The sequence below is a fragment of the Seriola lalandi genome, unplaced genomic scaffold, assembly GCF_002814215.2.
Source record: "Seriola lalandi dorsalis isolate HSWRI2012SDOR001 ecotype SW California unplaced genomic scaffold, Sedor1 jcf7180002054949, whole genome shotgun sequence".
NCBI classification, from domain to species: Eukaryota; Metazoa; Chordata; class Actinopteri; order Carangiformes; family Carangidae; genus Seriola; species Seriola lalandi.
This window is the reverse complement of record NW_019525500.1, coordinates 2,396,907-2,541,085: the sequence shown is the minus strand read 5'-3', so window position 1 is coordinate 2,541,085 and position 144,179 is coordinate 2,396,907. Positions and strand designations below refer to the sequence as shown.

Below are 144,179 nucleotides of genomic sequence, written 5' to 3'. Positions count from 1 at the left end.
AGAATGCATATGTGATTCGCTCCATTTCATTAAGTTTCATTCTTTTTAAATCCAAACCCTGTGTGATGTGTAAGTTTGTTGTTTGTTAATCAAGTGATGTGTGCTGGGCTTGGCTATAGTGGGGTCAGAATCTGTTGATTGAGTTTCTATTCCCTGGTTTAGCTCACTGGGGTTTTTTTATTATTATTATTTGAATCCATTTGCATAAGCAGCAAAACATTTTAAACTTTAAAGTGTTACATAATCCAGTGGAGAGCTGTAGAACTTTACATTGTGCTATCTGGGTGAACCCAAATGACTCTACACAGACTTCTTTATGAGTGAACTTTCTATGTGCTGACCATGTTCAGCACAGAATGTCCATGACAGACAAAAGAGCTTCTGTGCAAGCTGCAGCTTCCAGAAGCTCTGCGTTTCAGTGTCAGCTATTTACACTCACTTCTCTTCAGCTGAATTACATTTTTCTGGTTCCACCACCATATACATCCATTTAGTAACAAACACAGAAGCAAAACACACAACCAGTCTCCTATGTGAACACAGACTCATACACAAATTGGCCTCTAAAGTCTTGGCAACGGCTGCTAAGCAGCAGAGACACTGAGCGAGCTTGTTGCTTGTTTTGTTTCCTCCTCAGCTTTGTTTCTATTGGAACGTTACATAACGACTGGGAGGAGAGAAGGTGGAAATAAAGACCAGAATCTGGCTGTCAACGCCCCCTGTTTTCACCCTACTTCTATTCATCCTCTTCTCCTTCTTCATTCAAGTGCGCAGCTGTGTCTTTTCATAACCTGTGCAAACAGAAAGTTGCGTTACCAACTGTTCACTCCCAGGACGTGTTGGTCTGTCACAACTGATCTGGTTTTACATTCTGGCATGCTCCGTGGACAGAGCGACTGTGTGAAACGCTTCCGGTCAATGTGTTTACAACAACTACGGACTCATTAGAGACACACTGTTCATGTCCAGCAGCAAACTTTTGTATGAAGAATGGCTGAACGTAATCGCACAAGGTCTGTGACGCACATGAATTCTGCACAGAGTTGCTGACCCAGATCGACAATGTATACACTAAAGAGGGAGCGCTGTACTGCTACTGTGTTACATAACAGCCTATATGTTTTTGATAGGTAGTTAATGGATATCCCCAGGAGACAGTAATGATTCGCAGTGAATTGAACATAGAACCACGTGACACTGGGATGATATAACCCATTGCTGTTCTCTACCAGCCATTCATGTTGTTACGTTGAACAGAAAGCCTCCAATTGGATTCATTTTCCTACCTAAGTAAGATGCTGCTATGGACACATGGATCACTGCCATGGCAACCAACTCCACAATCTACCATTCTGTCAGTTTTCAAGAAGAAAAAGAGAGTTAGTAGCAGGAGCAGGATGTGCAAGAGGGTCACCCCTTTAAAAGATTATTAATGGGTGAAATGAAAGTTTTATTTTGATTTATTTATTTAATTTATTTGTAGTTGGATTCTTGTACTTTGAAATTTTTATTGAAATAGGGAATTATAAAAAAAAAAACCCACCACACACTGCACACTTAATATTCTCTGATAGCTTTTGTGAAGAAATCTTCCAACAAACCTTGATAATAAGGTTTACACAAAACTAAGTCCTCTTTAAAAGTCTTTTTTTTCTCCATTTCATGTTCATTTGAAAGCAAAACATTGACCGTAAAAGTCTGACTCAGCTTTGAAGGCCTATGAAGGAGTGCCAGCCACTGATAACAAGAGGCCACTGGGTTTGCTTATAAAATGTTTGACATACAAAGACACACAAGGGCTTCTGGTACAGTCAAATAACAGTAGTAAATGATGGAACAGTATTATACTTCAGTAATATTATAGAACAGAGGATTAAAGCAAAAGCTGCTATGTGTAGCTATAATCCATTTTTCATTTAATTGTTAAAAAAAAAAAGTCTGAGAGTAAATGATCTGTCTTATCAAACACAAAGCAGTTTCTCTTCAGTGAAGCATTTGAATAAAAGAAAATTAGGTATTGTAAGGCGTCAGGCATTATTCTATTGAATTATATGCTGTCTCCTTTAGCCTGGTTAGTTTTATAAAATAGCAGAGCAGTGGTTATTCTGTTTGACTGAGTTACATAAAACTACTGTGTAAATATTAGGATACAAGATCATACTGTAAGAGGTGACTGCAAAAGATAAGGAGCTGATGTTTAAGGTTGTTTTGACTGAGTCAGTGAATTATGTAAGAAACAAAATGCAAGTTAACCACTGATGCTAACACGTGAGCTCACATTCACGCACGTACAACGTAAGAGCGAGGTGTCGCCTGGACGAATGATGCATTTGCTCTCACTTATCAGCTGTGGAAACCAGCAGCTGAGATATGTTGCATTAAAAGACAAAGAGGCTTCAGCGCCTGATGACATGTCCACAGATTAAACTCCTCATTCATACAATATATACAAACACAGAAACAGATGTTTACAAACAACAGCAGGAAAATCAGACAATTAGAAAATCACATGTGCACAGAAATCAGTTAGAAAGAGATGCAAGGCTGCAGATGTTCAAATATTTCTTAGGCCAGAATCTATTCGAGCAGAAGGCAAAACTAAGCTGAGAAACATACACAGACACTGGAAAACAAATTTGTTTTGTTCCTTCTCCTCCCACTCTCTTAAAAAAACTGTAGAATTGAGATGGCTTTCAGAAAAGGGATTATGTAATACATGTCTTTTCAGACAAAAACAGTGTTGCAAACCGTTTAACAGAGTGTGCCGTTAACTATATCCTCTCTGAATACATTATAGCTCTGCCTCGGTATGTATCCTTCCAAATACAGTAGCTAAAACTGAAGAAACATGCATACAAATGAAAAAAAAGTATCTAAGGACAGACAGTTCAGTCATAGACTCTGATTGAGGATGTGGGATTCTGAAGTGAAGTAACTGTTCTTTGGTGTTTTTATGCCGGTAATTTTTTTAATTGAGGGATCTCTCATGGAAAATTGTTATAGTGGTCACTTTTTAATTTGTTGTATATCATAAAACAAACAGGTATTTGTTATCAAGACCGGAAGGCAACGCAGATATCACTAAAATCTCAGAACTCCTCTGGAAGCTTATTTGCTGTTGAGGCCTATTTGTTCTGAAAGCTGCCCGTCAATGACGGTGCGTGATCCAGGAAAGGGGCCTCCCTGAGGCTTTATATAACTTATGACATCATGCAAGCGCACTGAGCACAGAAATCAAATATTTAACACCATGGATAATGCACTCACCATGTAACGGCCTAGATCACTTCACAGTGAATGTAACAAATAAAAAATTTATGATCACAACACAGCCAGCTTAACTATGTCTTTCAGCAGTGACCTGCTGTAACAAAAGCTTGGATGACGCGACTGCTAAGTGCCAGCAAAGCTCTTCCACAAAGTGACAGAGCAGATGTTGTCTTTGATACAAAATAAACCTTTGGTTTCATTTGGCTTCACATCATTATTACAAGCAAGGAAGTAAATCTCTGAAATACAGAAAAATAATACTTCCGGTTATCTAAAAATCAGATTTTTTTAAACAAACAATTCCATTAATAGAATGCTTTGATAATATAATAATCATTATCAATGTACCAGCAACCACAGTACACAGTAGTCATTTAGAGTGATTTGTTTAAAGTGATCTATAAAAGAATAATTGACGAGAAGAGGTATAAAATCAATTCTGCTAATAGTTAAAGACAATATTTCCTCTGCTGGGGTTATGAAACCATGAGAACCAGCTTCTGACCATCCCACAGCAGCATTAAGAGAGGACACATGACGGTCAGGAAATAAATTATCTGTTGAATACATAGAACTGTGGCTTGTTTCCATGGCAGTTGCTGAGTTCAACCTGCACTTATAAATACAGCTGCGGTTTAGCTTCAGAACCACATCATGATGAACCAGGAATGACGCACTTAGTGACTCTGTTGGTCCCTCTATGTTATATATATATATACATACTGTTGATGTATTGTTTGACACAATGGATGTAAAATTTAGTTTAACTTTTGCCTCACAAAAAAGCTATGTGAATAAAAGCAGAAGTTGAATAGTTACATCTTAGAATTTCCGAGTGACAACAACCAAGAGTCCAAAAACCCCAAAATATTCAATCAAACATTTACAAGGACGTACAACAAAGCAAACAGCGAAACCTTGCATTCAAGCTGGAATCTGCAATTTCTTTTTCTTCTTGATAAACGATGAACTGATTATCTAAATTGTTGGTGGGAGGAGATTACTGTCCATCAATAATCATAACCAATAACAATAACCAATAATCAACTAATAGTTTCAGCACTACAAATGTAACTTTTTATTATCAGTTAAATTTGAAGAAACAAAATATAGTCTATTAGCAAAGAACATATGCTGTCAGTCAGTATCAGCGACACAGCTCTTCTAGTAAACACCAGCTGTATCTTAGGCAAAAGTTAAACCATGTCATATTTAAGGTGACAACAAAAAACCAAAAGAAACAGGCAAAAATATGCAGGATAAGGAGGATAACTGTGCACAATACTTAGTGTTTAGACAGGAAAGATAATTTCAGACAAGCTGTAAATGCAAAGCCTGTGTTACATGAGTGAGTGAGAGAAAGGGGAAAGGGGAGGTGGTAGTCTTAAATTCAGCCCTTAAAGCAGAACTTCCTACTCCACTACCTCCTTCCATTAGATACTTAACATTTTACCACTTAAACATATATGAGATATAGCCATTTAAAATAGATATATAGCTATTTAAAATAGACAACATTAACAGGCTAGTGAAGTGACATTAACTCACTTCGGCTAAGTAAGTAAGTAAACACTTTCTTCACTTTATGAGACTTTATATGAGTCCTTGCAGGAGCGATGTTTAATCTCCATTGTTCAAATAAAGTCAGCCGTTTACTTCTCACGTGTGTCTTGCTCCATCTACCACTTAAATCTTAGTGCAGAACCAGTATTCATTCTTGTCCATGCCACAGATAAATCCTGACCACTCCAAGGCAATGCGTATGATCATGTTTCAACGGCTGACAAGGCTACACTGCATGTGAGGATTGCAGCCCCATTATATGCCAGCCCGGTTGTGGTACACCTAACAGATTATAGAAGTTGAAACTTGAAAGATCTATTGAGCATTCCTTCAAAGAAATATGTTAATAATCACCGTCACAGTTCTTTGGAAGTGTTGGCATGGCCACAGGCATTGTGAGAGCTCTGCTGGGGATATTTCAGAGGAGGGCTGATAAAGTAACGGCTATGACGCTGGATAAACAACAACCTGCCCGGGCACGCTGCAACAAAGAACTGAGGGCTTCTGAGAACTTGAGAATGTTTGATTGTGATATCTGGTCAGAGGAAAGTCACTGCCAAATGCTTACATCAAACTCAGCGGGTACATGTCAGGCCAAGGCAGTGCTGGGTTTATTTCACTAGTTTTAATGCGCTTAGCCTCCAGAGGAAAGTGACTAAAACCTCTACTCTACTGGAATGTTAAAATGAACTTAACACTTGTCATACACAACAATCAGACTGGTGAGATCACAGCTGTAGCAACTGTGTGAATTCAGTCAGATTTACCTGCGAGACAGGGCTCATAGTGTAACAGCAACCATTTAAATGTCTGATTAATATAAACTATATATATAGGCAATTGTCATTAGTGTATGTGTGTGTTTGCGTGTCCTACCTGTAGTCCTGTTGTGAGAAACAATCAAGTAGGTCTACAGCTGTCAATCTGGAATCCACATTAACAATCTGAAACACAATGCATACGAGCTGAGCTAAAAATGAATATGTCAAGATGAGTTCAACATAACAAAGACCCCTGCAGGGGAAAAAATGTCAAATGACTTATTAATTAATTAAAATGACATCTAATTGTATTCCAATAACTGGAATGGCACCAACCTTATTAGAGTGGATGATGCTGAGCAGTGTCTGGACTTCCTCCAAACTAGGGGCTGAGGACAAGATGCTGAAGGACAAAAAAATACATTTTAGAAACGACCTCACTTCCAGGGAAAGCTGGAAAAGTTGTGACATTTTAAATCATTGTCCCAGAAAAGCTGGGGTCAATATATACCACAATTTGACAGAAAGTTGTGTTCAGTGAATCTTAATTAAATAACATTGTTTTTCCATAAGTAATAACATTTAAAGAACAAATCTAATTCAATGAAATAGGACTTTGTTTGACCATAATAAAGCACTCTCTTTATATTCACACCTCTGACACAACTTCCGTCTGAATACACTTCATAACTCTTAAATGTTTCCTCTATGTATCCATCACCATGCACCCGACCAAAATGCACACAAGGCAAGTTTATTTATATAACTCCTTACAACGAGGCGATTCATACATAGACCCCAAGCATGCATCACTGTCAGTAACTACATAGAGTAAAGGAGGGCTGGCCTCAGAGAAAAATGCAGTAACAGACAAAATGAGAAAAACTAATGACAGTACATAAGTGAAAGATGAGAGAGAGAAAAATGGTTATTTGGCAGAGTCCTAAATTATCCATATCTAGTGTCCACAGAATGAGAAGAACGAGAGAGAGGGAGACGGAGGGTGATAGCCTGTATGGAATGAGTCATAGCCCTGCTCAAACACGTGAAAACCAGTCTGGAGTGTCTCCTAGGCAACTGTGCTTGAGCAGACCAACACACACATGCATGTGCATAGATAAGTACAAATGACATATACACACATAAAGTATACACGGTGAAGATTCCTGCAGATGGAGATGAAGGTAGCAGAGTAGCAAAAAGCTTATTCCAAAACAGTCACAGTTGCTAGGTATCTAACACATTTGCCATGTTTATACCATGTGAGCATAATTACTGTTACTCATAACTATTGTTTATGCTCTGACATAGTAAAAAAAAAAAAACTTTTATTTTTCTGTAGCTAAAAAAAAGGGGAATCCATCCACACACACATTGTACATCTGCCACATGAACGTACAAGAAAGTATTTATGACCCTGAAAAACAAAACAAGCAGACCCACAGAACACACACACACACACACACACACACACACACACACACAGCAAGCTTGAGATAAAAGCAAGATCTTAAAAAAAAATCCTGTTCGGAAAGAGGGCGCAGCTGTTGCAAAAACTTGTCATGTGGTTTTTGTGCAGAGCAAACATCTGCACCTTCACCCACCAGATTTAGGTCTTGACTGTGCTGCACATCACGTATCAGCATCAAAACAATAGCCTCTGCTCACTAAAAGATCCAAACACTAGGAATGCATCATTATCACAAACCACTGAGTGAGGTTTTCAGGACACTGCTCCTCCTCAGACTGATTAACATCACACAAAGACCCACTTGAGCAGCTAAAGGTGTCCTGTCACAACACCGTCAACAGGAAATGATGAACGAACATCGCCTGACCCCCTGACATACATAGTAGGAACATGACATTAAATCAAAACATTGAGGATGTATGTTAGATATGACAAAGCTGCTGGTAATGGTGTACCACCATACTAGCCATATACTGCAGAGCAAAAAACAATAAACAGACAGCTACAGAGGCCTAGAGCTTTTAAGTGATAATAAAGTGCACTGGGACACATATTTGGGAGTTTAGTGCTTTATGGTCTGAGAGGCCTCTTTTCTCTGTTTTATAGCCATTGAGTTGAGAACACTATGTGCAACAGAGGCATCACTTTTCTTATGTTCCCCTTTCATTACGGAGATAAATATCTAAAAACCCCATTGTTGCGTAATTATTGTTGAAAATATCTGTAAATATTTATTTGGCTGCACTAGAAATTGTTTCCTGTGTGAAGTACCATGAGCAGAACAAAGATTACAGAATATAGCAAATTAAAAAGATTACACAGGAAATTAATGATGATTATAATCAATTACAAACCACAACAGGAAGAAGACAGGCTACTGAAGGTAAGCAGTGGTAGTGAGCTGACATCTCAAATGAACTGTCTTGGCTCAGGTAGGGAAAATGTCCTGCCTAAAGAGACTACTAAATACCCATCAAAAAGATCCCTTAGATCATTATATAAAGGTATCGTCATTATACCAAGAATCAACTCTAACTCAGCTCATGGTGCTTTTAGTCACTATGGTCCTACTCTCTGGAATTCTTTACCATATGAACTACGGTCTACTACAACAGTGTCTTCTTTTAAAAGTAAAATAAAAACATATTTCTTTTCGCAAGCTTTTAGTTAGGTTTAACTGTGTGGTGTGAGTCAGTATTATTATTATCATCATCATTATTATTATTATTATTATCTCCCTTTTAGAATAATGATAATAAAACCTTCCTATTCTGTATGTTTTATTTATGTAATATTTTCTTATCTTATATGCTATTTTGTATTTTGTCATGTATGATGTATCCTGGCTCTTATTTTGAAGCACACTGAGTTTACGCCTGCCGTATGAAATGTGTTATATAAACAAAACTGACTTGACTTAACAGACTAACACTTCAATAATAAAAACATAAAATCATATAAATGTTTTTATTTAAATTATCTCCACACAACAACAAAAAAGTTATTTTCAGGCTTTTCCATTTATTGTGATCAATGGAAAGCTCTCTGTACTGGTTTTGTAGGACAACAGTGAGAGCAGGAGTTCAGAGTGGCACCCGGACGACACAGTGGGATATCAGCAGACACTTTGCCCTTTGGATGGCAGGAGTTTTACTGTTACCTGCTCTCAAAGAGACGCAAAATGTCACAGTGAATAATGTTCTGACTCTGACTGGACCTTATGTTTGTGTGGCGTTTTGATGTCTTGTATGTTCTGTATGTGTGAGAGAGGAGGAGGAGGGGTGAGGGTTGTGCAACAGTGGAAGAGAGACATCATAAGAAAGATAAATCAAAAAATAAATACATATAAAATACTGTGAATACTTGAATAGCCCAATGAACGTCAGTGACAGTTTAGCCATGTTCTTAAATTATATTAAGTCAAATGAAAGAGCTCTTAATGAATTGTCATTGTAGGAAAAGCAAATAACCTTACCAAGGCCTCTGTTTTTTGTTGTTTTTTTGTTACACTAAGCCTTGACCGTGTGATCGGGAGCCAGCATGCACACCAGAACGCTGAAACCGCAGCAGTTAAATGGAATTAAGCCATCATTCATTTTTATTATTTACACCTGTGCTTTTCCTACTGTGACCTGTCAAAATGTCTTCTGTGAAAAAGGCCCTGCACCTGTTACGGCAGCCGTATGAGCCAACACCAAGTGAACAGGACGGAAGTTAAAGAAGGGCGTGACTGCAAACCTATGCTACAGGCCTAATTTGTGCTTTGGGATGGCAAAGAATAAACTGAACAGAAACATGTTGACATGGAAGTTCACAGAGCACATAATCCATGAAGAGCTCCGCTGATATGTCATCTTAAAGAACTCCTCATTAAATTCAACCAAAGATCATAAATTAAGTGTTCAATTCCTGTGTTACATGTAAATAAGTCAAATCAAATTTTAAAAAAATATTTTCAGATGCCAATGCAGGCATAAGCAAATACACTGGCAAAGCTTACTCGAGAATGAGAACATCCAACGGATAACTGTTAGCATTTTCCGTCTCGAAGGTCTGGTGAGAAGCTAAATGGTGCTACAGTCTAGAGCTGCCTGTTGCGTCATGGGAGAGGTGATAAGGCAAAGCTACAAGGTCAAGCAGATTAAAGCGTGACCAACACTACATGCCAAATAGGGCCTGACAGCCATAAGCTCGTACAACACAACATGCAAACACCTAACCAGGACACAGGAAGGAGCAGGCTGGTTAAGGACAGATCAAGGACAGTTTAAAGGGTCTTTGAGGGTCGAGACAAAAGGTGAGACGTACATAGCATGAAGGCATGAAGAAGGTTAAATCAGAGGGTTTAGTAAAGATGGGAAAGTGGGGATGTCTATCTCCATCATTACAGATAGACATTATAGTTATGGAAGATGTTGAAGGAGAGGCATTCAGAAGTGCTAGTGGCATGAAATGTAACATTGACCATAACAGATCAATGCCTGCTAAGATTCCCTGTCTATACACAATTTTTTCTTATGTTTTAGGACTCAGGAACATGAACATTCACTATAATCATTAAGTTAAATTAGCTACAATTAAATTAAATTAAATAGTACAAAAAGCCCCTTAAAAGCTTAAACCCAACTGATGCAATGTAATAGACTGAATACAGTACGAAGCTGACACAGAGGCCACTGTGGCAGACAGACAGAGCAGCTGAATGTCTGGTGGTATGTTTAGACTGACAGCAGTGATAAGAGGGGGCTGCAATACCTGCTGAAAGCTTGGAGCAGCTGTGAGACCATGGAGGACAGTCTGTGCAAACAAGCCAAGGCGTCCTGTTGTGGTGGAGGGCATCCCGCTGGCTGAGCACTCTGCATGGTGTGAGGGTCAAAGCCCAGCACTTTGAACACTTCCAAGCTGAAACATGACAGAAAATCATGGCCTCAGAGGTCAGTGGGATGGAAAAGAACAAACTACATATCAAAATAAACAAAATACAAAGTGTTGTTTTTGTTCCTACAAATTATTTCATATAACCATTTATTGTAATTCTAATTAAGGAATTGGGCTGTATGGTGTATTAGTCAGCAGGTCATTTCTTGTTTACTTGTTTACTGTGCTGTGCTCTAATTTAAACAAATCTGAGAAAATATCCGTGAAAAAATCAGCACAAACCATGACATCCTAACCTGTTGTCTGCAGTATAATCATAAGTGGAATCCAAGCACTGCATTCATCAAAAAATCCCCATTACACCCACCTTATCTGATACACATTAGACCAGATGTTCTCAAACAGGGCCCACACTTCCTGATGAGAGACCTGAGCAGACGTGGGTTGTTTGTCTTCATCATCGTCATCATCATTCATGACAACATCACACGCAGGAGTTTCTCCCTACACACATACACACACACACACACACACACACACACACACACACACACACAAATAGCCATTATTCAAACAGAAAAATATTAAATAGAATTTAACTGTAAAGTAAAAGGATGTTTCTAATAAGAAAATACATCCTGCTGTCCCTGTCATTGTTGTTTTGGTATTCGTTATCAGATCTTTCAAAGCAAAAATAGAATAGACTTCAACTCTGCTCTCTGGATATAGACACAATATATAAGACACAAAACAGATATAAAAGTATTTTTATGTATTTCTTGATTTATTAACCATCACAATACACAACACAATTTGGAGATTGCAGCCCTGGGACGAGAGTTAACCTTTTGAACAGAGGAGAAGTGGAATAAATTTGATCTCTGATGACACAAGGTAAACTTTAACTTGTGCTGAACACTGACCTGAGGTTGTAGCTTATTGAAAATGTTGTCCATTACAGAAATGGCACTGGGAACACGGCTTGAACTTTTCTCAAACACTTTTACAAGCTCCTTAGCTTCTTGAAGGGCTGTTAAGGTAGCACCACAGTCTATCGTTTTACCTGAAAAAATACATACAAAAGATATATATGGGCCATCAGATGACTGCACCAGAGAGGGGACATGCATTAAAATGCACATTAAGGTTTTCAGACACTCAGCTGCCAGTTTATGAGGTACATATAACTAAAACTAATGCCCCTGTTATTATAAATGGGTTATAACGCAACACAATTCAAAAGCACCACAAACTGCAGCCATCTTTAACAAAAGTAAACATTATAGCCTTCATGAGAGTAAGATTTAATGCAGGACAGTTTTAGTTTACATATAATATTAGATATGTATACCAAATAAACTGACAACTGAGTGTACAAGCACACACACAAACAGTAGACGTATGATAGTGAGGCAAAGGGAAGAGTTGCTACTTGTACAGCAAACCCTTTATTCATGAGGATGTTTTGTCTGTGTAACCTTCTGAGAAAAACTGTTATGAATATTACGATGTAAGACAAAGCCAGGCAGTGGGACACTCTGGCCAAAAACCAGCCAGCTCCAGACGCTCATGTTATTTTAGCTTTATACTTGTAAATATTCATCTCTTGTGACCTTACTCTATTCACCACCGTAATTACTACATGCCTATCCATAAAGCTTACTCTTACCATAATCTAACAATTTCTAACTCACGCCCTAAAACAAGCTGTGTCACTTTGTAGAGGCCTGTGAACAGCCCGTCCTCACAAGTATAGCTACAACCAACTACACACACACACACTAACAGCCTGCACAGAAGAGACCAGAAAATTGCATGCAGTACTTTTCCACTCCCAGACTTGTTCTTAGCCTCACATACAGTTTATCCCCCTTTCTTTCCTCCTCCTCCTCCTCCTCCTCCTCCTCCTCCTCACCACCCTACACTGAGTCCTGGCACAGTGCCAGGCTGCGTGGTACCAAGAAAGCCCAATCAGGCTCATGAAACAAGGAAGCACAGAACAAGGGCAAAACTCCTTTGTTTCAGCTATTAACATTCTTTGATGGATTAAAAAGCATTGTGCCACTAGTGCAGTGGTCACGCCCACACAGGTGGACTTGGGAGACTGAGTCTGAGAGTGAAAGGCACATACTCAGCACTGAAAGCATAATGTAATTAGATCCAGCGATGAGATCCAGAGCAAGAAGTGCTGCAGTGGGCGACTCAGCATCTTTCTGACACACATTTGAGTGTCCTGCTTTAGCAGATGACCTGATTCTGTATGTAGTTCTGTAGGGTTCTAGCGCAGTGCAGGGCAGACAACGTCACACCCCAGTGGAGTAAGGCTTTTATCGGGGGGGATGAGTCAGTATCTCGACACCACTGCACAAGAAGGAATAAATCATTCCCTAAAGCTGAGATTTTAGATATTTAATAACATTTAATAACTCTAAACCTATTTAATATCAGCATTACAAATTATTTTTTATCAACGTCCCTCAGCTTATAACCTGGAAACTGTTACAGTGGAACAAAGAATATCTTTGCATTTAGACACCTAAGGGTGCTCAGCTGTTTGCACTTGTTAATTTTGATGCTCTTGTTGCTCTTTTCAAACTCACATTCAAGTTCACATTCAAAACAAAGATTAAAATCAGGTCCAAAGAAACTGGCATCAAATTTTTTTCACCTATATTATGTGATTTTATCAAGCCTTCCCAAATCAAAGCAATAGAGAATATGCTAAAACAAAACACTGTAAGAGGTTAACACACTGAGAATTGATTTACTGCACTCTCTGTAAGCCATATTAGACGTCACAGCTCATGGCAACACCGATATAATGAAGAGCTGATTTCTAAATTCACTTGACTCAGCAGAATATTACATAGTAATTTTTTCTAAATTTGTTTCTGTGTCACGTTGGTTACATTTCTCAAATTATTGTACAACTTAACACTGAGTGCTTAGGTGTTTGAACTATGGCCAATACAGACAAGACTGTTTATAGTGTCATACTACATTTATCTACCTAACCACATGATTCACCATTTCTGTATTATCTGTTTTGTCTTCTAGCTGTTGAACATAGGATTTTTAAAACAAACCTAAACACTGTTGTGGAAATCTTTAATTAGGCTAAAATATAATTAAATAAGTACAGAAGCATCCAAAATAAGATTTTGTCCCAAGAAAATATGTGCTTATTAGTTTATGACACCTACACCTCCCCCTCTTCCACCTAAATACCTACATACCTGAGTTGAAGAATTCGATTAGATTTAAAACAATTTGCTGCTTCCTCCGTGGGACAATCTGCCCAAACACAGCAATCCAGTGCTTTTTGAAACAATGCAGGACATCCTGAAGATTCCAGGGTGGTTTTACATAAACTATCTGTTAAGAAAATAAAACACACAATGACATAATGAAAATGATTATTTTTGAAATTATTATTGATATTTTAGCTCAGTATACATATTATGCAACAACATTTAAATATCATTCATCGTTGTCAAATTTAAATCACAGTAGCCTGTATATACTGTGTACATGGATGTAGTGTGTATATCCACCTTGTATATAAATTAACCTATTACATTACCAATTATTTGTATTATTATTTGTATTCATGTATATTTTACAGAAAGAGTTTGACCTTGTTTTTATACATAAATATGCATGTATTCATTTTCTCATCTATTTTTATTGTCCTTGTTTAGCTGTATCTTCTGAATCACATGTTCCTCAACACTGTTCTTGAAACTGTCTGTTAAATACATTGAAAGCCACTAGAAACTTGAGTCAAATCCCTTGCGTGTGTAAACATACTTGCCCAATCAAGCTGATTCTCATCTGGAGACATTAATTAAAATATAATCTCAAAGATAAATTTTACCTCTAACCAGAGGTCTTCATAAGCAGCCTTCATCTCCACCTCTAACACGTCAGACAGCACCTCCCGCAGGCTGTCCTCTAGTTCAGAAACACATTTGCTAAGGTCCCGTTTTGTCTTCTCTTCTTCTCCTTCACTGAGCTGCTGGCTATCTGTGTGCACAACATATATGTCAGTACAGAAACAAACACAGGACAACAGCTATCCTTCACATAAAAGTTGCTGTTTCATTAGAAATGCATTTCTCTAATACAAACTGAATGTGTGTAGATGAAATGGCTTTAAATATTCTATTTCTGTTTTTATTTTTGTAATTTTTTGTTCATCAAAACTGATTTGTTTACTCTAGCTGAAACTGTCACCTCAATACAGATGGACTTGAAGTATAGGAAACGAAAACTGGAAAATAGGAAGGGGTGGGTTGGCAAGGCAAGTGCATGGATGGTATGTGCTATTAACTACTGCACTATGATGGACTATGCCAAGTAATTTCCTGTTTTGCATGAAGAGCACATTAATCCCTGGCTCACATTTTATTATGTGTCCTACAGAGAGGCCAGTTCTCTTTGGACTGTGTGGCTGGGCTGGTGTGCAACTCCTGCTCTGCACCGGTGACGAGATCTGAGGGTTTGCGTGAGGCAGCATGGCGGTCCCAGTGTTTTGCAGAGGGTCAAGGCCATATCTGGATCTCCCAACCTCTGCTTCCAAATCATTTTTGCTGAGGGCCTTCACCCCACTCAGGAGGGCTTTACTGCATAGGTTCTTATCATTACTAAAGAGGAAAGAGGGAGAACGTCTTTTTAATCAGGTGGCAATTATAACACACACACTCACACAACATTAAGACAATTCATATAACATCAATCTGTGCTGTGCAACATTAATCCTATGTCTGCCAAACATTTTCTCCTACAATTCAGCAAAATAATCAATAACAGTGTCTGGAAATAGCGGCAGTCAGAGAAATGGGTAAAAAAGAAAAAGAACCAGAAATAATACAACAGCCACTGCTATTGAGCTGAAAAGAAATTCCTGAACTTAACTCAGAACACCTCGCTCAGCACATCTATTCTTGCCCAATTACTCTGTCTGGCTCTCTCTTTCTTTCATCCCAACTGGAACTATCTGGCTGGACCCACTCACAGTCACATGCATGTGCATTATTTGCAGAGGACACACACTCTGCAGCAGCAGCAGCGGTGTGCCGTAGGGGGAGGGGGGACTCACGTGCATAGGATGAGAGCACACTCTGGGTACAGGCTCTGGTATTGCAGGCAGCACTGCAGCACTCTGTCATCATTATTCTCAGCATTCAGACCATCTGGGGACAAGGTGGTACAGAGAGAAAGAGCAAAGAACAGGAAGACAAGAGTGACAGAGAAAGACATGACAGTCCATAAAAGGACAAAGAGATATGTTTAATTCATGACACTGAAAGCACATGGTAAGTGTACAACAGAGCATAGCATGTCTTCTTTCTCTTAAAGACAAGTAGGAAGATTCAAAGATGAAGAACGCAAGATGGAGATTTCAGGTCTATTTCAAGAGATACACTGAACGCGTGTATGCTCCTTAATACTTAGTATTAATTAACAATAGCTCCAGCAAATCTCTTGTTAACACTCCTCATTGAAGAGATCATGCTATCAATGTTGAAATATTAATGTTTGATCAATATTACATACAGCTAAGAAGTGGGTTACCTTATGCTTGGGTGCAACCTGCCCTTGAGATGCACACAATGTATGCTATGCCGATGAATTCTGGAGAACCAGCTTAGTGCTAGTGCCACCTAGTGTCTATGCAGTGAACAGTCAAGCATTTACTAATTAATGATATTAATTCATGGCCATAAATCTCTTAACACCTCAAACACTGTACTTTACAATAGAGAGGAGTCATGCTCAGTAATAGACTACCAAAATACCAACTCTGATTAAGAAAAAATTATTAATGCAAATACATCTTAATGTAATTTATTTGCAGCCAAAAATTCCACATGGACTGAAGTGTTGATATGAAACATAGATTATTCTATTGTTATGTTTTCACCCATAAAAAGCATAAAGTAAAAACCTTCCCATTAAGTGCTTATTGTTTTGCCTGCAGTTACTGTAATGTTTGCGTGTTTTCTTTTGTAACCAAGAGTGACATTTATTTCAGCCTGATCCGCCACTATGTTTTTGTCTAAGAGAACACTCAATATAAATCTGATATGAGCTCATGGACAGGCTCAACCCTTAACATTTAGCTTCCGTCCTTGATTGTAATAAATGTATCCTACTTTCAGTGCACTGAAGACTCTGACATTTTCCTTAGATCAGCACTCACCGCTGATCTCGGCAGCCTGCTGCATTGACTGCCCCCAGAGGTGCAGTTCCCGGCTCTTCAAAGAGTTGTAAATGTACGAGATGGCAGGAATGGCCAGGTGTGCCACAGAACCTGACAGGCCTTTCCCCCTTTTTAAGGAATCCAGCTCCTGAAGCACCACCCAGGGAATCAGGACAACAGGGAAGCCCAGGGCTGAGATCACATAAAGTTGGGAGAAAGCGAGTAGTAATGATTTCATAAAACACTGTAAGGACAGTTTATTCCAGTTAAGATAATTCATTCTATAATTGTAGAAATGGTATGTTATACTTTCTTGGGATTCAACATTGATTCTGTTGTCTCCGTTATGAAATTCTTTCTTTATGAACTAATTTTTAGCATTGAGCATACAACTGAATAAACTTGGGAGTGAAAACTAACTGGATACCTCTTATACTAGAATGAAGTTTCTTTATTCAACATATTAAATGGGCATTAATCATTCAAGACACATCATTTATTAAAACCATTTTAAATACCTCCAAAGCCATGAGACCTGATCTTTTTCACATAATCCAGGTGACTGAGGAGAATGTTGGTGTCCAGAACCAGGATTAGGTTTTGCTGAGTGGACTGTTTGCCTGTAATAAGAAACACAGTTTATATTGATTCCATTATTTGTTGTTGAATATAACAAGTTACAGATGATAATGATATGAGTGATGAAGTAGGTCGTTTTATTTTCTTTTCTTTGCTTAATTGGCCACGGGTGTGGGTTACAGTTTTATGTTTAATAGGAATACAGGAAAATGTATTAAGAGATGATGTAATGCTGTGATGTGTGAAGATCAAAAAAAAAAAAAAAGTAAAATGTTAATTCCGTTGCAGAAACAAACCACATAGTTTTACAGGACAGGACATGTTTTGTAAATATCTTCATGTGTCATTCTACAGCAACCGTTTTTCAAAGGATGTATTAAATGATGTATTACCATTAGTATCCAATCTCCATGCAGGATCTCTGGAGCTCAACCAGAGTGACCACCAGGGTCTTGGTCACCTCTCTTACAAAGATAAATCAATCTACCCTAATTGACTCAGTTTGGTCAGGCAGCCGGCTCTAGGAAGAGTCCTGGTTGTTCCAAACTTCTACTATTTAAGAATTATGGAGGCCACTGTGCTCTTGGGAACCTTCAATGCAGCAGAAATGTTTTTGTACCCTTCTCCAGAGCTGTCCCTCAACACAATGTCTCTGGGCTCTGCAGGCAGGTTCTTCTACCTCATGGCTCGGGTTTTCTCTCTGACATGCATTATAAGCTGTGAGACCTTAAAGAGATAAGTGTGTGCCTTTCCCAATCAAGTCCAATCAATTGAATTTACCACAGGTGGTCTCCAATCATGGTACAGAAACATCTCAAAGATGATCAAAAAAATGGGAGGCACCTGAATTTAATCTCAAACATCATAGCAAAGGGTCTGAATACTTATGTCAATGTGACATTTCACTTTTTTTCTAAAATTCTGTTTTCACTTTGTTATTATGGGGCATTGAGTGTAGAATGACGAGGGAAAAATAAATTTGAACGATTTTAGCATAAGGCTACACACACACACACACACACACACACACACACACACACACACACACAGCCTTATATGTATATACATACACATATACAGTATATATACACATACACACTGGTAGATAGGCGCACAATAAAACTTACAGTATGCATCTTTAGCTCCCTCTTCTGGGGGGTCTATGTCCATACAGGTCAGTTCTCCATAGCTCTGCATTACATTCACCTCTAATTTCTTCTCAGTGCGGGCAAGATGAAGCTCTTCAACAACTTGCATCTACAGAACAACAAAACACAAACATCCTCTCTGCCATTTCGAACCACTGCAACATCAACATATTGAAGTCATTTTAATGTACTGGCTAACAACCAGCTTTTTTTTAAGGACACTATCATTTTTGAAAAAGCTACAAATACAAATTAAACAGAGTGTTTATGATAAGTGATTAAAGTGTGCTTTTTACTACCTGGTCATACCACGGCTCAGTTGTAGTATTGAACACAGTTGGGAGTTGGCGAAACATGGATGAACTCTTATCTTGTCCTTCAGATGAAAAACTGGGAGTTGCATCCAAATAGCTGTGATGTTGCAGGACTGTTTCTTGCTTGGAGTTTCTTATTGAGTCCCCAGAGTGTGAAAGCTCAGTCCCATAATTGAGATTTTTGTTTGCATAAATAGCATCACTATCGTTGCCAGTGTCATCCGCTGGCCTTGGTTGTACCTTTTTTGGTATCTTAAAGTTGGGAGGCAGAGGTGATGTGAGAGAATCTATTTGTTGCTGAGAAGATGTTGACTGAGCTGTCTTATGTGACACTGATGTGACAGTCCTCGGGATTGAACTGACATTCTTCAACACCTTTGAGCTACTCTCTGAGGTAGTGTGCTTGGCTGAAGTGGAAGACTGATTTGTGGTGGAGGCAGAGCGAGTTTTTGTTTCTGTACACAGGCTTCTTTTGGACGTAAACTCATTTTCTCGATGCCTTTGGCTAATTCTTTTGACCAGCTCCCTTCTCTTCTGCCTTGACGAATCTTTGATAGTGTTGCTGTCATTCCCAGTCCTTTGTGACTCCTCAGTTCTGTGCTTCTTCTGTGTATTCTGCCTCTCTTCTTTCTGTTCAGCAGAGGCCAAACTGGCACTCATTAGCTTTTTTAATTTTGATTCGCTCCTCCGGGAATACTCTTGATCTAATCTGCCTTTAGAGATCCTCTCTGTTTTCTGAGGAACTGTACACGGAGTGTCAGTGCTCAGGGGTTTTGAGGTTCCCCTTTCCAAAGTCTTACTCCTACTGACAGTATTGTCTTTCCCTGAAATATAATGCTTTGCTTTAACAGAGGAATTTCCCCCGTGGAACGGTAAAGAGACATTTTTTGTTTTTGTACATTCTTCTGCCTTATTAACAGGTTTCTTGTCTGATGCTTGTGGTGTTGCCAGTCTGTAGACAGGCTTTTTGATCTGGCGGGTGCTTTGGGAATCATCTTTAACGGTAGAAGAACCAGAATTTTCCTGTTTCGCAGCACAGCTACATGTAGAGGAAGAATAATACAGTCAGTGATAAACATATAAATGGAAATGAATGATACTCAAAATCTTAATATCTTATTTATCTTTACAGTCATTCATTTGTTGTTAAAGGTCACGTTTACTGGGTCTAACCTCTCATGCCTCCTCTTGACACTTTTGAGATGGCTGGTTGCATCTTGCTCTTTGGATGCCTAAAAATGAGAAAATACATAAAATCTTGTGTCAACAGCTTGTTTGTTGATTAAGCTGCACAAACCAAAAACAGAAAATCCTGTATGGTTATTTTATTTCTCAATTTATATCACCATATGCTACATGTCCCATGTAACTGACCAGGATAAGTTTGTGTACATCCATGTATTGTGTGTGTGTGTGTGTGTGTGTGTGTGTGTGTGTGTGTGTGTGTGTGTCTGAGAATGTAAATTGCATGTGTACTCAGATTCTCTTTCCATTTTCTTGTATGTTTTTTTTCTCTTCCAAAAGAGAGATTGATGAGTAATGGGTTGAATAAACCATCCTTGAAAACTGTGCACAAGTCTATGTAAGAGAACCTGTGCTGTGTTAAAGGCAAACTGGGGCCACACCAAATACTGACATGATTTAGGTTTTTTGTGTAATTTTGTGTAATTTTCTTAAGTAATTAACTGCTAAAACTATTTGTGGACTTATTTTTGAGAGCATCATTACTTTGCCTAAAGCATGTGCACAGTACAGACATATATCCAAATAGATGATTTAAGTCCAAATAGATGATTTAAGCAACAATAGTACGCATAACTGAATGTCATCTCCTCACCTTCTCATCTTCACTGGAGGATGAAGACAACTTCTTGCGCTTTCTCTTTTTTGACTTTTTCGACATTTTCCCCTGAAGGTCAATTTGAAGAGCAGACATTATCTTCAGTAACCATGCAAAGTCCTTACAGTCCTTACAATCCATATTGAGCTTCAGTGAGACACCACCTTAATATCTAACAGTAAAATGTGTTATGCGAGTCTAACTAATACAGAATTACACCTCTCATAATAAGGGAACTAACAATATACATACAGATATATGAAGATAGAAATATCACCTAATATATTGCCTCTCTATATAGGTCTGACTATATTCTCTGAAAAACTGTGTTTTTGCCTTTCATGTAGTAGGTAACTCGATGCAATAATTCAAGTAACTTAGATGAGGCTCAAACGGGCTAACACAGGGTAAACTATTGTGGCACAAACATAGCTACAGCTGAAATATACGTTAAACCACTTGCTAAAAGAATACTATGGTATATTAAAGGTAAAGCTGATTATTAACGTCGACACACAACACACAACCCACAGTCAATGTTAAATGCTATCGTTAGCTCGTTCAAGCTACCTGATGAAAAGCAACAGCAAAACCGCGAAAGTACAAGCTAGCCGTCTTCTTTAATGCTTGAAACGTTCGCGTGCATGAATTCAGTGAAATACATCACTAACAGTAGGATTAGTAATTTCCAGCAAACTCACTGACTTGAGTCCCAAAACATCCGCTGCTTTTCCGCCTCTTCTTCTTCTACGGCTGTTTTTTTCTTCTTCTTCTTCTAGTACCTACATTACCGCCACTGGCTGGGCTGGAGTGGACACCCACGCGCTCGCATATATATGTAATGTATGTATGTAAAGTCTTCTTTGTTTTGTAGCGGAAGATACACGCAGCATGCACAAAGGCCAGTCTTCTAAAGAAACAGGCAAATGCATTCATGCCTAGTAAGGGAGTAGACTGCCCAAGGTCAGTCAGTGGGAGTGCGTATAGGCCTGTTTGGGTTATCTCGACCTCTTAGCACAAACATGCACCAAGAATCTGTTCTCTACTTCTGCATTTGCAATTCTTCTCAAGCGGCTGACTCTTCTCCAAAGCTGCACCGTATTTCTTTTAAATAGTTATATAACTGTCAAGTCAGTAGTTTTCCACTCACAGCAAATTCTACTGTGAGCCTGAGCTCACCCCTCACCACTCTTTCATATCATTTGATTGACTAAACCAATAGCTCCTAAATAATAATTTACTAGTTAATAATTGATGTATAAATGGTTAATAAATCATTTACCAGTGCTTCATGGATCAGTTGTAAACAATAAATGGAACTTTTGGGTTGCCAAGTTGTGGAAAATCCTCCTCCAGCAAGACTTGCTCTAAACAGCAACATTCACAACTTGTTTATGTTGCTGCAGTTTTTTTTTTTTCCCACCATTTAGCAATCATAAGCGGTGTACAAAAATATTTAATTAATTGTTCAATAACACACCACGATGCAGTTCTAAATAGCTAGAAGTACATATGTTTATTAATTTACAGTATTTGTCACCAATTATAGCATATTCATATGATTGCAACTGTGTTTCATTAATTATCTGGTTATACCCCAGCCTCAACATAGGGGTGCCCCAGGAGGAGTAAGGGGTTGTTAACAAACACATAAATAAACACTCATATTTACTTCAACAACTCCTCCAGCCCCGGATGTTTTTCCAAAACCCCTGAATCTGATATGAAGTTTATAATATAATTTCAACTTGGTGTCATTTCCTCTCAGTCTCTGACTGGACCGACAAATCAATTGAGCTGTATTAGTACTGTACTGGGGAAATAGCCATTTATAGGTTTCCCCACAACTTGCGGAGCATAATATTTGTCTCAATATTATTTGTGTGAACAGATTGACAATCAGTGAGTAAATGTGTGATCTGTAAATATAAAACACCTGACCAACAGCCTGAGCTGCACTGTTTACCATCATAATGGATTTTCCATCCACCCGTGTCTTCACTCTCTTTATAGTTATTGGTGGTTGGTGTGCCGCCTAGTGGCAGCAACTTCCAGTTAAAGTGTGGTGCCTGAGGTTTGAGTGGTTACAGCTGATCTATAATCATGTGAGAACAAACCAAGAAGATTAGATGTACTACATAACAACAAAATAAACATAACTTGAGGAAATGTAATGAAATAATCTCACTCAACGCACTCGTTAGACAGAAATCTTTAAGACCAGTTGATCATTGTGGAGGTAGTGAGAATGAAATTTTGTACAATACAACATTGCAAAGCTCCACCATTATTTACCTAATGTACACACAGTTTTTCTAAACACATTGACGATCATGCGTTCTTTTGGGAAGGAGAGTCCCTATAGTTGCAGTAAAGCATCTGAAACCATTCACTTGTACAGTGTAGTCCTTTATGAAATCAATACTGAAACTGCAATTGTGGTTATATGCCACATAGTGACACTGTAGCTCCATTTACTGTTCCAGTGTTCCCTCCCTCTCTCTCTACACACACTCTCACTCTGCTAAGCAGTGGTGGAAAGTAACTAACTACACCTACCCTTAAGAACAATTATGAGGAACTTGTACTTTGTTTGCATTTTTCCATTTTATGTAGCTTTGTACTTACTCTTGCTTCATACTCCACGACTCACCAGTCCAGTGCCCCCCCACTTAATTTCTGCTCAAATAAAACAGTTCTACTTATGAAGGCATGATGAGTGAGCCACCTCTGAGTCCCTATACCATGGGTTGGGAAACTTTGAAGACTTTGAAGGTGACAGAAATCAGATGACTAACTGATGAGCTGTGAGCAGTTTCAGATGTATGGCATAATCCCTGACCGCTTCAGTAATCTCGGACAGGAATGATAACAGCATGTAGGGATTGTGACAGAAACAGTTAAATGCTCTGGGCTTAAATATATGACACAATTTGGATTAGATCAGTGACATGTTGAATACATAAAGATTATATTTGAGAATTGGAAACAGCTTCTCAGTTTTGTAGTTCATACAAATGGTTAATTTCTGCTGGATTTACTTATGTTTATGTGGTATGTTGTGATGAAGGTCCAGCAGTCAGATCTCAAACAGACCGGTTCATAAGATTACATCATCAGAGGGCTACATGTGGCAGTGTAGCTTCTCTTATTAGCATGATTCATGAAACTCAATCTTCTCTGTGACCATTAAAAGAAACCATTACCAAATGGAAATCTGCCAGAAATACATTTCTGCTGGAGAAATACAAAATCCTTTCACTTAAATTTATGCTTTTGGTCTAAAAACAGTCACATTTAATAATTTATTCTTCATAAAACATCAGAATCAGCTTTTAAAACCCCACCATCTGAAGTTCAGGCTCATTTTTGTCGATTTTTGTCAATTTTCTATGCATTCATTTTTACCTTTGTTTGGCACCTTATAAACTATCCTGACCCACAAACTCAGCTATAACTCAGGCTTATTTTGTCAAAAAACACTAAACCCAGAATACAGGAAAAAATGACAGGTAGCTGTAAAAATGTACAAATCCTCAGTGATAAACACATAAAATATTAAAAACATTAAAATAAAATACAAATAAACTCAAATACAACAGAAGAATGTAAGAAATAAAACGGTAATACAGTCTATTTACATGTAAATTGATTCTATTCCAACTAATCTCAGTATGGTTTATAGACAAAAATGACATACTGTTTGAAAGTCCCAATTCAGCACTTAGCTTATCTACTCATGATATATAAATAAAGTAAAAATAAATTAAACATGCTCAGTTCAGTCACTATGAATAGCTACTCCAGATTCAGTGTTTCAGTAATTGTAGAATGTAAACTCCCTCCTCAGGTCATGAGGACATGACCTTGGTGTCCTCACTATCAGCTTTAATACTGCTCACCCTGATAATCAGACTGAATTACAATAGGCTACATCTTGTTTGCTTGAAAATCAGGGTGAAAACTGTCAGAGAGAAGTTTGTTATAGGTTTGTTGAAGCAGCTGCTGACTGATTAAGAGCTGAGCTGAGACAGACATCTGTGTGCCTCTCTCTCTCTCTCTCTCTCTCTGTCTGTTTGTCTGTCTGTCTGTCTCTCTTTCTGTCTCACATGCACCCCCTCCGTTTCTTTGTCTGTCTATCCCTCTTCGTCTCCTCTCTCTTTCCAGCCAATTCAAAGACATTTGGCTTTAATCAGTGAGCAGATCTGGACAGACGGCAAACGCTTCTGTTACGTGTGTGTAAATGTGCACATGTGCTTGTGTGTGTGATGTTTGAGTATGTGTTGGGGAGGGTCTTTACTCCACTAATGGTTTACTCAGAAACCTGAGGAGGTTGTTTTATGAAAATATGAAAATATTCTTTCAGTCACTTAGATAAAGGGCAACTACTGTGTGTGCGTGTGTGTGCGTGTGTGTGTGTGTGTGTGTGTGTGTGTGTGTGTGTGTTTGTGTGGAAAGAAAGCAAGAAAGGGGGGGGGCATGTGTGCAAGGACTGATTTTATGCTTTCTGATTTAAGGACAGCCTAGTTCCTCTAGGGTCAGGTGTACACACACACACACACACACACACACACAAACGCAGACAACCTTTGAACACAATGATTGATACCTACATAATGGCTTCACAGCACATTACATATTCAGAAAGTGACTAAATGTAGTCATCATGTCTATAGACCAGTGGTTCCCACTCGGGAAATCGGCGGTTGGGACCCCCATAAAGGCCTGAAGGTAAATCTATGGGGTCACAAAATAACTATGGGGATTTGCAAGACAATGTGTGTATTATTTTTCTGAGTTTTCCCATATTTTTGTGTATTTCTTGTGAAATACTGACTTCTACCACCCCGCTCTGAGCAGAAATATCAGTCTTTGGTTGAACTGCTCAAATCTTGTGTCTCTGCTAAAGCCACAAGTTACCAGAAACATTTCTGATAAATGATTAATTTTATTGCAATTCATTTTAATGCAAAAAAGTCTACGATTTGCTGGTTCAGGTTTCTCAGATGTCCAGAATTTATGTTTTTCTTTTTCATACATGATAGTGAACTAGGCAAGCCAAAAAGGTTGGGAACCAATGGTCGTGACTATTAGACTGATTTACAGTATGCTATCCTTTCTATATGAGGACAGTACAAAAACTCTGGTCTCCACTACGGGGCCAACAACAGTCCTGCCAGTACTTACTAAATATTTATATGACTCCATTTCCGCTAATTCAGAACCTAGGTGATTCTTTCTACATGTTGCTGCCAACAGAGATGACTCCTCTTCTGGGTTACAGTTTCATATAAACAAATAGGGCTTTCAACTCAGTGTCCTAAACATCTTGACTTGGCCCTGGTTCTTATAAGCCCCACTTGAGTCTCCGGTTGCTGTTGAAAAAGTGGTGACTAACACACTGACTGGCTCTGTGACAGACACCTACCTCAACACATTCTCCAGGTCTCTTTCCCATTAATCAATGCCCTTTTATTAGTCTGCTCTAATAGTTACCCTCAGAGAGAATTCCAGGACTATAAAGGGAAGTTTGTTTTTCGGAATAGTAATGGTAAAGTGTTAATAGGCCTCAAACAATAGCCTGCTATACAAGCCATTAGGCCATAAATGCCTATTCATATTTCACTGCACTTTATCTCCTAATGTTTTTTTTTTTTTAAGTATACTTTTTGGGCTTTTTATGCCTTTATTGGACAGTATAGTGGAGAGAGAGACAGGAAACAGGGAGGCAGAGAGAGGGGGAATGACATGCAGCAAAAGGCCATCTGATGCGGGATTCGAGCCGGGGCCGACTGCGGCGAGGACTGTAGCCTCTACACATGGGGCGCCTGCTTAGACTACTACGCCACACGACGCCCCATCTCCTAATGTTTGATCTAGTTTTACTTGCATTTATTTTAAACTTCTTCTACAGATTGTTTAGACTCATTGAGTTGTAATGATGATGATGATGATGATGATGATGATCAAAAACACCATGTATAGGTGATGCAAAAGACAACTTAATAATAATAATAATAACTTATAATAACTGATAATATTAAAAGTGGTGAAGAGCTTGTATGCAGAAAAATCATGGTGATACTGGTGATGATGATGATGATGATGATGATGATGATGATGATGATGATGATGATGATGAATAATTGCATGAGCGTGGCTGAAGCAAGACAAAACAAAGAAGTTGTTGATTAAAGTACAGTGGTGGTAATTATGATGGCATGCAGGATTATGATGATGATAATGATGAGGACGATGAGGTTGAGGTCAACAGTAATGATGATGACATTTACAATGATCACGAAGATGAAGATGATGATGAAAAGGGGTTAGATAAAGATAATAATGATGGAGATGAACATAATGATGGTCATTATCATGTTGGAGGTGAGGATGATAAAAAAAGGGTAAAAATGGTAATTATGACGATGATGATGATAATGATGACATAATGTAATAATGATGAATAATTGCATGAGCTGAATAAACATAGTGATGATGGTGGTACTGGTGGTGAGTGAAACTATGATAATTATAATTATGATGGAGATAGAAATGAGGATTGTCATTGAGGACAATAAAAAAAGGAAAATAACGATGATAAAGGTGATACCGATGATGGAGAGGAATAGCAGACCTTTCCCACTGCAGAAATTTGGACTCATAGTAGGAGAAGCACAGGTGTTACCACTAGCATTAACAATGGCTCTTTTCTATTCAAGTATCCCAGTAAGTCATTGAAGTGTGACGGTGAGCTGCTTTTTCTACTGTGACATGACAAAAAAAACTCATGTCTCCTAGATCCATGTGCCAAACTGTAGCTGATCAATTACTATGGACAAATCAAATAGCCATTACACTATATGGATCAGCACCTGTAATAATGATGATGATGATGATGATGATGATGAAAATGATGATGATGACAGAGGGGACAGTAGTGATGATGATATTGGCATGCAGGATAATTATGAGTGATAGTGAATACCTTGTGCACCTGTACTTATGGTTTGGGTGATGATGTGGGTCAGTTGCATGCTGGGGTGTAGTGGTGAGGGGGAGAGTACCCAGGGCCCTAACATGGGGAGGGCTGTCAAAAAGCCAGGAATATAAAAATGAAAAGTTAAAGTCAATTATTACTGTTGGCTGGATACATAGTTTGATTATTAGACCTATAAAAAACAGCATCACAGTCTCTGAGCAGCCCTCCCCCTGTCTGAAAGGTGCACTCCTGCAGTAGGGTGCTGGACAAAAATGCATTTCCAGACATGGCTGTTGGGATAATGGGGCTTCAGGTGAACTCTGAGGCATGTCATATAAAAAAAAAATAAATAAGTGAAACCAATTTTCTAAATCATTACTGAGGATGTCAGACAGAGAGAGTTTAAAAAGTGTCGTTAAATATCATTTTGGGTGCAGCAGTTTACACTAAGAGGAGATTTGCAACAATAACATCAAGCAGGCGTATTTAATTGTATGTGTTAATTTGTTGATTCACTTCTGCTGTGACAATGGATGTATCAAAAGGAGTCTGTCCCACTGAGGCTGCATCTGTATGGGCCCTGAATCCTAATGTGCTACGCCACGGGAGCAAGAGAAAATAAACATGAAAGTGATGATGAGGGTGAGGGAAGTAATTATGATTATGATGAAGATGATTGCCATGCTATTAAATACAGTGAAGTGGTGATGATGCTGGTTTTCAGGATGATGATGAGAGTTGCATGTGCACAGGTGTTGGGAGTGGCACGGGTGATAATACTCGTGATGACGGGTAGACTGGTCGAAAACTGGATGAAGGAAATCAGCAGCTGAGGTGATGGGGATGATGAAGACGAGGACTAGGACAGTGAGGGTGAAGAGCATTGTAACTCCACGTGGCCGCACTTGTACCGGTGGTGGGAGTGTCCGCGAGGAGGGTAGAGCTGCTGCGCCGCTCCCTGCTCGCGCTCAGGCAGAAGTAGATGTTTTAATTCTGAGCGTACGGGGTCGCGAGAGAAGGACGTTGACGAGCCGGACACGAGGACAAACAAGTCTGCAGTTTAATTCACGTTTTATTTTCGTTTCGTCTCGGTTCCTGTCATGTCAGTTCCTCGGGTCGGTTTGGTGCTCCTTTGCGCGGTGCTGTCGGTGACTCGTGCCCGCAGGAGTTCACCGGAGCAGGAGGATGTTCAGGAGAAAATCAACAGCGCCAGATGCACGTCCAGGTGCCTCACCCTGCACATGACTCAGCTAACCGCCGCCTTCAGACACCTCCAGGTAGCCTACCTTCAACCATTTATCCCTCATTTAATAGTGTTTACTGAACCTGAGGTCAAGTATGATCCTCATTCAGCGGTCAACATGGTCACCAATGTAAACAAAGTCAATTAGAAGTCATAAACTGTAAGGACCATAAACTAAGACTGAGGATTTTCATGCTATTTGCCCATTATTTTGATACCTAATATGTCGTAAATTAAAAAATTTATCTGACCCTCACAGGTGAGTAAAGTGAAGGCTAATCCCCAGGCTGCACAATTTTAGGTTTTACCTGAAAATAAAAGTCCATTAGCTGTATTTTACAGGCCAGTTGAATTTACTGTTGTGTTGACAACTACACAGCAGTCAGTCTTGATCCATATTGTTTAGTATCAATAGAGATTTTGTTTTCTATTTGCTATTTTCATATTCTACCTAATATATTTGCTTTATATTCATAGCAGCGAACCCCCAACCCGGCTATATGATTTCACAAGAGAATATTGAAGGGTGAAATTAAAAGTGAGGATAGGGAGCATCTTGAATCAATCAAGTGCAGTCAGTTGTCAAATAGGTAAATAAAACTGAAGGACTGAAGTTTTAAATGACTTTCTCACAATACACTGGCATAATGAGCTCACAGCTGTGTTTGCAAGTTTAGCAGTATGCACAAATGGCTAAATCTGTACTCAATTATGCATGTAAATACAGGCATTATCACTAAGATTAAAGCTAAATGGCATCATTAAACTTAATTAAAAAACAGTTAATGTTCTTTATTTTGATTGGCTAAAAAAAAAAAAAAAAAAAAAAAAGCCACAGAAGATATACTCACACATCCACCCTTCATAGTTGTCTCTTTTTGTCACTCCTGTCAAGACCTGTGTTGCTTTCTGGAGAAATATAGTATGTAGTATTTGAAAATATGTAGTTTGCATCCAAAACTTTCAGTAAATCTTGTCATAGTTTCCTTTTTAATACAAAGGATGCTTTTCATAAACAATGCAGCAAACAATGACCACTTAATACCATGTGGAGCAGCTAGATCAGCTAAGAGGTGTTGTTATGCACAGTGGGTACAGTACAGTAGAGCACTTACTGCCTAAATTATTAATCAGAGGAAACTGTGATCTAGACTTAAACTCTGTGTTATTTCCAGCATGGTTTTCATCAGGAAGCTTTGGACAAATGTTTTGATGTTGCACAGATTTAAATTGCCCTTGGTCGATGCTCAGAGGAGCAAAGGTAGGCAGAAAAATGTTGGGTTGCTGGTTTCTCGTAGTTGCCAAAATTGCTCATCTCAGTGAAATCGCTGGCCCACGTACTGTGGCCTTTGTAGTGAGGAATGTGAGATTAACGGGGACGTTAGGACGTTACCAAGTTCGAAAAGCCACTTATTTTAACGGCTTCAACATGTGCATGCTGTGTAGTGGGTGGGAAAGTCATTAACCACAGAGTTCAGCCCCAATGGCTCTGAGGTGTGTAGAAGAAAGTTTGTGTGTGTGTGTGTGTGTGTGGGTTCGCATATGTTCAGGTATAAAATAAAGGTTTGGTCTGGTCCTCGTCCATCCAGAATAGACCCCTGTCACCTGTGCATTGGGTAATGAGGGTGGCCCCTGGATGACTCTCTAGCAGTGAGGTGTGTGTGTGTGTGTGTGTGTGTGTGTGTGTGTGTGTGTGTGTGCGCGCGCGCGCTTGTGTGTGTGTGTGGTTTTTGGATCGGAGGTGTGAGAAAGGGAACATTTAGTTTAAACTTTATGAAGTGGAGTGCAGTAGTCAGATGTTGAGCATCAAACAGCAGCGATTTAAATGAAACCAACCGACTGGGAGGTAGCAAACAGGCCAGACATTCATTTTCTACTTGGGTTTTCATTTTGATAGGTTGAAATGTTTCATTCCTTTCTGATATCACTTGTTAATGTCATACTGTTGGCATTAATTGACACATCCAAGGTATGTTTAGAAAATATCTCAGAATGCAGAGAGGGTAAAAGTTCTCCCCACTCAGGTGTATAGTACAGCTAATTATCCATCTCATGTTTAATGTTATATACCCTCCTGAGATCAAAATTTCAGTTGCTGTTTACTTTTGGTTTTGATAATTCCACTTGGCCTCCTACATGTACATTGACTTGTTTGAGAAAGTTTTTGAGACAACATTTTGAAACAAGGCAGTATAAAATAGATCCTCAGCAGTAGGGAGAGTGTGATTGACTGACGAGACCTCTTGAAACAAGTAGTTTTCTCTAAGTAACTCCCTCTGTTAGTCAGATCTTTTAAGATTAGATAAGTCAATCAACAAATGAATCAACAAAAATTTTGAGAGTGGATGGACAGAAAATTGATCAGCAGCTATTTTGATAAACTGTTAATTGCTTGAGCCATTTGTCGAGCATCATTTGCTCGTTCCAGTGTCTCCAATGTGAGGATTTTATTGTTTTCTCGGTTTTTAAATTTTGTAAAGTGAATATGTTTGGATTCTAAACTATTGGTTGGACAAGACACTGGGCTCTGGAAAACTGCAATGGGAATTTTACAAATATTTTATTGGCAAAACGATCAGAATCAGTCAAGAACATAATCAGCAGATTGATCAGTAATTAGAATAATTATTAGTTGCAAACAAAAATGCTCAGATGTAGCTTCTCAAAAGAGGATTCTCTCTTGATGTAATGTCATTGTTGAATAAATTTGGATAGAACAAACAATTTTAAGACATGACTTAAACTGTGAAATTTTGATGGGCATGTTGTACTATCTTGATTATTTTACCAAAAAAATGATTCAGATATTAATCAATAAGGAATATACTCATTAGACACAATCTTAGCTTTAACACAAGGGAGAAAAAGAAGTCAGCACTGACTTCATTACTGATTGGCAGGACAGCGGCAAACAGGAAAAGATGGTGTTGATGTGTGACTCAGAAACTCATTTGAGGATATAAAGTAGGTTCTGAAAACTTTGCGTGTTGTGCCAAAGTAAAAGGAGCCTCTAAACTTTGAGCAAACAAGGAAACAAGTTTCCTCTCAGCCACATCCTGGGGAACAGCATCGTTCTCTGAATCTATAATAGGACAGTATAGAGAGACACAGAATGATTGATGGTTGGGAGAGACTGTGTGTTAGAGCATTCATTCATTTAAAGAACATAACGTTTAAAAGAAAAAAACCCTTTTGATAACAGCTCCAGTAACTATAACGTCAGTAAGGACAGAAAGAGCTTTACTCATCCTGCTCTGTCACCACACTCAGACACAAACACACATTACTTCCTCTGGCTTCATGTGGGTGAACCCTGTGTTTTTGGCTCGCTCTCTTTCTCAGTGTGTGTGCGGCTAGTGTGTAGCCACTAGAATGTGAGTCACCAGTTTTCTATTTACACCTCTTTCTGCTGCGTTTCTGGGTTTTCCACTACTTTCCCTTGTATGGTGTAATAGTGTAATTATAGTTCTTTGTGTGTGTGTGTGTGTGTGTGTGTGTGTGTGTGTGTGTGTGTGTGTGTGTGTGTGTGTGTGTGTGCGCGCACATGAGCATATATATGTTGGTATGTTGTCATATTCCTAAATTCCTCTTTGATGTAAACTCCTAAAAATAAGGAGAAAATTCCAGCCTTTGCCTGCAGAGCTGGATCTTTTTGCACATACGTAGTAGATCAGATTAGACTGCGTGTCTTAAACACTCACAGGTCTGTGGTGCTGATGAGCGGTTGGTTAGCGGTTCGAGCCAGGGCTGAGGGCCAGCGCGAGGCTGAATAAGCTGCCTGTGCATTCATGTTTATGTGTGTGTGCATGCATGTGTGTCCCAGTTGCTCTGCGGTAGGTAACTCTAATCAGCCCAGAGGTCGGTCAGCCAACTAGTCACGCTCTGAAAAAAAACAGAGACAATGGTCAGATCAGGTTGCACAGAGACAGGGAGATAAAGGCAGGTAGACAGACGTGGTCATGCACAAAGACGGGCAAACAGATGGAAAGACAGGTCAGCAGGCAGGTAGACACACAGACAAATTGATACGCTGCCTAAAAAGTGGACTGATATGTATGGCAGACAGGTAAGCAGAGAGACAGGGTAACAGCAGGAGACAGAGGCTTGTTTGACTCAAAGATAAAACCTCTGCTTCTTTTCTGAGCTTTTGTGACTGCCCTGTCATTTGATCGGCAGAACCAGGGATAGATGGTGATAAAGTTGTGGCAGCGTAGGAGGGATTCTCACCTGAAAACAGGACGAGAAATTCCAAGAATTTCTCGTCTCAAAGAATTGAGTGGCATGCCTTTTGTTCTTTCAGCAACCGAAAAGCGAGACAGACAGAGAGACTGTAACCACATCAAAACCGTGACGGCACATTATATTTGATACTTCAGCAATTAAATCCATTCTTCTTCTCACGGCTGACAGTTTCCCTCAGCTGAATCGTATTTGCTTTCTTGCTGAGAGGTAGTTTAGAAGATTGAAACCACTCTCATGTTTGTAACTAAGGAACCAGTTAGCTTAGCTTAAAGACTGGAAACGGGGGGAAACAGTCGGTCAACCTCTGTTAGAAGGTAACAGTCTTCTTACTAGCACCTGTGTTGTTTTTACACTTTTTTTTAATGGAGTAAACAAATCAGATACAACATGATGATGAGTGAACTTTAGAGGTGTTGGTTGGTGGATTTTATGACAGATTTTGAGCCATGCTAGCTATTTATTCCTGTTTCCAGTCTTTGTGTTAGGCTTAGTTATCTGGCTGCTAGCTGGGCGTGGTATCAATCTTCTCATTTACCAGGGTAAAGGAATGGGGAAAGTGAAGAAGCATATTTCCCAAAATGTTGAATTTTTCATTAATTTGTTGATCATTTGGAGCATTTTCGTCACTGATGGAGTTTCATCTCAGCTGCTGTTGGAAGTGATCTGAAACAGAAAGACAGATGCCGATGTAATAGTCAGATGAGGCAAAGTTCAGGACCGTATAACAACCACTTTGTTGTGACGCTTGTTGTTTACAGGATGTGGAGCACCACAAACACTAACGTTGACACACGTGCACGGAAACAGACACAGACACACACACACACACACACCCGTAGACTAATTAGGGGCTTCTGTCGGGAATGTTCAGACCTCAACATGGGCCTTTTTGGGAAGAACGTTATATTGCGTCGAGTGGAAGTTAGTCATGATACATTCACCGCACACACTCGCACACAGACGACACGTACACGCAACACACACACCGTAGCTGTGTTTGCTTCTGGTCATCTGGGTATGATTAGCAGAGTTAATGCCTCGTGTTAAATAGACTTTCTACTGCACCTCACCGCAAACACTGACCACAACACACACACACACACACACACACACACACACACACACACACACACATACACACACACACACACACACACACACACACACATACATAACATGCACTCTCTCCTACTCTCCCTCTCACACACATTCACTTTTTATCGCTGCATCTGGCAGAAGTGTGATTTATATCTCTCTCTTTCAAACACTGAAGGGTGTGTGCAGCTGTGCGCATGCATGTTGACCGTGTGTGTGTGTGTGTGTGTTTGTGCGTACATGTGTGTGTTTGTGTCACAGCCTCTTTCCTGCTGTTGCATCCACTGATATCAGAATGTTATTCTTTAACAGTGATTACTGTGGACTCAGCAGCCATCAGAGCCATGTGGAAGTCCTTTAGTGCAAGTGTTTCTTACTACGTGGGTCAGCTCTGTTGCTGACGGGTCTCTGGTGTCTCAGGCTCAGACAAATTTCTCTCTTGGATCCCAGGATAGAAAAAACTTTAGGACCCTGTGTTTTTAGTGTTGGTATGAAATCCAGCCATGTGGAAATCCATCATTAAAAATGAAAGGAGATTTTTGCATGGTTTTGTTCTGAGTTATATATCATGAGGTGTATTGAAGTGAAATCCTCTTGAGATTTTTCATGCATAGTATCTTCTGAGCATTACTGTGAGGATTCTTGGACCATAAAATACACAAAAACCTTTGGCCTCAAAACCTTTGTATGTCTTTACATGGGTTTAGGATAGAGTTTTATAAGTAAATGCCTCACATATAACTCTCTAAACTGCCAGTGTAAAGCCACAAATAAATGCATTTGGGAATTTCAAAATGAAAGTACTTTATTTAAAGTTCCCATCAATAAAATAACCCTGAAGACCAAACCCAGGCCAGATGACAGACAGCAGTCACTAGAATTTATTCCATCCTGTTTCATAACTAGTATACACCACTCCCCGCCAGTCTCCTCCCAGCTCGAATTAACTAATATTTATTTCCATCTTTCACCTTCTTTTGTCTGTGTCCCTCTGCTCTTTTCAACTTCCTCTCTCCCTCTCATTTTCCTCCCAGTCTCCCACATCCAACTTCTTTTCTCTCTTCTTCCAGTCCTCTATTTCTTTCCCCGACTTTTTCAACATGTGCAGCTGTTTTGCCGCAGACAGACTTACACACATACTCTGAGACCCTATGAAACCCCACTTTGACCACCGTTTAATAGCCATACGGCACACAGGCCCATCTAAACTGCCTTGATTGGCTCTGACAGCAAATATGTCCCATGAAATCGACTTGGGATAAGAATGTGTATGTGTACATCCAGTTATTGTGTGCGTCGCAGAGGGGGCTGAAGAGGAGTGACAGAGAGCGGGTGATGTTATGGTGAGGACGATAGAAAAAGAAAGAGAGCGTTAAAAAAGATTAAGAGAGAGGATGAAGATGTGAGGCCAGCAGGGGGGAAAGAAGCTTTATATCTCCTCTGTGAGAATCTGGAGATGTTTAACTGGCCTCCACGTTATTCTCAGCTCTTTGACTGGAGCATCTACAGTTTATCATCATCATCATCATCATCATCATCATCATCATCATCATCATCGTTCAAGTCTTATCCTGTCATTTTCACAGGAGCTGGCAGCAATGTGGAGGGGGTTGAGAGAGAGTTGGAGTATACAAATGATAGACAGAGAGGGTGACAGGGTGACCAAGGGAAGCTAATCTGGATGAGCAGGAGCACGAGGAGGAGGAGGAGGGGGGAATGTAAATTGTGTGCATATTCAGATCCTCGTCTCGCTTTTCTTTATCTTTTTCTGTCCTCCAGAAGAGAGGCAGATGGTGGCTGGCTGAATAAATCATCCTCCTGCTGCAAGACAAACTTAACTTTGCTAATTTAACCCACCCTGATTGAGCCTCCAGGAGCAGGACAGAGTGGAGTGATACTGCCAATAAAGTCAAAAATCATAACACTTTTGAATTGATGCCTTGGATACATTGCACATTATTTAATGGATATAATTAGAGCTGCAAATTAGATTTGATTATGATTAATGTGGATATGATTAAGAGCCAGAAAGATTTTGGTGTTTCACTCACATGAGTTCAGAAAATGACCTCACTTTACTGTAATTTGTCCTTTAAATACATTTTAAATCAATGATAACCCACCTTAACATACATATTCATGTTGTATTTTAGTGTGTTTTAACATCAACAACTAAATAAATTTATACATTAAAAGGCAGCAAAGATGCATTCCTCTACTAACCACCAAGACTCGCCAATACTGTTGTCATTATCTGTTAGTTCTATGTTCTCTATAGTCTAGCTCTATTAGTCTCTGGTTTTATGAGGAAGGAAAGATGTTTGTTAGAGCTTGATGATACACAGTAATTTCTGGTGAGAAACACTGAATTTAAACAGAAACTGTTCGTTTGCAAGAAAACTCTACAGGGTGCTTTAAATTGTATGATGTCAGATTTTACAGTATCCAGAGAAGCATTTAAACTCTAAATGTTTTTGTTCTCTTTTTAAACTTGATTCTGTCCTAGACGTGGAATTTGAAATACCTGCAAAAACCAGACTATAGAGGTGAAGCTGGTGAAGCCAAATTTGGACAGGGAATTTGTGTCTGTTTAATATTTCGCGCACAGCTATTCAGTTATTCACAACTGAATCAGCGGAAGGAGAGAATGACTGCTTGTCATTTATATGCAGCGGTTTAAAAAAAAACTTAAGGTACAGCATGAGAGAGCTAAGAAACACCATTGTATATCTAATATAAGACCTATACCCATGGAAAATAGGTTCTCTATGATGTAAAATTTGTAGCACCTGGGTGACGTCAATTTTGTCTAGAAAGGAAAGAGAAAAGCTGGGCAGAGGAGGAAGGTGTTTCTGTGTCTCTCCTGTGATACCATGACACCCGTTCCTCTGCTTCTCTTCTCATCTATTCCTCTTTCCATCCATCCTTCCCCACAGACTTATTACTCATCTACTCATCAGGGGTTTAACCATTCTTTAATCCTACACTGCTTTTCTTCCTCTTCTCTCTCTCATCTTTCTGTCGCCTTAGCATTATCCCTTTTAACAGCTAGCACAGATTACTGTTAAGCCAAGGGCGTCCACCCCATCAATACTCATTTAGTCTTAAAGGCACACTCACACAGCCGAGAAATACCCTTTTATTTCTCTTAAGATTATGTCCAACAATCATTTTACTGACAGAGTCAACTCTGAACAATTTTTTTGTGGCCTCATGATTTTGGTTCCACTCCTTCTGTTGCTTTTCTGAAAATGAGCCACTTCTTTGTTGCCGCCAACAGCTTGGACGACCAAAGCCATATTAAAGTAGCTGCAGCACTGGACATGGAAGGGGCAAGAGTATGACAGGAATGAGGCAAACAAGATTTTTGGAGAACTTGGAGCTCTGACCATTTTCACACATACCGTATGCTCAGTGGCCAATCTCTGCAGAAAACAGGCGTGACTGACGGTTTGTCGGTTTTTGGAAACTTACAAATGGACGGAGAAGCAGCCCTCCCCATCCGACAGAGTGGATCTTTAATTTCTTGCACTTTTCCTACTTCAGCAAAAAAAACAAAACATGGTTGTTCTAGTGACAGTAAAAGCTTTATTTAAAGTCCAATTTAGCTGCAGCTTTTTTTACCAAAACACAGTCAATTTGCATCTGTTTTGAATGTGAAGACTGAAAGAGTCAATTCAGCATCTTCTGTACCGTGAAAGCCCTTAACCCCTAATCTCTAACCTTTAACTGCTGCACTGTTACCCCAACTCTAACCCCTTCACCTCCTTCATACCAGAAGCACAAAGGCTACTTAAAAGAGGAGAAGCCCTGAAAAGTGTGTGTCTGTGGAAAGAGAAGAGCGTGTTCAGGCTAAATACAGCTCACTCAGGAGAGGGTTTAGGAGTCGTTAAGAAGGCTTATCCCACACACACACACACACACACACACACACACACACACACACACACACACACACACACACACTTGAGACTCATATACTCCCATAAGGGCACACACACATGACAACAGACAGATACGCAAATGCACACCCACCAGTATCTTAATAGTTGTTTTGATGTTGGATGATGGCGTCATGATTGTGCTGGTGATGACAAAGCTTTTCAGAAGTCTGATGCCACCACACCACAAGTGCAAGTATAAAGCACTCACACAGTATTCAGCTTGCATTTCAAACTATTAAAATGATTAAAAATCCCACAAAAACTGTAAATATAACAATAAAATGATCAAGTTAAAAAACACCAAACATCATCTGGTTTATTGTAAATTGAATATCTAATATACAAACAGCAGATGTTACCTTTTAGCTCTGGGAAGTTGTGACAGGCATTTTTCACTATTTTGACATTTTCCGTATGAAACAAATAATTGATTAATAAAACAATTAATAAAGAAAATCTATATTACTTGGACCCTCGCTTTTCAAAATCAAGTATCGATGATTCGTATAAATTTGTTTTTAGGAGTTTGAAAATCTGAAGAGATTGGATGTTGGGTCAGTTCATCTGTATTTCTGTCCCTGTGGTCATGTGATGACGTCTTCCCGTGTCGCGGTGGTTATAACACCCATGTTTACCGGTGGTCTTGACTCACTTAGCAGTAGCTGTACACACATACATTCACACATACACCAACACACACATAAAAATACATCTCTCCAAGTGACGTGATCTGTGTCTGGCTCAGCAACCCTAAACACAGTGTGTTAAGTCATTTCTCACCCAGAGGATAATTGAGTAAATAAGAGAAAAGTTGAGTGTGTGTCTGACTGCATGACAGCTTTCCTCTGGTTATGTAACGTGGTCAGTGACCTTTCTTTTAACAATATTTTGCTTTCCGTCTCCCTGGAAGTCACAGTGAATTTGTCTGTGAAAGATTTATTCCTCTGTGTGTGTGTTTGTTTTAATCCTCATTCTCTCCCTCTCTTCCAGAGTGACCAAGTTCTGGTTTGGTGTGAAAACCACAGACGCTGTGCTCAGGTAAACACACACACACACACACACACACACACACACACACACACTTGCAATAGTATACTCATGAGGACACTGTTCTGACTTGTATAAATTCCCTGAAGGCTTTTCCAAAACTTAACCATTCTGTATCTCACCTCTTATATAGACCATAACCCAGTCATTACTCTAACATCAACTTTAAAACCAAGTCCTCGGTGCAGGAGTAAAGACCAATGGTCGTGTGTTCCGACTCAATTGACTGTATGTCCCACTGCAGCACGTCCCAGAACAGTAGAGTTTGCAGTGACAAGGATTGCAGTTCCTATCAAATTGGGCATTTTAAATCCTACCAAAAAACAGGATGTTTTTTTTTTTAAATCTGGAAGGTCTTAACTCTAAAAGAAATTGTTGACTTTGTTGGGACTGGATTTTTGTCCTCAAATATGAATGAAAAGATCCCATTCTCATCCCATACCTCTGCGGAGCAAGTCATTTAACTAAACTTTCCCAAAACTTCCATAAAAATCCAGCGAAAAAGAGCAATAAAAAAGATCAAAACATCTGCACACGTGTGGCTTTTGCATCAAAAGAATGAAAGCTTAGATAATACTTTTTATGCAAAGGAAATAAGTGTGCAGGTGTTTTGATTTAAAATTTGCACCATACCCCAGGTGTGGTTGTTTTTGGGGCATCATATAATGCAAGTATTCTGTCTCAGCTCAGCATCATACTGAGGCATTAGAAAATGTGTTTCCGATTGGCTGACACATTACAATTGTGTGACAGGATACCTCAAATATTTCCATTTAACAGTTTAAGTCCTTGCACAAGGTGTATTAAAATGCAACCAACCATAGAAACAACAGTCTTTCTGCTTTGTTCTACATTACCAGCTGACTGTCACTGGTGTAATGGACCATATGTGACTCAGAACAAGCAAACTGAACACTTCTTTTTGCCTGCAGTAAGTAGCAAGAGTGTAAGTGTGAGACAAAGAGAGACTCCCTTCAGTTCTCTATGGATTCTTTAAACCCAGCGCATGGCTCCTGTAATACCAAAGGTTGTGTTTTTAGTTAAAATAACGTCCTCCCCTATATCCCCATTATCCATCCACGTGGAGCAAAAATTAGACCCTGTTTATTCACTTAACACTGCCTGCCAGGAGGCTTCAGTGTGTGTGTGTGTGTGTGTGTGCGTGCGTGTGTGTGTGTGCGTGCGTGTGCTAATTCATTGTTTCAAGAGGAGTTTCCATGCTGAGTATTTTTAGCTGCCAGTCTGTTCACTCTGCAGCAGTTCCAGCTTGTCACAGCTTTCTGTACATTACTGTGGGTGTTTTGGTCTCATCACAGAGACACAGACAAGACAGGGGCTGAAGCTGCGTCTCCATGTTTTAATGCAAATGATCATGGTCATCACATACTCCTAATTCAGCAGGACTAAAAGGTAAATACCTGCTTTCAGGAACAGTGTTAAAAAAAAAACCTTACATTCAAAAACACATTTTGATCAGTATGTATATGTTGGATTAGAAATGCTCTTATGGACTAAATAACATAAGAAATATGTGTCCACCATGACCTTTTACTCGCTGACTTTAACTCACTCAGTATTAATGAGGTCTTGAAAGATTCTGTCTGGTGTCTTATTGATGTGTTTTCTGAACTCTGTGTTCAGGTTCAGACCAATTTGAAAGCTTCAACCCAGCTGGAAGCACACCTGAGCCATATTTTACTTTTCGAAACATTTCCAAGCTTCGCTACAAATTCACTTGACAGTCGGATAAAGGAAAAGGTAGAGACAGGCAGAGTGAGAGCTTTTTTCTGTGTAGTGCGTATTTCAGTAGTGTGTGTGTGTGTGTGTGTGTGTGTGTGTGAGTGTGTGTGTGCGTGCCTGTGTGCGTGCCTGTGTGTATGTCTATGTAATGGGGTTAGCAGGGGTTAATGTCAACAACAGCCAGGAGCATGCCCCCCACCCACAGACCGTTGCAGGGGATACCACACTGAGCGAAACATCAGACATCAACTATACCTAACCCCCCTCCAGCAGCTCAAACAAAAATACAAACACACACAGCTCACTTGACCTTACCCAAACTTATCTCTACCCTTTCTTTCCTTGTTTTCCTTCCTCTGTTTCTATACTTGATATTCAGAGCTCAACAAAGACACAGAGAGTATGAGAACGGAAAATATTTTCTTGTTTAATACCATGTCTAAACTTTATTACCTTGGCTTTGTGTCTTGTTGCTGTATGTGCGAATACCAGTGTGGCACTATATAGTAACCGAGGTCCAACAAACAGTCTCAGAAACTGGCCAGTGGGGGCTGACGCTGTGTAAACCACAATTTTCCTCTCGGACAGCCCGATACTGCACAGACACGCACAGTGCCTCTTCTTGCTTGTTTGAATTGCAAAGTTATTAATTCTTACTTTTTTACAGTCTGTTGAAAGTGGATACAGCCCAATTTGTAAAAGTCACCATGGCAGGCCAACAAAAATAAATTAGAACAGAAAAGCACATATCCCAGTCTTCAGCCATAATTGCCAAGATTAATCAAAATAATGAATTATACAGCAGAGGAAGTCCAGCGCTGTTTAATGCTCCCAAGGTGTGTATATTTGTTAACAGGATGTGTGGGAGATGTTTAGGCTTCACTCTTTTTTTTTATTGATTATGCACCTTGGGAACATTATACAGTCTACAAATCCTCTTTATTATTATTTCATAGGGTAACAAAAATGTCCAGGTGTCTCTGCTGCTCTGTTCTGTTCTGCAGTTGGTCCAGTAGCATATTTGATATAAGATGGTGCAAGACAGGTGAAAGACAAAGACAAACTGGGATACTTTAAGAAACGTAAACACAAGCCAAAGCTCTCAAATATTAAATGTCATCTAATGAGCAGCCAGACCAGAACTCTCCAACAGACTAAAGCTTTCAACCTTTTGGTTTAAACAAAAAAAACGACCACAAACCTGACCACACATTCAAAGACAGGTTTTGTTTTTCTTAATAATTGATGCTCTGGGCACGTTTTATCTGGTACCACAACAGCACTGAGGCTTGATGTCCACCAGTAGACGAGAGCGATTTCTCCAGAGAAAAAAAAAAAAAAAGAGAGAGAGAGAGTCAGTGGGAAGGAAGTAGCAGAGAGTCCGCTGGTCATTAGTTGCTGATCTGTTGGAGGAAAAACACTCCTCTGCACAGTGTGAATTTCAGACTTTTACTCTAGGGAGCTACATTTTTCTTATGTTTATAAACCCAATTTTAGGGCTATTAGTTAGGCAAATCTGACTAAATGTGACTTGGTCTCAGCCTGCATTCCACTGCAGGCTCTCATAAAGCCCTTTGGCAGTGTAACATACTCAATAACCTCTGACAGAGATTTTTACTGAATAATTTGGGGACTCGTATTCGTTTTCCCTCAACTCCTTTTTAGGTCCTCATCCAAACTTGGAGCAGTACTGCTTGTAGGTTGTTCTCACTGAGCTTTTAATGTGTGTAACACAGTTAATTCTGTCCTCTCACAGTTACACACCCACTCACACAAAATGGTACAATGTGAAACTAAGAGAATTAAATTTTCCCATGTCATCTGTTTCACTTAGGGAGCTTCATGAAATAATGAATCATTGCATGTTTCATTATTTCATGAAGAAATGAAACAGGAAACTCAAATGAATGAAAAAAATTGCAAAAACATAGTATAGGATAAGAGAGAGAGGGAAGCAAGAAATGAGAAAACAGAAAAAGGCTTTATCTGTTCCTTTGTTACATCCGGGCCCAGGGTCTCTCTATTGAAGACACACACACACACACACACACACACACACACACACACACACATACATCCCAGGCAGATGTTGCCCCATCACATGTGGTTTGTGTCACATCATCAGTGGACTCTCGCTCATGGAAACACACATGGGAGTTCACTAAAACTACACTACAGTCCTCTCTCAATTCCTCCATCTGTCCTTCTCCTCCTCCTTTTATCTCTTCTCCCTCACACACTCGCAGATCACACAAACACGCAGAGTAGACGCAGTAATGTGTACCAGGTGTGTGAGGCAGTGGGATGTCCACTAACAAACAGGTCTGATGCAGAACAAAGGAGCAGATCCATGAAGTCACTGTTACTCCTCCTCATTCTCTTTACCTCATTCATTCCACCTTTAACTTGCTCTGAAGAGGTTCATATTACTTGTAATGCCAGTTGGAATAGATCTGTATCCTTAGCTTTTGCTTGGTTTATTTCCCACCGCTTCACTGTTCAATCTGCCATGTATGAAGCAGTGCTACTGTCAAATGCACACAACTTATTAGAGGTTGTTTGGTTTCCGCATAGAGAGCACAGGAATAACCCTTGTTCTAGTGATCTGATCAGTTCTCCGTCACTTATATGGGTTGTTGCGGCACAAGGCTAAGCAAATGTCCGTATGTCCTAGACACGTACTCCAGCTCTTACTGGGGGTTCCTAAAGTATTTGGTTCAGTATATATTCAGAGGGAGATTGTCCAGGTGGTTTCCCTAAGTGTGAGGCCAAACAAGCTATAAAGAAAATTTATTGCAATCTCATTCTTTCGATCTTTACTGAGAGTTCATGAACATCAGAGTTGGAACATACAGTACTGTGCAACAGTTTTTGGCACTTTAGCTGTTTAGATTCTTCCCCATCATGCAATACCATCAGGGAGGCATCGGATATGTCCCAAATTCATTCTGCAGCATGACATCGATCCCTAACGCACACACACAGTACAGAGCCTTGGTCTCTGTGCTAAACTCTGCACTGTGGGACTAATAAAGGAATATCTTATCTTAACATCATCAAGTCAGTCTGCGAATACATGGAGAGACAGAAGACGGTGAGACAACCTAAATCCATAGAGGAACTGTGACAAATACCACAAGACACAAGACAACCTACCGTTCACTGTGTGACGTGTGCCCTGTTTTAGGTGAAGAGTGGTCACACCAAATATTGATTTGATTTGATTTAGTTTTTTCCTGTTTACTGCATTTCGTGTGAAGTAAATTGATCAATAAAAAGTATTCATGGCATAATTTTTTGAAAGCATCCTCATTTTACTTTTAGTGCCAAAAACCTTTGTACAGAACTGAATATTGATGGGTAGATTAAGATCTTTGCTTCAGGCTCAGTTCAACCTTGAGCCCGCTGCAACACCAACACTACTACAAAGTAGTGCAAAAACTAATCCAAAGATATTTGAAGTCCATTAGTTGGAGCTTCAATTTGTTCTCTTCCCAATGGGGGCCGTCCTTAGAGCGCCTCAGACTGGAAAGTGCTGTCTCTTATTTCTGCTGCTTCTCACTCGGTTGCAAATTAAGTGTTGGTTTCAATTAAAATGAACAGTCACAGGGTTTTGATCAAAATGCAGGAAAGAATATTAAAAGAGAGGAATCTGTTGGAAAGAGTTTCAGTTATCAGGCACTCATCCCCACATGCCAGTCTTGCGCCCTCTTCTCAATTTCCTCTCTCTCAGTATCTCAGTTTTTATTGCTTAATTTGCACAACCCAGTACAACAGCTGCAAACAACAGCTTGCTAGCCCGCATAAGCTTGCATATCTTCTACTGGCACCATTTTTAATTCTGCTTACTTTTCCCACAGTCATCTCCAGTCATTCTGCTGTTCAAACTTGTCCAGTACTTTCATATGATGTCTGCTTCTGCCAGTGCGATCGTAATATTGTCAGAAATGCCAGCTCATCCTCCGTTGGGCGTTTGAAGGAATGCACCAGATTTTGTGTATCTGGTGTTTTTATTATTGATCCTATAGGGGAAGAATTTTGATCACCATCTGCCACCAGCACATCCATCTTTTCTTAGTCCGTACTTCTTTCCTTCCTCTGTCAAAATGTTGTTATCAAAGTCACTCTAGCATCCTTTAGTAACTGTATTCTTTGTTTTAAATGAAGAGAAAACACCGAAAGAAATGATTAGGGGAGAGAGAGTTCTGGCAGGATTCACATGTGGTTCGAGAGGTGATGAAGTTAACCACTCAACTATCTGGAGGCATTTGTCTTTTTGACTCTCCTGACCGTCTCTCTTTCCTTTTTCCTCTTTTCTCTTTCCTCCAGCCTTTCCTCTCCTCCCGCAAGCTGCCGACTTAAGTTAGCCCTGGTTGTTTTACATGTTTTTCCAAAGGTCTGGCAAAAGTCTAACATGCTTTTCAAAGGGATTTTAGGAATTTGTTCCGCTACTTTTCACTCAAGTACCACAAAGCCTGAAGTGTGTGTGTGGGTGTGTGTGTATGCACATATGCATGTGTGTGCATATTCACAGTATAGAGCAAGAACACTTGTGCCCTCTGAAATGCTCTGTAAAATCTCATTTGGCATATATAAGCGCAGCCGCATATAGTCTCACTATATTATTGATACGTATAATGTTAATACTAATAGATACGTTCTTACTGAATATATTGTAGTTTTAATATTGTTGAGGAAGGGCAAGTAATTTCTGTCTCTTTCTTTCTTCCATTGTACAAACAGTTAGTGCAGGTATTACATTAAATGCAGTGATTGAAATTGCTGGATGTTGTGCTGTAACATCAATAAATGATCAGTCATTATTTAATTTTAAGGCATCTAACTGATTCAGGTTAGCCTGAAGTGGTTAAATGAGAATTTTTTTTAATGAAAGTATACTTTACATGGAAGAAGTATGTAAATATATGTTCTGGCTTCAGTATTTAGGATATATGTAGATATGTAAAATGTTCCCTCCCAAGTTTTTTCAAAATCACATTTCACTACTAATCAAGTTGTGATTTACAGTCACAATTTCACCAAGACTTTTCTGCTGTTGCCGGTAGCTACCGTTATTGTTTCCGTACTGTTACACCACAGTCAGTTTGTTGTTTGGGTGGCTTTCTACTTTTCTCACCACACCTTTAACCTCAAGTTGGTATTTTACTGGGTCTGTATCGACCTCTAAACTGCACGTTACAATGTGGGTCACCAGGTCAGATTTTGCAGGAAATCTGCTGGATTGCTTGGCAGGAAAAAAACATGAAGAGGATGCTACTCTTCACTTCAAACGGAGCATTCAGGCTCTCAAAGAGGCTGATGGTGGAGGATGAAAAAAGCCAATGGAAAATCACTTACAATGTGTGTTTGTGTTCAAGACAGTGGAAAAAGAAGAAAAAACATCCTTTGTTGCAACAGGAAGCAACAATGTTGATTTCAAGTTTGGTCTCAGCTTTGATGTTTGATGTCTCACATTGATGTTTGAAAATCCTGGTTATCGAATCTCAGCACTTTCTTGGTATCATCTGAAAAATGTCCTGAGCACTTACACAGTACACAGTATCTAAAACTTTCAAGTACATCAAATATCTGGTCAAACTCATAATCTGCTTAGTTTCTGAAAAGTTACAGACTTTTAATTATTGTCTTTAGACTACTTTCTAAAAGCAAAGTTCTTCTGCAGCAGCTTACGTATAAGAATCATTTAATATTTAAACTTCTGTTGTTAAACAAAAAAATTGTTTTGTAGAAAAAATCATGTTTATATTTATCAAATTAAAGATTCAAAATGTTTTGCTGAATAAAAAAACAATAGCGAAAATCCATCGTCCAAATGTCTTGTGCCAATGGCACAAAATACCGACATTCTAGTCGTGAGGAGAACCAAACATCTGCTAAACATCTGCTATGTCACAATGTAAATTAGTCAACGTTGGGTTGTGACATCTAGCCGATTTTCATTTCCAACCAAAATTTTGCCTCTGTCCGACTTCAGAGCCGCGAGAGTCCAACGTCTTCCTGACGTTACATTGACGACTAGCGCCTGCTGGGACAATGTGTAGAAAATATAAAATAAAGTCTGAACGACTGATGACAAGTTGAACACATAAATTAACATAAATCGTTTTTCACATTGTGCGCACACACACAAAAACACACACACACACACACACACACACACACACACACACTGAACTGGTGACCGTGTATGGAGAGCACATCTGGTGTGTGGCTGTCTTTCTTTGTCTCTCTCTCCTTTCTTCTCTGGACCTGTTTCACTGTTTGTCTTTCATCTCTTCTCTCCTTTTCAACTGACACTTCTTTTCCCCCACCATCCACTCCTAAACCACATCTCCCCACCCCCCCTCCCTCTCCCATTTCCTCTCCTCCCTCTTGCTGAGTGTGGCTGTCATCCCTCCATCGTGGCAGGTGAAGCCATAAAACAGCAGGAGAGGCCAGAGGAGGGCTGAGAGACGAGGTGTGTGTGTGTGTGTGTGTGTGTGTGTGTGTGTGTGTGTGTGTGTGAGATTAATTATTATACAGATATCTGAGGACCCCCTATGCAAACTGTGCACGCATAGAGACACATAGACGGTCATTAATCTCATCTCTGTTGTTACAGTGTGTTGGTGTGTTAAACAGTAACATCTCCGACCTCTGACCTGTGCTGTGTCTACTGTGCTCTCTCTCTCACACATAACTCATCATGTCACCCTGAAGGCCAAAAGTGTCTGTTCATCTCTCAGCTCCTCTTACACAAATACACTGCATGTACTTTTAAGTGATTTACAACATCCAAGCGATATTTGAGAGTGTAAGGTGTGTACCACATCCATACCAAGAGTGTTTTTAGCTCAAATCCATTAACGAGAGAGAAGCTGAGCGATGTGCTGCTGTGGACAGGGCCGGCCGCAAAAACATGTTTTAGCCACTTTTAAAAAATGCCCAAAGAAAAGGCCAAAATCAATGTCTGTCTTTTGCTTTGTGACATGGAGCATTATCTTGCTGGAGGTAGCCATTAGATGATAGTAAATTGTGGCCATAAAGGGATGCACAACACACAACAATACATTCAAACAGTGATTAGTTGGTATTAATGGGCCCAGAGTGTGTCAAGACCAGACTGCATTTTTTACATTTCAGTCTTCAACTGTCCAGTTTTGGTGAGCCTGTGCCCTCTGCAGCAAGATTTCACTTCTTGGCTGAAGAGTGGAACCTGACGTGGTCCTCTGTTGTTGTAGCCCATCCACCTCAAGGTTCACATGTTGTGTATTCTGAGATACTTTTCTACTCACCACAGTTGTAAAGATATCTGAGTTACTGTAGCCTTTCTGTTCGCTCCAACCAGCCTCGCCGTTCTCCTCTGATCTCTCTCACCAAAAAGGCGTTTCCGTCCACAGAACTGCAACTGTTGTGTGTGAAAATCCCAAGAGATCAGCAGTTTCAGAAATACTCAAAACCAGCACATCTGGCACCAACAATGATGCCACAGTCAAAGTCACTGAGAACACATTTTTTCCCATTCTGATGTTTGACGTGAACATTAACTGAAGCTCCTGACCTGTACCTGCATGACTGCACTGCTGACACATGATTGACTGATAACTACATAAATAAGCAAGTGTTCCTAATAAAGTGCATGGTTTACGCTACTTGAGTAAATGTACTTATTTACTTTATACCATTGATGTTCAATACAGTAAAATACAACTTTATTGCCACTTGTGGGGGAAATTTGTGTTCAACCACGCCTTGCCTGTAAAAGAAAAAACAGCATTGAAAACATTTTTCAAAACATGGAAAACTGTGAACACCTACACTGTCAGATAACAATCAGGGGTACACTGAGTGCAAGGTGGAAACTACATTTCCAGACAAGGTAAACACCCAGCAATGGACTTCAGCTGAAGTTTTAACTGTGGAGGAGGAGAAGCTTTGGTTAGCAGAGTAGGTGAGTGGAGATCATGAGAGAAGGAGAGATGAGGCAAGGAAGGAGATGGAGAGAGGCAGCACGGAGATGGGAGTAGAGGTCAAGGAGGAGAGGAGGAGGAGGAGGAGTGATAACGTGAAGACAGGAGACAAAAAGAACAGAGGATTACAGAAAGGGATGGAGGGGGGGAGAAGAAGAGGGGAAATGACAAGAGGATAGGAATGAAAAATTAAACATGTCTGTAACAGATCAAAGTGGGAGGAGAGGAGGGAGCAGAGAGTGGGCTGGGTTTGGATGCAAGATGGACTGAGCCTGGGGAGTGTAGAAAAAGGTAATGTGTTGGTTGGTGTGCGTGTATGTGTGTGAGTGTTTGTGTGCGCACAAAGAGAGAGAGAGGTGTTTTTGGGGAGATTTTGACAACCTTAAGCTCAGCCCAGCACGTGGCCGAGTGAAGAGACCCATGAGAGGTCCTTGAAGAAACATATCACACCTCAGGATCTGGTTACAATATACTTTGCGTGTGTTTGTGTGTGTATTGGACTATCTCTGTGTCTCCTCATACCCAGACGCCTTGAGAAATGTGTCATTAACAAGCAGTGAAGAAAGGGGAAAACAGCTTAAAGTGATGCTTTCTCAAAACCGTGTCTTTCTTGGACAAAACATAGGCTTCAAAGTTGGCTGTTTGCTTTTTCATGGAGAATGAAGGTTGTGGTCAGCCTGGATTCAGACAGTATTAAGTCATAATTCTGCTGTTTCACCATATTCTCAATACCAAGGCCACTGAGGCCTCTTACTAAACCGATGGTGTATAGATCCTTGTCAAAACACCCGTACCCATTGTTTCATATGTAACACCCCCCTCTAGTAGAGTCTTGACAAACTGACGTCGACATCAACCTACGATCAACTTGTAAAGTTAGCAAATTTACCACACATTCCCTACCTGGACTTTACCCCGAGTGCTTCCTCTGTCTGTGTGGCAGGTTTGATGACATTTAACGCACATTGAATGCATAAAACTGTTTTATGAACTCTACAGTGTTACAAGAACTTGAAACTTTACAACTTTAATGATAATATTACAAGTATGTACATGTGCAGATTAATTCATGCATCTATTCACAATTTCATCTTCAATCTTCGTTCTCTGTGGAGAGGCAAACTGCAAACTAGCAGCCACATTTCAAGCCTGCAGGACACCAGTGTTTAATTCTCACAAGATAGATTTTGGGTGGAGTATCACTTTAAGCTAACCCAAAGTTTTTCTTCCATGACTTGAATGAAATGAACCGACTTTACAACATTAAACAGCTATCACGCTTCATGTTGAGACTCCATTTCTTGTCCCACAGGTTAAGAAGCCAGCACATGTGGCTTCACTGGCTTCGGTTTGTTGATGCTTTATGAATCCCAGTGACAAGTCACTATGTAGTGTTCACTTTGTATCTTGCACATTAAAAAAGAAGGTTTACATAGTCTTTAATGCAGTGCTTAAGTGTGATGATAACCCTCAAAGCCCACACAGTTGTCATTTTAAAAATACATAGTCATCAGTCTGCAAATGAACCTATTTAAAACAATCCTGAGGTTTTGGAGAAGCCGTTTTCCTCCAACAGTAGCCATTTATTTGTGTAGAGATGAAGTTTTTATGGCTTTTTGTTGATTCTGTTTGTTCCCCTGGAATCAGTGAGATGGAATAAATTGGAGGAATGATTGAAGCCAGGCACGCTGGGGAGCTGAGGGAGACAGACGGACAGACGGGGAGAGAGAGGGGAGGGGGGGAGGAGGTTGGGGGTGAAACCGCAGTTTTTATATGTTGTCTGGTTTTAATTTGGTAAGAGCCATCACTCACCAGTTCACTGAGGTGGCAAACCAGATGAGTGTGTGCAGTGTGAGCTTTGGGAGTGTGTGTGTGTGTGTTTTTTTGTGTGTATGTATTCTCTACCTGCTTAAACACTGAGAGCGGTCTCTCCAACTGCGAAAACACTCTGACACATTGTCATTTATCCAAGTTCTTACACTTTCTCTTCCTTTTATTTCTTCAAACCTCATCCATTCAAAGGAATAGTTATGTACAGTACATTATGAGAAATACACGTACATGTATTTTCACTTCCTGGCATACATTTCCGTAAGTGGTTAGCTTAGCAAATAGACTGGGAAAGGGGAAACAGTTAGCCTGATGCTGTCCACAGGTAACAAAGTCTGCCTACCAACACATCGAAAGTTCACTAATTGATCTTGTTTGTTTAATCTGTACAAAAACCAAAATGTAAAAACGATAATTTACTGTTTTACTCAGTGGGGTTATGTTACAGACGTTTTCCTGGCCCTGAGCAGTTACTTGACAACCAGCTACAATGATTTGTTGATTAATCAATTCGTCAACTGAAAATTAATTGGCAACTACCAAACCAAATATTCATTTTGTCCCTTTTAAACAAACATCCCAAACATTTGCTGGTTTCTCAAATGTCAGGATTTGAAGTTTTTCTGTATCAGACACGATAGTTAACTGAATATCTGTAGATTTTGGATTGATGATTGGACAAAATCAGACATTTGAAGGTGTGACAGGCTTTCTTTTCACTATTTTCTGACATTTAATGGACAAAACAATTAGTTGAGAAAATAATCAGCGTATTAATCGCTAATGGAAATAATAGTCAGTTGCAACTGTGTTGTGCAAGACTGTAGGGCTGCAACTTTCTGCTCCCTGCCAAGAAATAGTCCAACACACATTGCCCTGTAAAATGGCAAATTACTTCAGTTTTTGAACAAATTAAACAAACATGACATAAAGTGTTCCTTAATGGGTGGATTTTGTTGCCAGGATAGCTGTTTTGCCTGTTCCCATTTTAAGGTATGATAAACAGCTGCTGGCTGTAGTTTTTCACTCATTTTATCATGTGTGATGAAACGGTTAAATGTAAATTGTAAAACACGTACTTCATTGTTCCTAAAGCCTCATATTTAGTTTCTTTTTATCTGTTTGTGTGTTGATGTGTAGTGTCTTCAGCCATGCAGAGAACTGTGGGAAACCAGGAAGGTGCTGTCTCCAAAGTCCTGTGAGGTAAGATAAGAGTGTGTGTGTGTGTGTGTGTGTGTGTGTGTGCGTGTGTGTGTGTGTGTGTGTGTGTGTGTGTGTGTGTGTGTGTGTGTCACAACAGCCCTGGTGGTGGTGTCACTTATGCACTGGAAACATGCTTTTGTTGGCACAGTGAGGCTCAGTTTGTAGACTTTGTGTGCGGCATGAAAGAGCATTCCTGCGTGTGTTTATGCAAAATTATGTTTGGGTGTTATGAATAACATGTTTGTGGGCCTTTGAATGTATACACGTGAGAGTGTGCAACAGTTTTGCGTATATTATAGTGTGTGTGTGTGGCCTTAAATGATTGTTTGCAGAGCCAGTTGCTGTGGTTTTCTGATAGATTAGTTTTTCATCACAATAGCTGAAGCATGTCACTGGTTGGATGGCTAGCTGGCTGGCTGGTTAGGAACACAGGGTAATTCAGATCTTTTAGCTAAAGCTTGTGTTTACATTTTGCTAATCTGCAGCCATGTGCACAGAAACAGAAATACATGCAAACCCTTTCAGACCAAATCTCAAAGGGCTGCCTTCAAAGAGTCAGCAGGAGTTTACCAAAGGAAACACTTTCACCTCCGCTGTGTGTTTTTCTGGCCCTCATGTGTGTGTTTATGTGTGTTACGTATTATTTCCATTGTGTGTCAGCCATGATAATAATAATTCCCCTGTGCTGTCTCTCTCTCTCAGAAGCAGACGGAGTGTGTGACAAGCAGGGAGTTTCTGGCCTCTCTGAGGTTGTCTCGTCAGGGTGACTGTCCTCCGCCTCAGCGAGCCACCGGATTTGCTGCAGCCTGCGTGGAGAGCTGCTCGTCAGACCATCATTGTCCCTCCCCCAGAAAGTGCTGCTCCAATGGCTGCGGACACACTTGCCAGGCGCCAGCAAATCTATACAAAGGTAAATACTCTTAGGGGTGTTTTGGCCTTGTTTGTAACATTGTGAGGGTTTTAACTGAGAGTTTCTTCAACGAATGAATTGTTGGTCTCAGCAGACATGGCAATTAATTAATTCATGATGATGACGGTGATGAACTCAGTGGTGTAGTGATATCTGGAGAAGTGGGTATACTCTTGATTTATGCCCCAATTATTTTTGTTAAAAATGGGCTGCCAAGCAAAGGGTAAACGCCCTGTGTTATAAGAAGTGACACTTGACACTACTATTACATATTCAGCTCACCCAAAATGGGTCAGTAGTATTTGGACATTGTCACATAACTTCTTCTGCTTGACGACAGGGAGAACGGATCATTATGAAATTAACATTAGCCACAGAAGAAATGCAGATTTTGCAATCAATATTGGCCCACAGACTATAGGATGAGACAATAACATAATTATGCATTTTGAGAAGAAGTATCTCTTACTCCTTAGTCCATCCAACAGATAGATTAGGCCCAAGTGTGCCACTGTTATAAAATTAACATAATTTTAGGTTGCAGATTTTATTCGTCCTACAGGCCTAATGCATGGATATAAGATATATTCAAGATGAGGCAAACATGGTGTTTCGGTCAGAGATTAGTTTAATTTTAACAAACATTTTCATTTTCACCTGATTTTCAAAATAAAGTATTTCAAAACTAAATTTGACATGGTTAGCTAGGCAGCAGGCAAAAGCATGACCTGCCCTAATGTGCCTCTGATTGCCTTACCCCAATATTCTCACCCTAACCCTAAACAATCATCACCCATCCTGCCTAAACCTAAACCTAACCAACCAATGAAAAATAAGTAAGGTTATGCCATAGACCTGTGTATATCCTGCACTGTACTCACCGGTGATGAAGGGATCCTGTTGATTAAGCAGCCTAACACTTGTACACATTTTAATTATTAGTATTTTTTTTTTTATTTCTTTCAGAAGTAAGAGTAGATTCTTATACTTTTTACTCATAGCACACATACATTTGTTGTTTCTGTGAGCTTTTGTGATAATTTTTTTTCTGTTTCTACAGTATTTAAATGTGACTCAAAAATATTGTTTGTATGGGTGCCCAGGTGGTTTACCTGGTAGAGCACATACCACATAGGCTTAGTACTAACTGCAGCGGCCCGGGTTAGAGTCCAACCCATGGCCCTTTGTGTCACGTCATCCCCTCTCTCTCCCCCTAACTTTCCTTACTCTCTCTTAATGCGCTTATCAGAATAAAGGCAAAAAATGCCCCAAAATAACTTTAAAAATATTGTTTGTGGTGTATTTATATGTTTGCTACACCAAATTTGTGAATTTGTGATTTTCTTTTTTTTTTTTTTTTGATGCACATTTAAAACAAAGATCATGTTTAGTGCATATCAGCCAATAACGAGCTCTGCACATTCATGGTACGCCCACACAGGTGATTTCAATTATCTGGCTGATTAGATGTCCCCACTGTGTGTGAGTGTGTGTGCTTGTACACACTGTAGTTGATTGACATCTCCTGTTAGCTGCACCTGTTACGGTGGGGAAAAGGACACCATCATCATTCTCATAAGTCCAGAGAGTTTGGTGATCTCACGCAATTGGCTGCACTCCAGCCAACCACATACCATATGTTCTACATATTAAGCTGTGATGAATATGATGTTGTTGACATCCTGTCGGCTCTAACTCTTGCTCATGTGGCTTTTTGTACCACGTATTCCTCGTGTCGTTACGTTCATCTCAGAACCATATTCAAACGTCTCCTTTCTGTTTGGTCCCTGCAGGTGTGCCTCTGAAGCCTCGCAGAGAGATGAGCTTTGTCGAGGACTCAGAGGGTCATGTGAAGGTGCTGTGGGTGTCTAAGTTCAATGTCAGCGTGGAGCCGGTCATTTACATGCTTCAGTCCCGCTGGAACGTAGGCATCCACCCCAGTGAAGACCATGCCACGCCATGGACTACTGTTGCCATGGTAAATTAACAGACAGACTCTCGCCTTTCATCCCTGGTCTTTATTTGAGGATTAGAAGGTTTGATATATTGTAAACATGAATATTTGTAAAGACACTACTCAGGAGTTGATGTGAAGTGTACAGTGTCTGATATAGAAATGTATTTTTTAAATCATTTTTTGATTGTCTTGTGAATCGTCTTTTCACATTTGAAGAGATATACTATCATCCTGTTGCTGTCATCCTCTCTACACTATTGAGGGATGTTAGCTGACGAGATAGTGATGGGGCAGCAAAACAAACCAATGTAACAGCACATAGTTAATTCTGTCTAGCTAGGCAACTTAGACAGCTGTAGAGTCACCAAAGCTATAAAAATGGTTCCTGGTGCCTTTAACAGTGGAGCAACACCACAAAGTTTGTAACATATCTTTACCTCATAACTCTCAATTTGCCTCGAATGATGAAATTTCTCAGCTATGGAGATGGATGTTAGACTCTGTTTCCACCTCATCAGTCTGCTGCCTTGCTGTCTAAACCTCCCCACCCCAGCCAGTCTCCCATTCTGCCAGGGTAAACCGTATGTATGTGAGTGTGTGTGTGCACTGTACACCCATGTGTGTGTGCCTGTGTGAGGTTAGGTAAATAAGCAGAGCTTAAAAAGGAACCACAGGCAGCCACAGTCGTTCCACCGGCTGACTCTGAATGACTGAACGCTCATTATGGACTTAAATAGATGGCAGCTCGTGTCTGTGTGTGTGTGTGTATGTATGTGTGTGTGTGTGTGTGTGTTTGTGTGATTGTGGATGAGTAGATTTTAAGCAGTGATTACATTTGCTCTGTCAGGGAGACAAAACATGTGAATCTTTAGCAGTTTCAACCATCATTTGGGCAAATCGTTTAATTTCACTATTATCAGATGGAATTCCAATCCAGCTACGTTCATCTGACTTTCCAGCTCATTAACTTGTGACACTCATATGTTTTAAACTGCACAGGGCTCTGTCATGTTTTGAAAGAGGATATATTATGGTTTTGTGAGAGATGACAGAATATGTATAATATGTACACTCAGTTTGCACTTTTGTAGGAACACTTAGCTAAAACTATTGCAGTCAGTCCCAGACAAACAGGGTGCAGGGCACGCACATCAAAAAAACTTATAGGATCAAAAAACAAACTAAAGGCAAAAGTCAGACAACTATCCAAACACTGCACTGATATTGTAGCTCTCTCAAAATTAAATTTGCTTGAATCTTCACTGTAGTATGCAGATCTTGTCTGACTTTAGCATTTAATATCAACAGTCGTGCAATTAATCCTTCCTCACCTGTGTGATCATTTTGCAGGGCATAGTTTGTAGTGCTGTTTATGTGTACACAGAGAGGTGTTTGTGTTACTACCCTCACTGATAAAAATGGGGTGGCCAAACTCAACCAACCAACATTGTGCAACATTATGATGTTACAGGTGGTTATGTGCTTGACTATCTCTTGGTGACTGCTTCCAGGCAAGATGAATTCAGGAACATTACCGTCAATATATGTCGTTTTACACTGGTAAGGTTTAAACAAACAAGATGTAATGTGTTAATTAGTGAGCTTTAGAGTTGCTGGTGGGTGACTTCTGAACTCAAACTCAAGAATAAGAGGACTTCCTAAAGAACAAAGATGTCAAGGTTTAATGGTTTAGTCCTTTAAAGTTCAATCTTTTTGTCAGGATCCATATTTTCTGTATCTTATCATCAAAGATGTTATATATTCACCTTTGCAGGTCATTTACTTTTTTTTGTATTTAAAATGAATGTGTCATTGTGAGACTTTTTTTAAAATCTGTTATGAATCATACAGTATATTGTTTTATCTGTTAGATGAAGGAGAGCAATGAGACTGTAAAATCATGAACAAAAAGTATTTTTCTGTCATGCACCTAGCCATTGTTTTATGTGATATGTTTGTATTTGTAGACCCTGTCTGAGGATGTGGTTCTGTCCGATCTGAGACCTCAGCGCTGGTACCAGTTCAGAGTAGCAGCCATCAACAGCCACGGCAGCAGAGGCTTTACAACACCAAGCAAACACTACATCTCCAGTAAAGGTAACACAAACACAATCAGAACACACACGCTGCTTCTCTTCAGAGAGCTGTTACGAGTGTCCCACAGAAGGCGATGATTCCTCTTGCATGTTTCCATGACCTGTCTGTGAATTTTGATATTCTGTCATGAGACACTGAGCAAAACACATATTCCTGGGTTCCGTTTGTGTCATTTAACAAGAGATATTACACCTCTCTGAGGAAAAGTCCAAAACTCAGGAACATTTCCCTTCCTCTCCTTCCCTGTTCTTTCTCTCTCTTACACTCAGGGTTGATGGATAAGGTACACACAGCAGGAAAATTATCAGGCAGTCCATAAAACACTGACAGGAAACAGAATATACACACAACTGCACATTGCACATATTCACACATATACTGTACAGACACACACATACACACACTCATATATACTCATCCAGCTGGTTTAGTGCCAGAATGAAATCCCCAGTGCTGGTCAGTGAGACAGGGTGAAAATGAGAGTAAGACAGTCAGAAACACACACACACACCCACACACACACACACACACACACACACACACACACACACACTAGAGGTCCTAGCTCTAATGCTTAGCAGACTCGGGTCAATTGGTGTTTGGCTAGCCAGGATTGGCTAGAGATATGAATCCTCTGCCAGGATTGGCTAGACCATGTATGTGAATAATGACTTCAGGTTGGACTCGGCTTTGGAAAAAGGCTCTTTATCAGTTGAACACTTATAGAAGACTATGAAGAGGTGTCTAAGATAGCATTTTCCACTGCCATCAACAAAACACCAAATGTTGGAATTCTGTGTTCCTCCAATAGGGTTTTATAAACATTACAACCTGTGCCTTGGCACACTTAACCTTTTCTGGCAGCTCCTGGTGCCCCATCAGCATATTAAAGGAAAAGTTGGAAATTTGGAAAATATGCCTGTGCTCTTTCTTGCTGAGAGTGAGATGAGAAGATCAATACCACTCTTACTTCTGTCTGTTATATATAAAGCTGGAGTTGTGCTCCTCTGGGTTGCACTTAGGTGAATGTAAATGGGTATTTAAAAAAAAAAAAAATCCTGTGTGTTTCTTTTATACTTGTATGGATTAAGGGTGTAATGTATGTGTCCACTAGGAGGCAGTATCACATTTTAACCTTGATGTAAGGAAGTAGTAGAAGAAAAAGAAGTAGAAGAGCTTAAAAAAATTGGATTTTTCAACTAAATGGACAAGACAAGATGGGCAGTGATATTAACAGAAAATAGTATAGAAATGGCTTTTGGCACCATGCTGAAATGTATAACCGGTCTCTGAAAGAAAAAATGGAGAAAACTTCCCAACAGGATGCTGGATGAACAATGCCGCTTGCTTGACACTCAGGTCTTTAGAACAGGTTGTTGAGACTTTGGCTGCATGTGGGTCGGCTCCCCTGCAAACCTTCTATGCTTAGGTTCGCAGATGTGTAATTCAAGTTTAAGGCTGCAATAATGACTCTATAGCCAGCAGCCGATTAGGTTGTCTTTGCATAAAAAAGAAAGTGTGAAAACTACTTTGTGGTTTTATGGGTGGGGGGGGGTATGTGTGGGACTTTTTCTTGGCAGGGAGAGTAACTTCCTGAATTTCTTGCTGGATACTTGCTTCTGTATGGACTGACCTTTAGAAGTGCTGGTAGGTGGATTTTTTTTTACCTTCAGGTGGAGCCTGGCTAGCTGTTTCCTCCCTGTTTCCAGGGTGGTTGCTGCAAAGCAGGCTACAAGTGAAGACTTCAAGAAGTTACTGCTTCAAGCCAAGAAACTGTCCTGCACATATCCTGGCCCCTAAAGATCAGAAATGATAGTTTTCACACTTCTGTTTTTTTATTCTAAGCAAAGCTGGCTGGCTTCTTTCTATAGCAGTATACTGTATACAACTGACAGACATGGGAGTCTTCTCAGTCTGTGTGTGTATATGTGTGTGAGTGAGTGAGAGTATGTGCAGTCTTGTATGCATTTCAAGTGCCTGGGTTAAAGGTTAAAGACACACACTTAAACATTCCAAATACCATCTGATCGCAGTCAGAGTCTTGCGTTTCCAGTTCATTATTCTGATTAGTCAGGGGCTATGGGTCAGGGGTCACAAATCAGGAAGCTGGCAGATGTCAGAAATGGTTGAGGTTCCTCCACTGTGACCTGATGCTAACCAGAGAGAGAATTTGAATGTGAAAACCCCTTTCCTGTTCGTTCAGATATTAAAGTTGCACACGACCTGCCAGCAGTAATTATGAGGGAATGTCTGGATCAGAAAACTCATCTTGAGGTCTTCATCTCTTGAAACAATAGACTGAAATCAAGCTGATTGAGGGAGACACACAGAGTGAAAATGGCCTCAGAGAAGAGTGTGTGTCTTGGTTCTGAGCTGGTTTACTGCTGGCACTGAAGACACCCTGCTTATTCCAAAGAGACGCCACACACATGCACACACAAACTGGCCGGATCTAGCAGCCCTAATATGTTGTCCTAACTTTGATCTCTGCATCTAGGTCAGCCAAGTGCAGCCCGGGGCCTGTGGGAGGCTTGCCATGGGGGATGTAGTTCTAATCGGATACATTTTGTAGTTTTAATCAAATTCAGGATTGGGATTTGAGTCTCTAATGAGATACAGAGCCAGTGTTGAAAGAGCAGCGACCTCAGGGTTTCATTTTGGAGGCAAACAGTGACTAGAAGTGGTCGCCTTTCGTCTGTGTTGTGGTAGCTACTGAAAAGGGAGGCTTCAGGCTTCTCCAGTATCACTCACCTTTGATGCTTTAAATCTAATTGGCTTTGTAGACATGAATGAGACCAAGAGGAAATTAGCCTTTTCCCCCCAATATTGCCTTCGTTATTTTGCTCTGCTGTAGCACATTAAAAATCGAGTTATTAGACAATTCAGTCAAGCTGGTGAACGGCCTCTACTTGGTAGGAATCATGAACTCAGCACCAATTACTCATCAGTAGGGGGGGGGGGGGGGCCTGAATGGTTTCGGCGTTTTTACATCAAAATCACAGTTTAACAGAAGGGTTAAGCCTGCAGCTGTTTCACCACCTGCACCACCACCTATTTCACCAGCTACATTGGCAAATGTCGCAGGCAGATTTATTCAGCTGTACCTACCTACCTCGGCAAAAGAACAAAATAATAACAGGCTGTTGTTTGGTTGATATTTTCTTCCTGCCAGAGGTTGTACTATTTGTTGAAGAAGATACAGCACTCATTTATAATTTTGATGTTTGAAAGAATAAAGACTAAGGTGTATCTTTTTGGAAGCCCATCATAGTCCAGTATGATGTGGAAATTTGAATGTATCATGTGAAATACTACTGAATTGTAATTTAATTTATAGACAATAATCACATTTTAAGTCATAGCCACAGTATTGCTCAGAAAATTGCAAGTAGATATTTTCCTCTGGTCTTACCAGTAGGACAAATCTGATATTCTTACAGTTCAAATTAGAATACATCCTCATCATGATAATGGTGGTGGTAATTATCTTAATTTGATGAGCATTTCTGCCACGTATCTTTGACCACATGTTTCTCCATCTCTCTCTCTCTCTCTCTCTGCAGATCCCGCACCTCCAGAACCTCCAATGAACATCAGAGTGAGCAACCAGACTTTAGAGTGGATGAGTCCACAACCAGGGTCCCAGTTCACAGAAAGGTATCTAAATAGATGAAAGATGATAAAATAGATGAACCTGCATGTTATTTTTTCTTGCTGGGTTAGTTGCAGGCTGCTGTTGTGGGCAATCAGTCATAAATTGTGGTCAGATGCTTGTCTGATTATGTTGCTGCATGCAAATTACAGTTCATCCTTGTTCAATCATATGTTGTAGCTTCTTTTCTGTCTGCGTGCTGAAATGCAAAACAAGGTCATTTAAAGTTCAGACCATGACTTGGATCACAAACGACATTCCAATAAAACATTTGTTAGCAGAGATGAGGACCTAAATTGTAGCTTATGTTCAGCATGATGACATAAAATGTCTGCGGCTTCACTGTACATATAAAAAGTAAATGGAAAATCGTAAACAACACTGAACGCCTCAAACAAGTATTACATCTCAGTGGAGGTACTTTTCTTTCACCGTTATTACCGTGAATTTGTTGACATCCACGTTGTGATATTGTTTGACTTCCTGTTTTCTCTCTGTAGGAAAGGAGGAAGTGGGGTCACAGTGGCGGTCTTATTACGCTGGGAGCCCCCCAGAGAGGGAGACCTGCCAGTCCACAGCTACAGAGTCACATGGATGTCTCGACATATACACACAGCGCACAAACACACAAGCACACTACATGGACGCACACATACAGCTCACCACAACATGCACACACAGCCTACACACCCACGCACACCAGATCAGGGCAAAAAGGAGAGCAACAGCAGAGTGACTCAGGGGGTAAGGAAACTTTCTATATACCTGCTTGCACTAAATACAAGAACACAGTCATTGACGATGGAGGCACACAACCATCTAAATGCTGCACTCAACATACAGTGGTGATTCACTGTTTGCACACTTTAATTCTAAATGGATAAAATGGCCATTTCTGCCCATCAAGCTACACTTACCAACCCATTATGACAAAAGTATTCAGACCCTTTGTTGTGGCCCTTTTAATTATGGTCAGGTGCATCCTGTCTGCTTTAATTATCTTTAAGATGTGTCTAGAGCCTGTGGCAAATCCCAGTTTCATTATTTTCCCTATTCCTTGCAATTTTTTTTTTACACATAATAATTCCACATATATAAACATACTGACTATATGAGATACATAATATCCCATTCATATTTCAATTTTTATGTAGTGTTTGCACATTGTCTAAAGGCTGACACACATATGCACTCATATACTTGTACTTGTACTCTGTCTGTTTTACCCACAAACCTGCTCACCCCACCTAATTTTTACCTTGAAGGAGTAGTTCAACATTTTGGGAAATAGACTACCACACTCATGTCAGTACGATAAATACAACGCCAGGAGGGTTAACCTATCTTTAAGACTAGAAGCTGGTGGAAACAGCTAGCTTGGCTTAGTCCAAAGCTTAAAAAGACGAACTCTACGATTTGTACAAAAGTTTTAACCCCAAAACAACCATTTGAATTGAGTACCAGCCAAAAGTGTCTCCACTTTTGAAACAAGCAACTCAGTTTGTAGATTTAAATTCCAATTGTTCCTTAGAAAGACAGAATTAAACAAGCACACACACACAAACACACACACACACACACACACACTGTGTATACAAGATCTATAGCTGCACCTGAGAAATTTTACTAGGCCTGTAAACACAGGCACGTCACACAAACACGTGCGTACATCCCTTGTATTCTGCTTGTGATTACTGCAGTGATTTTACAGGCCTCTGCAGGGCAGAGAAAAACAGAACAGGTTCTGTAAACAGCTACTGTGACCACTTGTTTAATTTGATCATAGCATCTTTTGAATATTTGAGTTACAGCATTAGACAAGTAAACAGGAATCAGCACACACCACAGGGGTGACTGGTATTCCCATTTAACACTCATTTACATTCTTAATATTAAACATTAAATAATTCCTTAAAATTAAAGAGTGCCCTGCTGAACCTCCTGTGTCCAATAAAAATTCCTGCAAATGTGAATTAGATGGAGACATAGAAGAACTACCCAGATGTTTCAATTCAGGATGTGGATTTATGTAATGAGCAAAAATGAGGTGATAAAAAGAAAACATGGTCTTGCTGTTTTGTGTAATTGTTAAACTTGCATACTTACATAAAACTTACATGCCTCTAAAACTTTTTAAAGATAACTTGGGTTTTGTGGATGTGCTTTTATAATGTTACATGCTGATATATTTTCCAAAAAATCATTTTTGACGTGCAGTATTTTAGATCTGGCTTTGACATATTCACCTTTTAAACTGCTGCTTGGCACGCTTTCCAATAAGTGAGGTCTTTTTCAGACTTTTTTTGTGCATATGTTAGTTGTGGATCTGAAAATGCAATATTGCCCTCAGGCAGACACAGCATTATCTTCATGGGACATAACTTTGTTAGAGCGCTACGGCAACATGTAGGTCTGGCTTTACGGCACAGAAATAACATGACAACTTAGCCATTTGGATTGACTGACAACAGAGAGAAGCAGCTTTCCCGCATTTGGATTATGTGCTCAGCTCAAGTCAAAGCATCTTGGAGTGTCCTGATAATATGCTAGTCACTATGGCATTGGAGAGTGAGTGTATCAGTTATCATGGTTGTAAATATTTCTGCGATTGGAGAGTGATCTTGCTGATACAGGAATATTTGTTCAGAACTGGACCTGCCAGTACAACATGTACGTGTGGTAAGACACATGAGGCCAAGAGATTGACGCGATCTGAGGTTTACAGAGTAATAGAGTGAATCATTGCTGTCTCCTCCCTGCTAAGCTCAAAGGGTAGCTTCCAAAATTCTTTAGAAATACAACAGATTTCTTGATGTACTTTTGAAATTACATTTAAGGCACCAATAACAGTCAAGACTGAGGATTTTGCTATCCTGATTATAGGTGTGTTGATGATGTTCACAATGCAGCTAAGTCCAGTCAGCAGCATCGAAATACCCATAATCACAGTAAACAACACAAACAGATATTACAGCTTTGACATAACAGTTATGGCTGCCTGTGCAGTGAGTAACTGAACATTTATCCTTCAAATGTATTAAATAGTAAACAGGCCACACAATGAATGATGAAAGTGCCATTTGCACAGGATCCTTAAGCTTGAGATCCACTTAACTTTGAAGTAAGAATTTCAGTAAAAGACAAAAATAAATAAAAACATAAACACAGGAGTTTCAAAGGTTTTAATGCAAGCGAACTCATATGGGCCTAGCTATCCTATGTAGTAATGGCGATCCCAGACTGAGCCTGGTGGAGCCATTTATCTGTAGTCTGGTCCTCTGTTCTGCTTGGCTGGGAGGCCTGGAATTTAAATGAGGCCCCCTAACTAGTGTTTCCTACTTGCAGCTGCATCTAGACACACACACAGACATCATCATCATATCAGGTAGGTAGGAACCAGAATAACACTGCTACGTTGTGCAAAATAGCTTTCATACCATGCAAAGCATTGATATTTTATTACTCTCCATTAGCACATGATGGTATATTCCCTAGATGTGTAAAAAACATATATCCTGTCAATCAGGAATTTATGCAGGACTAGGGGGGATTTAGCATTAAACCTGAAGTAACAGGGGAAATTAGAGGAAGTATTCAAACATGGAAAAAGCTCTGCTGAATCAGTGCTTTTAAATATACATCAGCTTCTTACATATAATGTCCACTGACATTATGCACCAAAATAGAAATCCAGGCTTCTCCCTCTCACACACACACACGTGTGTACAGCTGTACAGGCCATATGTTTTGTCTATCTTCAGGGTAATGGAAACACTTCAACCCCATTTTGTCTGCAGGTCACCAAGAAACTGCTTTTAACTTGCTTTTGTCTCATTCTGTCTTAAGTATACGCACATACAGAACCACACACAAACACACACACACACACACACACACACACACACACACACACACACACAGACACACACACACAGGTTTGTTATCATCCAAGCATCTCTTTGTTGTGACTAGCTCAAGTCCACACAGACAGACGGGCCTGACTGACTAAGAGCCTGTTAATGAGCTGTCAGTCAAACAACAGGCTAATGCAGAACAGGTCTGCACTGTCAGTCACAAAGTGGGGCACACACAACACTTAAAACAATGATGATGATGATGATGAAGATTACGATGATAGTGAGGATGATGGTAATGGTGGTGACTTTGGTGGCTATACTGGTCCATCGGTCCATCAGCATTATTTGGTTCCCTTTGGTAGAATTTAAGGACCTTTATCAAATTCTGGATGGTAAAACTGCTGTAGTACAGACTGAGAAGTAGCCAAGAACTACAGGTCCAAAAGGTTAAGAAAAAGTGTTTCTATAATCCATTTTCTCGTATTTTAATGTGTTACAGGCGCAGTGTGAGTTGAGGTTGCAGGGTCTGCTGCCTGCCACCTCCTACCTCTTGTCTGTCCAGACAGTGGCCTTCTGGGGTCAGAAGAGGCTGAAGAGTCCCAGGGTTCAAACTGTTTTCACTACAATAACTCATACAGGTAAACAAACAAAGATGTCTCCCTGATCAGGCTCTGTGGTATGACCTAAAGTTTATATCATTTTGTATTTTTGTATTCACAATACCAGTGTATACACTGCATTCAGAAAGTGTTCAGACCCCTTCAATCTTTTCAGATTTTGTTATGTTGCAGCCTCAGAAAAGCCCTCAGTTGATCTACACTCAATATCCCAAAATGATTGAAAAGCGAAAACATAATTTTAGAAAATTTGGCAAAACTGAAATGTCACATTGACAAAAGTATTCAGACTGTTTGCTATTACACTTGGAATTTAGCTCAGGTACCTCCCATTTGTCTTCATCATCATGGGGGTGTTTCTATACCTTGATTGGAGTCTATCTGTGGTAAATCCAATTGATTGGACATGATTAAGTCTATTTAAGACTGTATTAATGTGTATAATTTCCCCCTGATAATTTCTGTAGACTTACAGGGCGCTGTGTCAGTAATTGTTTGTCTGGAATCATTGTCAGTGGTTGTGGCAACAGAGTTTCATATAAGGTGCAAGTTACTGTAAGAGTCCACTTTCTCTCAGCAGCTGCAGTTCATTTTAAGGAGTAATTCTTTTGGGTGTAAATTTTTTGGTCTAATATTACATACCATGAATCCAGTGTTTTCACAGTTGCCTGAAAGTCTTTCTCAACAGTTTGGATGAGCATCTTGTCTTTTGATAAATGAGAGGATGGTGTAAGGTTACCTAGAAATATTTAACTTGCAGTAAGAAGCAGCAAATATCCAGTAGGTTCTGTACAGTTTTGTCTTGTAGGAATAAACATGAAGGACTATAAAGGTGAAAGGTTCTCAGTAAATTTAAACTGCTTTGCCAGGTACTGCAGACTGCAGCTGTACAGTGTGTGGTGCTGTGGTTCAACAGCGCAGCCACCTCAGGACTCTCCTAGCAACTCTGCCCCAAATAGACACTCACTCATGTATATGTTTTTGAACATTTCATTAACTTGTCATGCCATTAGTAAATGCTTTATGTGAAGTCTGCAGCCATACATAACAGAGCCATACATTATTGAGTTAATGATTTCCCTGTTAGTTCAGAGCTGCTGCATTTGCTGACTGTCAGCAAATTCTGTCTACCTACAGCTGCACTTTAAACACACTGACACACACACACACACCACACACACAATGTATGGTGGAAAGTGGTGATGTTAATGGTCGTCCAGGCAACAGAGGTATTTATAGGTGACCTGTCGGTCAGCCCAGCAGAGGGTTATAGCCAGCTGCAGCTCAATTATCAAACCACATACCAACAATTTTATATGGAACATATTGCATATAATTTAGCAGTATTAATTTTTGACACAGTCCATATATTGGCCTGGTTTCTCTCAGTGCTAATGAGGGTCATTTAGGCCAGATAAAGCCAATTAGTGTCTCTGCGTGAATGAATTAGCAGGAATGCTAGCTACCAGCTGCACTTTCATCACCACTTTATGACATTCCCGGCACAATATATTTATTAATTCCATGTGATATAACTGGTTTCATATATCCAGTCAGTCATATGATGTGTTTTTGTGATGGTGCCAGTTATAGGTCTTCAGAAGAGCTACTGTATAAATGCTGCTTAAGGGAGTGCAAAAATGTTCTAGAGTGGTTACACACACAAACACACACACACACACACACACACACACACACACACACACACACACACACACACACACACACGTACACACACACACACATATGCATGAACAGTGAACATCTCTCCTGCATCAAAACTTTTAAATTTGGAGTTTGTACACTGAAGATTTTCTTACCTCATAAAGGGTGTTTTATTGAGCAAGAAACAAGGTTTTTGAATATTAAATTTTTACATTTGATATTTTCTCTCCTCTCCTCTACCAAAGGCGAGGACTTCTCCAATGAGCTCCCATCTTCCTCCTCCTCATCTTCCTCTTCCCTTCCCTCATCTCCTTCCCTCTCATCCTCCTCCTCCCCTTCTTCCTCTGAACTCCCCCTCGCCTCCTCTCATCCGAATCCCGAATCCCCCCCAAACCCTGTCACCCTTGACAACCTGCGCCTGGAGGTTGCTGCCCCTCATTACCATGACAACCAGCTGCAGGTCAAGGTGTTCTGGAAGTGGCCTCACCACGGTGAGTTCATTCGGTAACATGAACCCGTCAATGTCATGTCAGCAGCCCCCAAATACCTAAAGAGAAGATGAGAAGAGAAAAGAAAATTAAAGAAAAGAAAAGAAAAGAAAAGAAGCTGTAGATGCAAATTTTATATTAGGTCCATGAGTACTTATGATAGCAGTGTTCTGTATTCTGTACTTGTATATACTTGAGATGCAGATTCTTCTTAACATAGTTATCCTTACAGACAGAACTAGACCAAAAAAACAGTATCTACAAATACCATCATGTTCATGAATTAAGAATGAAACAAAACATTTTGAGTTGCAGTGTATATTTTTTGAAGGCCACACAATAATTACATAAATGCTGCAGTGTTGTCACCTTTGCACAATCATGAAATATTAGCCAATATTAGATGATCATTTCAGCTGCTCATTTTTCAGAATATGTCAGTTTTTAAACAGATGATTTTGATTTGGTTTTACAGTGTCTATAAACAGTGTTTTATGCTAACAATCCATCAAATAACATGTAAAAACACAGTTAAAATGTGAGATTGGTTGCTCAATGGGATGAACCTGCAGAGAATTATTGCCTGACTCTGCAGCTCCCCTCGGCTTCATGGAGCTTTATAGCAAGCTTCAGCTCGTTGTTTAGCTGTCTGGCCTGTAAATGTACTGTTTTGGTTCACTCTCGCTCTAATGGTGTCATTTACAGTCATGACACACAGTTGCACAGTGGAGCAAAAAAGCTCCTATTCAGTACCGTACTGCAGACAGACACAGTTAGAGACCAGCATAGTAAATCATTAAGCAGATTTATGTAAGCACTGGATGAGCTCTGGACATAACTGTTTGCTAACAAGTTCCTGTTAGCAGTTGTTTCTGCTGCACCGCAAGTGGCCAAAAAAATTGGCAAAAGTTATTCTGATTCTCTCTTACCTCAGCTCCGGTTGATGTTTGGACCTCAAGTTTGAAATCACTAAGGGCAACTGATTGTCAGTTTCTGTTACTGGGAAAAAAAACTACAGAGGTTCTCTAGCTGCACAAAACTCATATCATCTACCATCAAGATAAAACGTTAAAATGAAAAGGGAGGAAAGGAAAAATAAAGAAATGGAACAAAAACTAGTTTGCATCATCTCCAACAGTATCGTTATTGATCACACAGATTAAAAACAAACACATGTCCACTTATGTAATGTGTAACTGTCTCTATTGTGTTTTCTTTCCTTTGCTTTGCAGGCAGACAGAGACACCCTGGTCCGTACATTTTGCAGTGGCATCCACATACCTGCAGTACTAATGTTACAAGCACGGAGAGAACAACAACTGTGCAGGTATAACTATCCTGGCTGGGTTTTATATGTCTGTGTTTGTGAAATTGTATATAGGCTTCTTGTTTCCATGTGAGTGTTGTTACTGTGTCTCTATGTGTGTATATGTGTATTAGATATCAGATTTCATCACCATAACTCAGATCTGACTGGAATGCTCTCATCCTCTGTCTGTGCAAGGTTTTGTCTCTCTGCCATCAGCTGAACTATCCTACATTTCTATTACTCTGTGTGTCAGATACATTTTGTTTCTTAAAGTAATAGCCTGAGCAATTTTCTTACTAACCAATGCTTCTCAATCAGCAATGTCTGTAACACAAACCACGCTGAGATGTTTGTAGTTTGTCTTCCTGTAGAAAGGTGTTGTTTTACAGAGCAGGTAATGTGATCTAAACACAACCAAACCAAACTGAAAAATGCTAAAAAATCACAACCTTCACAATGAGGAGATTCATTGCAGGGTTATAATATTGCATCGCATTAGATTGTTACAGTTGTGCCTAATAAACTGGTGCATGGCAAGGTTTGACTGAAATTGATCTATGTAAAAATACATTGCAGAAACCACTAGGCAAAGACTGCTAACTAGAGTGTCTTCCTGAAAATGCAGATATTTTACATCATGAAGTGAATTAGCAACAGGGAGGAGCAGAGAAAACTGGTCTGAAATGATCAGAGTCAGTGGGTTGATAAATATCAAAGTGCTGTGAGCAATTTGCTGAGGTCACAGAATATGAGTTCTGCTCATTGAAGTTCAGCCTTTTTTAAACAGTTACGCCATTTCTCACCATTTGAAGTTGCCAACCTACAAAGCTGCCAAGCACTGCTTCAAACTGTGGTGTTTATTTTAACATGGAGCTAACAAGCTGCTTCCAAACAAAAATAGAGGTAATATGTATATTTTATGGAACCTTGTAATAGGTCAGTTTTAACAACCAGCTGTGTACAGTTTCCACTACAATTTCTCTTTAAACACTCTTTTTATCCCTAACTTGATTTGGTTTTCTCTCTCCAGGGTACCCATCACACCATCACAGGTCTGTTGTTTGGCTGTAAGTACCGGGTCGCCGTGGCAATGAAGGCTGACCCGGGGTCAGAGGCTGTTGCCTGGGTTACAACCCCGGCTTGCTCCTCCGTCAGGGTCAGAGGAGGCAAAGCTTTGCCCTGCAACACTGAGGGTAGGAGTAACTAAACACAGATGTAAAGGCAGTGTTTCATTGACCTTCTTTAATCCTGTAACCCCTTAATGCCTGTTTAAAAGAATGCTCTGGGACGTGCTTCTTGCATCTTGTGTTGGCTTCTTTTGGGAATATAAAGACCCCCGAAAGTAGTAGAAACACCGACTACACACTTGCACATATTAAAATTCCAGCAGTGTTGCTAAACAACTTTTTTTTTTTTTTATATATATATATGCACACAATTTAACTAGTTTAATGTACTTCAAATGATTGTCATTATGATCCATCTCTGATTAATTGTTGAGGACACTTTTAGCATAAACATATTGTCACATTAAACCTGCTAAGAAATGATTATGATGAGTGTTCTGACATGACTAAAGGAAAAGTTTTGTGCCTTTCGTTTGTGTCAGAGCGCCTCCTGGCGGGCAGAAAGGTGGTACTGCGTCCAGAACGGCTGACAGCAGATTTTCAACAAGTCAATGGCACATTACTCACTACGTTTCGCTGGAGGATGTCCCAGCATGCACTGGACCCAGCAGCCGTTGAGGGGTTCCAGTTCACCTGGACGCTGCAATCAGGGGTTACCACGGTAACAGAGGGACAGGAAGACACACTTATCTCCCAGACACAGACAATTGCACCGGTGAGACAACACAGAGAGTTTTACAGTGACAGCATTGCATTGTGTTAGTAGAAGGAGGAAAATACCTTAGAAATATGAGAGTGTGTGTGTTTGTGTGTGTTTCCAGTAGGGATGATGAGGCAATAGATATTTTTCAGGTTCCTTTTTCTTTCCTTTTACTTGATTCTTTAAAGAGGCACTGTCAGCAATCACAAAATCTAAAGAAAGAATAAAATATAAGATTTTGATTCATAAAAGTCTAATAAAAGTTTCAAAGTAAAGAAACATTGTGACTCAACATTTACCTGTAATAGATTGAATGATAAATCTGGTGATATTCCTCACCTTTCTTATAAACCATTAAAGGCAAAAACTAGCAATTAATTGATCCTAACTGTTATTATAGTAGCCAAACCCTGATGTAATTTATCCTCTGTGTCACAGAGCTCTAGTTTATTTTGAGTGAGTGTCAATCCCTCTTACACCATCCTGCACCAAATCTGTAGCTAAAAATAGCCCCCAACAAATACCCAATTTACTCCTGTTTAATTGAATTTTGCTTAAAATGTAAGTTTATAGCAGTTTATTAATTAATTAATATTATTTTGAAAATATAAGTGTATAATGGTGACACTTTTTAAAATGATTTACGTTTATACGCAAGCTTCAGAACGTAGTAAGAGATGGATTAACACCTAGTTGTTTTGGTCTTTTCATGGGATTTGTTGGCAGTAAGAAAAATATGGAATAGCTGCAGCCTTATACTTTAACAGTTTATATCTTGATCAATTAAAACATTTGTGAAGAAAGGATAGGTTGTCTTTGTCTTCGTATATCAGCACTAACCCTGTTTCTTCATACACAGTCTCAGCGGTCAGTGACAGTTCATGGTCTTCAAGCTGACAGTGACTATCAGCTGCAGCTCCAAGTGCTAACAGCAGGGGGCAGCAACGGCGCTGCAGTCTCCAAGACCATACATACTCCAGCCGTCAATGCCACACGTTGATAGGTAGTAGTGCTCTCTCTCTCTAACACATTTGTGTGTAGATCCATTAAAAACTTGTACTTATACCTTCTCATGATAAAGTGGCATGAATGTGTGAGAATACTTTTTTTTAATCTTCTGTCCTCTAAACCCTACTAATCATCTCTTCTAGGCCCCGAACCCAACAGCTGCCACTGACTGCTGCACCATGATCATCTTTACCAACATCCACTTCTCTACTGCTTTCCACTGTTTAAAATGGTGTCACTGCAGATTGAGTGCAGGCAATTTGAACCAAAGCTGTAAAATTAAAGTTCCCCTGCGTAAAGTAGATTCTCATATGAAAGGTATTTCCTACTCTGGTAGTTCCTCTTTCACTTTAATCATTTCATCAAACATCAGGAAGACTGTAATCTTGCTCTTATGGAAAAAAATATTTGCCTTTCAGTCATTAATCTGTCATCTGATCTGAGGTTGCAGCATTACTGAGTTGTAGAATTTACAAAATGAACTGTTCCTGTACATGGTGCCAGTTTAAAAAGCACTAAGTATTTACAGTTTGTCTTGGCAGTGAGATGCGTATCCTAAACCATATTTCCTCAATTTTTTTTAAATAAAACTGCAGCATTTTACCAACGATTCCTCTTGGCATTAGTACCACAGTGCCACAGGATTGTGAGACATATATGTGAAAAGTGAGGCTCCTCGCACAGCGGCATCTGTACATGTTTGGTGGGACTAATGAAGTCCGATCACCTGACATCACTGGAGCCAAATGACACTTGTAAAGAGATGTATTATGCCTATTGTTTTTGATCATGCTAGTAGAGAATAATGTAGCACTGATCTTATGTACAAATAGTAATGTATAGCAACAGACTGTGCTTATTGCAGTGCATAATCTGCTGCATTATCTTTAAAGCGAGTGGGTCTGTGCAGGAGTCTTGAAGTAAGCTCAAATATTTTCATATTTTGTTCATATGTTTAAAGAACTGTAGAATTTGCTTGTTTGATATATTTTGGGCCTTGTGCAGCAGTAGTTTACACTATGTTACACCCATTTCACTACACAATGATATGTGACATTTTAACACAGTTAATATTGTTAATATTGCTATACCTGTGGTAGGTTTCTTTGTTTTACAAAAGTCATGTCATTGCTTTGAAAAGGTTGGGAACTACTGGTGTTAAGCAACCAGTTACTATGTTAATATTCTCTTTATGTAACCTTTTATTGTTGATAATTTTGTACTTAATTCCTTTACATTTTGACTGTTTTTAGTTTTATTTATTGTTTTCCAGTCTTAGATTTTTATAATTAAAGATATCAGAACACAGTGTGTGTTGTGGCAGTAATATTGTTGTTAGAAATGATCATAATAAGAAGGATAAAATCATAATACTGTGGTGATACCAGTTGGCATGACTATTTTATATCTTGCATTATATCAGAATTTACATTATTTTCCTTCTCTCTATTCACTATTCTACTTTATTTGTTACGGCCATGGCTTGATTAACCTCCCAGAAATCAATATACTGTAGAGTTGAAATGATTAGTTGATTTATGATTTTGTCAACTGACAGAAAATTAACTGGCAACAGTTTTGATAATTGACAAGTGGTAAGTCATGTTTAAGTGTAAATGACTGATACCAGCTTTTCAAATATATATTTGCTAGTTTCACAGTTTTCTGTGAAAATGTTTTTAACTTTTGGTCGGACAACAAAAGTAATTCGGTTGTGTTCATTTGGGTTTTGGGCAGTAATGATTGTTTTTCACTTTGTTTTTGACATAGACTAGATAAAAAAAGATCAGACCTATTGATAATGAAAATGATTTGCCTGTGATGGAATACTATAACCTTGCCCGACTCAGTAAAAATGGTGGTAATTTGATAAATTACAACTTAACAGCAATATTTTGACACAGATAGTATAATCATATTATGCAGACTCAAATAATAAGGACTTATTCACACGTCAAGCCAATAAAATCAAATCTAAATGAAATCAAGGAGATTGCTGTAGATTTTCTTTTTGTCATGTAAAAATGCTAATTTTAGAGACATTTTATGGGCGACGTGGGAGAATGGAACAGAAAGGTTAGAGAAGGACATTTTGACGGTGACTTCGGGAGAGTGTCGGAAGCAGCCGAAGTTGAGCTCGACGCTGTGACGCAATCAATGAGCGACTACAGATTGGATTGTTGTTTCTTCAAATCGTGGTCAGACGAAACTCAGTTTGTTATTTCACAGACAAGGTACTGTATCATGATGTTTCTTTCAAATTTTCACCATGGTTTTAGCTTTTTCTCCAAGTCACTTTAGATGCTGAGTCGCAGCTCCTCCTTTGTCTTTAGACGCCTCCAGCTTCCTACTGAAAATGGAGGAAATGTGTGCAATCGCTGCTTTGTTTTTTCGCCTGTGTTTGGCAGCAGCTAGCTAACTCAGCTAGCTTCAGGGGACTGACTAAGTCATGCTAAACTTTTATTAGACTTAGTTTAATCACTAGAAAGAACATTATATTCTTAAATTAGGTGTGAACGTGCTCCAGTAGCCTGACGCCTAGTGTTAGATAAGCTAAGCTAACGCAACTTTCAGTTAACTTAATAACTTAATTGACTGTGGGAATTGTAGTTGTCATTGACAAATATTCTAATGACTACTTTATCTGAAGAAATGAATAAACATGTGCAAGTCGAAAACGAAATAACACAAAGTAACCACAACGTTACTTCAAAAAGAAGGGCAGCACAAAATCTCAGCTAAGTAGCCACTTGTTATTGAGAAGTCGTGATATCTTTGTGCAAAAAGAGAGTAAGTTGCAAGCCAGGACAAATGAACTACATCTGAACAGTGAACTATTTGGTCATTGACGGTAACGTCACTGTATATAATATAATATGTTTATTTGAGCTTAATGGTAAATTCTCCTCAAAACAAATGGCAAATTTATCAAATCTACCTTGATACAGAATTTGCATAATCCCAGTAGTTTTAAAAGTGTAGTCAAGACTTGAATTCCTGATGTCGTCAGGCTTTTATTGAGGCTTTCTCCATCTAGACAATCATCAGAATAATGTCTATCGTAACAGATGTTTTTATTTTCTCCACTACAGTTGAAATCTCACCTACAGGTAAGATACTGCAGTTATGCATTTTTGATCTAGTCATTTAAATATGATGTTATCATTTTGTTTTTCATTGACTCAGAAGTGTTGGTGAATGCAAAACCTGAGTCATGCCTTGCACATTTAAACTGCAAAGATTTAATTATTGATCAAATTGGGGGGACTTATTGATATTTCTTTCATTGGTTCTTTTTCCCCACCTTCTGTTTTTCCTCTCTTGTTTTTCCACTTATTCTCAGTCACTCTAATTAGTGGTGGTGGTGCTATTCCCTGCAAAGTCTAGATGCCACTGAGCAACACTTGCGACCTGACATGATATAGTCTTGAGAGGCTTGAGAACAACTTCTTTTCTACACAGGGAAGTGTCAGGATCAAAATCAAGGAAACAGAAAACCACAAAACCTAAAACTCCAGGGGACCAAAGGACAGGAGTACAGGAGTGTGGATACGGGGTGTTGGGGATGGGGTTGGGGAGCCAAAGGAGGACGTCATGGTTTACAGCAGCTCTGCGGCCTCCCCAATGAAAACAACACCATCAGCATCACCTCATTTAACTGCTCCTGCTACAGCACCTCCTCTACAAGTAGCACCTCCTCTGGTGCTTCCCCCTGGAGATACTACTAGTCAGGACCTAACCCAGACCTCTGCCAAACTCCTCAGCACAGACCTTACCTCCAACTCTGACTTGACACAGACCTCTACTCCGTCTCCTGCTGATGCAGAACCCCCTGTTGTAACCCCAGAAAATGCACTTACAACTAATCCAAGCCCAGCATCATCCTGGTCCTCTACACAGACACAACACACAACACCTTCTCAGGGCCCAGTCAACGGCCGGACATCAGGCAGGAAGAGGACTCCTAAGGCCTGTGACTGCTGTGGGCCCAACAGTACTGGACACAATGTCAAAACCTCAGGCAGAGGAAAGGGGAAGGGAAGAGGGAGAGGGAGAGGGGCTGTTAGGGATCTCGGCGACACCCCAAAAAGAAAAGTGGGGGGCCAGCTGATAAGTATCAAGAGCTTTGATTTGAGCAAGGAGACAGTAGAGGAAGCAGAGGATGAAGATGACAGATATGAGAAGGAGCAAACGACTCTAGTAGTGGCTGATATTCAATCTCAAACCCCAGTTCCCCTACCTGTCACATCCCTGCAGGATGGACCAATAAGAAACTGTGTCCCTCCAGAGAAAGAGGATGCACAAAAAAATGAGGACACATTGATAGAGGGGACAGGAGCTACTGGCGAAGGAGGAAAAGGAAGTGGCGATAGCAGGGATGAGATGAAATGGTCAGGATTGGCAGGCAGGGGAGTGTCAGTAGTTAGAGGTGGAGGGAGAGGATGGAGGGGAATGCTTGGAGCTACGTTTGCATCAAAAATTAAAGTAGAAGTTGGAATGAAGAGGGGAGGTGGGGGTTGTGTTGTCATCGGTTCTAAACTGGAGAACAAAAATGCAGGGATAGAACATGGAGAGCAAACTGACTCCAGCATAGTTAAATCTCCATTTGGAAATGGAGACACAGTAAACCTATCTGACTCTGAACCTGAGGAGGAGGCTAAGGAGGACAATATGATCATGAGTGAACTGGGAAATGGACTACTATTCATGTCACGGCAGTCAGGCCATGCTTCAAGGTCAAAAACTTCCCAGGACCTTGACTCTGAGATGCAGGTGGACCAGACTTCTGACAGTACAGACCAAGATTCTTTACCAGTCACTCTGTCCAATGGAAATGTCACCACACCAACAGATCATGACCACAGAGCTACACCTATGGAAGTGGAAACTTCTCATCCAAACCAGGGGCCTATTATAGTGTGCAGCATGCCGCACTGCTGGGCATTAAGAGACCACAGGCTGTACTGTCAGCCGGGAACCTGGGAGAAGGAGGAGATGGACGGTCAGTCTGAATCAGCAGTGATGGATGGAAAGACGCAGAATGAAGAAAGCCTGGAGCAGCTTACAGATATGGTCCATGGTAAGCTGTGTTTTGGAGCACATAATGCCAACTCATACCTTTACATGAATATATTCATTGGTAAAGTATGGTAAATGATTGATGTTTTTACACAATGATAAACTGAACTTTCAGGACAGACGTCTAATTTAAGTTCTACACTGATTCACCAAGATAGGGATTTTTTTTCTTTTTCAATTCCAGAAACATCATTAGTAAGTGAAGCTCACACAGAGGCTGCAATCTCTCATTCACAAAACTATTCAGACTCTTAATACACATACTTTTCCCCTTTGGCAGCATTTACACGTTTACTCTGCACACCTGGATGTGGGCAGTTTATCCTGTCCTCATAGAATAAAGCTTTATGTGTTGCAGTGAGTAAGCATCACCACTCATACCTGCTGATAAAATGTATCAACAAGACTAAAGCTTTGCTGCGAAGGATCCACACCCACAAAAATGTATTGCATTTACACTGCTTGTATTTATCAGTACACATGCCTGAATGTGATGAAACTACAGTACAGAATCAGTATTTTGAATTTGGGTTTTAACAGCATCGATGGTAAAACCGCTCATCCTTTCAACAACACCGTTAATGTTGCTCACGCAGTAGGTCATATAATCATGTTACAATTATTTCCTCTGTTTTAGAGTTTCTGGAGAGCTTCTATATGAAGTATGGCAGTTTCATTCCTCTCAGTGAGACAGATGTGCTGGAGTACTTGAAGAAGAATGGCAACTCTGACCTCAGCAAAAGGTTAGTACACACACACACACACACACACACACACACACACACACACACACACACACACACACACTCAAACACAATCTGCCATTTGAGAATGAATGTGGAAGTTGCCAGTTTTTTGACACATTCAGGTGCCATCTCAAAAAGAACGGTAAACAGAGACTGAGAACAAGAAAACATTCATTATTCAGTCAAACACAATCAAAAATAAATAACTAATAAAAAATTGTCAAAAGTTGTAAAAACATCAGATTATAAAGTTTTAAAATCTCCAAGGAGTGTATTTTGAGGGCGGTTTGTAGATTGTTTGATTGAGAAGATGCACCTAAAGATGAACCTAAAACCTTGCCATGATTTGTGGGTACAGAAGGAATATCTAAGGTTATGTAGTAACTGAATCGTTTACTGTACTTACAAGATTTAAATGTTAAAAGAGATGTGAGGTAGTTTGAAGGTTTTAACAGTAGGGTTTTATGAGTTAACACCATGAGATGATTATTTTTTCCTGTCTGTAGGAATTTAGATGCTGAAGTAAAGATTCAACAGCATGATGACTGTGTCCTCCATAATGGAGTAGTTAAAGTTAGCAGCACAATCGTTTTACATTTTGAAAAGGATCAACAGCATTTTATTCTACACAGGAAACCGAGTTTGATTTTTAATTTATGGCTCACAGATTGTTCACACCTGGTCTATGAATTCATCATAATACATGCTCAGTGCTTGTATCTGTATGTTTGAGCACTAAGCCTTGTCCTTTCACATTTATCAAACAGTGATAGAGGTGAAACAGTGTGTGCAGCAGCAAGATCCCTACTCCTAAATTGGCCAGAATAAATGTCACATAGTTGGTCAGTCAAAATAAACATATACTTTATGTACAGAATATTTCCCAATAGAGAATAAAAGCTACTGTCAAAACCATACACTTCAACATTACTGTATGTTGGGGTTTTTTGCTGCGGCAACCGACTTGACATTATCAAGTAATTCGGGTATGGGTTAAACCGCTGTTGTGTTACATCATTCATCAGTAGAAAGTAGAAACATGGATTATTACTTAATGACATGTTATATAATTTCAACTCATCCACCCAGTTGTCAGATTATTCTAATGTTGCCACAGTATTCAGAAGGATCTGTTTAAGAGCATAAGCACACAAATTAAAAGACTTGTGTCCTTACATTTTTTTGGAATGTTATTTTTAATCTCTGACCTTGTGGCTTTTCTTTCCGTATCCGTCACAATTCTTAAAATGTCCTTGAAAACAGAGTGTAACAGAGGCATCTGAGGTTCGTGTTTAAAATTGTTACTGAATTTCCCCTCCTGATGTGTTTGTTTCAGAGGATTGGACATCAAAGGGGAAATGACTCGGTACAGGTCGGGACTGGCCTCTGCTCCTATTGCAGGCTTCATGGTGACGTATAACAAACACAACCTGGGCCTGGAGGACCTTGGCACACTAGAAGAACAGAATTGGCTTAATGACCAGGTGAATAAGGAGGAAAAGCCAGCTGCTCGACACACCTCTTCTTACTCTGTCTGGCCTTAATTTATGCTCATACCGCACAAAAAACATTTGTTGATTTTAGGGATACTGAACAACCTTTTTCAAATCTCTTTTTCTGTTTTTATGTCTGGCCAGATTATCAACATGTATGGAGAACTCATCATGGAAGCAACGCAACAGAAGGTGAGTCAGGGAGTGTTTGTTGGATTTCATATTCAAATTTTACGTGCAGCTCAAAAGGATATTTATAAAATACAAAATGAATGAATAAAATCCTGACTGTGTAATGTATCAATGTGTTCTATTATTTCTCTCTTTCAGGTTCATTTTTTCAACAGCTTTTTCCACAAGCAGCTGGTTGCCAAGGGTTATGATGGTGTGAAGAGATGGACTAAAAAAGTAAGAGGGAATATGAAAGAGTTTGGAGAATTGCTATGTTTCACTTGTTTTGACAGTTATACTAAAAGCTGAACCTTGTTATCGCATTGCAGTTACATTTCCAGCTTTTAGTTCGACACCAGCAGTTTCCCAGTTGCTGCAGAAAACTCAGATCCAGATAACCATCAGCTGTTTTTTGTGGTCTGGTTGCCCCTGTTTGCAACCATAGTCTAAATTCAATGTGCTTACTACATGAAATAAATGTGTGACATGTAAAATATGTTCAGTAGTTCTTAAAACTACCATTTCCAGCAAGTGGAAGAAGTCAAAATGTAACCCAGTGTCAAACAGAAATGCAGTTGGACATGTTTGTATCATTCGTGACACATTCGCTACCTGACAATCTGACTTGTATGTTGTGAATCTCTGTTGAGAATGGGTTATTCCAGACAATGTGTAGTAGACATCAGCGTCATTTTGTATCTTGGATATCTAACTCATGTATGTTTGTGTCGTTATTTCAGGTCGACCTGTTCTCCAAGTGGCTGCTGCTAATTCCCATCCATTTAGAAATCCACTGGTCTCTTGTCACAGTCACCATGGCAACCAAAACCATCAGTTACTACGACAGCCAAGGCATCGTCTTCAGACACACCACAGATGTGAGTGCCTCTGTGCATGTCAATGTCTTTGGATTGTAGATCATAGTTTAACATTTTGAATGATTTGGAATGATTTATGTGGGTTACGCTTAAGGACTGATCAGACCAGATCATCAGTAATCCAGCTTTTCTGCTTGCTGCCCTGACAAATTATTGGACCATCAATTCCAGGCAAAAGACTACATATGATGATGATCAATCGCTGTCTCAGTGTGGTGTCAGTGACAGCACATAATCAGAATATGTGCTGGAGGTTTCTCTACAGGTCCAGGTATTTCATCATAAAGCTGTAATGAACCTGAACAAAACAGAAGGATTATCTCGTATTTTGCTAGTAAATCAATATATTAATGTTTAGAGACCAAATTTCTTCTCGATTTGTTGTTTCAATAACATTGCTTAGATGAATTTCATTAAAAGAGTTGAATTCGTTCCTAATACTTTTAATATGCTCAAAATTCCACACAACTACTCTCAGATTATAACTGCAGGCGGGAAAGTCTTGACTTCCACCATCATAGTAATTGTCTTGCGTATGTAGCACTTTGGACAGCTGTACAAAATTACATTTTTATAATTAATTCATTTATAATTACATATTTAAAAACATTTTTATGGAAGGGAAGCATGAAACTGTCAAGACAGTCGATCTATTAAGCAGTTCATTGGATACCAACCCCTAACAAATAGAAACCATCAGGAAGTCTGTTAAAGAGATATGTAGAAAATGTTGCAGAGTGTCTTTCAAAATCCAGTGTGTTGCCTCAGCATACCAAACGCTTTGATATTTGAGTCAGTGTGGGTGGGTTGGGTTCAGTTCAGGACACGGTGGAGTGCTTGACATCAAGCTTTAAATTTTCGCTCATATTCTCACCGTCTCCTTAATGAGACTGATGAGTGTCTACCACAGTCCTCCACTCCCTCCACCTCTCGACCTCATCGAGACTTCTTTCTGTCTGTCTTTAAAACTGTTGCTTCCATTGTGTAGGACACAGTTTTCTGGAATCTGAATTGAGATTTAAGTATTGAACATGTAAATATATTTACTGTCTCACAATGGAAATGTGAAACTATTGAATTTTCTTGACAATACTAGTCCTTTGCACCATTTATATTGTAGCTTAACTCTGTCTATCTGTCTGTCTCCGGTCCCCTGTCAGAACATTATGAAGTACCTCCTGTCTGAAGCCAGAGAGAAGGAACAGGCAGCTTTCCAGAAGGGCTGGAAAATTACTATCATCAAGGTAAAGCTAAACCCGGTTGTAATTCTCATGTTGGATGTTAGTCTAATTCAAAAAGTGAAAGTAATACAATGTAAATTGTAGTAACTGAAAAAATGCCCGTTAAAGGTGCCAAAATAATTCAAACATATCTACAGGAGACTGAAAATAACGTTTTAATTCAAATAAGTGAAGAAACACATTCATGTAATCCTTAGTGCTGAAGTGCAGCATATATGATAGATCACGTTACTGCTACATACTCAACAACAATTTCTTAAATCATCTTACTACCGAATCAAACAAGAAAATACAGCAGCGTGCATGTGCAGTAAATCCACACATATACATACACATGTCTATCCAGAAACTAACTGTGACATCTTTAGTCTGGCTCCTTGCTTTACTGTGACTTGTTGACTCCTCAGGGTATTCCTCAGCAGAAAAACGACAGTGACTGTGGAGTTTTTGTCCTTGAGGTAAGACATTATTCTTTCCCACCTTTACAGCCGTCCTCCCATCCTTTCGTTCATCACCCCGATCTTTTATTTCTTTGCCTGGTCTCCTGTCACCGTTTGCCCCCTCTCTTTGTCTTGTTTCTTGGCAGAAAAAGAAACAAAGTAGATCTGTGTCTCCACTGGCTTTCTTGCCTCAGGTTTCTACATAAATTTGATCATTTCTATGTCTCCAAGGGGTCTAAAGACATTGGAGAAAAGCTTCTGCTATTGTCCACACTTAATATGGCAATTTAGCTGTGTTTGTGGATTATTTTACCTCACTGTGTGTCTTTCTATCTGGCAGTACTGCCGTCGTCTCTCAGTGAAGCAGCCTCTGCTGTTCAGTCAGGAGGACATGCCTCGCATCCGCAAGAGAATCTACAAGGAACTGTGTGACTGTCGACTCAACGATTGAACGACTGCAAAACAGCCGCCTTCACTCACTGACTTCTTGCCTGGTTACATGAGACAGTCTGTCAGACGGCCTGTTTCACAGACAGCCTGTTACACAAGCTAACACAACCTGGTCAACTGTTTTACAGGGAGCCCTAACTGCCAGTCCGTCTGTGTGACTGACAGCAGAGTGGATGTCACTTGGGACTTCTGGTGACTTTAGCTAAGCAGAGTTTTACTTGCAAACTTGCAAAGAACTACTGACGTGGCCCCCTACTGACCCCCCCCCCCCCAAAACATGCTGGACCAGCACACTTCAGGTTGCTTTTGCGTTCTACATATATCACCCCCAGAGGATTTCAACCAAATGGCCAAACAGCCGCCTTTAAGAACACAGAAGAGTTCTGAGTTTGACTGAGGATGCAGGCGTCAGACCAGCCTGGACCAATGGGATGGATTTTCCCTCCCACATGGAGTGGCCTTAGTCTCCCGGATGGCCATTTTAAACTGAATGACCTTTTTAAGTTTATTTTATGCTGGACATTATGCAGATATATATTCACAGTTATATGCGTGTTTTCTAACATGTTAATGAACCTAGGATGTGTGATTCAGTGGACCAACTGTTCACTTAAAACTTGAAGGTTTGAGTTGGTTACGTTCTCTTGGACTACAGATATTTGCACGGTCAGAGGCCTATCCATTGTGGAGTTTAGAATATCAACTGAATGTACTGATCATGTTTCCTTCCTGGCTGCCTCGCATGGTGGTGACACAGCACCATGCAGGCTGCTGTCACAGTTTGGCTGTGGCTTGACACAGGGATATCCTGTTTCAAGGTAGTTTTTTTTTTTTGTTCAATTTTGATCAGGTTTTTGACACCTGCTCTCAAATTCATGTCTTATTAAAATTTTCCACCACATTATTTCCTGCTATTTTTGTTTGTTTGTTTTCTTTCTTTGCTGTGATCACATCCTTACGGTAGGTTTTGCACATGCATTTTTCCAGCTGTCTCAGCTAAAAGCCATTGTTCAATGATACTTTAACATCAGTTTGAGTTGAAAATAGTTTCTCATGCAGGTTAGTAAACTTTATGTTAAGCTGAACAGCTAGCTGCTGAAATGAAGACCACAGTTTTTGATTTTAGAAGAATCTTCTCCAGCTTTATATCGTCACTGCTTCATGTTGATGCATTAACACAGGTGCAGAAAGTCGTGGTTACAGAGTGGCCTGTTAACAGAGAAACAAGTGGACCTCAGCTATTTTGATTAAATCTTCTGTCCAACCTTAGTTTTGTTATGTTCACTTATATGTACTTACAGATTGTATTGTGCTTTTACTGGCCTACTACTGTACATGCTTGCTTTGGTTAAAAACCACAGCAGTTTCTTGACTGTTTTTATTGTTGTTATTAAAAGGCCAATATTGCTGGGAGACTGAGCAATTTGTTGCAGCTTTTCTCCTTTTGTTTGAGTTAGTATTGATGAGGTACATCGAGGCAAAAATATCAGTGACGGGATGAATGGTTTCTTTTAAGCTGTATTAAATGAGAGGTTTATTTTTCCCAAAACAAAAAAAATGTATGCACAAATAACCACATATATCCAGCAGCGCCTGTTTCAGATATTTCTACTCCAGCAGATATCTTTGAGATCCACTGCTGATAAGAAAAAAATAATGTGCCAAAAGTAAAGATAGGAATTGACTCAGTTCAGATATCAATAAAATCCAGGGGAATATACAGTAAATTCTCATTTTATAAACCTCTTCTTGGTGAGTGGATCATGGCAGTGACCACTGATAATGAGAGTGTGATTTCAAAGATAATCTTTTCAACAATCCTGTCTTCTCATTAAAGTCTAATCAGGACAATCTCATTCTCTCTCTGCATCTTTGAAAAGGTCCGTGTACTATAGTCTGGGCAGCATTACTATATGATTGCCAGAAGAGGGGGCCCTGTATCAACAATTAACATCTTGCCATATTCTTTTTTTTTTTTCTTTGGCGTCCATCCATAGCACAAGGTCAGAAAGAATGTCAGTGGCCCTGCAGCTGGACGAGGTTTGAGTGTTTTGCTCAAGGGCACTTCAGCAGGGACACCTACTGACGTGTGCTTGACCCATACCTACAGAGTAAAGGATGGTCCTCTAATCATTATGCAAGTCTGATTACTCAAGTGCTACATACTTTAATGTCATAATTAGCATTACACAGGCCTGTAAATTAGTTGACCTTCAGGAGTAGGTTTTTGCTAATTATGTGCATTATATAAAGGCATGTTCCAGTTGGTGGTAACTGCTGCGGCCTCATCATCTCAACTTGTCAGGAGCGTTTTCTTCACATTTGTGATGCCTGTGATTTGCACTGATTTTTTGAGTATTGCGCTGTTGTTACGGGAGTCACTGAAGGAGTCATAGGAAGTTTGCACAGTCAACCTTTTCCATTATTGGTACATTAATGATGCTTTTTTGTCAGCAGTGAAATGCAACCCTGGAGTTAGTCTGAAGCCGACCATCTGCTGTAGTGCAGCTTCATAAACCTTGCTGTAGGACAATAAAAGCAGAAATATATGGAACAATGAGTTCAAAGTGAAAACTAGAGGGATAGGCCATCTGATTTTTGCTGTGGTTTGTCAGTTGTGATCTTAAAGCTTTGTTTTTTGTTTGTTTTTTTCTTCTGCCCTCACACGGGTGTAGGTGCACAGCGACGCAGCAAGCTAAACTCACTACCAATTAAAGTGAAGCCAGGAACTGGCCTTTGAAGTTTTTACTTGAAGCAACTGTAAAACTAAGAAAACAGTATTGGACAACAAATATGGCAGCGATAACAAAACAGAAAATATGAGATACCGTACGGCTAAAGTTACTGTAAAATATCTTCATTGCCAATTTAAAAGAGTAAATTGACAATAAAGAATTCTTGTGCCATATTTTGTTTGTATCTTCATATCTAGGTCTTCTACTATTTTTACTATTATATTAATGTTTATGGTGTGGTGTTACCAATTCTTAACTTTTATGGTGGAATATTTTCTTTCATGTCATTTAATCTTTGAGCTGACGTGAATCAACACGGTAAATATCAATATGACAATGTTGAGCATTCATTTTGTTTTTATTGTCTCTGTTGTGTGATGATCAGATCCTCAAGCGCTTAAAAGAATTTCAACTGGATTATATGAACTGCCAATATTCTATTTTCTCACTTGGAGAACAAAAGTGACATAGCGTTGGTCCGGCTGTGCTCCAGTAGCACTACACCCATGATCGTGTAGTGATGTGAAAAAAAGTTTGGACACACAGTAGCCTACTTAGGTGAGGGTATCTTTGTCCTCTTCTCCCACCAAATCTGATTCAGTTTTGTGCAGACAGGGCTGCTAAGCACTGCTTTATCTCTCTAATGTGGGGAAACTATAATAGGATGAGCTGAAAGCTTGAGAGACTAGAGAAAACTGCTATCCCTGTGTGAGAGAGTTGGGTAAATGATGGCTGGGATAAGTCTGATCTCATCTCCCAGTTGAGTCTGTCCTCGTCTTTTCCCTCGGTCCACTTGCCTCTTTTGGTCTTTTTTTTTTTTTTTTTAAAAGTCTCTCTCATCTTTCTGATGCCTATCTGTCTGGAGCCCCCAACTTCAACTTAAGCTTTATTGTCCCGAAAATAAATTTGGTTTGCTGCCATAGGCTTAAAATACTCACAAAAGCACATAAAACAAAATGTATTAAAACATATCCCACAGATAGGACAATGAAAGCAAAATACAACTCAGATAAATAACAGATCAAGGTCAAAATAAATAAAAACTCTGACATCAACAGAAAATTCAGAGCTGCTGCTGCCCCATTTAAGATTTAAAAGCATAGTATTAAGAACCAGTCCCATAAACTAATGTAATATGAACTGGCAAAGAGAGCCAGCTCATATTAAATGAATCAGTAGGAAGAGTCTCTGGCACACCTCACATTTGTTTTGGGCAGTGGCTCAGACAGGTAGAAACTGAACTGAAAAATATTTAGCTTACCATTTACTATGTGGGTACACAGATAATCTCGAGTGTGGAAAATTACACCTTTAAGAAAAAACAAAACATACCATGAATCTATGATGTAAATAATTTGGCACACTAAAAAGTCAGTCAGTTTTTTTTAAACATTCATGTTTTAGAAAAGCACCAGAAACTTCTACGTGATCTTCTTGTACGAAGAAAAAATACTTTTGTCAGATCATTGCTGTGAAAAACGGAAGTGCCCATGTATTATTAAGCTGTTCAATTTTAGTATGACTTAAGCTCCATGGTGACCTGTAAAATCACTGCTTGTGCATTTGGTTCATGGACATTTATTATGATTAAAGCCATGATGGTAAAAATTGAAAATGTCTGACTTTAGCACCCCCAGTGGCAGAATGGGAGAAGACACTGGCAGACAGGCTACTTAATATACCGACAATGACTGAATAATAAAGTGTATGCAAATTCTAATGACTGCAGCCTGCTTTGATTTGAATACAAAGTAAGGAGAAGCTCTTAAGACACTTCTGTTCTGCTTCACTAATAACACAGAGGGAAAGTGTAGACATGTCCTCCAGGGCTGCATCAACTGTTCAGACTGCTCTGCCTTTAGGTGAAGGCTGTGAACCGAATGAAGTTTGAAAGGGGGTGGGGAGGTGTCGTCATTAAGACCCACTTGCAGAAAAGCCCTCCATAGATTTAAATACAGCAGGAAATGCTCCAGTAAACAAATAAGCCTGAAAAACACTAGCCTTACAAGGTTCAAGGGCTTTGGTATTAATATAAAAAGTAAGAAGGTGACTACAGTGCTCCTTTGAAATAGGTTTACTCCCTCTTGGTTTCATCACCAGGGTTGTAAGAGCTACCTCTTTAATTATTCAGTCCTTGTTTTCTGAAACAGGGCCAAAGGACAAAAATGTGGTACTCTTTTGCATTTACTACTGTTTGTAGCAGGACTAAATGAAAATAGTCTTTAAAGGAGCTATTTGTAAGTTTTGCTAATGCTAACTAGCTATCATTAGCATTAACAGCTGTTTACTTAGCCTACCAGTCTAGAAGAAACATTGCAAGTTCAGTGTCAACTCCATTCCTTTACTCACAAAGAGCTGTCTCCAGTGGTAGAAAGCAACACCAATGTTAGGCTAACTCTTGTCTGTATCATGTCTTTTCTTAGCACACTAACCAGCTAGCGTCAGCCCGTCTCGTCACTTTCTGATAGCGACTCACTGTAGCCTCCAATCTGCCCTGAAGAAACCATGTTTGGCGGCAGAGGACATTTACAAATAGCACCTTTATAGAGACACTTAGGTTCATGTAAGGCTCGTGTAGTAAGCATCCAGCCACTACTTTATGTCTGATCCTGAACTTTACCGCTCAGCACTTTACATTTATGTCAGCTGCAGGAGCTGACCTGGATGGATCACACAAGTTATTAATCTTAGAGGGGAAAACGAGTATAATAGAAGTATTAACTCTCGGATAAAAACTATTCAAGTCATCTGGCAGCTGCTTCGAAGTAAAACCATCCAGTGAGATTATCACCCCTATGATGAGCGCCTGTTGTGCTTTTCGTTACATTTGAACTTATTAGACTAATAGTTTGCCTCACCACATCTTTTTTGGTTTCTGTGACACCAACCTAATTCTCTGTACCAAAAACAGCCTTGTTTATCTGAGAACCCATGGCGATTTATTCTAATAAAGGAATACCTGCTTAGAGGGTGTTACACAGTCACTGATGTAGTTATACAATACATTTGTCAGTTCTTTAGATGAGTCTTAAAAGACTGTGAGCAGTTGAGACAGCTCAGCTGGACAACTTGATGTCCCTACATTTCCTTTCTCTCTAAAACAGCCCTGTTATAAAAGAAAAAGACCAGATCTGTCTTGGGAGCTGCACTACTACTACTACCCTCAGTTATTTTAGTAATTTGGAGAATTACTAACTGCTAATGATGATGATTTCTTAATTTCATATACTGTAGGTTTCAGTCAAACTTTGCTACAGAAAGAGAAAGGGAGGAGGAGGATTGGCTGAAAGAGTGGAATGGAGTGAAGTGTGAAGAGTGGGATTTATTTTTGGAAGGATTGAGAGAGAGGTCAGAAAGGGGGGATAAAGCTCAGGATAGAGGAGAAAAGAAGAGTTTGGATCTTAAAAGGACACAGAGATGGATGTGGAAAGCACTGAAGGAGCCAGATTAAGGGAAGAGAGACGCTGATGGGGGGTTTGGAAGATCTAAAGGGGTCAGTGCTGCAGGAAGTATGCAGTAATCACAGATATTAGTCAGAGAAGCTAAATGTGGCTGAGAGACTTTGCAAGTAGTTATGTAAAGCATGGGTGAAAACTGAGGCTATAATACAGAGATAGTCTGATATAAGTAGCTGAATATAGAAATATTTCATTTTCTACTGTAATGTGTCCCAATCCCTTTTCAAACCGCACTTCGCTTAACTTACAGTTAGTAATACAGTGCAAAATAAAAAAGGTAGGCAAACTCTCACATGTCACTGATCATATAAGGCAAACAAATACAAATGCACCCAAAAACTTTGCTTTAAAACCTTTATGAGCCTAATATTCCCTAAATTCCAGTACAGAAATATATCAGATCTTGCTTTTGACGCTTCCATTACCATTATCAGAAGTGGTTCAACTGTATAGCCTGGAAAAGTCCAATTTTCAACACATACATTACAGATAAAATAAATCTAACCTAATGTAAACCACAATAGATCTCTCAGTAACAATCACATATCACAGAACAGGGTATAGAACAGGCATAAAGAAACATATCTATATAAGGAAAAGATAAGACTACAGGAATGGTTCAATGTCGATGTGTCTAGCTGGCAGTTTTCCCATCTGACGTTTTTTATTGTAATCAAACTAATGTGAATCATTGCTCTAAAGGTCTTTTAGATGCAAAAGACCTCATGCATCTCAAGGTCAACACACTCTTTCAGTCAGTCAGTCACTCACTCACTCATTCACTCAGGGTTAGACATCTGTAAACATCACAGTGACCCAGCAGTATTTACTTGTCTCTCCCCCACTGAATGTGTTGGCTGATTCACATCTATCACACTGTGTACTGTTTTTTTTCCTACTAAAGTTAAATTTACTAATCATTTGTCTTTCTTTATCAGCAACATAAGCATAAGCATCATAACAATGAGCAGCTCCACATGGTGTTCTGAGCGAACTGTTCTGCAACAGATGGGCATCCTAATCTTCCTCATCATCCCCTCCTCCACCAATCCCGTCTATCGTAGTATTATGGTGTTTGTGTTTGCCAGAGACTGATGCAGACATGCAATGTTTGAGACAACATAAACACTGCAATGAGCTAATCTTGCAGCAGTTCGATTCAAACAGGTTTGCATTTCTTTGTGCAATTACACTTGAATGTGCATGTGCTATATATAGAATCACATTTGATTTCACAATAATGCATTAATGTCACAGATGAAGATGCTGTGGCTTCACTCAAACAGAAGAGGAGCTGTTTTCAGTATGACTTTTACAGTGGTACTGACTTCTTGCAGATACTATACTGATGCTTCAGTGTGTTTCTCTGTTCTTCTTGCCCTTCAGTTTGGTAAATCTGTAATGTAATTGTCAGTGAGTAAAATACCTAAATTGTACTTTGATCCCATTCAAAAGTCAGTCACCAACTGCTAAATGGTTTTCAAAGCCTTACTGTCTTTTAAACACTGTATAAAAAATCACTGGTATGTCCTTGTAAAATCTCATTGTAAAACTTTTACGGATAAAGTCCTACAGTGCTACAGACACTCTACCACAATTACAAGTGTAGGAACCCATGCTTGTGTTTGTACATGTATGCTTTAGCATACAGTTTTGAAAAGCATAACAAAAAATTTTATCTACAAGATACACTTTCAACCTACACCTACAATATACAACCTACAACAACAAACAACCTACAAAAACTTCATTTTTTGGCTGCTTGAGGGCAGTGGCAGGGTGAACTTATAACCAAACATCCAACCGCTATGAAGGAACATCATTAGCATCAGCATCATTTATTATGAATCATGTTTCTGCCCACCTGATGAAAGTAAGTCCAATATTCACTCTATCTTTAGCTCTGTTTTTGGTCTCAAGCAACTCATTCTTTTGTTTGTTCACCAGTCGCTAACTTTGTATGTTTTCCATTGCCACTTTAAGTATATGCATATGTCTTAGTTTATATGTCAACATACTGTAGGCTATATGTCACGTTTTAATTTTCTTTAAAAAAATGCCAACAAAATGATTAGAATAGCACTCAGCAGAGCACATACCTCTGCCAAGGCCAAACAATCCATAATTTATTCTCAATTTGTTATTTATTTATTTTTTGTAGGGGTGTAACAATTCTGAAACTCATACTGAATCCGCAATACAAACACCAACAATCTTGTGTCACAATAGTTTGGTGCAAATTGGTTCAGTACTTTTACCATAATCCTGCTGACAAACAAACAAACCAACAAACCAATCAACCAACAAACAAATAAACAAACACAGTGAAGACATAATCTCTTTGGCAGAGGAGAAAAATGATCACATCTTATGCAAAAACATTAAAAAACAACACACACTTATTTTACCGTAACAGCTTTTCTTCCTGTCCCTAGAGAGCTTGATATAACCTTCTCCTTCCTTCCTCATCGCCATGACGATGCCCTTTAGGAAAATCAAAACAAAGTTAAATGTCTCTGTCATTGTAGCCATTTAGGGTTCACTCTACAAGTAGCTCTTTGTCTTTACTAAAAAAGACAGAAATGATAGACTGAAAAAATTAGTCACTGTTTCAGCAGCTGTGGCACATCCATTAAACTACACTGTTTATTATTGAATGGATTTTTCTTCTGTTTCATCTTTGTAGCCTCTCATTCATGACCTTGGCAAATGCTTAGATGAACTAAGATGCTAACATAATCATGAAATTATATATGAGTGTGTGTGTGTTCATTTGAGTTAACACATAGATAAACACACTGCACAGTACTTGTGAGGAACCTCATTGACATAATGCATTTTCTAACTTTAATCTGGAAGGAATAGTTCAACATTGTAAAATTGTTGCGTATTTACTTTCTTACTGAAAGTTAGACGAGAGGATATCATCATATTTGTACAGTAGCTAAAGCTAGAGCAAGCCTGTGTTAGCATAATGACTGTAAAGACTGAAAGTAGGGGGAAACCAGGGTTTGAATTACAGGGGGTTGGGTTTGGGGTCTGACCCCCCAGATTAAGATTTAGACTACCCAAAAGAAATAAAAAAATGTTGAAACTCTTCTTATCTGTAATTGTAAATATTACAATATATGTCCAATGTTCATGCGTGGAAGAATCTTGTGATACGATTTCAGAAACCCCTAAAGTGGACCATACCATTCCTCAGCCTTGACGTTACCTGAACGTCTACAGTCTCGTCTCCTGTTTGCCTCAACCGTCAATGGCTGCGTCCCGAAGTCTACAGCCCCCCGCGCATCGAGCAAATTGGGACACTGTAGGTACATGCAATTAGCAGTAGCTAACTATCCAGCTGGTTTAATACACTGTGCTTTCTTACCTTCTGAGTTTCTTAATTAGACTGTGTCAAGAGTCTGTGGATGAATGCTAATGTTAGCTAGTTTCTAACTTTTGTTTACAGTCTATTGCCTTGAGTTACGGTTTAGCTAACTAATGTAAGCCCTTGCATTTTCAATGTTGGCTCAGCATTTCATTACCAATATAAAATATCACATATGATCTAAGTTTAGCAAACATGTTGCTCAGTCATGAGTAGTGAGACAATTCAGGGACCGTAGTTGTTGTAGAGATACATTTTGATATTTTGATATAGAGTTTATCATTCTTTTGGTGGCAGTGGCGGTTTAGTTATTAGTCTTTTACAAAGGTTCCCCCTTTGTTGTCACTCAGGAATTCAGGACTTTTGCCTGGTTGGGTAATTGTGTTGAAGGCTAAGTAATTGTATTAGCAGTGCTGCAAAGTAATAAGTACATTAATTAAGTACTGTTCTCAAGTAACATTTTTTAGGTACTTGTACTTCCATTTTATGCTACTTTATACTTCCACTCCACTACATTTCAAAGGGAAATATTGTACTTTCTATGCCACTACATTTATTTGACAGCTTTAGTTAAACAAGCAAGATACTTTAAGGACAGTAACACTTCAGTTCACTGAATCTCACACCTGCACTGGTTTCCTTTCGTTTTTCACTGCATTCAGGGGGAACAGATCCTGAAACAGCACTTTGTAGACCTGAAGACTGAACAAAAGGGGCTTCACCCTTAGGTTTAAACTTAGACTGGTCCTCTTAAGGATAGATAATATCGCACATATTTCCAACCTCCTCATGTTGACAAAAGATCTAATTATTTTTCTCCTTCCACTACCAAAGTTCTCCATCCCTGAGCTGACAATGCTGCTGTGTTGAGTGAGTGTTTGAGTTTGCAGTGAGTGTTCTCCAAACACTCATTGCAAATAAATTTTAGGAGCAGATTTCTTTTTGCCTGATATGCAAACCTCATCTGACTTGCAGGGGAGACTATGAAGCTTTTTGCTCCCAGATTTATTTGCGTTGAAAATGCATTGTTACAATCTGAAAACTCAGTGCTTTATCTCAACCTGAGAAAACTGTCTATGAGTTTTCACAGAGTAACGCTGGTGTGATGTTTCTGTCTGAAAGGAAAAGGAAAAGTCTCAGAAACTGCAATAAAATGATCAGGCAGCGCTTCGGGGAAACAGCTGCTGTGTCGGTGTTGCAAAGCCGACTGTGGTTGACTATGAGATTTTCTGCGAAGCAGGTAGGGGGGTTTGGGGGGGGTTGTCCTTCAGATTCAGGCTGTTGTTCTTTTCTCCTTTTACTATCTCTAAATCTCATTTAGCAAATAAAACTATCAGTTAATTTATACTATTAATAAGTATTGCTTGTGTAGCCACTGCCTGATATACTACAGCTTGTGCCTGGGTGCCATAAAACTCCACTGTTGTCCAAAACATGCCATATTAATCCATTTGGGTGACATGTTCCGTCATTACAATAAACATCACCAGTGCAGTTTATTCCACACGGCTTGTCAAAATAGCAAAGTAGTGTAAACAGGCAACCTCAGCATGCTCTGTTAAGCTACACTCTCCTCTCTCAGAGGTGTTTGGAATAAATTACACCAGCCATGTTCATTGTAGTGAATACACATAATCCTTGAACAGTTTTAATGGTTTTTAGATGGATAAATTCATTGTTGGTTTTGGTCTTTTCAGGGGACTTATTTGTAAAAAAAAAAAAGCAATAAAATAACAGCAGTGTTACCAAAACTTAGTAGACTAATTTCTTGACCAGTTTTCCAAACCATAACTTTGAAATCATTAAAATCAACTGTAATTAACTCAAACTATGCTACCATTTTCCACTGGATCACATGCTTTCTTTTATCTTCATGAAGCCTTTCCCTGCAGATAAAAACAAAAACAGCAGCGATCTCCATGAGCACACATTAGGTTTTCCCTGTGTCTCTGTGTCCCAGTGGTGTCTGCCATTAAAGTTATATCCCGCAGAGAATACTCTGTGGGACAGACATTTATGGCGATAAACATATATGGACATAAATACAGAGACACTGTGCTTTAAATATTTCATTAGTTTATTTCCCTGGGTTTGTTGACTAATGGATCCTACACACAGTCTGAAACTTTGGTCTTGTACAGGGCTCAAGTGAGTATAGTGTGTGTGTATGTGTGTAATTGATTTCAGTAAAAGCATGTCTGCCTGTGAGCATACTATAGGCTAATGCATGAGTATGAGTTCTGCAAGTGTTTAAATGCAGTTGTTTATATAGAAACTTAGTAGAGGTGTGTTTGTAAGTGTACGTTATAGGTTCATCGTGGTTTGGTGTGTTTATTTCCTACTGGTCTTGGGAGGAATTGAATAGAAGAAAAGAATTGTTTGTGTTTGTGTCATTGTGTGCACCTGGAGCTGTCAACCAGTTTCCCACTGATTGAAATAATAATCTACCTCCAGGACGCTGGGTCTCTATGATTGCAGGTCTGTAGAAAGAGAATGACAGGGAAAACGCAGCAGATCAAACCTGTATTGTTTGTCTGAGTACGTGCATTTGTATGAATGCATGTTTGTTTGTGCTTCCAAATGAGGCTCTGTGATTGTAAGCATACATACATTTGTGCATTTTTACATGAGTGTACATATATACAGTATGGATGGGTGGTTGTGTGTTTGCACTTGGCAGGCCGACAGAACTAGTGTAAATTCAAAGGTTCTATTCCTATAGCCGCCAGTAGACAAAGAACTATGGAGGGAAAGCACTTTAAGCAAAGGCTGACCTTGAAACATATGTTTATGGTAGCTGATGCACACTTTTTGAAACCTATTAACCCTCTGTTAGACTAGTCAGAGCGCCGAATGCATGTTGAATCAGTGAATGCATGTGTTGTATTTCTTTTCATGTGCTTGCAAACACATTGTTTTTTTTCAGTATGTATATGTCTCTTCTTGTCTTGGTTGCATGTGTGTGTGTCTATAGTGTGTGGGTGAAAGTTATGTGTTTGGTATTTGCAGTTTGATTCTCTGTGTGTATAGAGACAACAATATCTGAATATCAAGCGTTAATGAAAATTAATGAACTGTGTACAAAATTGTGCCCCCGCATTTTCTTGTATAACCTGTACGGATGCTGATGGTTTTGACTCCTGTTGCGTGTGTGTGTGTGTGTGTGTGTGTGTGTGTGTGTGTGTGTGTGTGTGTGTGTGTGTGTGTGTGTGTGTACAGATGAACTGTTATGCTAGTGAGTCATGTCTGGAGATCATGCTGTGAGGACTGACAGGTTAAACTTGCAAAGAGGAGAGTGAGATACCACAGTGTGTGGGCAAAACCGCTTAGCACGCCTCGCTCACTGTGCTGTGCAAGATGAACCAGGTGAGTAGCAGAAGCTTCCTAAATAACTGATCTGCTTGTGTGTGTGTGTCATAAAAAACTAATTAACTAGCCCAGTACTAAATGTTCAAAATAATTAAAATCTACAACTGGTGTTTATTTTATGTAAAATAAAATTACTTGTAACCCAGCTTACATTCCTCAGTTGCTGTTTATTGTTTAACAGTTTCTACAGCAAACAAGGGACCAAGCAAATGAGGCACAGGAGACACAGATAAAAGTGAAAAATTAAAGGTTTTATTTACTCAGATCTTCAGAAAAAGACTGAATTTTTGTGGGGAAAAATAACACACCTCTAGTTAGTTTTAGACACTGAGGTCAAACTCAAAACTTGAGCTACAGCTGCGAACAGGAGGGAACAAGAGGGAAATGTGTACCTGTCTGGACATACAGTGAAAGAAAATGGGGAGAGGGGCACAAACTCTATTATTCTTAGTGAATTATATTTTAGATTAGATTTAATCTGCAATTGTAATTTGCTCAGTGTTCTCGCAGAAGACAAAATTCATTTTGAATAACATTAATTATGAATAAAGTAAAGCTCACCTAAAGGTCAGCTCAAAGCAAAACTCAAGTGTTACAGTGAATGGCTTTGTTGTATTATTTATTTGAGAGGAGGAATACTGAATAAGACAAGATAAATGCAAGACACTTGCCAGATAAGGTCATGATTGTTACCTCTGATTACTGAAGAGAAAGAGAAGGTTCCATTTCTTGATATTCTTGACCTTTACCGCAGTTAAACTGTGGCCCATTTTGACACCAGACAGAGGGACTCATGATGTGGTCCTGGACAAACACAGCTCTTACCTACTCTGGCACCTCGCAAGTGTGCTGTGATGCATTGGCTTGGCTCAGTGGCTTTCAAGGTCAGACTAATCTTAACTGCTGTGCACATAAGCAATGGGATGAAGTTGTTTTGGTGCATTTTTTGTGAGCGCACACCAACATTTTTTGTCTTTCTGTCTGAGGCATAAAATAATAGTAGAAAGGGGGTAAATGTGTTGCTTAGAAACATTCAATTTTTATCACCTGAGTTGACAGATAGCGATTTTATTTTTTACTAGAGAGAAAATGAAACCAGCACGTAGTGGAAATGTAAATCTGTAGTGTTTGGTAAGAATAAGATAGAGCAGTATGACATTCATGGGAAAAGGGACATTCAGAAGCACAATCACAGTTATAGTATGAAACAGTGGTAGTATATTTATTTATGTGTGTAATTGCCTGATACAGATGGGAAGACAGTGAAGGACACTGCTTTTTCTGTGTATTTGAATAATTTATTACATGCTGATATTTGTGTGTTTGTCTGCTTACCTGTTTGTATGTGTGTGTCATTTTGTTTGTTTGTTTGTGTGTGTGTGTGTGTGTGTGTGTGTGTGTGTGTGTGTGTTGTACATGCTCGTGTGCATGTGTCGCAGCACCCCTCTCAAACTACCAGATGGCAATGTTTCCTAATCAGGGTTGTGTTACTTAAGTAGTAAATCCTGCTGTCAAAAAAAACAAATACACTTGCATTGATACACACACACACACACACACACACACACACACACACACACACACACACGCACACATATATATCCTTGGCTGTCTTTCCACACCTTCCACACAAGTGCATGCACATAAAAACACCAAGAGACACACACATCTCGTTAATATCCTAACCTCACTGTGACAGGCGCACATGTCACACACTTCATTAATTAAGCAGAAAACAAATGGACATCTTGGGATTTGTGGGTTGGAGGAACCGGGTCGAGCGGGAATCAACAAAAAGCACGAGTGTCTGCGTCCAATTAGAAGTACAAAATGCACCGTGTCATAGCTTTAACAAACGCACAGTAGCATCATCTCTCATTAATATGGGGAAGTCCACTTCTCATCCGTCTTGGTGCACAGTGATAGCATTTCACACAGTTAGGAGAGGAATTATATCAGTGAAATTAGATCAGTGTGGAAGCTTCATGAAGAAAATACCTTGTTGTATTATCGCAGTGGTAGTATTTTAAGCATAGGCTATACATAGCCTTGAGATTTGATTATGCACATTATGATTTAGAGTTATTTTATTACAACTCAAAACAGGGACGCCTAAATGTGAGACTGACTCAATCCACTGAGATGCAGGCGAAAGGATTGAATTGATTTGCATTCCCTTCTGTTTTGTTCCCTTTTCAATTCAAACATAATCCTTTTCTTCCCTCTTTGGCTGCAAATAAAATGCTGCTCAGCTCCAGAATACAAATAGATCCAGATAGAGTCATTTCATCTCAAGCTGTTGTCATATGAAGGTGGTATTTACATCCCAGCAGATAAATGTTTATCTCCTGTAAACATATCTATTCAGACTATGACTTTATTCATAGCAGTATGACAGATAAGTATCTTCAAAGTGGAGGTGGTGCTGCATATCTCATCACAGTTTGTGTTTGTATGCGTTAACAATCCTTGCCTCCACAAAGCGGAGGTTAATCACATGTCCACACTCTGATAGTGGAGCCCTTCCCTGCTCTTCTTTTCTATTACCGTGCACTAGATGGGACAGACTCAGACCAGCTATACAGTGTCTGCCTGAGCCAGCAGGAAGCAAGTGGTTTTAATAGCTTTGTGTGTGCAGCTGTGTGTGAAGACGCAGAAAATGAATGTGTGTATATGTGGTGTATTTTCTCACAAGAGCGCCCAAAGGCTCAGATAGAAAAGAAGAAAGATTCCTCAGAGTTTCTGCTTACTAGAAATATAGACCATACATACATCAGGCTCACTGATTCAAACACATATTTCACTTGGGTTCATTTCTGTTTCAGAAATCCCCGTGTATAAGTTATTCTGTATACTCCAGATAGTATGAGCCACTGCTGTCTGCATGATTTAATTTCATTCGAAAATCCACAGATTCTGGAAACCAATATACATTTTGTTTTAGGGGCTTGGTGTCATGCTTGTGCGTTTTCACATCATATGTGATAGATAGAGAGGCAGAGGCTCCAAATGTTTAAGACCGAGTTGATTGTATTAGGGTTAAAAACACATGGAAAGGTAGACTTTTTGGAAGATGTGAATCATTTGTGCTTGCTTGGTTTTCAGGGACTCCCTTATTATTAAACACCAAGTTGGATGCCTGGGAGCATTCAGAAACATTAGGGTTTCCCAGTCGTAATTACAACTTGAATGTTGATGTGGACTTTATTTACGTATCATAATTATTACAGCCCGACAGATATTGGATTTTTGGGACTGATACCAATATTAGGGAGTTAAAAAATTCGATATATCGGCCGATACATATACAGACCCTTTCCAAAAAATTAGAATATCATGGAAAAGTTGTTTAATTTCCAAAATTCCATTCAAAAAGTTAAACTTTCATAGATTATAGATTCAGGGCCCACAATTTAAACGATTTCAAGTATTTATTTGTTTATTTTTACATAATTTGGGCTTCCAGCTCATAAAACCCACGAAAACAGGAATTCTGAGTGGGAGGGTCATAAGTAGTGAGTTACACCTCTCCTGCTAACAAATTTGCAAACAACATGGAAGCTGCACTAGCCACTGCGGATTGAAATGGAACAAAAAAGAATGAGTTAAACATATTAAAGACTGAAAACTTTTTCTGGCTGTGGTGCAGGAAGACAATGTCCCCATTCTCAATCCCGTGATCTTGCTAGCTAGCACTGCAGGCTTACTGTTTAGCATAAATACTTCCTAAGAGATATACTAAATGTTAAAGAGTGAAAATATACTGCAGTGTGAATAAGAATTTCAGTCCTGAAATACATACAGAATAAATTTTAATGAATTTTATCAAAATTAATAAATCTTTTCTCCTTAGTTTTAGACAATAAAAGTCAGTAGAAAGTTTCATTCATTAATATTCTGAGTTTCTGAATTGTTCAACCGTGACTATATGAAATCTTGTGACCTCAGGCCTTTTATAGCTCATTCAGGCTAATAAATGGTGATCAATGAGAGGCTGAGGTAGTGTAGTTGTAGATAAGTGGAGGAGGATAAGCCCTCCTGTAAATATTACTGCTGACAGATCAGACCTTGGCTTGCTGAACAGTACATTAAGGACGTGATGGCTGACTCCCTCTACCTTCACATTGCAATATGTTTATGAACCCCTGAATGAAGCAGCAGCAATAATGACAGGCAACATCGCACCAGATGCACTATTATAGGAACACAAAATGGTCCTGTAATTGGCAGCACAATAGAGGAAGGATTTAAAAATGGCTCTCTCTTCTAACATCTTACCATCTCATTGCTCACAATGCTAAGCATTAAAGACTTTATGTGCATAACGCGGCCTCAGTGCTAAGCAGTCCCACGTGTGTGATTCTTTTTTGTCCCACATAAAAGCATGTCTGATACTTGACACATGAAGGGTCAACGATGTGGTTACCGGAAATTAGTAAATAACATTTGTAGTCAGTAGGCTTCTGCTTTGTTTCCAAATCCTCATTTCAACAGAAACCTGTTCTTGTAGTCGCTTGAGGAGATTAGACATGCTTTGTGGTAGCAGAGAGACAGGGGATTCACAAAGAAAAGGAAAACCCAAATCACTTTGTGAGGGAGGAAAAAGGACTGGCATAATGAGCACTAATATATTAGTAAAAAATATAATTTCACAGTCACTGTCTCTAAATTCAACCCAAGACTGACAAATGAAGCCAAAATGTAGAAATGAAACAATAATGTTTTTGTATCTGAGTGTATACAACTCTTGTACTTGGATTGAACTAAAAAATCTAGAAAGCTGGCTATGGCTCACTTATATTTTTGCCAACTGAAGAACAATAGATGTACAAAAAAGATTCAAAGTTTCATTCAGAGGAAAAACTTAGACATGTATGCTTTAATCCCGTCTTCATTGTTTTATTGAGATTTTTGTAATTTGGCCATATGCAGATTGAGTATGATGAGTTTTAAGTGCTTTGCACGGGGAAGCTGCAGGAAAAGCTTCCCTGCAACCTCTTAGGTTAATGTAGGTCAGTAGATGTGAGCTCCCGTGGATTATATGAGACAAATGTCACAAACTATATGTATTTGGTAGTAAATAATCATCTTTTTTAAGCTGTGGAAAAATTATAGTCTCTGTTTCACAAATTCTGTCCCTCGGAAACCAGTGCAGAGTGAGTGCAGGGTCTCACAGGGCTTAATGAACAGGGACAGGCCGGAGACAGCATATGTGGAATAATCACATACAACATGACCTGGTGACACACACACACATATATAAACACACACACACACACACACACACACACACATACTTCAGTCACAAATTTATTAGACTTCAGAACATGAGAACAGGCATTCACAAAGCATAATATATGAACTCACAAGAGAGTAATATTGCCCTTTTTTCCACATTATTCCTCCTCATGTTGACTGGTACTGTACAGAACTAAAGCACCAATTATTTATTGCAACATGGGAATCTCTTCAGAAGTCATCTGTAGTTTTAAAAGGAGGCAGATGTAAAATGTAGGTTGTGGGAATTCACTGAGGTCATGTTGCTGAAATAATAGCTCTGTGGTTCTAATCACACTGTGACTCAACAGGATGAAAGAGAGAAAATTATCTTCACTGTGTGTGCTCACAATCATGGGATGTAGCCCACACTTGCTGGTGTGTGTAAAGAGGCGTGTGAAGACTAACGCCTAATATTATTCCTGTTTCCTATCACAGTGTTGACAAGTTGGACTGATAAATTATAGAAAATAAAGTTCATCAAATGCACAAAGAGACACGTTTTTGGAAAAAAAAAAACTAATTTACTGTGTTGACCAAAGTTAGATAAAAGAATCAGTTTCATCTTTTTTTGTGTTGAGTACAGAGGGGTGGGTGTATTTATCCTTGCTTAGTACAAAGGATGAAACCAGGGAGCAACAGCTTATCCATCTGAAGTGTAAATTAAGAGTCAGGTGGGTTTTGCTTACAATAGCTACTGCAAAGTCGGCAACAAGGGCAGGACTTTTGAGAAGATGTATGCGGTCACTTTGTGAAGGAAAAAAAATCTAATATGTACACTAACTGCCTCAGGTGGTGGAATATTGGAAATGGAGTTGGGGGGACTGTATTGCTGTCTTCTCTGATTTTTCTATTAGAAGGTGAAAAATCATACATTTTACTCATAACTGCTTTAAAGAGTAACTTTCAGAGAAAGTGTCAGCAAAAAGAATGTAATGTAATACCCAGATGGCAGCGGTGGAAAGTAACTAAGTACAATTACTCCAGTGCTCAGTACAAATTTTAGGTACTTTACATGAGTATTTCCATTTTCTGAAACTCTCTTTGTTAACTCCGTTGCATTACAGAGGGACATATTGTTCTTTTTACCACTCTACATTTATCTGACAGCTGGAGTTACTTTGCAGATTCAGATTTTACATAAGACACATGATGATTTCATAGATACTGTTATAGATTGTACAACCTGATATTTTACAAAAGATCCATATCAAATCCAGTCTTAAACCTCCAAAACTGCTTGTAGGCTAATTGGGGCTGCCCCAAATTAGGAGTTAAAAATCAGGATGATTACAACTGTGATTATGTCAGTCCCAGAGCAGCTAACAGTGTTGCTGGGCAACAGCAAACATTCTAGCACTTTAGGCAAAAATTAGCTAGATAGATAGATTGATAGATTGATTGATAGATAGATAGATAGATAGATAGATACTTTATTTATTCCCTAGGGGAAATTCATGAGCATACTACTGTTGAGAGATATTAAAATTAAAAAGTTAAAATCTCACCTAGTTCTTGCTGAAGAGCAGACAACCTGTGTTGACTGTCCTAAAATGTTCTCATTCAGACTTGTTTAGTCTCCTGCTTTTGTTTTTTCTCTCTGCAAAGTTTTACTGACATCACAACAAGTAGTTTCACCACAGTCTCCTTTTTGTTTACATCTGCGTCCCCATGAAATCAAGTGAGATGAGATGACGAGAGGTGGTGAGTAAGTAAGCCTAGATGTGCTTCCAGTATTTTTACATAGTTTAAAACCTGTCTGGAGGGGATCTTTTAATACATTTTGACAAAGCCAAAGACATCAATTTATATATAGTATATACAGTATATTAAAAAATCTCAGTGTTCCTTTAAATTATAGCATTACAGCAGACTTTTGTTGTTATGTGGAGTTTATGCTTGTATGGCCTAAGTGTTATTTGTATATGATTATACATATTGTAAACATTTTACAGTAATATTTTATTATTATTACAACATATAGCCTAAAGATTACTAGATACCTAATATCTGCAGTTCACATTGTGTCCATAAACTCTCTGCTGGCATTTTAATGCTGAAAAATACATTAAATGTTTTTCGTGGGTTGAAAGGGGCTCTACTCTGCAGATAGCTGTTTATTCTGTAATTGACAGCTCTCTGGTCCCACACCAGATTGAGATGCTCTGATCGCCTCTCTCTATTTTTTTCTGCCTCTCAATTGGTCCACACTGCTCGCCTGCTGAGAGGGAGGGAGGGAGGGAAGGATGGACGGAGGGGAACACCGAGTTTTCAGATGCATTTGATTTACGAACGCCTTCAGCCACCACTAATATAAAGGACCTCGGTCTTAGAAGGAAGCTTGTGAATGGTAAACCGGAATGCAACTCGGACAAACGAGAATCACTTTGATTCACGCGGTAGTTTTGTTTCAAATGTTGTTTTAATATCGGGAAAAAGTGGACAAGCAAGAAACCTTAGATCGTGTGAATACGAAAAAAAAAAAAAAAAACCGACGGAAGAGTCTGGACTGCCCTGCTCGCTGGGGACCACTGTGGAGTGAACATATCCCAACAGAGGATGGCGAAAATAGTCGCTGTTGCGGAATAAAAGACATTTTAATGTTGTAGTGACAGCGCTCTTTACAGTCAGAAAACAACGCGCAAAAGACGTCGGGATTCCCTTTGTCCCCACGTGTGGTTGATGAGCTGTGGAGAAGACACAAGGTAATCCGGAAGCTTTAGTGTTCACACTGTCGAATTATATTTACTTTTTTATGTTGTTTGCTGGACGAGGTTGCGCTTTGCTTTGAACTTGAAAAGCAATGGTGAAGAAAGGGGCTTAATGAAAATGTGTGTTTTGGGAGATGTGCACTGGTTGGCTTTGTTTGGCTCCTGTCAGCCTGAAATGCACCTACAAGTTAAGCCTAACCCCAGGTGTTTCCCCTTCCTTTCTATTAACATTGGCAGGGTGCATCATCTTTAGGAAAATCTAATAGGCCTACAGTCTTGAATTTAATATATTTTTTATAACTCTCACGTATTGATTTGAGAGTGTTTTTAAGTCTAAATTTTACCATTTAATCTCATGAATTTGTCTTGCACTTTCACTGGTTAGGGTATATGGCATGTTACTTTTATTTTTAGAGTGGGTGGTTGTATGTGGGCTTTAAAGGTTAATAGTGCACATGCCCATTAGTGTAACTGCTATGACTTACATTAGACATGTTGGGGTCATCTTCCCATCAGCAGTATTGTTATAAATGTCATCTACAGCTACCTCAGTAATACCTTGCAGGAAAGTGCTCATTAGCCCCTGGAGGAGACACACCAGCCATATGGATGCTGCCTGATAGTCATACTGTGTTGACTTGACCTGCTTTAAACAACTCCATTATATTATTTTTCTGAAACAGGTGCAGCTATCAGAACCCTGTCTTCAGTTTCTAGCTGTCCAGTTCCTACCCTTGAACCTTGTGATTATTGCACCGAATACATTTTTTTACTAGATGATTCCTATTTTACCAAATTCAGAGAACTGTCCAAACGTCTGTCTGTCACTGACAACTTGACAGCTTGAATTCCAATTTTGCAGAGAACAGCAGCTTTTTGTCACACTGTTTTTCATCCGGACTGACAAGTTAAATTTACCGAGACATTTCAGATCTTATGGTCTTATCATTCAATGAACAGACACTGCATGCCAAGAGGCAGTGTTGCATTGTTTGCATTTTTTAAATCTGCAATTAAAAGTGTGGTCATGAATTAGAATGGAGACTTGGTACAATGGGAATTCCTTGCAGGTTGGAAAGGCGGTGCGGGGACTCCCAGTAGTGACAGATCCAAACCAGCAGGGTATCCTGCTCTGTGATCGTAACTGTGAACAAACACAAATCATCTGCTGATGGGTTTGCTGGCAGGCGTGTTTCTTTTCTCCAGTGGCTTTCTCTGCTTTCCTCATTTCTGTCTCTCTCTCAAGTCACCCTTTATCTCTCCTATATCTCTCTCTCTCATTCGTCACCCTATAGATAACCCTGATACTTTCCCCATGTTTCCCCTACCTCTGTTCACGCCTTTGACTCCGCTGTATTTTATAATTCCTCCATTCCTCTGCTCGCATACCTTCCACGTCCTCAGTCTTTCTCTCTTTCTTTGTCTTGCTGCCGTGTTGTCACTGGAGGACAGAACTGTGTAACATCGTTCTTCCATACCACTCGTTCCATCCAAAACTCAGAGTCTATCGATCTGTTGGCTTACACTCCATGTTTAAATGTGGAAACCCATTGATCTGTGAGCAGAGCTCTTAGTGGAGAGGCACCAGCACATTCACTCCTGCTGCATGTGAACAATTACCTCTAACTCTGTCTGTCAAGATTGACTTGTGCTATTTACAAATATTTAATTGGTATCATTATGGGGCTGAAATTGGTTACACTAACCCCTGTTGAGATCGTAATTGAGCATTCCATAATGTGGGCACTTTGAATGCATTAAAAAAACTGTTCATGAGAGTAATTGTACATTCAGTAATGTCTCTCTCAGCCTGCTTAGAATCACGTACTATTCATTCACTCATTAAGTGAGTACATTGTACCATATGAGCACAATTACTATTGACCATACCGCATTGCTATTCTGTAGAAATCGCATGATGACAAAAAGTGGCACTGATGAAAACCCATTGGTGCCTCTTTTCAGCTGCCATTCGGAGATGTTTTATTTATTTATTGATTATTTTAAAGGGAGTGGGCACTCACCTTTTTATGTTCTTTATTGTGTAGATGGTGAGAGAGATGGCCAGCGTAGGGTGGCAACACAATGGAAATAGTTCTAGCAGGTTTTAACCCATCGTGAGTCAGTGCACATACTCCAGTAGTACTTTTTGATTAGGTCTGTGGCTCTACAATCCATTTCTATCCAGACCTAGCTGACCTATTTCCAAGGTCATGAATCACCTTTTATACAGTAGTCAGTAAATAGCCTCACTACGTCAGACTACACATTTTGTTGTTGTACACCTTTTTGTGGTGACATTCACAGTAAGTCTGGAGAACATCCCCTGAGACCTGCTTTCGTCCCACCAATACATATCAGAGGGATGGTTGAGTACTTATGTGACTCAAGGAATATCGAAACGCTCAAACCTTGTGAACTAGTATTTTAACTGCTGTCTGTATTGCTTCTGTAACTGTATGGCCTATCTCTTTCTTTTTGGTGCTGTTTATGCTTTCATTGGATAGCTGACAGAAGAGAAATGAGAAATGGCATGCAACACGGTGGTTCATGGTTGACTCCCTAACCCCAAGGTCAAGAGTGCGCCTGTCATGGCCTATTTCTAGCCTCGAGTGTATTCATCAATAAAATTCAGTAGTTAGATTTGTGATCTTTCTGATCACCTGCTATGCTTTTCAAGGTTGAAAATCATACGCGACAACCATTGATGGCTCAGTGAGTGGTAAATTCACTCCATTCAGGTGTAGAAATGGTTTGTGTTGATGTCAGGAGTGAAGGACGAGATTGTCAATCATTTATCACACATCCTTGAAATGATATGAGTGAATGCTTATTGAACCATGCCACACTTCAATAAAATAAATTTTGTGTTGGCATTGTGACGTTAACATATACTAGAGATACAAGACTTTGCGCGGTGACCTCCAGGGAAGAATTTCTAGATATACTGTATGTTCTTTTTAGCACCAACTCATTACTCACACTCCTTCATCTGCACACTTAGCATCTTTGGAGCTGCACTGTATTGTGACATCGCAGGAATGAAGATTTGCTGACTGCATCTTGTCAAGCTGCATATTTTCACACCCTAAAGATGTACATTAAATGCTGTGGGCCATAGAGAAGCTTTAGTTACTGTGCCTCATTGGTTGCTGTTGAGGTGGAGGCAGAATTTGTCTTTCTCATGTCTTTTTCTGTACGTCCTTTGACAGATCATTGCCCAGCAGGCTGCCACCACTCCTTTCCTCGTGATATTTAACTCTGTACTCAATTTATACTAAATAACATGTTCCACAGCACAGTTTTTCTTTCTGTGCAGCCCCTACCCCCTAGTCTGTCACTCAGCCAATCCCACCATCGTCATTTAATTGCAATATGGATTATTTGAATGTGCAACACAATGGCAGGGCTCAGTTCTGCTCTCATAGGGGATATAATTAAAGGTCAGGTGACAGGTCAGTTTCTCAAGCTCTTGATGTGCTACTTGTTCTCCTTATGTTTTTTGCAAGTAAATAAGGAGTAGTCGAAGCCAATAAATGTGGTTTTCAAGACCTATTTATACTGGTATTTTCTTGAGTGTCACCATCACTATATTTGTCCTGGCTTTTTCTGTAAGTCAGTTACATATTCTTGGCAGATCACCCAGACAGGGGATGTACTTTCTAAATGTCCCTCACTAAAAGAGCTGCTTGAAATCAAATACAAACAGGCAAATGTGGAGCATGCCAACAGCCAATTATCCCTCTTTTTGGGAGTTTATAAGGTGATGATATTAGATTTGTTTACATGTACAGAAATCTGCAATGGCTTGTGTTTTGTAACCATCAGGTGTACGTCTGTGGTGTTTTTTCTGCATGTGTAATGTCAAAGCTATGCAAAGTTTGGTACATGAAGCCCCAGGAGAGAATCTTTCCTGGTGTGTGTTCTGCGTGATGTTAATATCCTCTACATACATTGTGTCTAATGTGTGGGCTGTTGATGTGTACTGTTGTTGCATGTGCTGCTTGTCCTCGAGGTACTGTTACACTTTTAGAGGCAGTGTGTTTCTGTTTGTGTGTGCGCTGATTATTTATGTGTGACAGCCATCATCAATCTCTGAGGATTCCTGTTCTATCGAATGAAATAACACAATAATACGTCTGTGGCAGTAAAAGGGAAAATTAACTACTTACATCAAGTACTAATAGAGTAGACGAGAGAAATGTCATTATCATTCCACAATCTTTCATCACCTGGCATGGCCATAGAGCATGTAATGACATGAAAAAAACAGCTCTCAAGATTACAATGTATAGACTATAAAAAACTGTCCTGCATTTGCATCTGGTTAGTAAAGTTAAACATGTTTCATGGTGCTGTCAGATCTTTTAATTTCCCATGAGCATAAACGATAAACTTCATCCAAGCAAAGTACAAAAATAAAGTTATGCTGCTGTCAGTGTAACATTGATATGGTTGGAGAAGCTTTCTAGATTGGTTTGTGTAATCATTAATGAACTGATTTTATTTTATTAACTTTGTGATTACGATGATCCATGTCCATCTTTTTGGCCTCTGTAAGTGTTAGCCATGTTTAGATCACTTGAATGATGACTCAAATATTGTACATGTGAGCACAGAGAGTAGGAGAGAAGCAAGCAGATAAAGGGCTGAGTCCGGCTGGCACTAGACAGAAAGCATATATAATGGAATGGCGTCATGAAAATACTGAATAGCTTATGACGTCATCTAGTACAGGGGTTCCCAACCTTTTCCAACTCGTGGCCCAATTGCAAATGTCAGGTTCTCAGAGCACTCTTTATTGAAATAATAATGGGCAAACATGCCGTGGAAAGCAGGGGAAACATGTCGGAAGGTCCACAGTCACTAACGCAGCATGCGAAACATGTTGGACATTTTCAGTTTTAATTCAAGGAGCTGTCCATCAGCACTACATAAAAAGGGGTTTGTAAAAAATAGGCTAATTAACGAATTACAAATTATATAATGGTATCATTCAACAAATGAGAAATAAATCGATAGACCTATAAACAAACATAAAACCAATGTAGGTGGCATAGTCAGACAAAACTTAAATACAAGCAACAGCCATTATTGCAAAGAAACAAAATCAAAACATTGCACTCTTACTTGTGGCTTTTTATAAAACTGCCAACAATATGAAAAAGGCATGGTTTTCAAAACAACTGTAAATTTCATGTCAATTTCCCTCCCACTCACCGGATAGAGTCAGTATGGGTTTGCTCTTTTGCGCTATATGCAACATCCACAGCTGGCTCATACGGGGGCCTTCATCCCTGACATGTATCCACAGCTATTTCACGAAAAATTACATGTTCTATATCAAATCGATAAACCTACAAACAGGCACAAATTCAGTGTGATTATACTGTAAATTCAGCGTGTAGGCATAAGCAGAAGAAAAATATTTAAATAAGTAAAGCAACAATTGCAACAAAGCAAAATTAAAACATTGCACCCTTACTTATGAATAATTATAGAGCTGCAGTGGTTCAACAATAGGCCAACAATATGTTGGCTCACCTAATGAGACAGCTGATGTTGCATAGTGGAATCCACAGCTCCAGTTTTCTAATGGTCGCTTCGACTTCATTCTGGACATTGAACATGTTCACTGCAGTTCCCTGGGGGCCAAGGTTAAGTACATTTAAATGGCTGAAAATATCAGCCAGGTAACCCAACTTAACCAACCACCAACCACTCAAGATCACTGAAGCGATGTGCCAGTTCAAACTTTGCATCCAGAAAAAACACCTGCGTCTCATCACTTAAATCGGAAAGGCGCGTCAACTTTTTCTTTTTTGTTTGACAGGGAAGATCACATGTCGATTGACCATCTGTCTGTTAACTATAATTCTTCCTTTTGCTAACCAGCTATCCATTTTGATTCTCCAGTTTTTGCCATGGATGTGAGGCAAAGTGGTCTGGTTGGCGACAACATTAAAGTTCCTATCATCAGCTCATCACTGGGAAAAACAGAAATACCAAAAACAAAACAAAAACAATGAAAGGAGTTTTCAAAAAATGTTTTTAAAGATTTATCTGCTTTAAAACATTTAAAAACTGAACAGAACTGTACCATTTTTGCAAATGACTTGGCAGCCCACTTGCAATACCTTTGCGGCCCACCAGAGGGCCGTAGCCCACAGGTTGGGAATCGCTGGTCTAGTGACATTTAGTCATCATATACATTTGACTTGGTGTTGTTTTAAATACAGTACACCAAGTGCAGTACTGGGATTCATTCTGTTCTTAACTGTCAACAATCACGATGTCAAAGCAACTGGAAAGAGGATGTTAATGCTAAGAGTACCCAACAGAACCAGGAACAGCAGGGGCACATCTGATGGTGCCAGGCATGAAGAAGCCAGGTATAGCCAGTTGCAGAGTGGCAGTTATGCTGAGAATAGTGGTAGTGTAAACAGTAGCCTTAGGGACAATGGCACCAGAATCAGCAGGGCCAAGAGATTTAGAGGGAAGCACAGCAGGATCAGGGGTTAGGCAGCCAGGAATAACCAGGGCTACTTCACCACAGGTGGCACAGCGGGAGCAGCAGTGCCAGGTACAAAGGGGCTGGAAGGAACATGACAGAGCAAAAATGAACCAGAGGAAGCGCAGCCAAAAACAACTAGGCCAGGTGGATTAAGATCCTGTAATAATATTGTTGAGTAGTAAGGTACAGAAGAAATATAGCCAATGGCCCCTAATAGAAACCGTAGAAATAGATGTCACTGACTTCATTGGTTCACCAGTAAAATGCTAGCTAGTAACAGCAGTAACAGCTTGCAGGCCATCATTACAGGGGCCTGTCAATGACATAGTGTACTGGAGGAAAGGTCAATATACCAGTAACCAGCCACGTAGTTAAATGGAAACGGATGAAGCTAGCTAGCCAGGGGGTGACCAGATGCTAACCCTAAGCACTGAGTCAACTTTGCAGACCAAAGTCAATGAAAACCAGGTGAGGTAACAGCAAGGATAATCCAGATAAAGTTAGCCTTGAAGTAGAATTGATTTTAGCCAGGCATAAATGCATATATTCTAAATTATAATTGATAAACATCAATGAAATAATAAATTGGCCTTTATCATTGGTAGTTTATTCTCCAAAGGATGTTTACTTACTGAAAATGATCACTCAGTGAGCAAATTAAAAGTGACACAATACCTCTTATTTTGTCTCTCACACAGTGCAGATCGTTTGTCTGGGTAACAAAATGCTGCTCTACCCTTGTTCCATTCACTCAACAGAGAAGATGCGAGAGAGGGCATTACTGGCAACTCTCTTCAAAGTAGCCAAGGTTTTTCCAAAAAGTCACTAGTTTTGTCACCAGGTGTTTTTTAAATAAAAAAAAAGTCTTTAATCTAACGACAAATGCATTATGTTGACAACACTACAGGCTGTAAACGCCCCCTAATAGAAACTGTTTCTGCCAATTGTCAATAGGGAAACTATTATATACCAACTCAGTCACGTGACAATCAGCTGACTAATGGTGGAACTATTATCACTCAACTCTGTCAGGCAGTCACAAAAATTTGATATTAAGCCAAAAATGACAGATTAAAGACTAAATTGAATGCAGTTGACATATACTCTCAGCTAGCCAAATCTTGGTGGTTTGTCTGCTGCCTTGTGCATATTTATTGCTTAATAGTTTTCTTCTTCAAATGGTGTAAACGCAATTGAGGAAGGCAATCCACTTTCCAGTTTAGACAGCCTGTCATTCCAGTGTCCCTGTTTGTCGCCATTGTCTTTGTTTAACAAAAGACCTTCAATTTATACTTCTTATAGTGAACCGTTTATAAATCTCCACATCTATCCAGCCACCATTGCATCATCTTCACTGGGCAGCTTTAAGAGGGCTTTCACTTGTCTGGTCGATAGAGACATGACAGGATAATGCCCAAAGCTGTATGAGCTAAATGGAATTGATATTTAATGGTGGATATGAGGATCAGTGGGAAGAGCAACAACAGCCGTGTGTGCACATGCATTAGTTTGAGTTAAGATTTGAGAAAGAAGTAGGGAGTAAGAGGTTGACAGGCAACTGTAATTGCAGCAATGACAGTCAAAGCACATTTCATGATAATTGGGTTTTTGCTTTCAAGTACAGAGTGGACAAAAGTATTCCCATTTATCACTAACCTGTCAATACCTTAACATCTACACACTTTTATTCTGCGAGGTCTTGCTGAAATTGCATTCTGATGAGTCATATCAACACACCTGGAGACACATTTTTATATATTATGACATAAAAACACAGAGGAGGATATTCTTCTCATAACCCATGATTATAGGTGTGCTGCTTGCATAGTTAGAAGCAAGAGAGACGAAGATGCAGTGCATGTGTAGAGATGTCATTCTTTGTACACAAATACGATTGAGATAAACAATATCTCAAGTGTTTGGAAGGCTTGATTGCAAATGATGTGACAAGAAATGAGCAGCCACAGGTGAATTCTGCATGTGAGATGGTCCTAATCTTGCCTCAACACCAGAGTGTTTGTTCAACTAAGAAGAAAAGTCACATCCCAAGATTCATTAGCTGTTCTTGAGCTTTCTAGCATGTCACATAATCCTTATCAGCAGATGCAATCTGCTCAGTTATTATGTAATTGTAAAGTTGCTCAAATTTCAATTTTTTCCCCCCAGAATTCTTGTACATGTTGGCTTGAAAGCTGAAAACAGTAGTTGACAAAACATTGTCACCGCATTCATTCAGTCGATTGTGTGGCTGTGCTTGAGCTTTCTGGAGCTGTTCTAGGACTTCCTAAGATTGCCCAACTATCTTGTACGCTGCGCCTGACAAAGGCAAGATCTGCTCATGCTGTATAATTTTTTAAATGAGAAGTTGATTTGGCTGCTTGAAGCAGGCCACTCTAAACTCCAACCCCCCCATTCCATGCATTCACCAAAAAGGCAGCTATAAATGTTCTGGAAAATGTGTCCTACTTCAACTCGGTTAAAAGGCTGCAGCTGTTTGATGTCTTTTTCATTGTACTGTTCAAATTCTGCATTCTGGCCTGTACAATGTTATTTTGTTGTAGGTCACAAACTGTGGGTGGTCCATCCAAGAATGACACCTATTTGGTGGTGTGTTAGATGAATTTTTCTCAGTTTGATCTTTTTTTTTTTTTGTGGTCTTACTTTCTCTCTGCTCTTCTCTGTCTGTATCCCTGACTCTGACAGTGAATATCATAAACCAACATCAGTAATCTTGCTTATTATTTTGATTAGTGAATAAACAAAGGGAAGCCCTCTCCTTCCTCTCACTCAGTGACTCTGAAAGAGCATTACCCTCACAAAGCTGGAGCTGACAGAAATGAATAGCAAATAAAAGATGATCTTGATAACTGAGAGTCATTAACATGCAGTAAGCTCATGTCTTCATGTTCAAGAGAAGCAGGAGCTGAAACTGATGAGTAGATTGAGGGATAGGATTGGGAATGATTTTCTGTGTAAAATACACAACTGAGTGACATAATACAGATCTAGTTTGGGCGGTGTTCACAAATATTAAGAGGTGCCTTTTAAGAAAAGTACATCAACAACGAAGACATTGTTTTTCAAATTAAGACCAAACATATATTCTCTGAAGTGTTTTCAATTTTATTCTCAGCATGACTTCTATTTTTTTCCTATCCCTATATCGTCTTTGCAGGAGGTTTGGGTTGTTACATTTTCATTGGGCTTACCTGCTATCTGTATTTGCTGTAATTGTATAAATATGTGCTGCTGTGGATGAGTGCTGACAGACCTGCCTCTCAGCACAGGTGTAATTAATAACAAAACTACAGCCGTTGTGGCTCTTTGAGGCTGTACTTAGCCACAGTGGTGCGTTGAACTGAATCCTAACATTATCATGCCATGTTGAAAATGCTATCATGGTGATGTCGAGCAAGGTATTGTTTATCATGTTAAACATTTCAATTCATGCCAGTTAGCACTTAGTAGAGCCGAAGATCATAGGGATGCCATTAGTTCTGAAGGCATTTGGTCATAAATCAAACTATTCGTCTAATTGACCTGCTAATAGCACCAGATAAAAGGTCAGTGGACTTCCTCCTCTTCCACGAATGTTTGTATATCCAGTAGGTATTGAGATATTTGTGTGGACTTAAGTGGTAGACGACTGAAAGATGGACAACTTTGCTATTTAGAGTCATGACGCCGTGTCACTAAAGATTAATACTGTATTCCATTTAGGTGTGCTACTGCCAAGCCCTGGCATTGTGTGAACTGGCCCACTGCTGTGGCTTTGTAGCATACCTAAATGGAAGAGAACCTCCTTTTAATGTTTTTAGATTTACTGCTATGAAAAAATCAGTCTTCTATGTTTGTGTCAAGAAGGTCCTCAGTACATCAAGGCAGGAGGAGTTTAAGTGACCTGGGAGCTGATCAATATTCTCCTCTTACTTGATGTAATCCCTTGGCAATCAATACCGGTGAATTGCAACAAATATTGACAGCCTCAAAGTCGACAGTTGATAACCCAGTCAGACTGACATAATGATGTGGGAGAAATGAAGAGCAGCGTTTAGTTCAGGCAGAACACTGACGTGGTGCTTGCATTGGCTGATTGGCTCCAGCTGATTGCATTATGCTTTACAATGAGTGGCTCATTCACAGCTGTGTAGCTAGCAGCACCCAATCATATTCCTTCAGGTCTACATCGTGGACCTCATCATAACATGACACTTCCTCACTGTTACTCTGACGATCACACTCATGCCTTTTGCTGCTGCAGCTCTTTCCACCACCACAAATACACCGAAACTGAACTTATCAGCAAAATGTTCACAATGTATATGGTCGTTCAGATTAGAGAAGTTGTGTTGTAATTCTGTGGTTGAGCAATGATGTGTATGGAATTACAGCTGTGGACTTCTGTCAACAGTGACAGCGAGGGGATTAACCCGTGACATCAGTCTGGTATGAGTGGGTCAAATGCGGTTTGATTCATTTACATAGTCCCATGTCAAACACAATAATCGTGTGTGAAAATGGTATTACGTAGTGCTTACCAGCTTAGAGCCAAGTGTGTGGGGAGAGAAATGGGGTAGTAGAAGTACAAACACTCTGCTTTGTTGTATCAAAAGTCATTATTTGTGTCTTTCATTGGGGTTTCTGGTTCATCATTTCAGTATATCAGGCTTTATTTGTACACCTGTGTTTGTAACTGTAGGTTGGTGCAGTTGAAAGGTTTTATTTTTCTTTATGTTCAATTACAGTCCATAATTGGTTTATAAATATAATCTTGTAATTATGCTCTTAGTGCTTGATGATTTCATTTATTTTTTCGAGTTATTTGTTTAACATGAACTAAACATTAACTGTCCTCTTTTTGAGAATATAAACACTTTGCTTCTCCATCCACCTCCTTTTTTTTTTTTTTTTTTTTTTTTTTTTTTTTTAATGAACACAGTTGGTATGAAGTCCCAGCTCAGAGTGTTTACGCTCTCCAGTACATACGCATCAGGAGTGCAGCCCCTCTCTGACTGCTCCCTCCTTCATTAGAATCACACTGCTTGTAAATAAGGGATGCTGGGTAAATCAGGGTTTTCAATTGTCTCAACCAAAACTTAGGAAAAAGCACTTACTTTGCGATTTCCCAAGACTTGGACAAGCAGGAGTTGCCAGGCAGATGTACACACTGGGGTTGCAAAATTTCGGGAATTTTCAAAAATGGAAACTTTCCATGGGAATTTATGGGAATAAATGGGAATAAACTGGGAATTTTCAAAATTGAAGGTTGGCTCTTCATAGGGAACTTAAATATAGTTGAGGAAAGTATATTTTAGCATAATCTTGACTAAAACAAACAGATGCCATTCAAATACACTTTAATGTCCATGCCATTCCTCAATCACATGCACAGAGCACACTGCTTACTGCATGGCTAACGAGACCACACCCCCTACTGGCACTGTGAATGCCTCCATCCCATGTACAGAAGATTTCTAGAAGATTTCTGTGTGTGTGCATGAAATGACAATATTCATGACAGAAGAGACGAGAGCGACTGAAAGGGAAATATGTGTGACTGTGAAGTCCCCAGACAAAGCGGACTGGTCTGTGCCAGCACATAAAGCATTGATCATTAGTGTAGATGTAAAGCTGGTTTAGGAACTAAAATTTGAATGGGGAAATTTAATAAATGGTATCTTATTTATTTATTTTTTTAAAGGAATGTGTATTTTAAAGTCAGATTTCTGGAGCCCTCACAAGTTTCTGCTAAGCATTGCAAAGGAGGCTGAAATAAATTAATGATCAGTCTGTTTTATCAAGATTAGTCATATGATACATTGAAACCTGGTATTGGGGGGAAAAATAAGGTGAAAAACTACTCGTGTAGAAAACGTAGGAGCAATGAATCTATTTCCACAGCTCTGACCTCTCACTCTGATACACTTCCTCCTCTACACTATTCTCAAGTGGGAGGCTTTCAGAGGCTGTAGGCTGCAGAATGATGTGATAACATAGTTTCTCATATAGCTGTCCTCTATAAAGCATTTTGAGTGTGTCATGAATTCTTGGGAGATGGGCAAAATTTGGGATAAAAAGTGTGATGTTTCCCTAGCACAGGTTGTGATGTTCTCTGGTGTGTGTGTGTGTGTGTGTGTGTCATGCTAAAGGCACTGATGTCCGTCTTAACGAGTTGCTAGTGGTGTTATATTTGTTGTTGCCATCTTAGATGAAAACTCTCCTGGTTGATTACTTTGTAACGTGAACAGTGTTTTTGTACTGTTGACCTGGGGACTGCTGTGATGGAGGATGAAATGATTCCCACAGTGATAATGTTCCAGAGTAAAATCTTTCCTCATGAATCACTCTGTTTGGTCTCTGATAAGCCTCTGAACTAATGGATAAGTTAACCAAACTGGACTTCCTGGATGGTGTTTCATCATCACTGTACATGTGCTGCCACCAATGCAGCCCCTTGTGTTTTTAGTCATATAAGCTGAGCGGTCATTCTACCCTCCTGTTTCAAACTGAACTATCTCAGCAATTACTGGACAGATCGCCTTGAAATTTGGTACAGACATTAATCTTTACCCTGGGATGAGGTGTTTGGTGACTTTGGTGATCCTCTGATTTTTCATCCAGCGGCATCATCCAGTCAAAATTATAACTTGTCCACTACTTTGGTTTATGAGCAAATACTTGCAACCAATGACGCCCCATAAACTTCAACTTAAAACTTTTGCGTTTAATGCTCATTGAAAAGAGTTAGTATGCTAATAAGCTAAACTAAGAGGGTTAACATGGTAAACATTATACCTATTTAAAAATCAGCATGTTAGCATGCTGACACTATCATAAATTGCACAGCCTTAGAGAGCTGCTAGCATGGCTGTGGACTGTTTACTGCAGTGCTGTTAACGAACACCAGGTAACACAGATAGACAACACACTTGTGTTTTTACTTATGGGCAATTGAGTCTCCTGTTCACCTGACCTGAATGTCTTTTGACTGTGAAGAACACCAGAGCAGCCATAGGACAGAAAAATTTAGTGGAATTGATCTGATGGTTGATAACTTTACTTTTTTGTGACTCCAGAGTCAACACAAGGTCTCATGCAGCGGATGTGCCACCGTTATCTCAGCCTAGGGGACAGGATCAGCAGTGACACAGCAGCAGCAGCAGCTTAGAGTGACCAACTCAGACATGCCATGATGTGTCCATAGATCAGGAATAAATTGATATAGAAAGTCACCCTGATGATGTTTTGAGTAGTACACCTGTAGTTGTATTGTAACATGATGTGGGCTAGTTGAGATATTTCATTAATTATAGTCACAGAGTACATTTTATGCCAGTTTAATGCCTATGATTGCTGCCAATTTTATGTTGTCTGTGGTGAGAAAAACAAGCTGGAGGCCTCCAGTATGAGGGCGGTAAATTATACAGCTGGCCCGTGATTACCCGGTGTGGCGCTGACCCAAATATCCTGTAGGGACTCCCAACTATTTGACTATTTCAGTAGGTGTGTAACAGCTTTTTTTTAAATGGATCTTTCTGAAATGGTGATGTCTGAGGGTGTCACATTTACAACTCCAGTTAATAACATCTCTTTCCTTGCTCCTGTCTGTGCATTAATGTCTTCTGTGAGTCATCTTTAGCTTAAGTCGAAGCATTTTAATAAAGAATTTTTGTGAAAAGTGAGTTATAGCATTGTGCACAAATACATTCCCAAAATATGATAAAGATGATAGTTGGTCCTGTAACCTGACAGGCTGATGAATCAGTGTATGGACTTATCTGATTGGTCTGATTATTGAACTGGACATTCACATGCTAGTTAAAGCATCTTGGACTGACGTGCCACAGCTGTATACACAGCATATAAATTAGTTCTTTGATACAGATGTCTGGGAAGAAAAAAAAAATTGAATTTTAAAAATGGCATATTCTGTAGCAGGCAGTCAAGTGCAGTGTTGCATTTTGAAATGGTTAATTTCTATTTGACAAGCTGTTAGATGTCTGATATCACTGATCACAAGATGACAACAGCCCGAAATAAAGTCCATGCATCAGTACTACTACTAGGCCAGTAACTGAAATTACTGTATGTAAGAAAAAAAAACTGAATTGTCCTTTTAAGTGCTGAACTACTGCCAAGCTGCTCTGTGTCAGCTAGAGATTCAGTTACCAGTATTGTTCCAATATTGAAATATAGTGAGTAGGTGAAGTAACACTGAACCTTTTATGAGAGTTGCTAACTGTACTACCTGATATAAAAATAATGTTTTTGGCTTGTGTGATAAGTCACAGCACAGTGGGCCAAGTAATATTAAAGAAGAAAGCGTTTTAGCTCTGCTGAAACAGAGCTCCGGATATCAAACAAAATACAAAAACAGATTTATTTAACAAGCAGGGGGAGAAAAAACTTATCTGTTACACATTTTAAATAGAGGTAACATATGTTACGATTTGGCTATATGTAAATAAAATTGATTTGAATTAATAATCCTTCAAACAAGTATTTAATAGATATGTGCAATACTGTATTTGATTTTTTTTCAAAAGTGAGGATGACCTCTTAACTTTATATTTGTATTAAGGATTGGCTTTTACAAATCCAAAGCTTTCATGTAAATAGTGAGTTTTCACTGTTGAAATTTGCCACAGTATTTGACAGGATTCAGAATCTGTCCAGGATTAGATAGTGTATTAAGGGTGTTCCAAGTATTTTAATATCCAAGTATGCATTAATATAAGACCAATAATATAGGATACTCAACAATCCTCAGGATTTTGTTGAAATGATTTGTAGTGGCATAAGACCTACAGTATGAGGATCAAAAACACGAAGTAAAATATTTTGAGAAAGTGGAGCACTCTGGTTATTTTCAGCCATTATCAGAAATTGCACTCAAAACCAGTCATGTTCTTTTATGATAGAAAGCCTCTGTGCACTTTGCAGCTGTAGTAGCTTATGTATGAAACAATTACAGAAATGCAATAAAGGCAAATACTGGGTTGGGCTCTGTAATAGCAAATACAAAATCTTGGGGGGGGGGGGGGGGTTAAAACGTGATCAAGAGATGGGTTTTGAATTTCATTAGAGTTGCATTTGTTCCCCACATTTCATGTTTTCTGTTTCATCCCTTTTGTCTGCTGGCATGATGCAAGAGCATGACAGATCATAACGAATTAATGAACTAATGCAGACAGGCTGGATGCTTCTTGTTCCTGTTGGTTGCACTATGCACACTCCTGTAGCATTAGACTGCCTTCATTTCCACCTTGGATTTTTAGTGGAACACTAATTCTCTTTCAAAAAATATCACAAGAGTCTTTCAACCATCATGCTTGTTGTCACACACTGATTTGTCCCTTGCCACACTAGGCCATATAAACCTTGTACCCAGGCTTTTCAGCCTTCAGATTAATTCAACAAGAGCTGAAAGTTTAACAGACCCAAGTTGACAAGCAGACAGTTTCTGGCTACAACATAAAATCAGGTTATAGAAATGAGGACCAGAAGATGGGTAGACTGAGAGGTAGACATTGTGTTCCTCTTCCTCTGTGAGGAGTCTCTCTGAGCCAGCCAGTCCACAGGACAGACGGACAGAGCGCTTGTTATCTGTGCTTTATTAGGCTGATACATGACATGCTCCGTTGAAGCCACCTACCAATAATGTCTCAGTGGTACTACTAAATTGTCTCCCTCCATGACATTTGAAATTAAATACCTGTGAACTGCTCTCTGCAGAATTGGGTGAGCTTTTCAGGTAATATTTATCGTGCAGTCAAGCAACACTTAGATAGAAATGAATAAAGCATCTCTAGCTTGCACAGTAAGATATTGCACTTAGTAGGCGCTATATTACTGTACATGCACCTGCCAGTAAACAGTCTGCTCTTTCAAGCAGTGAATCGTGGGGCTGCAGCTTGTATACTGAGCTGATGACAGGGTCAAAAGGTTCAGTCACTTCTCAGATTGTACAATAAACAAAAACATAGCTTCATCTTGTATTATGTAATAGCATATGGAGTGTTTTCATGATGCACTTTAGGCCACTAAATACCAATTGGTTATCATTTTAATGCTACAGTTGTGCTAACCAGATCTTTTTATGGCCACACTCTTTATAGATATGGACAAGTTCTTATCTAAACATTACCATAAAACATTTATCGGACTTGAGTTGCCAGGAGCTGGGAGTAGGGAAAACTAATTAAATGTACTGACTGTATATTTTTCAGATACACTCAGTACGAAGATTTTATGTTTGGAATGTACAGCTTTCAGATGTGTTCAGTATAAAGGTCTTCTTATTGTGTTCATTAAAAATAAACATAACCCAGGAGGCATGAAACATATTTGCTAATGCAGATTAGTAGTTGTAGGGATGATGTTGAAAGCTTGCAGCGTTGGGACTGTTGGTCCTACCCAGTATGAGGAAAGTGTGCATTAAGAACTAGCTCCAGGGTTCACAATAGGTTTTTGCTGTAGAAAATTACTCTTTAAAGTTTGCTTGTTACCACCTCTGCCACATTCTCAGTTAGATTGTAAACCAAAGGGAACGCCACAGGACTATTCTACCCAACTACAATTGTTGCATGGGGTCATGCTTTTTAAATAGATTTCATGCAGAGAGCATGCATGCGTTTGTTTTGTTGAAGCTTAACATTTTTCGTAATGTTTGTGTGCTTGCTTGTCTTCTGTCTTCACACCTGTCTGTTCTTATACTGTTAATTAGGCAAAAGTAATGCTAATTAAAATGCCCCAAAACACGCGTGCACGCATTCTCACACACACACACACACACACACACACACACACACACACACACACACACACACACACACAGTACCATTGCGTTATCCCCTGAGGTTACAGTGCTAATCTGTGTTCATAAGCTGCTTTCTACATCTGTGCTGCTGAGCACAATTTTCAGATCTGCTCTGAAACACAAATTTCCTCTGTACCCACTAATTATCTGCTAATGGTGATAAGTGGAACTGATTGCCATCCCTACAGAGAATCCTTACTACTGATGATTTCCACTATGAAATGTATATGTAAGACATTTTTTTTTTATGAATTACCGAATTGATGTCATTCAAACGCTCAGCTTAATTAGCTCAACAAATGACCAACTAAATAATATGAAAGAGCATCTTAAAAAATGCATTTACAGCAATTAAGTCTTGTGTTGGAATGGAAGCTAGTATTTGTGCATCATGTGTCATGCTCCTGAAGCAAAGGCGAACCCCTGAAGATACAGTAATTCCAACAAATGCATTAGCATCTATTTGAACAATTCTCATTTCCTAAAACATGTCTGTTATCGTATAAAACTTGGGCTCAAAAGAAAGCGAGGTTCATAAAACCGCAATTACGCTTCATCCAAGCCTTTTGAGAACCATGATTACTCATTGTCAGCGACTTTGCTACAACTGCAAAGAGTTTGTACACATGCCCTTGAGTTATCCTGGGAATTACCTTGTGGAAAATATTGATAATTGCAGCCAACAGTTAATATTACGTGTCTGCTTTTCTGTGAAAGTTAGACGAATTACATTGTGAAAGTACATTTTAATAAACATTTATCTATTGAAGTTGCGGAGTAGTATTGAGCTCTTGTAGTGGGCCAGAAACAATTGTGCGCATTAGGGATGTGTCCCGAAACCCAAGCCCACACACAGAGTTAACTACATAATACGAACATGGGTGAATAATGAAAAGTAACCATTAGCCAGCTAATTGTTATGGGTGTGGTCTTAAATTCATATATATTATATTCATATGGATACTCTGAATAATCCTAGGTTAATGTTAATTGAATACATATGAGAAAATAAGCAATGATAGTTCTGTTCTTAATTTGTTTAGTTTTTTCCTTACAAAAAGTACAGATAAGAGAACTGTTAAAGTGTTGGATTGATAAGTGGTATCGATAAATAAATAATAATATATCTTATCGATACCCATCCCTACTGCCCATGCTTGTAAGAGTAAAGCTGTATGTGCTTTAATAGTTTTTACTGTTCTTTCATGGCATTACGGTGGTGTGATGGAGGTGTTTTTATGTAATAGCAGTGCCTCCTCTGGGCTTCAATGTTGTCCTGCCTGTTCAAGCTGAAAGATGTCCATCTGCTTCAAGGGCATGAACTGTCCTTTACCATTTGATTTCTTATCATGTAACAGAGTACATATGTCATCTCCAAATGGAAACCTTACCCTGTCTGACTGCAGCTTAGTACAGCAATAGTTCAAAATACACTTTCAGACAGTGAGTGGTTGCTGTCACCACCTCCATTGTTGTCAATGTGAGGTCAGTGGCAAAGAGAGCCAGGGCATGGCTGCCAATTGCATTTGTTGTTGATGATGGTTCAATTTTTTTCAGCTTGCTGTGTAACCACAGCAACCACAGAAACCACAGCAAGGAAACTGATACAGGAGTTGATTTTTACTGGTGTCTGAGTTCAATTAATGATTCACCTCTCCACCAGCAGAGAACAGACAGATCAATAGAGGAATGTTATTGGGGCAACATCAGCCTCAAAGTCTGATTATCCAGTCCGGGACAATAAACAATGTTATGATTCTAGTTAGCAAAAATTTGCTATATTAATCGTGTCATTATGCTAGCCATTTCCTCTGTTTTCAGCTACAACCTGTGCTATTGAGCTGTGACTAAGTCTACTTTCAGCGACCTGTGCTGTACAAAATGCTAATCAAAACACAGAATATTAATGTTGTCAGGCAGCTCGCAGTCTGAAAGCCCCTCAAGGTGTATTCATGCCACTAAAACAGCTTTTGCATGCACCTCCTCCATTATTGTGCAAGTATTGTGTTGCAACGCCCAATGCACTCACAAGGCTGTGTAAAATGTATTTAAATTTGATTGGTCCCATATCGAGACCGGAAGACGACTACACAATTTGTTACAAAAACAGTGTTTAAGTCTCTGAAACATAGTGATCTACTGCTGGCAACATTAGCACGCTAGGAGGTGCTAAGATGGTTCTGCTTAATACAGCTGAGCACCATCAGGAAGGTGGTCTGGTAAATACAGCGCTGACCAACGTACAGCATTAGACTTTTCTGTTTTAATGTAAATATGACTAAGAAAAACCATACCACTCGATACCCAGACTGTTTCTTGACCACAAAGACTTTTGCCTAATTAACCCAAAAGCAAACAAATTGTTTTTTTACTCTTGGTTTTTGTCTGATTAAACATGTTTATTGTTGCGCTATATAGAGGTGCTGATAGAGGAGACACAAGCTAGTATTTTCTCCCTGTTCCCAGTCTTTGTACTAATCTAAACTAGCCAACTGCCTACCATACAGACATGAGTGCTATTGATCATCTCATTTAACTCTGAGCAAGCAGGTGAATTATTTCCCAAAATGTCAAACTATTCTTTAAACACAAGGGCTTCATCTAATCTTCCTGGCTGACTCTCCCTCCCTCTTACTCTGCCTCCCAAATTCATAATTCATTTTTCAACATGTCTTTCTTTACCTCCAGCTTTTTCTTTTTATTTCATTAAATCCTATCTGATTGCTTGCTTGTAGCTCTGTTTCTATTTCTCTTTCTCCGTCTCCCACTCTATCTCATTCTCCAACCCCTCCTCATTTAATTTTGCCTATCCTCCCCAAAACAGTCTCCTCACAGTTGTCATTCATCTTCTTTTCCTGCCTGGCCCTCCCTCTGTATCCTCTTTTGCCAGTGTTAATGCTCACCTCCCTCTCCCTTCATATATTGGGAAGAAAAAAAGAGATCCTCCTGGGTCACAGGAGCAACATACAAGTTCTTAGGGCCTTTTAGCGACTGACTGAATTGGTTCATTAGAGAGAGGCTCAACGGTTGCTTAGTCAATCTTGTCTGCTGCTTTTGAATGATTAGCATGGGGGGAATTAAAGTGTGCTGAACCATTAAGGCTGCTTCAGGTCTCATTAGCTCGCTGTTTCATTAGGACATGTTATTGAGAGGAAAAATGACACTAAGAAAAATTATAATTTGCCAAGGCAACAGAGACAACTAATAAAGCTTAGCGAAATTGGAAATACTATTTGAAAACAGATGAGCATCAGACATCAGAAGAGCAGAGGAGCACGTGATGGCTGTCGTCAGGGAGATGCTGTTTGGTTTGTGTCCATTCACATATGTACACAAACACACACCACTATAAATACATATATGATCATTTACAATTTGTGTTTGGATTAAAATGCTTATTATTCTTTGGCCTGATTTAATATGTTCACTATGTTTTTTTTCTGTAGCAGTTGGCAGTGCGTGTGTTTTCTCATATGTGTCCCCGATATGTTCTGTACACTTAGTCGACATTAGCAGTGTTTTTCAACTAAGGTTGTGTAATCTTATTACGTAACGTATTTCAAATGATGTGTGTTAAAAACAGAGACTGCTCACTGTAATTTGGGGCTATTAGAAAGAAAATAAGAAAGATGGCAGCACTGTCAATTTGTGATATTAAGTATTCATTTGTGTAATTTGTAATCTGTGACCCAGTTCAGACAGGCTACTTGAGTAATTCTTCAACATTCACATTTGACATACCGTCTTATTCTTGAAGCTGTCATCCTCAGCTGCCTCTGCATAAACTACTGCTGCTATACCAGGAGGGAACCAGTTGTATTGTACATTTTATTTTTGTAGCCATCACTGTGATGTGCAGTGTTGTCTTGAAGTCTGCAAAATGTTAAAAGAAATACTGTAGTTTTTACTCCCTGAGTGGTTTATGGTATTATTTATGTTATCTCAGGCATTCAGGTAGCTATTACGAAAGGCAAGAAGGCTGCAAATAATGATTACTTTCATTAATATGCTGCTTATGTCATCGATGTCTTGTCTTGTCTGGTCTGCAAGGTCAGATAATAAGAAAAAATGCCTTGTGATAACAAAGCAAAGTGATAACTTCAAATGTCTTATTTGATTGTTTTGTAGTTTGTTTATTAGGGTTAACTGGCAACTTTGATTTGCCCATTTGTGTAAATCCTAGCATGAATGGTTGTATTCAAGGATAAAGGGTTCAGGGTTTCTTCTTTCTTTTCTTATTTTCCTGCCCGTCCATTTCCTCTGCTTTGTAGTTTTCAGTGCTATAGGCCTATCTATTAGTTGAAGTTTGTTTTCAGTTACCTTGAATACACTAAATTAGAGTTGCCATCTTTCTTTTATTATAACCAAGGGATGGTACAGCACGTCTCCTGTTGTCACCATCACTTGTCAGCCATTTGACAGTGTAATTTGTGCATCCATCCATCCAGCCTGCCAGACAGCTGTTGATAGTTTTTTAACATCCTAATATTACACTTACACTTACACACCCAGTTCTAAAAAAGATATGATATACTTTATATACGTAGTGACTATTAAACTACAAACAAAAGTGGATGAAAATTTGTTTTGCATTATCCCTTTAATCTTTTGTTCTTGAACAATATTCTTGACCACATCACACCTGTTTTAGCCTCCTTCCACTGGCTCCCAGTACGGTACATTTACCAGGCACAGTAGTGTAGCTGGTATTGTTTTAACCGTGCGTGTGTGTTATGGCAAAATGTGGCCTGGAGACACCTACTGTAGCGGGAATTACCACAGAGGTGGTTCTGAGTACTTTGGCAGGTATTTATATTTCTGTTGGCAAATGTTGTCACCCCGCAATAGCGTCACAACCATGCAAGGTGCAGTCATGAAACTGTACAGGAGTGTAGCTGAGACCAAAATGAACGTTGAATAGTCTTGTAATAAGTAGTAATAATTACTGAGCAGGCCTGCTCTTTGGCCAGAACGTCAACATGTTGATGGACATCGCAGCTGGTGTGAAACCCTGCATCTCTAGTTTGACATTGATTTTAAGATCTTATAACTTTAAGTCTCTTTGTGGCCTCGCTCCAGGCTGTATTTCTGATACTTTAGTCCCACATGAGTGCTTTAAGTGGCTTGAAATCCACGCTCAAATGTCTTTAGTCTGTTGCAGACTCCTGGTTAAAAACTAGAAGAGACAACAATCTGCTCTCTCTGTCTGTTATTTTTATGGGGCCTTTAAGAATATCTTCCACATTATCACATGGCGGTACATCATGCGAGATTTCACTGTGCTGTACAGCAGTGTTATCATGTTGATGTACCACTTACTGAATGTCCCCCAGTGGAGCAATATTGATGTCATAGTTGTTTTATTTTGACTACTTTGCTCTAGTCTGTCTCGTAGAAACACAAGCCAAAAAGTATTGATTGTATATATTTCACAAAAAAAGATTGTAAAAATAGCCCTAAAAGAAATCTTACTTGGATTGGGCAAATATTTAGAATTAGGTTTAGTTAATAATTAAGGGTGAAGGTTAAAATGTCCAGCATTGAAAAAGTGGCAAGAACTCAACAGGATTGTGTCTATGTAAAAATAAAAAATGTCCTGGGTTATTTAAGCTAATCATGGACCACCTTTTACTCAGTCTTCATTGCAAGAGATGAGAAGACGAGACACATAACCCTTTTCTTTATTTGTGTTTTCCAGGTGTGCATGTGAAGCTGTTGTGGTTGGACAGCGAGGGAGATACTCGAGGAAAGATGAGGAAGAGCAGGAGTGTTCTCACAGTGTCTCCCAACAATGTAAGTCATAACATCCCCCAAAAATCTCATCAGTGAAATAACTGTATGTACTAGACATCCATCAAACAGCTTTTGACAGCACATGTAATCACTGGAGATGGGTTTCATTGTATTAAAATATTCATTAATTATAGTTGTAGTATCACAGTCATGGACAATGAGAGGGAGATATAAACACTGAGGAGCACACACAGAAACTCCGTGTGGGGGAGAGATTTATTTTGGAACAGTGGAGATCATTGACAATTATGAGACATTCAACTGACAAACTCAGCTCGCTTCATGTAGTTTACAGTGTACGCTGTGACTGTGCGTCAGGACTAAGGAAAGTGCAGCGGGTTCTTCACATACACAGGGGATATAGGATGGTATACTTTCTTCACAGTGCACAAGTCCTTCCTCTCTTTGTCAGTCTCCCAATGTTTTGACAGCTTTTCTCTGTGCTTTGCCTGCCTCTCTCTTCCTCCTCCATCGTGTTTCTCTCACCCAAAGTTTCTCTTTTGTTGGCTCTTTAGCTTCCGTTGTGTGCTCTGCTCTTCTCTTGTTTCTGTTTCTGATCTTTCTCTCTTCTCCCTTCACTCTGGCTCACAGGTCTTAGTAAAGTATGTGAAGTGATGTGACGTCTAAACTCCACAGGTACTAGTGTTTGCAGATATTGTGTGTCACATTTTGCGCACCAGCACAATATATCCTGCACCTATGTCTTAACTTTTTTTTATCACTTGTTTTTCTATTACTTGTCCCTGAAAGTGGCCACAATCAGTATTTTAACAATTAAATGTTTTTTCCTGACATGAAAGTTCTAACTAAACAAATATGAAGGCAAATGTTCACACCAATTGTATTGCACTTTTTTAAGATCTGTAAAAAAAAAAAAGAAGAAAGAAAATCAATAGTGGCTTGATATATAAAATTCAATCTGCCTGTCTGCATCTGAACTGAGTGTAATTTTAATTTGCAAATCAATTACATTCATTTGTAGGAGACAGGGGTTGGGGCAGCTCATTTCTGCCACACTTATTTATTGTCCATTCACATACTGTATGGACAGAAACATGCAGGTGCGCCTCACAGTTGCTGTGGGTGTTTGGTACAATTGCTCAAATAGTCCGTAGCACAAAGTGTGGGTGTGCATTACTCAGTCCTTCTCTGACTCGCTCTATTTCTCTCTCCATGTTACTCGGAACGTTGTGTAATTTCTTCGTTTGAATAAGTACTTTCTCTCATTTAATTACCTCTCTACCTCTTTCTACTCGGTGACTGTTTCACACTTTCCTCACCTCCTTTTCTTGAGGATGTGCTATTGTTAAGTTTTCAGCCAAAAAAATACATCCACTACAGTGACTCACCAGTTTGTTTTTCAACCACTGGATCAGAAACAAAGAAAAAATAAAAATAAGGCCAGACTGTTCCCAGAACGGCTCCTTGGCCCTTAGGGAAGGAGCTTGCCTAGCATGGGGCAGTCTCAGCTGTGATCACCGTGGACTGCACTCCTCAAATCAACACATCCCACATTTTTTGGTGTCTGAGGTGCCCACCGCACCTGAGCCGGTCGACCCCATCAATGTCATTGTCAGCAACATCACATGAGGAAGAGTTTTGCAGAAGGGTGATATCTATTTGAGACCCTGTGTGTAGGTATAATAATAATCAACTTAACAATACTTAAATGTTTATAATCATATGTAATGGTAGATGCAACACAGTGTTATTCAAAAGGAGGATAAACGTGAGATTAAAGAGCAAATGAATCAGCTGAGTATCTGCTCTGTGCTTTGGAAGTGTAGAAGCAGACTTCAGAGATCAAATGTAGTTTAGGGCCTGGGTGGAGTATGGTGTCATCTTTTAAGACGGTTCTGTAAATATATGATGGCACACTGATATCCCCTGCAGAGCCCAAAACATCATTTTGCAGTTGTATTGGGTTTCTTTTATCACAAGAAAGACCTTTCACAAAATGCTTTGACACTGAAATACCGGGTCGGCTCTGGTGTACTTGACATCAATTTCTTACCAGCTCCAGGAGGCACTGCTGTGGATTTCAGCCTACACTTTTACCTTCCTGTTGAGAGGGGCAAGCGAGAAGGGATATTCTACTTATCTAAAAACGGGTTTTGAAATTTGTGAACACATGCATTGTTAGACTATTGAACTGTCCATTGGTACAAATCAACACTGAAACATGTTCATTTCCTCTTAGAGAGAAGACTAATATGTGTCTTTACAAACACTGACAAATAGATTATTCATGTACACTTTAAGGAAATATTCAACATCCATGGGAATATGTTTATTTGCTTTTAGTCTGAGAGTTAGTTGAGAAGATTGATAACCTCTTTTATGTCTGTGTGTTCAGTATGCTGTTTTGCTTAGTGTAGAGACTGGACGCAGTGTTTTGAAAAGCAGGTATACTTAATGGATGGATGAATGGTGTGTAAAGCCCCTTAACTTATGTCGTTTTTCTGAATGGCTGCACTGGCTTCGTGTATATGCGTTTAACCAGAAAGCCTGTGTGTTTACAGTATATGTTTCAGTGAAAGCATTAAGTGTTTTCTGAATCAATGAAGTTAAGTGTGCTGAGGTAGGACATTGTTATTGGATTTCAGCTCTAACAGAAGGGATTTGGTTTAGCTGGTGATGCTTAGCTGGGATTAGATTCGAGTGGTGTAAGCGTGTGCAGACGAGCCAGTGCGTGTTTGTGTTAATGATTTGGCCCATCATGAAGCTGACATTTGGATAGGATTAGTTTGGTGTGTTGTATTTGTGTGTGTGGTGAGGATGTACAGTATGTGCAGGTGATTAATATGCAGTATGCACAAGGACTGGATCTTTGGGTCCACTCCTGTGTGTGTGTGTGTGTGTGTGTGTGTGTGTGTTTTTGGACTGTGGTGTGCTGAAGGGTGGATAGATTAAATAATGCCTCTGCACCCTACAGACCTGATGACCTTATTCCCATGCAGATCACAGCTAACCAGCTCTGATCTGATCAGCTCTGACTCTCCATCTCTGTCTGTGAGTATGTGGATCTACTCCAGTGCTTGTCAGTGAGTGCGCTTGAATGCACACCACCAATTGTATGTGACTTTGCATTTTTATGCAAGTGTGTTTCCATGCTGTATCTCCATAATCGCCTATGCTGTCAGGTGCTGCGAGCAGTCTAACCTTTTACTTATTAAATTAAAATCGGTTTTGTAGGAAGTGTCTTTGCACACATTATTCTCATCAAGTCCACCCATGCCCTGTCAAACATCCATCTGAGATATTAGCTGTGCTTTAACCTTTAAACCTCATTGTCTCTCCTGATTAATGTCAACAGTTCAGTGAACATTTTTGAATTTGAATTCAAAATTTTGTTCAAACAAAGTGTGTGTGGTTATCTAGTCTTATTTTTTATAAGTTCTGTTTTATATAAGGGTAAAGACCTTTTAGCACGACAATGTTTAATCACTAATAATAGAGGCAAGAAACCATGTTTAGCCCCTTTTAACTGTGCTGACTGAAAATACACGTTTGAAGTGTGATAAGTTATCTAATGTTGCACTTTGATCAAAATAGCTATCATATATCAGATTAATATGAAGTTATATCAATATCAGTGGCTAACTAGAACAACAACAAAAATCTTTGCCTAAATTTACTAACGGATGTTCAGCATATTTGGAAATATGCATTCACTCTATTTCTGAGAGTTAAGAGGATCGACACCACACGCATATCACTACTGAAAACCGGAGGTGATTAGCCTAGCTTAGCATAAAGACTGACAGTGGGGTGAAACGGCTAGCCTGGAAGCTGGCTCTTTGTAAAAGTCACAACTAACGTCTTAAGCTCACTAATTAACATGTTTTATGTTGTTTGTTTGATTTGCACATCAGCAGAAATGTAAAGAACATTTTTTTGACAAACATGACTGTCCCATCCCATCTCCAGCTCCATAGTTCAATACACAGACATGAGACTGTTCTCAATCTAACAGTTTGACCTTGGAAAGAAAGTGATACATTTTATTCCCCTAAATGTTTCTTTAAACCTGATTTACGTGCCTAAACCAAACCTTAGACGAAGTGCAGATGAGAAAACTTGAATGAATCATGTTTGTAATAACTACATGTAACAGTTCTGGAAGGCACTGACAAGCAATGTTGTCCCTGTGACGGGGTCATGCTCATTTTGATAAGCAAGGACAAATTACATGGTTTATGTTGTTTGTTTTTAGGACTTGTTGTCATCAGTCCTTTCCTCCGTTCTTTTTGTATTTTTTCCTCCTCTCTGACTCTTAATATCTCTTCCTGCCCCTCCTTGTTAGTTTCTCTCACTTCTTTAAGCTTCCATCTCTCCTTCTGTCATTCTATAGCACACTCATACGCTCTCTCTCTTTTGCTGTCTCTCTGTCACTCTTGCAGTTGAGTTCGTATTTACAGGGAGCACGGGTCAAACTGAACAGCTGTTCATTCTCCATTTAGAGAGCTTGGAAGCTGAGGGTTGAATCTTTGCCAGCGACAGCAACAGTCCAACAGTTTTCTCTCTCCCTTCTTCCCATCAACACTCTAATATTCCTCCGCCCTCTCTATGTCTCTCTTTTGTGTCTGGTCAGGAGGACTGATGCTGGTTACCACAGCAACAGTAACTCTTCTCTTCCATGCACCTTGGGATTATATGAACTTTGACCTCTGGCACCTCATCTGTCAGTCTGTCACTTTGCATTGCTTTGAGCTCATGCTTTGTCATACTCTGAATGTCCTCTTATTATGAAGCCAGTCTTATGCACTCGATAAATAGGACGTCGTATTTCACATAATCCACGTGTATCTTTTGAAATACATGTGGTTTTACAAATCCTGTCTCACACCTAAATCAGTTAGTGATCTTGAATGAAAATGTCAAAATCTTCAACAAATGATTATTAATGAATAAATTAATAAATGCCCATGTTTCCCAGAGCCTGAGGTGAGGCTTTCAAATGTCTTGTTTTGTGTCATTAAGTGTCCTAATTCTGAAGATATTCAGTTTACTATCAAATATGAGAAAAGAAAAGCTGCAAATCCTCACATTTTAGAATCTGGAACCAACAAATGTTTGGCATTTATCCTTAAAAAACTGCAAAAATGATCAGTCGATTGTCTGAATAATTGCAGATTACTGTTGGAATCCCTATTCAAAAGGCATTTTTAAAAATAATTTTGGAACCAGTCTGTTCTAAATACCCACCACATGAACCGTCTTTTAACCCACAATCAGTGTCCTGTTTTTAATGGACTAACGCTGGGATGAAGGTATACTTGAATTATTTATTAATATGTACATTATTTTTGAATTTCTTGCCAGATAATAGTAAAAAATGTTACTAAAGCCCAATAAAAAAATATTTAAATAGCTTGTTTTGTCCAACCCACCCTGCAAAATCGTGTATAAGCAGAGAAGCCAATACACACACAAAATTCACATTTTAGGAGCTATACCCAGCACATTATGGCTTAATTGCTCTTAAAATTCAATATATCAAACAAATCTTGAATCATCAAAGTTGTAGCCTATTAACATTCTGTTGATTTACTAACCAAGTAATGGACTGATTATTTGAGCTCTACAACACTTTGTGTAATTGGGTTTCAGTGGTTAAGATATGCAAGAGGGAGATAAGCAGAAAATATTGGAAGAATGTCTGATTAATGAATGTTTCAATTAGGCTTGAGATTTATTAATCTGTAAAATTCATGTGTTTACCATGGAGTTAAGCATTAATGGAATAAAAAAGATAAGTGGCGTCTTCTGAGGAGGGCAGGGGATTATTCTTAGAAATGAAAAAACATGAACATGGATTCAGTCTGGTTCTCAATCTGTTCCTTTTGTTACATCTTCCCAGTCTTCCCTGTCTCTCCAATAACCTCTCCGTACATGCACACTAAATAAATGAAGCCGAAATCTCTTGAATATGGCCCTCAGCATATTACACCAAACGTGTTTTTGTGCTCAGCCCTCCGACAAACTAAATTTATCACACGTCACGCATTTTGCTATAAAGAGAGGGAAAGTAGGCAATTTATTTTATCTCGTCTGAGACACAGGGATCAGGCTATTTCACAGTGATAAAGAAGAGATGATGATAAAAGAATGAAAGGAGAGATAATAATTCACCAAACAGTTTTATTAATATCCTGTTCTTCAATCAACCTCAGGGGAATATTTCATTCCTTTTACCAGCCTAGAAATTGAACTGAATGAAGTTATTAGTCCTGAAATGGCCTTTTATTCAAATACAACAACACTTGCTCTGTTATTGCATGAAAACAATGTAAAGCCTAAATCTGTTGATTCATTTTAAAAACTCTGGCTCACTTGAATCCATTAACATAATTACAAAAATAGAAGGTTGCCAGTCTGAAGAAGACATTTTCAGTGCAGCTCTACAGTGGCTCCTTCAGACCCCATCCCTTTTCGTACAGCTTATTGCATTGAAGATTTAATGTGAAATAGATAACGTTATTCTCAGATCAATCTACACTCAACCCATAATGAGAAAGTGAAAACATGTTTTTAGATTTTTTTTTTTTTTTTTGCAGATTTATTAAAATTAAATCTGCAACACAATAAACTGCAAAAAGTGAAGGGGTCTCAATTCTTTCTGAAGCCCCACCGTATGTAACACACTCACACTGAGAGCACAGAAATGTATGAACCAACAACTAAGTTCTTTTAATTCATATATTAAAACAACCCATGAATGTATTTGAAGGAGGCTCATTTATGCATATATGCTTTTTAGTGTTTTTTTTTTTTTTTGCCTTGCCTGCATTGGCAGGTGGGTGTTTCTATTCATCTGTGTGTAGAAAATGCTTGATATGTACAATATAAGAGACATTGAGGTGGTGCACACTTATAAATACCTTGGTGTGCACCTGGACAGTTAACTGGACTGGTCTTTGAACACAGATGCCATCTACCGGAAGGGGTAGAGTCGGCTTCTTTTCCTTAGGAAGCTCAGGTCCTTTGACATCTGCAGTGAAATGCTGCACATGTTTTATCAGTCAGTGGACTCACTCAGGACTGTTGTTGAAAGACACATGCAATGTAAGATTGCGGCTATCTTGGACAATACCAACCATCCTCTAAACAACATTATGGCAGGACAGAGAAGCAGCTACAGCTGCAGCAAACATCTCATCTCACTGCACTGCAGGACAGAGAGGTTCAGGAGAGCCTTTGTGTCCACTGCCATCATGCTATATAACACCTCAGCAAAAGGAAGTCGACTAATCTGTTTTTTATTATCATCAACAATGAGCTAATGGATACATGAATTTCCCCTAGGGGATAAATAAAGTAGCTATCTGGCTATCTTGCTAGCTAGCTATCAATCATGCATGTGCATGTTGCTGGAAGCTCTGCTCAGCTGTAGGTGAATATGTCTTATTTCATACAATACTAATCAGTCTCTTTCAGTCGCTCCCCTCCCTCGCTCATTCTCCCACTTTCTCTAATCTTGCTTTCATTCTCTCCAGCTATCCTGCCTCCCCTCACTTTCTTTCTGCTTTACTCAACCTTCTCTGCAAGTCCTACCTCTCATACCCTGGCCCAGCTGTTCCCTCCTCTCTTGCTCTTGTCCTCTCACTTACTTTCCCCTGTGTCAGACCTTTTTCTCTCCCTGTTCCTTACCATCAGCCCTCTCTGTATTCCCTCTCCTGCTCTCCATTATCTCCCTCTCTGTAACTGATGGGAAGCAGGTGTTGTTTTCTCAGCTCATCTCTTCATTTCCTCCCTGTTGCTTTGTTGCCTTGGTATCAAAATGGTGAGAGTGCAGTTGGTGGGGGCGGGTGAAAAATGGGAAAGATGCCAGTCAAGGGTGCCCTGAGATATGTATGTGTGTGTGTGTGTGTATATATCAGCTGAAGTTTATGATTAGCCTATTATTATTGATTGTTATTTATTTATACTCTTATGACATTCCTCCTATTGTTATGATTTTTTTTTGTTATATCATTAAAAAAAGCATGTAATTGAATGCCAAATAACAAATTTGATTTAAGTGAACAGTAGTATCATTAGTTTCCCATGGAGCAAAAAAGTCGTGAATAGAGATTATATTTATGCAACGGTTAGAAATTTTTGAAATTCAAACTTAGATATCATCATTGATCTCACATCAGAAATATCAAACAGGAAGCATTCTTATTAATTGTTACTATGGAAAATAAGAGCCGTGTACCAAGAAAAAAAAAAAAGACAAAATAATTTATATTAACTTTCAAAGGAAATGAGTGAAATTGCATTAAAATGTGAGCCCTGTTCTCAGTGGTTCTCTGCCAGTTTCTACACTGTGGGTTGCAGAGAAGTTTGTTTCAGCTAGTAGTGCACTTGAGGCCATCAAGTCCAAGTGGTTGGACTGCATGTGAAGGACCTGGCCTGAATCCCTGGTCAGCTATGTTGTTGGAAAACCAAGAAGCAGCAGCCTGGACTTTTCCCAAAGAGTAACGCTAGGTAACATAAAGGGATAAAGCTGGGCAAATTTGAACCACATGCTGCCCCAGTCATAGTGAGGAAAGTGGCCTTGGGTTCGTTGTTGCACTGGATTTTGAGATGATGCTCCTGAATAGCAGGCTCGCATTCAGTCACGTGTAGCTGGAAGGGCTACGCCGCCCAGATGGGAACATCGAGGTCCAGGAGGTCCCTGAAGTGGATCTCCATTTTATTCTTAACCATCCTCAGGTGGTTGATGTAAATGAGGAGGCAGTCATAGGAAAGAGGCTCAGACACCTACAATATTTATAACGCATATACAGGTCTATATGTCACATATTATACAGCATGTAACTTTGTGGTATTAAATAGGGTAGATTTATTTAGCAGATTTTTGAATGGAGTTTGGTTTGACATTGTTTTGTTCTATTTCAGGCAAAGTGATCCTGTTAAACTTAATTAATAGAATCACTGAAGATGTTTAATAAGACTTCACCTCTAGACAAAACTGTTTTATAACGCTGCAGAGAAAAATTGCAGCAGTGTAAACTCCACTATCTCAGCTGTAATCAAGCCAGCTGCTGGCTCTGCTGTGGTCAATTGTATTGTAATTGTATATTTTGTCTTAATATGCTTTGGCAACTTTTTATTCATACCAATAAAGCCAATTAATTTTAATAGTGTTATAGTGTGTATCTGGATGCTAAACACTTTCACGGTAAGTCCGACAGCAGAATATCCCTCTTGTTAATTTGATAACAACAAGAGTTATGGCTATGGAAATGACACACCGCCTAGTAGTATTGGTGTAAACTGGCGTGTTTTAATGTTGCAGACCACATACTTTTGCAAGTGGCTGCAAGTTTCACCTCATTTCCTCATGAATCTTTGGTATAAACCCACCATAAGCAAGTGCCCCACCAAGAGCCCCTTGGCACACCCCTGACATTCTCTGAATGTCCCCATTGAGAAACGCGAGTATAAAGGCTCCTTGCTTTGTTTCTTATTCTAAACACAGAGGACTTTCAACCTGTGCTGTTTGCTTTTCTGTACAGGACAGTCATAAATCACATGACAGCAAAAGGTTGCTGAAGGTTACTGTTTGAACAAATGACCAATGCTGACATTTCTCCGCTGAGGACAGTCTCAAAAGGCTGTGACTGATGTGTGTCTTATGATCTGGTATAAATTTAGATTTGACAAGGCAGCAAAGGTACATTATCATCTCTCTATTAATCTCATCCAGCAGCTTAGGCCTTGTGACCTGGCTACTGGGACTGTGTGTTTTGGTGTGTGTGAATGAAGTGCATAAGGAGGTGAACAGACGTTGTTCTCATATGTGTATGTGTGTGTGAGACTAATGAGTATGTCACAGTCTCAGTACTTAGTGGTCCCAAGAAGACAGAGAGGCCATGAGGGTAGTGCTGCAAATGGGCTAATGGACTTATGCACCTGACCCATCCTGCTCCTGCCCCACAGATACACACCGCGCATACACACTCTCATCACAGCAGCTGAAGGATAGCAGGTAGAGTACGTGGGAGGAATGAGAAGTCTTGTCTCAGATTTTACTGTGCAAAATGATTTCAGATTCATCTGTCTCCTATATATCGTTTACTTTTTTCAGAAGAGTGGTGAGAAGTCTAGACTAAAGTATTTGTCTACTGTTGGACAAAATATTAGAAAAGACCTTCCAGTTTATTTGATTGAAAACCATCCCAGAGCTGAGCTTTGAAAATGACCACAGAGGTGAATCATCTATGGCAGTGTATCAACAAAAGCTGAACATCAGGAATAATGTATCAGATTACATTATATAATCTATTCTTTCTCTTTTTTTTCTACATTGTTTACAATGTTTGTGTTTAGATCTATGGATCATTAAACTAAAATGAGTTTCACTACAGAAACTAGTAATTACACTGACATTAGATGTTACCAAATATTTACACCTACTAACTTCCAAAATTGTAGTTTTCTAACATATGAACTGTATAGATTGAAAAAAGTCAAAGACTATGGTCAACATACCTGACCTGACACACCTGACAATTGAAATCCAGTTTTATAATGATGTAAATTGGGAAGACTAGAAATTAAATTTCACAAAAATAAAAATATAATATTACAAAATGCTATACCAGTAAGATACACAAAGATTGAAAGTTTGATTTCCCTCTCCCCACAAAATTGCACAAATACTACAAATTCTGAAATATATATGTTCCTTTCTTTGTGTATACTTAGAATTACTAAGGATTGGTTAGGTTTAATATATGATGCTTGTTTCACTAAACCAAGGCAACTTTTAAATGTCACGCAATTGCATATAAAGTCAAAGAGGATCAGATGCAATTTCATCTAGGGTGGCACGAATTGACTTGAAGAAAGTTATATCTGCTTTGTGTGTGTGGAAAGATGGAGAGAGACTGGATGGAAATGACTGGAAGAACTTAAGTATCTGATCAGTTCTTAGTTCGGTCAGAAGCTGCCACACAAATGCACCGGGTGATCCTGTCTCTTCAAAACTACACTCATAGACTAATAAACCATTTTCTCAGTTATGTGGTGGTAGCGGCAACATAATCGCTGGCTGGATCATGTCCAGAGGGAAGGGTTTTTTTTTTCTTTTCTTTTTTTAATGAATGAACAGTGCAAGTGCAACATTTATTAATGGCAACACACTCACCGGGGGGTGAATGGCAGGCGTACAAAGCACAAGACTGTTACACCAGAGACTGGGATTCACATCCACAGTCCCGTCTACGGTTAGGTTAAGAAAACAAAAACACTTTTGTTAAGGTTAGGGAGAGACTGGATTTGTTTAAATGCAAATAAACATGATGTGTTTGAAGTTTCTGTGATCTCTTTTTGTATAAAACCGTGCTCTTCCTCTAACCTTAACCAAGTGCTGTGAGTGCCTAAAACATAACCATAAAAAATGTTGAATAATGCTATTTTCTACAAAATGTAGTAGCTGTTACATTTTGTTGTACATGAATTTCTGTTTTAATGTAGGAGACGGGTGCATAGTTGGTGCGTCCGTTGATAGCTTACAGAAAGTACTTTGGATGTTTGAGTTGAATCAACACAAATGGTCTAGCAATCAAAGTCGTTGGAGTGATGCCACGTGAAAATTGTTCTTGCTTTCTGTCTGAATACACCTTTACATTTAAATATATGATGTAACTCATGATGCTACAATGATCTCCTTTTTAAGTAGTTGGTTATTTTTGATTAGAAGGTGCTAGAGGAGTTTCCTAGCAACCAATTGACACATCATCAAAGACTTCACTAGGTACGGCCTTCATTAAGTTTAAATGGTGCACTGAATTATAGTAAGTCACCAGTTTAAAACTATAAACCTTAAAACTAAAAAAGATATGCAAAAGTCTGAAGTTGCAATTACTCATCTGCATTAATTAACTGTATCCATGACTTTCTGGACCTTTCTTGTCTTTGAAAATAGAAAGTGATTAAAAAGCTGTCTGATGAGTCAGACCAGTTGAATTGCTTAGAAGTTTCAATTCACAGCTCTGTCCCTTTTTTTTCCTCTCAGTCGATCAAATGTTATGCCACCTCGTGATCTTGTGAAAGAAATGAAGAAAAATAGTATGGTTTTATGTAAAGGAAAATGGAAATTAATGAAATTTACATAAAGATTTGCCTTCAGTGTCCTTGAGAGTAAAACTTTCTTCCTGTAACAGACTATGATTCATGTGTTACGGAACTACAATATGTGTTGGTACATGTATCCAGAGCAACTCGCACTATCGTGCAGTTTATAGAGATTCAAATTAGTCCATGACGTAAACCTTGAACATATGGAGACTGTTATCACATCAGAGTCATTGTAAGAGTTACAGGGGCTCAGGCATTGGCAGGCTACCAGGTGCAGTCATCACTGTTAAGAGCATCATCTGATATGATTTGATATGATATGAGTACCTTGATATTATGCTCTGTGTGTGTTTTATACATGTGTCCTTCACACTGCTGCTATTTCTTCTGTGTTGTGTGCGATCTTTCTGTTAGCCTTCTCTTATCTAATATCACCAGCCTCCTTCCCTCTTTTCTCTGTCCTCTCTGCTCTGCAGTGCAGTTCTTATCACTCCCATATCTCACTTTGTCCTTGCCTTTCCACCACACTATCTCCCTTCTGAGCTATCATAGAAAAAGTAGTGTTTTCTCCTCTTTCTTACTCATGACTCTCCAGCTCTCCAGGCAAATATCTCTGAACACCATCGGAAAGCAATGCTTTACTTTCTCTGTTTTTTCTGTTTCTTGTTCTTTTTTCAATACTTACAGAGGGCACCACAGATGAGCCGATTGTTTATTTCAATATCATTATTTACTCCTTTGTATTTCATTACATAATGCTCCTACCTTTTGATTGTTGCCATGTGCATATTTCTAAACATCAGTTGCTGAGCTGATTTGTCTCTCAGCTGTTTTCTCAGAACAAGGTCTTCCTCACCTTCAAGACAAGGAATGAGTGAGAATAATGGATTATTTTAGTTATTACTGACGTTTAAGCAAGTAGTAATTCATAGTGCAACTATTCATCAAGCCTGTCAGAATCATTCCTAGAAATCCTGCTTAAAGTTTGACTATAAAAGAAAAGCTATATATATATATATATATAAAAACGTTAAAATGCAAGCTGGTGCTGTGAAAATTAAAACCTATACAAACCTGCACGTGGTGTGCATCAAGTTAGTATGTGAATTGATAACTTCTGAGTTTTAGTTTGAGTCTTGTTGTTGTGCAGGTTAGGGCCACTGGAGGACAGGATACGCTAATAGATCGTGCAGTTATTGTTGGTGGCATATGAGGAATAATGCTGCATTGTATGTATATAAGTGTCTCTAAGCTTAAAGTTTTTGCACATGCAGACTTATGCTACACGATGAGCAAAATGAGAACTTAATGGATGCCTTTCCAGTATTCTTGACTTCAGTATGGAAAATACCTGCAGGCTGCAGTGACTGATTGATTAACTTTATCATCCCAGAGGAAAATCCATTTTCAATTTGGGCACAGCTATTGGACATGGACAATAAAAACATTCACAACAAAAACTGTCAAAGACATCATCCACATATGACAGACAACAAATATCAGTGTCATACTGTACTGCAAAGGCAGAAGAAAAACAGTTCAATACACAGGACTACACAGCACTTACCTACAGTGCTTACACAAGTACAAGAATTTGATATCAAAAACTGAAATGATGAGTGATGAGTGTAATGGTTTTTGGATACCTGACTGAACTGCTGGGTGGTTGCACTCACCGAGGCAAACAGTATTCCCAGCATTAAGTACAACCACCGTGCAGAGTAAAGTTCCAGTTTTCTGTGTGTGGATGAACAACCAAAACGAAGCCGAAGAAAACAACTGTGAAATACAACAATTTGGGTTTTTATTCAACATACTGGAAAAACATCTGTATTAACAGTCTGCAAGACTAAATTGTAATCAGCAATGAATGGCTGGAGGCGACCATTGAGTATGGTGACCTCGAATGTGCTGGTATTTCCAGTATGCAAGTTGAGTCCAGTCTATCATTATACTTCTCTGCCATTTGAAATGATTGAACAGCCTGAGTTTGTTGGGCTACAGGAAGCCCGAAGGGAAACACAAGTCACCACCCACACAGCTTAAATTAAGCCAGTTCTTTGTCAAAATAACTCATAGTGTATAAAGTAACAATGAAAAGAGATTGTAATGCTTCCATCACGATCACTGGCAGTGTGTAGTTGCACAAAAGTAACAAGTAGGTGGGTGAAGGCAACTAGCCAAGAAGAGCTGTGGGACTCAGAGTGGGAGGCTATATTTACTGGAAGGAATACTTACTACAGGAGACCCAGTAGATATCAAGCCCAAAAAAAGATCCAATACAAATGATTTGGTCGTTCATTTTTACGTGGCACTACCGCTGACTCTGACTAGACTTTTACAGTAACATCACAGGACCAGGAGTAAAAATACTCTATTCTCCCTCAGTCAGACATGAGTTAGTTAATGTGCAGTGCTTACTACACACACCATCAACAAAGAGAGAAGGTTCTTCTTTTGCAACAACAATCACTGTACGGCTGGAACTGACACTTATTTTCATTATCAAACAATCTGCAGATTATTGTCTCAATCAATTATTTCATCTTTAAAATATTATTATTATTATTATTATTATCATCAGAATGGGCTGCTGATTAATTTTAATTAATTTAGCATTTCATCTCTACATCACTGTTTGAACAACACTCAAAACCATAGAAATTAAAGTAATGATTATGCGTTTTAGTTTTTGGCTGGATCGTAACTGCAACCAGACGTGCTTCAGGTTCTTGAAGACTTTTCATTTTACGTCTATGGTACAGAGTAATTTGGTGTGTCCATGACAATGGTTAAAATCCTCTCCATGTCACAGGTGCAGGTTAATTCCCTGCATGCCTCTATTTGTTGCTGAGCACATGATGAGGTGCAGCCAGGTTCTTTTTTAAGTTTGATGTGTCTATTTTAGCTTGTAACAGCACCTACATCAAACCTGAGAACCCTGAAATAAAGAACTAACTAATGCTGTATTTAATGGGAAGGTTATGAGCAGGTTGGGGTAAGCCTTAGGAAAAGAAGGAATTTACCAGATTGGACCAGAACTGTGGAAAAAGGAAATGCATTGATTATAGAAAGTGTGATTTTGAATAAAAGGAGGGAACTGTTGAGCATGCAGAAGAGGTATTTTCAGTCATTGTCAAACTCAGCATGATTTCTAAAAAGTGTCTACGAGATGCTAGATAATTATGGCCTTAAGAACTATAAACACAAAGTGATTTGACAACAGAGACAGTGACAGAAACAGACAGAAGGTCACAGAGTACATTTTCATTGCTGTGTTTAGTCAGAGGTGGGAGGTTCAACTTCCACTAACTCGTCCTTTAATGCGGACTTCCATTGTTTTTATTTCCATGCTCACATGCAAACACATGTTCCATTTCTCCCTGTGTCTCTTGCTCATTAGCACTTGTCAAGGTCTATCATGCTCTTCAGTCTTGCATGTAAATGCAGACTGCAGCTGAGGAATAAACATGGTTGTTTATGCAAAGCAATCAGTTTGCTACAGACAGCACAAGAGATGATGAAAGATGAAAAATCTCAGAATGATGTGGGATTAATGCTTTAATACTGTACTGTAAACACCTCCAGTGTTTTTTTTAATTTTTTTTATATTGTGATAAAATCATAATAATTTTAAAACAGTTTTATTTCAGCCCTATGGATGATTTCTGGTCATTTTCTCACAGTTTCAAATTTGGGTTTTGTGATGTTTTTTGCATCCTGATGTGAGGTCACAGGTAAAAGGCTGGGGTTATCGAGAATAAAGGCTGTATGAATAAAGGTAGTGTGAATGAAGATCTTGTACACGTAAGTGAGAGAGGGGTGTTTGTAGTCCACTGTATGTAACATCTGTCAAGAACGGGCCCGTGGCGCCCCTTAGTGGGCAAACAGCTTACTAAGTGGGGGGGGGGCTGTGGCTTCAGCAATTAAACACAGCATTTACTTTGAATTGAAGAGAAGGATTATTTGATGAATTGAGTTTTGCACTGTTCCTGTCATTATCTCTATCCTGTCCTGTTTTACTTTTCCTTCTCTGTCTGAAGTTCATGCTCTCATGTCACTCACTTATTCTCTCCGTCATCCCTTTCTTTCTGTTCTCAGGACAGCAAAGAACCTCCAGATTGTTGCCTCAGTGAGTCTTTTACTTCTCCGTCCTGCACACTGGGTGTCGACCTGCGCCGGGGCCGACGCCGTTTGTCAGGCAACTTACAGCTGCCCCCGTTGTCATGGCGTCAGGGGGAAAGGTCGCGGACGCCTGACGAGGAGATTATGGCCAGGCCAACATCCCTGCCGTTTGGAGCCCCTCCCAGGATAGACATCACGCCGGTTGAACCTGAATGGTGAGTGGACTGTAAAGTAGAAGACAAAAGTTGGAACAGAACAAACCGTGTGTATACAATTTAAAAAAAAATCTTTAAATAGTTAAAACAGACATATGAAGAAGATCTATTGGGCTTCGCTGGTCTCCTGAATCAGGAGACTGGTGTCAGGAGGTCAGAAGGCGTGCACACACCACAGTTGTGGAAACAAAAATCCATGTGTGAGAGGAATTAAGGGAGAAAGGCCTCATTGAGGTCCTTGCAAAGTGTCATGCAACTCAGAAATGAAGGGCAGGACCTGACCAGGCTGTCCTCAGCAGGGTGGAGCTGACTTTGACTGGGGATGTGGTCATGGGGTGAAAGAATCTCTGTGGGATACAATTTTTGAGGAGAGGGCAAAGACTCAGGGGAGGCCTTGCACAGCTTTGTAGTAGATGTTGCTAAAGATGTAAAAAAAAAAGAAAGAAGAAGCTCCACAGAGGCAAAGCATCAAGGTGCTTGATATTGTTGTGTTGATAAATTTCTTTGTCATTACAAAGAGGTCAGGAACGGCTTATAAACTGTCAGTGCTAGAAAGAAGGCTCCACCTGATTACTGTGGAGCATCATTTGTTTGTCCTTCAGGCAGCACCTCACTCCAGGCTTGGTGCAGATTTGTGTGTTTCCCGTGGGAGGCACTACCCTGAATACTGAAGCCAGGGAACAAAAGTTTCCCATTCACAGTAACTGCTACAGATAACTGAACATAAAAAAATGTTACATGATATGTATCTGTAGCTGTAGGTATGTGTAAGTAAATCCCCCTGCCCAGAGGTGAGTATACACCATATACTTGTGTATATGAACCACTACACCTCTGCTTATGACCATGTCTCTCTAGGTGTTATTGGGGGGTCGGTGTGGGAATTCTGAGTGCTGAGGCCATCGTTGTGAACCATCTGGTTCTTGTACAGTGGATGAGTGCTGTGCCTGTCCAGTATATTTTATTTTTTTGAGCCAAGGTTCTGCCTTGTCACCGACTCTGTTTTGGATTATTCAGAATCTCTTGTCCAATTTTGGGAATCTGAGGATATCATATCTGCTTCGTGCTGATGATTTAGGTCTTTTTTCTTTATCCGAAATGTGACCTCTGGCATGTCCTGGGCACATATCAGTCTTTTTAAACATGCTCCTTCTTGGGTGAATGCATAAGAATGCATGTATGGCATTAAACTGATAGGTAAACATGTTTGTTTTTTTCACACCTTTGATGTGAGTTATGGGGCGCTCAAAGGTTAATTAAATGTAATTTGAACTTCTAATCATTGGAGACACAGTTATGTTTAAGCAAGCCATGGGTTCCTCCAGTCACACTGAGAAATCTTGTTAGAATACCTCTCTGCATCAGTGACTGATCTGTCATATTGCATTGAGCCCTTTGGAAATGACACTGCCTTGTTTCATTATTTATGCACCATGCCTTCAGACACAGTTGTGCGTTCACACACACACACACACACACACACACACTGGGCACATGTTGACAGCAACAGGTTCAATGTGCAGTTTCAGATAACACATGCACAAACACAGACAGCAGGTGGCCAGTTCTTGGCGGGCAGCCAGTTGTCCAGTCGTGTCAAATTCAGATATACTTTTACTTAACTCGTTAATCAGTCCTGATTGGCCCCGTACTCCTGTTTGTGTGTGTGTTTGTGTGAGAGAGTGTGTGTGAGTGATGAGTGGAGGAACACTTTAAAAAGAGTTGCCAAGTGTTTCATTCCTTTCAGTTAGATGAATAAGGGCTGCTGGAAGGGCGAGTGCTAATCAGCCCTGATTGGCACTGCACATTAGTGTATGTGTGTTTATGTGCACTGTACACACGTGTGTGTCTGTTTCCTGTGTAACTGCAAGCAATATTGTAGGTTATGTAGGGCAGGGTGTTGCTGGATGTTGCTGTCAGAAAGCATTTTTACATTTACATTTTCGGTATGGCTGACACACAGTGTGTGACAGGTTCGCTCCAGCCCACTGGTTTTCAGCCT

The 144,179-nt window shown here is 39.4% G+C and overlaps 3 protein-coding genes across 7 annotated transcripts in view; 2 read left to right on the top strand and 1 right to left on the bottom strand.

Moving 5' to 3' along the window:
* Positions 1-21,461, bottom strand: part of swt1 (SWT1 RNA endoribonuclease homolog) — a 23,974-nt gene extending 2,513 nt beyond the window's left edge. Inside the window, 16 exon segments of the mRNA XM_023394623.2 lie at positions 5,710-5,777; positions 5,931-5,997; positions 10,321-10,467; positions 10,811-10,947; positions 11,367-11,506; positions 13,680-13,818; positions 14,321-14,469; positions 14,848-15,089; positions 15,545-15,638; positions 16,649-16,840; positions 17,167-17,268; positions 18,355-18,484; positions 18,675-19,728; positions 19,863-19,921; positions 20,527-20,598; positions 21,235-21,461. Of these exon segments, the coding sequence (XP_023250391.2) occupies positions 5,710-5,777; positions 5,931-5,997; positions 10,321-10,467; positions 10,811-10,947; positions 11,367-11,506; positions 13,680-13,818; positions 14,321-14,469; positions 14,848-15,089; positions 15,545-15,638; positions 16,649-16,840; positions 17,167-17,268; positions 18,355-18,484; positions 18,675-19,728; positions 19,863-19,921; positions 20,527-20,592 (2,786 nt within the window). The 5' untranslated portion in view covers positions 20,593-20,598; positions 21,235-21,461.
* A 6,997-nt stretch (positions 21,462-28,458) lies between these two features.
* On the top strand, positions 28,459-72,521 carry anos1b (anosmin 1b). Of its 2 annotated transcripts, none has more exons than XM_087170500.1 (15): positions 28,459-28,788; positions 39,026-39,073; positions 51,763-51,825; positions 52,531-52,735; positions 54,529-54,713; positions 56,660-56,789; positions 60,353-60,446; positions 60,942-61,185; positions 64,798-64,936; positions 66,826-67,071; positions 68,301-68,395; positions 69,408-69,570; positions 69,987-70,219; positions 71,064-71,207; positions 71,356-72,521. In XM_087170500.1, the coding sequence occupies exons 1-14, from the start codon at positions 28,612-28,614 to the stop codon at positions 71,202-71,204; spliced, it is 2,163 nt and encodes a 720-aa protein (XP_087026626.1). In that variant the 5' UTR covers positions 28,459-28,611; the 3' UTR covers positions 71,205-71,207; positions 71,356-72,521. The 2 variants fall into 2 exon arrangements, with proteins under 2 accessions (XP_087026626.1, XP_023250276.1); XM_023394508.2 differs by having other exon boundaries at positions 52,528-52,735.
* An 843-nt stretch (positions 72,522-73,364) lies between these two features.
* LOC111645398 (uncharacterized) lies at positions 73,365-83,129 on the top strand. Of its 4 annotated transcripts, XM_023394615.2 has the most exons (11): positions 73,365-73,446; positions 74,305-74,322; positions 74,556-76,292; positions 76,929-77,034; positions 78,374-78,521; positions 78,675-78,722; positions 78,861-78,938; positions 79,442-79,579; positions 80,740-80,823; positions 81,228-81,278; positions 81,601-83,129. In XM_023394615.2, exons 3-11 carry the CDS (start codon positions 74,807-74,809, stop codon positions 81,709-81,711), a joined length of 2,250 nt encoding a protein of 749 aa, XP_023250383.1. In that variant the 5' UTR covers positions 73,365-73,446; positions 74,305-74,322; positions 74,556-74,806; the 3' UTR covers positions 81,712-83,129. The 4 variants fall into 4 exon arrangements, with proteins under 4 accessions (XP_023250383.1, XP_023250380.1, XP_023250381.1 ...); XM_023394612.2 differs by lacking the exon at positions 81,601-83,129 and having other exon boundaries at positions 81,228-81,594; XM_023394613.2 differs by lacking the exon at positions 81,601-83,129 and having other exon boundaries at positions 73,367-73,446; positions 74,675-76,292; positions 81,228-81,594.
* Positions 83,130-144,179: the final 61,050 nt, after the last annotated feature.

Coding starts and splice junctions, on each gene's coding strand:
- anos1b (XM_023394508.2), top strand. CDS start 28,612: ATGTCAGTTCCTCGGGTCGGTTTGGTGCTCCTTTGCGCGGTGCTGTCG. Junction 56,790..60,352: donor ACACTACATCTCCAGTAAAG/GTAACACAAACA, acceptor CTCTCTCTGCAG/ATCCCGCACCTCCAGAACCT. Junction 70,220..71,063: donor AGACACAGACAATTGCACCG/GTGAGACAACAC, acceptor CTTCATACACAG/TCTCAGCGGTCAGTGACAGT.
- LOC111645398 (XM_023394612.2), top strand. CDS start 74,807: ATGGTTTACAGCAGCTCTGCGGCCTCCCCAATGAAAACAACACCATCA. Junction 79,580..80,739: donor TCTTCAGACACACCACAGAT/GTGAGTGCCTCT, acceptor GTCCCCTGTCAG/AACATTATGAAGTACCTCCT. Junction 80,824..81,227: donor GGAAAATTACTATCATCAAG/GTAAAGCTAAAC, acceptor TTGACTCCTCAG/GGTATTCCTCAGCAGAAAAA.